Here is a 131,637-nt window from a genome sequence, read left to right on the forward strand (position 1 = left end):
GGGTATAGTGTCCCTTTAAGAGGAATACGCTACAAGTCTCAGTATAGGAGAATAGTAGCTGCAAAAAACACTACAACACAATTCTAATATATACCCTGATGCTTTTTCTTTTTATCTAAGCAGTCTGTATATCAAACAGAATGTTTGTGAAGCACATTCAGCATGACTAAAGTAGAATTGTAAAAGTACAGCTTAGCAACACAGTGCATAAACCAAAAGCTGATTTCATTGGACATTCACATTCTCTAGTCTGTCAAACTATTTTAAAAATAGAATAGTATTAAAAAAAACATTTAATATAAACAGTTTTAGCACAAGCATCAAATTACCTTAGTGTAAAAAAAAAAATCTGAAATTGCACTGCTTAGAAGACTTCCAGTTCCAGTATCAATTCATAGTTACTACTTCAATGTGACTGTCCTGTCCCGAGATTGACACGCCCACCTCATGTAACGATTGGCCCATCAGTATGATTGACATCCATGTCATCCAATTGAGAGCCTTATTTTACGTAATGTTATTTTTAAAATGTATTTTCTCTAAATGTTCTCTTATTTACTAGTTGTGTAGCATACAAGCATTTGTGTGCAGTTGCTGTTAACTTCCTGCTATCCCTTTTCAGGGAACAATATATGCTTATAGAATATTTGACCAGTGTTTTTTCACTGGTCTGTCAAGGTAATAGGTATATGCCGAGGTGCTCTGCAAACTGCAGTTTAGATGCAGGAGAATAGCATAGGAAATTATAGGGGACTGCAAAACAGCACATTTAAATGTAGTTTTTACTGACACCTACAATCCAGCACTAAAACAGTTGCTCTCTCTGCACAGCCACTGCCTTTTCCATCTGCTGATGCGAGCTGCAGACTCTGTAGATCTCATCAGCAGATGGATAAGGCCGTCGCTATTTAGCTCCTACAGGCTGCATGGCTATATCTTGCCCCACTCGTCTGTTCCCTCATGATACAAGCCAGGGAGGCTAATTGTAATAAGCAAAGCTGCAGTTACAGGCACTAACTTTCCAAGCAAGGCTAGCAGGAATAGCTCTCAGCTCTGCCACCATGAAAAACTTAACTTACAGTTTTCACAGCGTCAGGTGGCATCCTCCTGGCCAGGGCATTCAGTGACACTGTGACAGTCAGTGGCACTGGTGAGTGACTGGTCATGGTCGTCATGTGGTGGTCACTGGTCTCCACTCTCTGGCAGCTGGCACTTCTACTAGCCAGTCAGTAGCAATCACTGGGGCAGGGCACAGCAGGCTGAGGGTGAGCAGCTCCTCTTCTTCATCTGAGTAAGTTGCATTCTTCTCAGAGTCAGTCCTGGGCAGCTGCATACTGCAAAACCACAACTGGCACCTACCACGCTCTCTCCTGCAAGTTGTTACAACTGTCAATACTTGACCCCAGTCTCTCACTCACAGGTCACTATGACACATGTGAGTTGGCAGCAGCTCAGCTCCCTCCTTCACCTAGTTGAAATTCCCGCCAGGCAGTATCAGTCCGGCACGCCTCCCTGGCAGTGCTGATTGGCTGTGTGTTAGCTCCAGACATAGAGGCGTTTGGAGAGCCGCCTCAAATGGAGCTTAGTATGGGCCACAAATGATACCACTGGGTGGCGCTAGCTCATATATTGAGTTAGTAACCCAGGAGCATCCCTGTTGCGCAATCAATGGAGGGCAGCTGAACGGCTCACTGCCTCTCCTTAATTACGCAACAGGGATGTCATGATGGATTCATGGATCGATATGCGCCGGTGGAGGAAGGGGGTGGGGGTACCTGTGGGGGCGTGGTCAATCTGTCAAAAAAAGTGAATGCACAACCACACAACCTTTTTTTTTATATATTAATTATTAAAAACTTTTCTATTTTTATGAATTGACAGGGGGGCGCTTCCTCCGCTGCCTCCTATCACTGCACGTCACTGTTTTTCCATCAGTGTTATATCTCCTTGGCAATATAAGATATGTTAGTTGGTTTGCTCAATGGAAAGGTTTATCTTTAATAGATGCATGAGATTGTCAGTCGTTATAAGAGATTTCTGCCTCGCAGTTATTTTTAATGTTTTGTTAGAGTATTATGGGTTTTTGTTTTTTCCCCTCTCCCCCCTTCACACATAAATTATTACCAGGTCATTAGTTTGTCATGAATAAACTTACAATCTTGTCCTGGAATGTTGGAGGAATCTCCTCCCCGGCTAAACGTAAACTCATTATTAAACATTTGGCTAAAGATAAACCAGATATTGTATTACTTCAGGAGACACATCTGACTGATTTAGAATCTGCGAAACTTAAGATTAAATGGGTAGGGAGGGTTGTTGCGGCTCCTTCCATTAATAGAAAATATGGTTTTGCAATATTATTATATCTTATATTGCCAAGGAGATATAACACTGATGGAAAAACTATACCTACAGGATTCCTTAAGCTGGAAAAACGTGCTTGTGCATGATATCCCCATAGGAAACAATGGGGCAGTTTGGGCTGAAAAAAAACACCTGCAAAAAAGCAGCATTCAGCTCCTAGCGCAGCCCCATTGTTTCCTATGGGGAAACACTCTCTTAAGACTGCACCTAACACCCTAACATGAACCCCGAATCTAAACACCCCTAATCTTACACTTATTAACCCCTAATCTGCCGCCCCCGCTATCGCTGACACCTGCATTATACTATTAACCCCTAATCTGCCGCTCCGGACACCGCCGCAACCTACATTATCCCTATGAACCCCTAATCTGCTGCCCCTAACATCGCTGACCCCCAATGTCGCCGCTACCTTACCTATACTTATTAACCCCTAATCTGCCGACCGGACCTCGCCGCCACTATAATAAATGTATTAACCACTAAACAGCCGCACTCCTGCCTCGCAAACACTATAATACATTTTATTAACCCCTATTCTGCCCTCCCTAACATCGCCGCCACCTACCTACAATTATTAACCCCTAATCTCCCACCCGCACCGTCGCCGCTACTATAATAAAATGATTAACCCCTAAACCTAACTCAAACCCTAACCCTAACACCCCCCTAAGTTAAATATAATTTAAATTAAACGAAATAATATTCCTAAAATTAAATAAATTATTCCTATTTAAAACTAAATACTTACCTATAAAATAAACCCTAATATAGCTACAATATAAATAATAATTACATTGTATCTATTTTAGAATTTATATTTATTTTACAGGCAACTTTGTATTTATTTTAACTAGGTACAATAGCTATTAAATAGTTAATAACTATTTAATAGCTACCTAGTTAAAATAAGTACAAAATTACCTGTAAAATAAATCCTAACCTAAGTTACAATTAAACCTAACACTACACTATCATTAAATTAATTAAATAAATTACCTACAATTAGCTAAACTAAAATACAAATAAACTATTCTATAATACAAAAAACAAACAAACACTAAATTACAAAAAAAATAAAAAAATATTACAAGAAGTTTAATCTAATTACACCTAATCTAAGCCCCCTAATAAAATAAAAAGCCCCCCAAAATAAAAAATTTCCCTACCCTATTCTAAATTACAAAGGTAATCAGTTCTATTACCAGCCCTTAAAAGGGCTTTTTGCGGGGCATTGCCCCAAAGTAATCAGCTCTTTTACCTGTAAAAAAAAATACAAGACCCCCCCCCCACATTTACAACCCACCACCCACACACCCCTATTCTAACCCACCCAAACCCCCTTAAAAAACCTATCACTAACCCCCTGAAGATCTCCCTACCTTGAGTCGTCTTCACTCAGCCGAGCCGAAGTCTTCATCCAATCTGGGCGATGTGGTCCTCCATCCGGTAGAAGTCTTGATCCAAGCGGCAAAGAAGAGGTCCTCCATCCGGGCGAAGTATGGATCCAAGCGGCAAAGAAGAGGTCTTCCATCCGGGCGATGTCTTCTTCCAAGCGGCATCTTCTATCTTCTTTCTTCCGGATCCATCTTCATCCTGCCGTTAGTTCCCTGACGGACTAACGATGAATGAAGGTTCCTTTAAGGGACGTCATCCAAGATGGCGTCCCTCGAATTCCGATTGGCTGATAGGATTCTATCAGCCAATCGGAATTAAGGTAGGAAATATCTGATTGGCTGATTCAATCAGCCAATCAGATTGAAGTTCAATCTGATTGGCTGATCCAATCAGCCAATCAGATTGAGCTTGCATTCTATTAGCTGTTCTGATCAGCCAATAGAATGCAAGCTCAAACTGATTGGCTGATTGAATCAGCCAATCAGATTTTTCATACCTTAATTCCGATTGACTGATAGAATCCTATCAGCCAATCGGAATTCGAGGGACGCCATCTTGGATGACGTCCCTTAAAGGAACCTTCATTCGTCGTTAGTCCGTCGGGGAAGGAGGATGTTCCGCGTCGGCGGGATGAAGATGGATCCGGAAGACAGAAGATAGAAGATGCCGTTAAAAGCCCTTTTAAGGGCTGGTAATAGAGCTGATTACTTTTGTAATTTAGAATAGGGTAGGGAATTTTTTTATTTTGGGGGGCTTTTTTATTTTATTAGGGGGCTTAGATTAGGTGTAATTAGATTAAACTTCTTGTAATATTTTTTATTTTTTGTAATTTAGTGTTTGTTTTTTTTGTATTATAGAATAGTTTATTTAATTGTATTTTAGTTTAGCTAATTGTAGGTAATTTATTTAATTAATTAATTTAATGATAGTGTAGTGTTAGGTTTAATTGTAACTTAGGTTAGGATTTATTTTACAGGTAATTTTGTAATTATTTTAACTAGGTAGCTATTAAATAGTTATTAACTATTTAATAGCTATTGTACCTAGTTGAAATAAATACAAAGTTGCCTGTAAAATAAATATAAATCCTAAAATATCTACAATGTAACTATTAGTTATATTGTAGCTATATTAGGCTTTATTTTATAGGTAAGTATTTAGTTTTAAATAGGATTCATTTATTTAAATTTAGGAATATTATTTCGTTTAATTTAAATTATATTTATGTTAGGGGGTGTTAGGGTTAGGGTTAGAGTTAGGTTTAGTTAGGGGTTAATAATTGTAGGTAGGTGGCGGCGATGTTAGGGAGGGCAGATTAGGGGTTAATACTATTTATTCTAATGTTTGTGAGTTGGGAGTGCGGCGGTTTAGGGGTTAATACATTTATTATAGTGGCGGCGAGGTCCGGTCGGCAGATTAGGGGTTAATAAGTGTAGTTAGGAAGCGGCGACGTTTGGGGGGCAGATTAGGGGTTAATAAATATAATATAGGGGTCGGCGATGTTAGGGACAGCAGATTAGGGGTTCATAGCTATAATGTAGGAGGCGGCGGTGTCCGGTCGGCAGATTAGGGGTTAAAAAATGTTATTATAGTGGCGGCGATGTGGGGGGGCCTTGGTTTAGGGGTACATAGGTAGTTTATGGGTGTTAGTGTACTTTATAGCACAGTAGTTAAGACCTTTATATTCCGGCGTTAGCCCATAAAGCTCTTAACTACTGACTTTTTTTGGTGGTAGGAGTCTTGTCGGTAGAGGCTCTACCGCTCACTTCTTCCAAGACTCCAAATACCAGCGTTAGGCAGATCCCATAGAAAAGATAGGATACGCAATTGGCGTAAGGGTATCTGCGGTAGCCTGGAGTCGCGATGAGGAAGTGAGCGTTAGACCCTTTCCTGGTTGACTCTAAATACCAGAGGGCGGTAAAAAGCAGCGTTTGGACCCCTTAACGCTGCTTTTGACGGCTAACGCCAAACTCTAAATCTAGGTGTGTGTTATTTATTGTCTGAAAGTATATGAATCTAAAACTGTTTCTTTAAGATCTTCTAATTCTAAACAACTGTTAATTTCATACACTGCAGACGGGTCTTCTGACTCTATTTTTCATCAATTTTATTTGAAACCTATTTATTCAATTACACACCATCCAGTTTTTTTATTTCACTTGCTTTAAACTAGCAAAATATGAGTCTCTATCATTGTAATAAAATTCTGATTATTCTAATAAAATGAGAGAATAGTCTAGATTTTATTAAAATGGTATATAGTTATTTGAAGAGTTTTTAATTGATTATTGTATTTTTTATATATATATACAGCCCAAGCTCCATCCAATCCAGGAATATGAGGAGGGAAGTGCATCACAATTCTTCTGTTCTTTCCCAAAGAGTCTGAATACTTCAGTTTCAGAATATTTCAAGAATTCAAGATGTCCCAGATTGTTCAAGTTTCCTGCAATTTCTTATTTTGTTCTCCTAATTTTCAGTATTTTTTGTCTTCTTTCAGACTTTTGTTTCTTTTTATTTCCAAGGCTAATTTTTCTCCTATCAGAAAATAGAAGAGGAAGATTAACTGTTTATTTCATACTTTATGGACTTTTATGTGAGCTGATTGGACACTAGACATGTGCGATTCGTTTAGGATCGATTTGGAAATTCGGAAAATTCGGAGATTCGGATCGATTCAAATTTCCGAATTAAAATACTGCCGAATCTACCGAATAAATCCGAATCGAATTGAATACATCCGAATCGATTCAAATACATCCGAATCGATTCGGATGTATTCGGTAGATTCGGATGGCCGTGTATTACACTAGTATTGTACAGTATATTAGGGTTTATCACTCTGCTATGGGTTAAACCTAATATACAGTACATAATACTAGTGTAATACACAGCACATCCCACCTAACACTTACCGAAATTCCGAATTTCCGAATCGTTTTGAACCGAATCGAATCAAACCAAACCGAATCGAACCAAACCGAATTTTTTCCGAATCCGAAAGAATCCGAATGAATCCGAAACGAATTAATTCTAATTTTTCCAAATTCAAATAGATCCGAACCGAAATTCGAATCGATCTGAATCGATCCGCACCGAAACAAATTTTTCGAAGCTGCACAAGTCTATTGGACACTGACTCTCTGACCACCTTATTATTCATTTTCATTGGCTATGTTTATTTTTCTTCTGTTTTAACTGTTTTTCTGTTTAAACTGTTATAATCTATAAAAGTGCTATTTATAAGCAGTAAAATGGAAAGAATAGCAAAATAATTGTCTCTGTCTCTTTAATAAAATCTAGATTATTTTGTCATTTTATTAGGATAATCAGAATTTTTGATGCACATTAGCAATGTAATTTTTCCAGTCTAATTTTGTGTAAATGGTTAAATTATTCATTTTGTATGATTTATAAATTATTAATTTAATTATGTAGTTTTGTAATGTATATATCTCCTTCCCACATAAAAATGCAGTATACGCCCCTTAGTGAGACAACCTGTTTTCAGGGTAAAAAGTGTCTTTAGATCATTCTACTAATAGAACTGGTGATCATTCTTAAATAATCTCGCCATCCCAGAGAACTTTAGATAATTGGCACCATAATGTCTATCCTCAGAGTGTTTTTTTACAATAACTTAGATTTTACAATGCAAATTTTAAAAGAGAAATTATCATCTGATAACTTTATTTCCCCTCTCACATGCTGGACATAGGCAGAGTTATCGGTTGTACAGAAGTGGTCCATATTTGTGTATTAGATCTTGGGAACTTCATATTATTTCTATAACCCAGTAGAGATTTGTATTTATATACAAAAATAGTAATACAAACATGCTTTGTATTTATCCTTCAATTGCAATACCAAACCTCTTTTACTATGGACTAAATAGATGAAGTACATAAGGAAAGTATTCATATCAACTTGACATTATATACCTTACAGTAAGACATAACTCCTGGATCAAAAAGAAGCAACTTGCTGCTATGTGCAGTTTTGTAATAAATAAAGCTATTGGCAAAGAAGAACCCTATGGATTACAGCTACTTTATTAGAAAGAAGGCAGCATTATCAGGACCATTCTTACGCATTTTGCTCATCAAGCGCTTTGTCAGATATAAATAAGAAAAAAAGAAAAAAAAGAGAGAAGCACTCAACCTGAGAAAGAACAATAGCATAAAAGCTTGTTCTATGGCTAGTTACCACCCAAAAGCAGCCTCTTTTTGATCAACATGTGCCTTTCACAGAGAAGAACTTTCCTGAAGCATAGCAGTCTGATCCTGACAATACAGTACAATATAGCCCCAAAATACCAGGCAATCCCTCTCTGAACGAGAGAAACAGCAAAGCCCCAGACGTACGTTTCAGCCTATTGTGGGCCTCATCAGTGAAGTGCAGCCATATCCCTCTAGGCACACTAAGCAACGGGTCCACGTCTGGATTCCCGCATCACACTTAGGGAGACTTCCCCAAATGTCGTAATTTGCATAAATTAAAAGAGAGAAGCGCTCAACCTGAGAACGAACAATAGCATAATAGCTTGTTCTATGGCTAGTTACCACCCAAGAAGCAGAGTTTTTTTGCACAACATGTGCCTTTCACAGAGAAGAACTTTCCTGAGGCATATCAGTCTGATCCTGACATTACAGTACAGTCCAGCCCCGAAATACCAGGCAATCCCTCTCTGAACAAGAGAAACAGCAAAACCCCAGAAGTACGTTTCGGCCTATTGTGGGCCTCGTCAGTGAGGTGTAGACATGTGCGGTTCGTTTCGGATTAATTCGGAAATTCAGTAAATTCGGTAAATTCGGAGATTCGGATCGATTCGAATTTCCGAATTAAAATACTTCCGAATCTACCGAATGAATCCGAAATAGCTGCCGTATCTCCGAATAAATCCGAATTAGCTCGTTAAGATTCGGCATTTCCCCATAGGAAACAATGGGAGTTTCGGCTGAAAAAAAACTAACACCGCAGCCCCATTGTTTCCTATGGGGAAACACTAAGTCTGCACCTAACACCCTAACATGTACCCCGAGTCTCTAAACACCCCTAATCTAACACTTATTAACCCCTAATCTGCTGCCTCCGCTATCCAGACCGGCAGAAGTCTTCATCCAAGCGGGGCAAGAAGAGGTCTTCCATCCATCAGAAGTCTTGATCCAGGCGGCATCTTCTCTGTTCATCCATCCGGAGCGGAGCGGCAGCATCCTGAAGACATCCCACGCAGAGCATCCTCTTCTTTCTTGATCCGACGACTAGGTGACTGTACCTTTAAGTGACGTCATCCAAGATGGCGTCCCTTGAATTCCGATTGGCTGATAGGATTCTATCAGCCAATCGGAATTAAGGTAGGAAAAATCTGATTGGCTGATTTAATCAGCCAATCAGATTCAAGTTCAATCCGATTGGCTGATGGAATCAGCCAATCAGATTGACCTCGCATTCTATTGGCTGTTCCGATCAGCCAATAGAATGCGAGCTCAATCTGATTGGCTGATTGGATCAGCCAATCGGATTGAACTTGAATCTGATTGGCTGATTGAATCAGCCAATCAGATTTTTCCTACCTTAATTCCGATTGGCTGATAGAATCCTATCAGCCAATCGGAATTCAAGGGACGCCATCTTGGATGACGTCACTTAAAGGTACAGTCACCTAGTCGTCGGATCAAGAAAGAAGAGGATGCTCTGCGTGGGATGTCTTCAGGATGCTGCCGCTCCGCTCCGGATGGATGAACAGAGAAGATGCCGCCTGGATCAAGACTTCTAATGGATGGAAGACCTCTTCTTGCCCCGCTTGGATGAAGACTTCTGCCGGTCTGGATGTCCTCTTCTGCCCCATCGGATGAAGACTTCGGCCCGCTGGGTGAAGACACGGTAGAGAGATCTTCAGGGGGGTAGTGTTAGGTTTATTTAAGGGGGGTTTGGGTTAGAGTAGGGGTATGTGGGTGGTGGGTTGTAATGTGGGGGGGGGGGGATTGTGTTTTTTTTACAGGCAAAAGAGCTGTTTTCTTTGGGGCATGCCCCCGCAAAAGGCCCTTTTAAGGGCTGGTAAGGTAATAGAGCTGATTACTTTTGTAATTTAGTATAGGGTAGGGCATTTTTTTATTTTGGGTGGCTTTGTTATTTTATTAGGGGGCTTAGATTGGGTGTAATTAGTTTAAAATTCTTGTAATTTTTTTTATTTTTTGTAATTTAGTGTTTGTTTTTTTTGTACTTTAGTTTAGTTTATTTCATTGTATTTAATTGTAGGTACTTGTAGTTAATTTATTTAATGATAGTGTAGTGTTAGGTTTAATAGTAACTTAGGTTAGGATTTATTTTACAGGTAATTTTGTAATTATTTTAACTAGGTAGCTATTAATTAGTCAATAACTATTTAATAGCTATTGTACCTAGTTAAAATAAATACAAAGTTGCCTGTAAAATAAATATAAATGCTAAAATAGCTACAATGTAACTATTAGTTATATTGTAGCTATATTAGGGTTTATTTTACAGGTAAGTATTTAGTTTTATATAGGATTAATTTATTTAGTTAATTTAATGACAGTGTAGTGTTAGGTGTAATTGTAACTTAGGTTAGGGTTTATTTTACAGGTAAATTTGTATTTATTTTAGCTAGGTAGTTATTAACTATTTAATAGCTATTGTACCTAGTTAAAATAAATACAAAGTTGCCTGTAAAATAAATATAAATCCTAAAATAGCTACAATGTAACTATTAGTTATATTGTAGCTATATTAATAGCTAGTAGGGGGCTTAGATTAGGTGTAATTAGTTTAAAATTATTGCAATATTTTATTATTTTTGCTAATTTAGTGTTTGTTTGTTTTTTTGTACTTTTCTGATGGATGGAAGACCTCTTCTTGCCCCGCTTGGATGAAGACTTCTGCCAGTCTGGATGTCCTCTTCTGCCCCATCGGATGAAGACTTCGGCCCGGCTGGGTGAACACGACTCAAGGTAGGGAGATCTTCAGGGGGGTAGTGTTAGGTTTATTTAAGGGGGGTTTGGGTTAGAGTAGGGGTATGTGGGTGGTGGGTTGTAATGTGGGGGGGGGGGATTGTGTTTTTTTTTACAGGCAAAAGAGCTGTTTTCTTTGGGGCATGCCCCGCAAAAGGCCCTGTTCAGGGCTGGTAAGGTAATAGAGCTGTTAACTTTTGTAATTTAGTATAGGGTAGGGCATTTTTTTTATTTTGGGGGGCTTTGTTATTTTATTAGGGGGCTTAGATTAGGTGTAATTAGTTTAAAATTCTTGTAATATTTTTTTATTTTTTGTAATTTAGTGGGGGGGGGGTTGTACTTTAGTTTAGTTTTTTAATTGTATTTAATTGTAGGTACTTGTAGTTAATTTATTTAATGATAGTGTAGTGTTAGGTTTAATTGTAACTTAGGTTAGGATTTATTTTACAGGTAATTTTGTAATTATTTTAACTAGGTAGCTATTAAACAGTAAATATCTATTTAATAGCTATTGTACCTAGTTAAAATAAATACAAAGTTGCCTGTACAATAAATATAAATGCTAAAATAGCTACAATGTAACTATTAGTTATATTGCAGCTATATTAGGGTTTATTTTACAGGTAAGTCTTTAGTTTTATATAGGATTCATTTATTTAGTTAATTTAATGATAGTGTAGTGTTAGGTGTAATTGTAACTTAGGTTATGATTTATTTTACAGGTAAATTTGTATTTATTTTAGCTAGGTAGTTATTAAATAGTTATTAACTATTTAATAGCTATTGTACCTAGTTAAAATAAATACAAAGTTGCCTGTAAAATAAATATAAATCCTAAAATAGCTACAATGTAACTATTAGTTATATTGAAGCTATATTAATAGCTAGTAGGGGGCTTAGATTAGGTGTAATTAGTTTAAAATTATTGTAATATTTTATTATTTTTTGTAATTTAGTGTTTGTTTGTATTTTGGTACTTGTATGATGGATGGAAGACCTCTTCTTGCCCAGCTTGGATGAAGACTTCTGCCGGTCTGGATGTCCTCTTCTGCCCCATCGGATGAAGACTTCGGCCCGGCTGGGTGAACACGACTCAAGGTAGGGAGATCTTCAGGGGGGTAGTGTTAGGTTTATTTAAGGGGGGTTTGGGTTAGAGTAGGGGTATGTGGGTGGTGGGTTGTAATGTGGGGGGGGGGGGTTGTGTTTTTTTTTTTACAGGCAAAAGAGCTGTTTTCTTTGGGGCATGCCCCGCAAAGGGCCCTGTTCAGGGCTGGTAAGGTAATAGAGCTGTTAACTTTTGTAATTTAGTATAGGGTAGGGCATTTTTTTTATTTTGGGGGGCTTTGTTATTTTATTAGGGGGCTTAGATTAGGTGTAATTAGTTTAAAATTCTTGTAATATTTTTTTATTTTTTGTAATTTAGTGTTTGGTTTTTTTTGTAATTTAGTGGGGGGGTTTTGTACTTTAGTTTATTTAATTGTAGATAATTGTAGGTACTTGTAGTTAATTTATTTAATGACAGTGTAGTGTTAGGTTTAATTGTAACTTAGGTTAGGATTTATTTTACAGGTAATTTTGTAATTATTTTAACTAGGTAGCTATTAATTAGTCAATAACTATTTAATAGCTTTTGTACCTAGTTAAAATAAATACAAAGTTGCCTGTAAAATAAATATAAATGCTAAAATAGCTACAATGTAACTATTAGTTATATTGCAGCTATATTAGGGTTTATTTTACAGGTAAGTATTTTGTTTTAAATATGATTCATTTATTTAGTTAATTTAATGATAGTGTAGTGTTAGGTGTTAGTGTAACTTAAGTTAGGATTTATTTTACAGGTAAATTTGTATTTATTTTAGCTAGGTAGTTATTAAATAGTTAATAACTATTTAATAACTATTGTACCTTGTTAAAATAAATACAAAGTTGCCTGTAAAATAAAAATAAATCCTAAAATAGCTACAATGTAACTATTAGTTATATTGCAGCTATCTTAGGGTTTATTTTACAGGTAAGTCTTTAGTTTTAAATAGGATTAATTTATTTAACTATAGTAAACTTATTTCGTTTTATTTAAATTATATTTAAGTTAGGGGGTGTTAGTGTTAGGGTTAGATTTAGGTTTAGTGGTTAATAACCTTATTATAGTAGCGGCGACGATGGGGGCGGGAGATTAGGGATTAATAATTGTAGGTAGGTGGCGGCGATGTTAGGGAGGGCAGATTAGGGGTTAATAAAATGTATTATAGTGTTTGCGAGGCGGGAGTGCGGCGGTTTAGGGGTTAATACATTTATTATAGTGGCGGCGATTTGCGGTCGGCAGATTAGGGGTTAATACTTGTAGTTAGATTGCGGCGACGTTGGGGGGAGGCATATTAGGGGTTAATAACTATAATGTAGGGGTCGGCGGTGTTAGGGACACCAGATTAGGGGTTAATAGCTATAATGTAGGCGGTGGCGATATTCGGTCGGCAGATTAGGGGTTAATACTTGTAGTTAGATTGCGGCAACGTTGGGGGAGGCAGATTAGGGGTTAATAACTATAATGTAGGGGTCGGCGGTGTTAGGGACAGCAGATTAGGGGTTAATAGCTATAATGTAGGCGGCGGCGATATCGGGTCGGCAGATTAGGGGTTAATACTTGTAGTTAGATTGCGGCGACGTTGGGGGAGGCAGATTAGGGGTTAATAACTATAATGTAGGGGTCGGCGGTGTTAGGGACAGCAGATTAGGGGTTAATAGCTATAATGTAGGCGGCGGCGATATCCGATCGGCAGATTAGGGGTTAAATAATGTTATTATAGGGTTTGCGATGTGGGGGGGCCTCGGTTTAGTGGTTCATAGGTAGTTTATGGGTGTTAGTGACTTAGTGTACTAAATGGGTGTTAGTGTACTAAAAACATACCGAATTTCGGAACGGAATAGAACCGAATTCAGCCGAATCCGAATAAATCCGAAACGAATTTATTCGGATCCGAATAAATCCGAAACGAATTTATTCAAATTTTGCCGAATCAGATTCGATCCGAAACGAAATTCTAAAAGTCCGAATCGATCCGAACCGAAAACGAACCGAATTTTTTAGCGGTGCACATGTCTAGTGAGGTGCAGCCATATCCCTCTAGGCACACTGAGCAACGGGTCCACATCTGGATTCCCGCATCACACTTAGGGAGACTTCCCTAAATGTCATAATTTGCATAAATAAAAAGAGAGAAGCGCTCAACCTGAGAACGAACAATAGCATAATAGCTTGTTCTATGGCTAGTTGCCACCCAAGAAGCAGCCTCTTTTTGTTCAACATGTGCCTTTCACTGAGAAGAACTTTCCTGAGGCATATCAGTCTGATCCTGACATTACAGTACAGTCCAGCCCCGAAATACCAGGCAATCCCTCTCTGAACAAGAGAAACAGCAAAACCCCAGAAGTACGTTTCGGCCTATTGTGGGCCTCGTCAGTGAGGTGCAGCCATATCCCTCTAGGCACACTGAGCAACGGGTCCACATCTGGATTCCCGCATCACACTTAGGGAGACTTCCCTAAATGTCATAATTTGCATAAATAAAAAGAGAGAAGCGCTCAACCTGAGAACGAACAATAGCATAATAGCTTGTTCTATGGCTAGTTGCCACCCAAGAAGCAGCCTCTTTTTGTTCAACATGTGCCTTACACTGAGAAGAACTTTCCTGAGGCATATCAGTCTGATCCTGACATTACAGTACAGTCCAGCCCCGAAATACCAGGCAATCCCTCTCTGAACGAGAGAAACAGCAAAACCCCAGACGTACGTTTCGGCCTATTGTGGGCCTCGTCAGTGAGGTGCAGCCATATCCCTCTAGGCACACTAAGTAATGGGTCCACGTATGGACTTCCCCAAGTGTCATAATTTGCATAAATAAAAAGAGAGAAGCGCTCTGTAGTCACTGTACGTTTGTGACACACAGATAATATCCCGGCACACAGCTGATATAACAATACTATTAGACATTAAAGGGACAGTTCACCCAAAAACTTTTTCCCCTTTAAATTATTCCCAATTATCCTTTTTACCTGCTAGAGTGTTTTAAATTGGTTGCAAGTAGCTCCTTTACTCATATTTCAGCATTTGAAATAGCTGATTTAGCTTGTGGTCTCCCAACCTATACTGAAAGTTTTGATACTGGCGTATACGCTATTGACAAGCCTAAATAAACACAGCCAGCAGAAGAGATTACACTCTCAGTGGGGGGCATGATAGTTAAGTAATAAAATGATAATTTTCCATTGTTCTCTCTATGTATTGAGCTTTGGTGTTCCAGACAAATATAAGATAAGGAAGCAAGTCTGTGTACATAAAAGTGATAACATAATGAGATCTGATATTACCTGAAGCTCAACCCATTGTAATAGGCTGTGGTTTCAAAGCACAAAACCAGCTACTTCAGATACACAAATAAACCCGAAAATGCAATTTCTCAAATATTTTGTACTCTGCAGTTGGTATAACAAGTCATTTATAATACATTAATGGAAAAACAATTTTACAGTGTACTGTCCCTTTAAATAGTGAGTCAGTGAGCCTATTTCTATGTGTTTATTGCATTATTAGTCACTGTACGTCTGTGACACACAGATAATATCCAGGCACACAGCTGATATAACAATACTATTAGACATTAAATAGTGAGTCAGTGAGCTTATCTCTATGTGTTTATTGCATTATTAGTCACTGTACGTCTGTGACACACAGATAATATCCCGGCACACAGGTGATATAACAATACTATTAGACATTAAATAGTGAGTGAGTGAAGTTATTTCTATGTGTTTATTGCATTATTAGTCACTGTACATTTGTGACACACAGATAATATCCCGGCACACAGCTGATATAACAATACTATTAGACATTAAATAGTGAGTCAGTGAACTTATTTCTATGTGTTTATTGCATTATTAGTCACTGTACGTCTGTGACACACAGATAATATCCCGGCACACAGCGGATATAACAATACTATTAGACATTAAATAGTGAGTCAGTGAGCTTATTTCTATGTGTTTATTGCATTATTAGTGACTGTACGTCTGTGACACACAGATAATATCCCAGCACACAGCTGATATAACAATACTATTAGACATTAAATAGTGAGTCAGTGAGCCTATTTCTATGTGTTTATTGCATTATTAGTCACTGTACGTTTGTGACACACAGATAATATCCCGGCACACAGCTGATATAACAATACTATAAGACATTAAATAGTGAGTCAGTGAACTTATTTCTATGTGTTTATTGCATTATTAGTCACTATACGTTTGTGACACACAGATAATATCCCGGCACACAGCTGATATAACAATACTATAAGACATTAAATAGTGAGTCAGTGAACTTATTTCTATGTGTTTATTGCATTATTAGTCACTGTACGTCTGTGACACACAGATAATATCCCAGCACACAGCTGATATAACAATACTATTAGACATTAAATAGTGAGTCAGTGAGCTTATTTCTATGTGTTTATTGCATTATTAGTGACTGTACGTCTGTGACACACAGATAATATCCCAGCACACAGCTGATATAACAATACTATTAGACATTAAATAGTGAGTCAGTGAGCCTATTTCTATGTGTTTATTGCATTATTAGTCACTGTACGTTTGTGACACACAGATAATATCCCGGCACACAGCTGATATAACAATACTATAAGACATTAAATAGTGAGTCAGTGAACTTATTTCTATGTGTTTATTGCATTATTAGTCACTGTACGTTTGTGACACACAGATAATATCCCGGCACACAGCTGATATAACAATACTATAAGACATTAAATAGTGAGTCAGTGAACTTATTTCTATGTATTTATTGCATTATTAGTCACTGTACGTTTGTGACACACAGATAATATCCCGGCACACAGCTGATATAACAATACTATAAGACATTAAATAGTGAGTCAGTGAACTTATTTCTATGTGTTTATGGCATTATTAGTCACTGTACGTTTGTGACACACAGATAATATCCCGGCACACAGCTGATATAACAATACTATTAGACAATGAAAGTATATGGTAAAGTTGTTTTCCTAGGAATAATTAGTCAGTTTATATTACAGTCTGAAGGTGTTTACTGTCTCTTTAATCAGATCTAGCTTTGTGCTATCTTGTTGTGAGTCCTTGTTTAATGAAGATAACATTGTGATAAATTTACAAAGATATTGATTACCCAGAATATAATTTTTGTTAAATTATCTCTGCTATTAATTAAAGGGATATAAATAATATATTATATCAGTTTATTATTGTACAACTGATTGCATAAAACTATGTGTTTAACTCCTGCAAAGAGATTAAACACATAGTTTAAATCAGCTATAGAGCAGCAAAGGATACCACAAGAACAAAGTAAATTTGATAATAAAAGTTTCTTAAATTTTCACATTCTATCTGAATCATGAAAGTGTAATTTCCTATCCCTTTAAGTTTGATTTAAGTAACAGAACATGTCTGTATATAAAGTCTTGCTGGTGATTAATAAGCTGGGTTGGTGAAGGTTGGGGGTTAATTTGATATTGTTTTATGTACTGTTAAAGGGACATTAAACACTTGACTGCTAAAAATAATTAAAACTAACTTCTACTGTGTAATAATAAAAAACGGAGTACAGCTCTTTATGCTGTAACTTCAGCTTACACAAAACATTTCAAGAAAATTGTTTCTTTTACTATACATATCTAGGGCTTGATGCAGCTATGTATGCCGCCATATTTTAACAGCACAGTAGTCACATGACACACACTTCATATCTATCACATACCTATCACACACTTCATATCACATACCTAGAGTACCTATAATGTGTGCATATAAAAAACACAGCAGCACTCAATGTTATGCAGACAGAGCTTGTCCTGCAGTTTATGTTATAAATCTGTTACAGGAATAAAATATTTTATTATTATATTTTTCTATGCAAACAAAGATTACTTTTTCAAACGTTACCACTGAATTCCTAATGTGTGTGACTGTACATAGCACTTGGCAGGGTTATAAATGTAAATCATTCTCTTCTCTGAGTCTGACAAGCTCCGGTCTGGAGAGGGAGGGGCCGAGGGGGAAGAGAGAGCAGAGAGACTCCGTGAAGAAAATAGACTAAATAACTCATGCTGGAAATACTTTTTACTGGAGATTTGTTCTATGCAATATTTTATTTTCATACATCTACATCACATATATACAGTAATATATGTAATGCAGATGTATGAAAATAAAATATTGCATAGAACAAATCTCCAGTAAAAAGTATTTCCAGCATGAGTTATTTAGTCTATTTTCTTCACGGAGTCTCTCTGCTCTCTCTTCCCCCTCGGCCCCTCCCTCTCCAGACCGGAGCTTGTCAGACTCAGAGAAGAGAATGATTTACATTTATAACCCTGCCGAGTGCTATGTACAGTCACACACATTAGGAATTCAATTCAGTGGTAACGTTTGAAAAAGTAAGCTTTGTTTGCATACAAAAACATAATAATAAAATCTTTTATTCCTGTAACAGATTTATAACATAAACTGCAGGACAAGCTCTGTCTGCATAACATTGAGTGCTGCTGCTGCTGTGTTTTTCATCTGCACAAGTCACATGACTGCTGTGACCCAGTGTAACGTGCGTTCTAACATGGCACCTTACATGGGAGAATAATGCACCTGATTAGCATTCATCTTCAAATCGATTTTTTTCAACACTTAGGGGTAAGGTGAACAAATAAACTAGACAGTAGTGATTACTTGATTTTAATTCATAATAAATCATACTTTTTAATGATTTTTATCAGGTGTTTAGTGTCCCTTTAAAGGGACAGTAACATCAAAATTAAATTTCAATGGATTGGACAGAACATGACATTTCGAACAATGTTCTAATTTACTTATATTATCAATTGTGCTTAGTTCTCTTAGTATCCTTTGTTAAAGAGTAATCCTAGGTGAGCTCAGGAACGTGTATGTGTCTTCAGATAGCAGAGTTTGCAACAACATTTACAGCAATGTTATACATAGTTACAAACACTGCTGCACAGAGTGCTAAATATACATGCACGCCCCTAGAACAAACCAAATTAGATAATAGAAGTAAACCAGAAAGTTGGGTAAAATTGCTGCTCTATCTGAATTATCAGCGTTTAACTTTCACTGTGAGATCTATATTTTGTTTTTGACGATGTTTTCCTAATTATTCTGTGATATTTTGTTTTTAATAATGAAAAAAAACACAAAATACTGGTCTGGATTACAATCACTTTTTATTTGCATGAAAAAACATTACATATCATTATATAGTAAACAGCAGCATCACATGATATATGCACACAATGGTATAAATATACCTAACACTTGTGCTCTTGATACAAAGGGATTTATCAGACATATAATGTTCCCTTTATATATACAGTATGTGCTATTATCAGTTCTTGTGGCTTCTAACTAACATGAAAACATCTAACAGACATAATATCCAGTTACAGAACATGACATACATATTACATACCCAGTATACAGGGAGTGCAGAATTATTAGGCAAATGAGTATTTTGACCACATCATCCTCTTTATGCATGTTGTCTTACTCCAAGCTGTATAGGCTTGAAAGCCTACTACCAATTAAGCATATTAGGTGATGTGCATCTCTGTAATGAGAAGGGGTGTGGTCTAATGACATCAACACCCTATATCAGGTGTGCATAATTATTAGGCAACTTCCTTTCCTTTGGCAAAATGGGTCAAAAGAAGGACTTGACAGGCTCCGAAAAGTCAAAAATAGTGAGATATCTTGCAGAGGGATGCAGCACTCTTAAAATTGCAAAGCTTCTGAAGCGTGATCATCGAACAATCAAGCGTTTCATTCAAAATAGTCAACAGGGTCGCAAGAAGCGTGTGGAAAAACCAAGGCGCAAAATAACTGCCCATGAACTGAGAAAAGTCAAGCGTGCAGCTGCCAAGATGCCACTTGCCACCAGTTTGGCCATATTTCAGAGCTGCAACATCACTGGAGTGCCCAAAAGCACAAGGTGTGCAATACTCAGAGACATGGCCAAGATAAGAAAGGCTGAAAGACGACCACCACTGAACAAGACACACAAGCTGAAACGTCAAGACTAAGCCAAGAAATATCTCAAGACTGATTTTTCTAAGGTTTTATGGACTGATGAAATGAGAGTGAGTCTTGATGGGCCAGATGGATGGGCCAGTGGCTGGATTGGTAAAGGGCAGAGAGCTCCAGTTCGACTCAGACGCCAGCAAGGTGGAGGTGGAGTACTGGTTTGGGCTGGTATCATCAAAGATGAGCTTGTGGGGCCTTTTCGGGTTGAGGATGGAGTCAAGCTCAACTCCCAGTCCTACTGACAGTTTCTGGAAGACACCTTCTTCAAGCAGTGGTACAGGAAGAAGTCTGCATCCTTCAAGAAAAACATGATTTTCATGCAGGACAATGCTCCATCACACGCGTCCAAGTACTCCACAGCGTGGCTGGCAAGAAAGGGTATAAAAGAAGAAAATCTAATGACATGGCCTCCTTGTTCACCTGATCTGAACCCCATTGAGAACCTGTGGTCCATCATCAAATGTGAGATTTACAAGGAGGGAAAACAGTACATCTCTCTGAACAGTGTCTGGGAGGCTGTGGTTGCTGCTGCACGCAATGTTGATGGTGAACAGATCAAAACACTGACAGAGTCCATGGATGGCAGGCTTTTGAGTGTCCTTGCAAAGAAAGGTGGCTATATTGGTCACTGATTTGTTTTTGTTTTGTTTTTGAATGTCAGAAATGTATATTTGTGAATGTTGAGATGTTATATTGGTTTCACTGGTAAAAATAAATAATTGAAATGGGTATATATTTGTTTTTTGTTAAGTTGCCTAATAATTATGCACAGTAATAGTCACCTGCACACACAGATATCCCCCTAAAATAGCTATAACTAAAAACAAACTAAAAACTACTTCCAAAACTATTCAGCTTTGATATTAATGAGTTTTTTGGGTTCATTGATGTTACAAACTGCTGTTTGTAACTGGCCCTTTAAATGGAAAATTGCCCTGCTTCCCTGGATTTTGGAGAAGCCTATTTGCCAGCCTCCTTCCTCATGACTATGGCCCCTGGAAGATTGTGCCCCTGAGAACATATTAACTTTTATTGGGTGTGTATGGCCCTTTAAGAACCATCTGGGGACATATTGTGACTTTGATGAACAATGCCCCTTTAAGACTATGTCCCCAGACCTGTGAAATGACTTGTCCCTGGCTTTCTCCCACTTGGTTCAGTTTCATTGTGTGCCATTAAGAGTTAAATTTTGTTCAGCTTCAAGAAACCTATTCTAAATACAAGTCTGCTGGGATTAGCTCTAATTAGGTTTAGTGATCAACTTTCCCATTGTCTAATCAGACTAGTATTGATAAGGTGGACTGCATTGTTTTATTGTGTGTAATGTTATCTGCTGAAGTAAATGTTGTGGCCTGTCAAAGGGAGTGTCTCTCTATCTAATATCAAATGTGTGATGGGGGATTTTATGCCTCCCCCTGAGAGTGTCCTGTTTGCATGTAACCTGAATAAAAGCAGGCTGTGTGCTCCAGCACATGAGACCTATGTTGACCCTCTAACTTGAAGCTTTGACTCATGTTTGTAGGGGACAGCTTCAGCTAATATCACTACAGGGATTGCTGACTATGGTGCTGATGATTCTTTGGTGAGCGCTAGGAGCATCCTTTTCTACGGTCCAACTTCCAGCCAGCCTGGAGGCAACCGTAACATTTGGCGGCAGCGGTGGGATTGGCGTCCTAGCGCAAGGAGCAGCACCACAACAGCACTGGTATCGTAGGAAAGTTATTGAGGGCAACGCTAGCCACTGCGCAGTGTCCCTACCTACAGCAGCATGGAGCTGACAAGATACTGGTCAGAACCCTGTGAAGAGCACCTCAACCTGATCCGTCGCTATGAGGGCGCTGATTTCGTTCCAGAGGTAAAGAGGCGGCTAGTCCGATATGGTCCAGACCCTGCACAGGAGGTAGTCAGTCGCCTCATCCGGGAATTGGCTACTGAGAACGAAGCGGCACGAGCCTTTGAGCGCCAACTGTGGAGTTTGAGGGTATGGACACCTGGTCTCTCTCCCCAGCCGCAGCATGTTCCACAGGGAGAGGAGAGCAGCGACCTCCCTCCCCAGCGGCAGTATACTGTGCAGAGGGAAGAGACAACCAGTCTCCTTCCCCAACCAGAGATACCAGAGGCAGCAGGCCTCATAGACTGGTCCTGGGAGGACCCCCAGCAGGCAGGTGGAGATGGGACCGCAGTCTCTCTACCGGCCCTACAGGGATGCTGGGCAGGCGGCCCAGATCCCCAGCGACAGACCCAGCTACAGGGAGGGGAGAGCATCGACCTCCCTCCCCAGCCGGAGTGTGCCTTCCAGGGAGAGGAGACAACCGGTCTCTCTCCCCAGCCGCAGCATGTTCCACAGGAAGCGGAGAGCATCGACCTCCCTTCCCAACGGCCACCGGAGTATCAGGAGGAGGAGGTAAGCCAATCTCCCCCTCCCCAGCTAACTCCTAACTTGGGCCCAGGGTTAACAGTGGAGATGTTAACCCCCACTGACCCCCACGTTCCCTTTGCCACCGGGCAGGACTATGCCCCAATTCCCCCAGCAGAAGAGCTGGCATCAGGACAGAGCGCTGCTGGCCTCTGCCCTACAGACCCCCTTGTTACAGGACTGGCCTGCAAACCCCTCACCCCAGCAGAAGCGCTGGCACCAGGGCAGAGTGCCGCTGGCCTCTGCCCCCCAAGTACCATCAGCTATTTGCCCAGCTGCGCCAGGAAGGCAGAGGATGCTACCCTTTCATCCTATAACCTGGAACCTACAGGCCAGTACTACTTATTGTGGGGGGGCTACTGTGCTGCTAATGTTTATTTGTGGGTGGGTTGCGAGACTAACTTAGGCACTGACCGACAGAAGGTCAGGTGCCTGGTTAGTCTCCCTCCAAAAGGGGAGATATGTTACAAACTGCTGTTTGTAACTGGCCCTTTAAATGGAAAATTGCCCTGCTTCCCTGGATTTTGGAGAAGCCTATTTGCCAGCCTCCTTCCTCATGACTATGGCCCCTGGAAGATTGTGCCCCTGAGAACATATTAACTTTTATTGGGTGTGTATGGCCCTTTAAGAACCATCTGGGGACATATTGTGACTTTGATGAACAATGCCCCTTTAAGACTATGTCCCCAGACCTGTGAAATGACTTGTCCCTGGCTTTCTCCCACTTGGTTCAGTTTCATTGTGTGCCATTAAGAGTTAAATTTTGTTCAGCTTCAAGAAACCTATTCTAAATACAAGTCTGCTGGGATTAGCTCTAATTAGGTTTAGTGATCAACTTTCCCATTGTCTAATCAGACTAGTATTGATAAGGTGGACTGCATTGTTTTATTGTGTGTAATGTTATCTGCTGAAGTAAATGTTGTGGCCTGTCAAAGGGAGTGTCTCTCTATCTAATATCAAATGTGTGATGGGGGATTTTATGCCTCCCCCTGAGAGTGTCCTGTTTGCATGTAACCTGAATAAAAGCAGGCTGTGTGCTCCAGCACATGAGACCTATGTTGACCCTCTAACTTGAAGCTTTGACTCATGTTTGTAGGGGACAGCTTCAGCTAATATCACTACAGGGATTGCTGACTATGGTGCTGATGATTCTTTGGTGAGCGCTAGGAGCATCCTTTTCTACGGTCCAACTTCCAGCCAGCCTGGAGGCAACCGTAACAATTGAGAACATGGTTGTTGTTCAATAATAAAATTTATCCTCAAAAATACAACTTGCCTAATAATTCTGCACTCCCTGTACATGTAGGTTATAGTAGCCTTTTAAATTAAACTGATTATGATCACATGACACACATAGTACATACCCAGTATACATGTAGGTTATAGTAGCCATTTAAATTAAACTGATTATGATCACATGACACACATATTACATACCCAGTATACATGTAGGTTATAGTAGCCATTTAAATTAAACTGATTATGAACACATATGTACTGGTTACTGATATTGTGTCTCATTAAATAAAATCAGTTCCCCCTCAGTAATTCCTCTGGTGTATAACATGTACAATGCTAAGCATCTGTTGCTTTAAGAAAAGGTTTATCCACATGATGTGCACATTAAATATATCTCCCAGATGTCAATCATTTGAGACTGATGTTCTTTTTCATATAATTTTCTAACACTCAAAATTCTCATCCTGACCTACAAAGCCCTTACCAATGCAGCCCCCCTACCTGTCCTCACTCATCAACAAATATACTCCAGCCCACCCCCTAAGATCCAACAATGATCTATCATCACCTCCTCCCATGCTAGGCTACAGGACTTCTCTCGTGCGGCACCAACCATCTGGAACGCATTTCCTAGAGCTGTCAGACTCTCCCCTAACCTTTCCTCCTTTAAATGCTCCCTAAAGACCTTTCTGTTCATGGAAGTCTATCTCCAAATCAGTAACAAATTAATTCCACTTGCCTAATTGCTGCCCTCATCTAACTCTACACTAACATCATCCTGACCTTTGCAGTCCCCACCTCCTGTTTTTCACCCTCCTACCCATCTAGATGGGAACAGGGCCCTCAATTCAACCTGTATTTGTTTGTTAAACTTTGTCTGGTGTCTTTTATATTGTATTGTACTGTACTTTTATCTCTGTACCCATGGACAGCACTGCAGAATCTGTTGGAGCTTTATAAATAAAGAATAATAATAAATAATAACACTCTATTCTTATAAAGACTCCTTTATTCTGTAAATATAATTATTTCCTCCCCTATGTAAATCAAACGTACAACTCATAACACTGGCATATTAATAAACAACACTGGAGGTGCTTTGGTGGTGACTGGTTGTGCAAACTGGGCAGTATGAGGACAGATTTGTATATTCCTGTGTGGCATTTGGATCTATCACATTTATATGAGCAAAATTAAGGTGCACATATATAGAGGCACAAAGGACAGCAGGAGATCACTTCCAATCTGGGGCTTTTATAACTGGGATTTATCTTCATCTGCTTATCCGGGGTCAGGAAGCGGGGGCAGCAGTTCTAGCACGGGACCTCAAACTTCCCTTTCCCTGGCCACATTAACCAGCTCCAACTGGGGAATCCTGAGGCGTTCCCAGGCCAGTGTGGAGATATAATCCCTTCACCTAGTCCTAGGTCTAAACTGGGATTTAGTAAGTGTTATTAACAATAACATCCTTTTTGATGCTTCTATTTAGAGAGTTTGTCCTCTTTAGGATAATTGTAATAAGGTTTGTACACTGTGAATATAAAATGTATTTGTGTGTAAATATTTGGTGTTTTGTGATACCTGTTTTTAATTAAAACATTTTTTCCACTTTCTAAACATGTGAAAGGGTTCTTCCCTTGTGAATCATTTTATGTTTTCTCAGAGTACTCTTTCCTGTAAAACTTTTTCCACACTCTGCACATATGAAAGGCTTTTCCCCTGTGTGACTCCTTTCATGAGTTTTCAGATTATCCATTCGTGTAAAACTTTTTCCACACTCTGTACATGTGAAAGACTTTTCTCCGATGTGAATCCTTTCATGAGTTTTCAGAATATTAATTTGTGTAAAACTTTTACCACACTCTGTACATGTGAAAGGCTTTTCTCCTGTGTGAATCCTTTCATGAGTTTTCAGAGTACTCATTTGTGTAAAACTTTTTCCACACTCTGCACATGTGAAAGGCTTTTCTCCTGTGTGACTCCTTTCATGAGTTTTCAGATTATCCATTCGTGTAAAACTTTTTCCACACTCTGTACATGTGAAAGGCTTTTCTCCGGTGTGAATCCTTTCATGAGTTTTCAGACTATTAATTTGTGTAAAACTTTTACCACACTCTGTACATGTGAAAGGCTTTTCTGCTGTGTGAATCTTTTTATGAATTTTCAGATAATTCATTTGTGTAAAACATTTGCCGCACTCTTTGCATGTGTGTGGCTTCTCACCTGTGTGAATTTTGTGGTGTTCTAGTAGATGAGACTTCCATCTAAAGCTTTTCTCACATTCTGTACATTGGAAAGGTTGCTCCTTTGTATGAATTATTTGGTTAGACTGTAGACTTTTCTCTTCTTTACTATGTTTTGAAAACTCAGTAAATGTGTGTGGTTTATCCTCTGGGATATTAACTTCACAAGATAAGGCATCAATGTTGTCCTCTTGTTTGATGACTAAATTACTCTCTGTACATAACAATTGCTGCCCAGTTCCTGCCAATTCACCATCGTTTTTTAATATCTTTTGTGATATCCCCAATATTTGTGAATAGTCATTGTTGTCTAAGATTTTTGGAGTTTGCTGTATCATTCTGATGCTTTCTGTAGTGAAGGATGGATATGAACTATTCAAGTGTTTGTCTTCATAAAATGAAATGGAATAAAGAAAAATAAGAATGTTTATGCTTTATAATATAATCTATCTTAATAAAAAAATCATATTCTTTTATACTCAACAAAATATCCTAAATGTTGTGTTTATTTTTAAATGTATTTACCTGTAAATCACAAATAAAAAAAGGATTACATAGAATGTAAACATTACTACATCATAGTAAACTAAATTACTGAGTTGTGGGTGTTTCACACATGGGAACAAGGTAGGCATAAGTGCAGTTATGGATGTTCCATGAGCGAGGTCAGGGTAGGGGAAGGTGGAGTTACTGGTGTTCTGAGTAATGAACCAGGTCAGGGGGTGAGGTTAGGCAGTTGATAGACATGGTCTGTGTAAAATGACAGAGGGGGAGTAGTATTTTTTACCCTCCCCCTCAGCCCAATGGATGTTGCTCCTTCTTTATAACGTCACTGACACAAATGTTCTTAAAGATGTAGATATAAATATAATAGTTTATATTTGTTTAATGAGCGATCAATTCTATTTTCCCAGTAATTAAAGTCAGCATAATATCTATTTTACTCACCTAACACAAATGAGTTAATGCTGATAACAGGCTCCAATGTCTGTGCTCAGAAAGAAGGTTACCTTATTCACTCCAGTTACATCAATACCTGATATCTCTCAGTGCTCTGGCCGTGTCTGTAAAAAGTATATTAAATGGTTTAGACGGATAATAATAAATAATGGTTCTGATTAACTGTACGTATGGTATAATTAAAGGCACACATAACAATTCATGTGATACAGATCAGCTGATTAGGTTATTACATATGTGATGTTGATAACCACAAGCATTTAGTACAGTTAGCTCTGTGGGTGTTATAATTGCCCCTTAAATATGAATCTTCCCAGATCTATACAACATAATGGTAGAAAATCTATTTAAGTGGGGCCATATCACTACTTTACAAATATATCATAATCTTTGTTTTGTATCATTTATATGAAACAATATTTTCTCCTGCAAGAAATGTTAAAAATCAGTAGTTTAAATATAAGTTAAATTGGATACTGCAGTATTGGTATTGTACTTCCTATTAATTCTCCCTGTCAGACATTTTGTCATGTGCTCCACCCCTAGTGTTTAACTTCTCTTAGTCAATACTGAGTTGTCTTAAATCACACTGCAAGGGGGTGTGGGAGAGATAGGCCCTAAAGTGTTAATTTTAATTGTTTTCTTGGATAGAGTTAAGAAAAGGAAAATTTGATATTTACATAGAGTGATAATATAATGAGATATGTTCTTTTGGCAAATTCAGTCCATTTAAAAGGACCATAAAACATAGAATTACAAAACCACAGATGCATAACAAAAATACAATGCAATAAATCTTACTATGAATTTAAAAAGAACAATAGAATGTTTTCTGATAAATGTAGTTCTGCACCTGTACCATGTGACAGCTATCAGCCAATAACAGACTCATATTTTTATATAATGTGAACTCCTGCATATGCTAAGTAGGAGCCGCTGCCTCAGGTCATTTAAAAGGCTGTGTACAATTTAATAATGAAAATAAATTACAGACAGCAAACAGTTATTTCACATAAAAACTAAAGCTAAAGGTGAAATTTCCCATACACTTTATACTATTTTATACACCGGTAAAACAAGTCATTAGAAACACATTAAAGGGACAGCAAAGTCACAATTATACTTTTATTATTCAAATTTAAACAACTTTCCAATTTCCTTCTATTATCAAATCTGCTTTATTCCCTTGGGGCAAATCATATAATGCACTATGGTGCGCTAGCTGCTGATTAGTGGCACATACAAGCCTCTTGCCATTGGCTCACGTTATGTGTTCAGCTAGCTCCCAGTAGTGCATTGCTGCTGCTTCAATAAAGGATATATAGAGAATGAAGCAAATATCATAATAGAAGTCAGTTGGAAAGTGTTGAAAATTATATGTTCTATTTAAATAATGAAAAACATTTAGGGTTTCTTGTTATTTCAAGGGAAAACCAAATTTACAGGACACTGTCCCTTTAAGTCTGTGATCATGTGACATAAACAGCAGCAGCTGAAGGTGCAGAATACACTTACTATGGTCCATACTAACAACAAGAATCAGCCACAGATCAGTGGGATAAACGTTCTGATGATAAACAGGTGCAGCTAATAGAAATAAGAAATGTATTATAAAATAACCTCATTAGAAATAAAATAATATGCAGATCACAAGATATTTATGATTAGATCAGTATATGTGATGAGACTGATAAAACAGGGCCATAAGCTATGGCCCTCTCTGCATTGGACAGCGGTGGGACCGATCGTTGGTGGGTGGGAGCGTAAGACGGGAGGCGGGTGGGCGGCCCATCTCTGGAGGAGGCAGGATGAGGGCGGTAGAGGGCGAACGCTCGGCCACTCTACTTTTGAAAAAAAAAAAGAATCCAGCTGCATGATTGAGGGGGAAGGAGGGGCCATGATGGGATCATTTGTGGGATAATTTGAGAAAAAAAGGAATCTGGGGGGTTTGGGTATGGGGGGGCAGCTACACTACAGAAATATGAGTATTATTTAAAAAAAAAAAAATCACCTATTTTGCTGCAAACTGGGTACTGGCAGACAGCTGCTAGTTTCTAAGATGACCGCTAATAGGTAGAGGGGGAGGGATAGAGAGCTGTTTGGGGAGATCAGGGAGGAAAGGGGGGATACTACCCTGCAGAAAATATAAAATAAAAAAATAAAAAAACTTTAATTTTTCTACTGGCAGACTTTCTGTCAGTACTTAAGATGGGGTGACGTTTGGGGGGGGGAGGAAAGAGAGCTGTTTGAGAGGGGTCAGGGAGGGATAAGGGGGTGGGGTGTGTCAGGTGGGAGGCTGATCTCTACACTAAAGCTAAAATTAACCCTACAAGCTACCTAATTAACCCCTTCACTGTTGGGCATAATACAAATGTGGTGCGCAGCAGCATTTAGCGGCCTTCTAATTACCTAAAAGCAATGCCAAAACCATATATGTCTGCTATTTCTAAACAAAGGGGATCTCAGAGACGCATTTACAACCATTTGTCCCATGATTGCACAAGCTGTTTGTAAATAATTTCAGTGAGAAACCTAAAATTGTGAAAAAAATAAAAAATTGTTTTATTTGATCGCATTTGGCGGTGTAATGGTAGCATGAAATATACCAGAATGGACCTAGATCAATACTTTGGGTTGTCTATTTAAAAAAAAATATATAGTTTTGATAAGTAAATATAAAAAGGGCTCTATTTCTGTTTAAATGTAGTGATGGCAAAACTGCTAAAAATGCTCTGCTCTTTTGGGAAAGTTTTTGTCTGAAATGCCCAGCCCTTAAGGGGTTAAATTAGCCTATTTAAATTGAAGAACTAAACAATAAATTCATTAACACAGCATAAAAAATATAAAAAACAATTAAATAAGAACAATTGATTTTTTTTAAATTCAACTCAGTTTCTTATGTGATGTAAAATAGTTTATCTTTATCACAACAAAATACAGAACAATATTTTCTTATTATTATATAAAACACAACAGTGTGAGGCTAAAGATTTATGTCAGGTTTTGCATATTACCGTTTAGCAGAAGCTCTGTAAGTATGAGGTCTCTCTGGTTCCTCCTGTGATATCACTGAGTGTTACACAGATATTTATACTAATGTGGGAGTGTCACCTTTTTCTGTGTGACTCACATGAGTACAACTTGTCAGCTGGGAGACAATGAGAGTGTCACACCTGGACTTTTGTTTCAATATAGATGTCTATTGTCCCCTCTGGTGTCACATGAATACAGAGTCCCTGCCTCCCCCTCAGGGTGTGATTATCATATGGATAAGTAAGGAGGAAACAAACTGTTTATTTAAATGTGAGAGATTTTTTCTGTTGTATTCTAAAATATCTCAGGATACAGCATTATATTATGTTTTTATTGATGGAAATTGTTATTTTAGCATTATTTAGTTGCAAACAGACATATAATATTAACATGTTATTATATACATATGTGATACAGAGTGGAGGACTTCCTGTGGGGGGTGGAGCATTGCATGTCAGTTGCTCCTCAACGGCTGTATGAGAGTGTGCAGCGTTTAAGATCCGGGTCCCCACGCCATTTGCCCCATGACCCAAGTTGTTTTCTGGGCTTGTTTTGGGCCCGGTGGTACAAGTTGTTCCGGTGTGAGAATCCCTCATCAGCTTGCGGCAGAATCCACAATGTGTAAATATTTCATTAAATTTTAGCAAGCTCAGCTTCTACTGGTTTCATCTAAATCTACCAACACAGAGGTGAAAAAGTTTCTGGAATGTTTTTTGCTCGCAGGAGGAAGCAGCATACTGAATACAAGGTCAAAGTGCTGTTCTGGTCCGGTTCCACCCAAGTCAAGTGTCGCTTGCAGGCAAGAGCATTGGGGTGGCGACAGAAGTCGTACCCTGAGCCCTAGCCTCGCAGTTGAAGATTCATGGTGGTTATTTATTCCGGAAAATACATTATCATAGACACTTTGCACCCAGAGATCTTTTTCTCATCCTCTTGGTTTGTTAACACTTTGAAATAGATAAAAGGGGATTCTGTATTGCTGAGCTTTTTGGGACTTTGTAAACCTGCTTTGTAGCAGATTGCTGAACATAACATAAATTATATTGCCTGACGTGTCTGGCTGTATTGGATCCAGGAAGATTATACTACTATGAACCAAGTGTGCTGTTATACCCAGTACCCATATAATACATAGTATAGCTCTGAGAGATGGTAATACCAGCATTCCAATGAAAGTCTCATTGAGACGGGTAATTGAATACAGAGAGCATTGACGAGGCGTGCCTATAATTCTACAGATGCAAGAACGCTTTGTTGAACCCGTTTATGAACTGGTCCATATTTGCCCTAGGCCTCATTCTCTAGCGTGTGGGATTTTGTGTTGTTGAATTATGCTCTGAAGACTAATACATGTTAGAATAACGATTTCCTGAGACCTACCTGTTTTTATATCATATGAAGGGCGCTCATGTAAATATAGGCAATCCTTAATATTATAAAAGGACTTATTGAAACGCTTACGATTTATCAAATGCACCTTGGTTTTATCTTACATTACTAAATTGCCGAACGCTCTTTGGAGCTCTAGTTGATGTGTATTTTCTTATTACAGGTTGGACTTTCAAGATTTTATGTCTGTAGCAGCTTAATGTTTACATGATCTGTGATTATTCTCTGCTTTGTCGCCTCATTTAAGCTGAGGCATTATTCTTTAAAGTTTTTTTTATAAAAAAAAAAAAAGAAGGGAAGAAAGGGAAAAGTAAAAAAAAGCTACACATTTTGAGAGATTAGGGTTGTTATCTTGATGTCATTGCAATAAGACAAGTTAGATTTTATATGCTTTATTTAAATTGACAATGGCTATATTGGATGTATAGTGAGTCATAGGTTGATATTTTGTTTATGCCTGAGTCTCTCTGCAATTGTTAATTAGGCAAGGTTGTTATATTATCTAATCTGTATACTGGGAGACCGTCATCTCCACTTACAAGGTTTTCTTGGTGTAGATTAATAACTGCCATTTAGGAAGGCTTATTATAAGACACACAGCCAATACACATGTTTTATTAAAATACTTAATGTTTAGGCTGTGAGTCAAAGTCCAACATAAGCTATATGTTTGAACCACCTGTTTAATATAGAAGATATAAAACTGTCATACTAGTAGGGTGTGTTGAGTCTCTATTAATAGTTTTATACTATGTTGTAAACTATTGTACGGGGGGTTTCCCTGTTATTTTTCATCTTTTTAATCGATTCCTTTCTAAACTTATAAGCATAGTTATACAGATTAAAAGGAGAATTTCCTAGATCTATAGTCAAAATATTATAAGCTACTGTTACCAAAGAAAATCTCTTTCTGATTATAGTTTTTTTTCTTAAGAGCCTTAAAAGCTAGTTATGATGAGTTAGTTAGCCTGTTTAAATTAATTTTGTATGCTGTTTTGCAGCCCTTTTTCACGTTTAGGGGTTTTTCTCTTTTTTTTTTGTCACAGTTTTTACTTATATTTATATATATATATACACATTTAGTTGTATATAATAATCACATTCACGTTCATTCCCTTAGAGATTTCTCCTTTTCCGGGCTAAAGTGTGTTTTCACTTCACTATTGTTCACTAAAGTCTATGGATAAATTTCTCACACAAGCGAAACTAAATTCGCCCACAATGCCTGCTAAAGCAAAAGACAAAAAATCTAAAACTAATGATACAATTACTGATACTAGCTTAGATCATATATCCTCTAGAATGGATAGTCCAGTCCATATTTGTGCAAATATCTGATTTGTTTACACCTCAATTTGACTGTATCAAGAAAGGCTTATCTAGTATTTCCACTGATCTGGTTACTTTAACATCAGAAGTGAGGCAATTTGCCACTAAATAAAAAATAGAGTATCTGATCTGGAGGACATAGCTAACTCTCAAGAAACTATATTGCAGAAATAAGAGACACAAATTAACAATCTTCAGACTCGTTTAGATAACATGGAAGATCGTGCAAGACGTAATAATTTAAGAATAATAGGCCTCCCAGAAAATCCTGAATTTGAAGACCTAATTAAAATCACTTCTATATTACTCCCTCAAACATTAGAGTTTCCTCCACAACAACTCCCCTTAGAGGGTGAAAGAGCTCATAGAGTAGGCTCCAAAAGAACTTTCTCGGATGGAACAATCAGAAATAGGATGTGCCTTGTAAAGTTTTTGAGATTTTAGGATAAAGTTGAACTATTAAGATTATTTAAAAAAACTGAATCTTGTACTCTAGGAAAGCATAAGATACTACTTTTCCAAGTCTTTTCTAGTGAAACATCCTCTAAAAGGAAATGAATGGCCCCTTTTTGTACCCAGTTTATAAATAAGGGTTTGAAAGCATGACTAGTCTATCCAGCCAAAATTGTTCTAGAAGATAATGGTAATAAATACATATTTAACACTGTCAAGGAGATAAAAGATCATATTGAATCAAAAGGAATCCTGTAGGTATAGTTTTTCCATCAGTGTTATATCTCCTTGGCAATATAAGATATGTTAGTTGGTTTGCTCAATGGAAAGGTTTATCTTTAATAGATGCATGAGATTGTCAGTCGTTGTAAGAGATTTCTGCCTCGCAGTTATTTTTAATGTTTTGTTAGAGTATTATGGTTTTTTGTTTTTTTCCCCTCTCTCCCCCCTTCACACATAAATTATTACCAGGTCATTAGTTTGTCATGAATAAACTTACAATCTTGTCCTGGAATGTTGGAGGAATCTCCTCCCCGGCTAAACGTAAACTCATTATTAAACATTTGACTAAAGATAAACCAGATATCGTATTACTTCAGGAGACACATCTGACTTATTTAGAATCTGCGAAACTTAAGATTAAATGGGTAGGGAGGGTTGTTGCGGCTCCTTCCATTAATAGAAAATGTGGTGTTGCAATATTATTTGATAAAAATGTAAAATATTCTATTATTAGTATAGATGTTGATCCAGAAGCACGGTTATTTTTTTGCAGGTAGTAATTAATGAGACAAAATATTTTTTTTTGTAATATTTATGGCCCGAATGTGGTCTCGTCTGAATTTTGGAAAAAAAATTGGCGGTGATTTTAATTTAACACCATGCCCAATACTGGATAGGCTTTCGTGTAAAAATTTGAAAAATTATAATAAAAGTGCAAAACTTTTTTAAAAAATGTGTCATAAGCTTAAATTGAGTGATATTTGGAGGATCAGGAATCCAGAGTCACAGATATTCACCTGTGAATCTAAAGCTTTTAAAAAAAATTCTAGAATTGATCTGTTTTTAATTTCTGAATCTTTATCTATCCAAACATTATCTACGGCCATTAGTGACATCTCTATTTCAGATCATGCTGTTATTTCTCTTATATTTCTGACTGCTAATAAAGATGAGAATAAATTGGCTAGATTCTTTTCCCCACGATTTTTGTGCAACAATGTTAAATTTTCTCTCTGATTAAAACAGAGGTGGAAAGACTTTTGCAGCTTTAATATTGATTATTTTAATCAAATTGACATTTTTGGGGAAACCGCTAAAGCAGTAATTTGTGGCGAAATTAAAGCGTATATGAGTATTCTAAATAAAAAAAAACGTGCGGCAGAAACTCAACATACTAATCAAGTGAGGAATGCTTATAGAAAATATTTGAATGAGCAATCGAATATAAACTGGAATATATACATTGAAGCTAGAAAGGTACGAGATATATTCTTTAAGCAGAAATCATTAGAACAGGATTCAAAAACCAATATGTATTTCAGGGGATTTCACGGTTGTTCCGCGAAACACCTTGCGCGTCTTACAAAAAATAGAAAGTAAATAAATTATATTCCAGCTATTCAAATAGGTAATATTACATAAACTGAAACAGAGGAGATTAGCAAAGTTTTTTTTTATTTCTATCAACTACTTTACTCTGATGCAGCGAGCAATCTTGCATAGCCAGGAGAAGCATCCAGATACCTCAGATTTCTGAGGAAGATTGTTTAGCTCTGAAAGCTCCGATCTTAGTCAAAGAAATTGATACCTAGGTAGGCATCTAGACCAGAACATGGCAGGAAATAGTGCTGGCATATAGTGCTCCAGAAATGGGCCGGCTCCTAAGCATACATCCCTGTTTTTCAACAAATGATTCATAATAGAAGTAAATTAGAAAGTTGTTTAAAATCGCACACTGTATACGAATCAAGCAGACTTGCTGGGCCTATGGCTCTTATCTGCCGTCAATATCTATGTTATGAGTCATGAAAGAAACATTATGAGTTTCCTGTCCCTTTAAATGATATAAAGAGCTAACAGTAAATAATGGTTGTGATTAAGTGTCCGTATGTTATAATTAAAGCCACGCATAACAAGTCATGTGATACAGATCGGCTGAGTCCCTTTGCTTAGGGTATTACACATGCGCTGCTGATTCCCCACAAGCATTTAGTACAGTTAGCTCTGTGTGTGTTACAGTTTTCCCAGAGCTTTACACTATAAGCTCAGGAGCAGACAATCTAATTCATTTGAAGACATCAATACATAATAAGCCGCCACCGTGGTTTTGAAATAACATCAGCTGAACCAATCCAAACTGTTACACTTTTGTAAGCAAATATCTGATTTTATGCAATAATGAAGTAAAGTGATACTCACATTAAAATGCTATAGCAGTGGCTAAACGATATTAATTGCTATATGAAATGAAACTGTTAGACCATGACACATGAGTATGGTGCTATAGTAACAGTTATATAACTATGACTGATGTTTGTTATAATGATGAAGTTACAGTGATACTTCCAATACAATGTTATAATGACGGTTAGCTGATATTAACTGCTATACCAAGCAAAACTGCTAGATCAGGGCAAAACCTCCATTGCACTTAAAACAGCACCCATGTATTCATGAGTGGCAAACTCCTATTTCTATACTCATAACAGTGATTTCATAACATTATTCTGAGTAACATATTGTATGAATTACACTCTGGTAGATATCTACAATTAGATTTTGCTGCAAACACTTTGATACAAACCATGCCACAATCATTGCATGTTTTGTATCAGTATCGCTTAAGCATTTACTTAACATATTATAACTTTTGCTACCTCAGTATAACACCTACTAGATATTGCCCTTTAATGTTTGAATGCTATTTATAGAAGCTAGTAATACAATGGGTTATTGCTATGTAAGCACAGTACAATATAACTTCGTACCCAACTGCCTTCATATTTTATTAAGTTCTTTTTCCCATTTTTTTTGGTTCAATAAAAGTTACATTTTATTAGCCTGTTAATACTCTTGCAATAATATATATATAGTGAATATATATATATATATATATATATATATATATATATATATATATATATATATATATATATATATATTCATTTTAGTGGTTAATTTGGGATGGTGTGCAATTAAGTATACACTTTTCTAGTCTCTTCAATTTCTTGCCTGGAAAATTTCTGGGGATCTTGGTCCTCCAAAGGTCTTCCGACAGGGGCTAAACTTCTCCTTCAAGACTCTTGGGTACCAGGAACCAGAAAATGTTATTTATCCACATGAACTAAATGGACTTGCTGGTTCTGTACCAGGAATCTGGATCCCCTTTGAGTGAGGTGATCATTACCTCACTTCTCTTTTTGAGGCTGGTCTGGCTTACAGATCAATAATGTGATGCGTTGTGCTATTTCAGCTGGTCACAAATTATTGTATAATTCTCCTATAGGTTAACATTTCACCATTTGTAAATTGCTTAAGGCTATTTATGTTAAAAGACCTCCTGTTCCAAAATGGGATATTGATTTAATAATTTAATTTTCCAGAAATTGGCCAGATAATAATGAACTCTCTCTCAAACAACTTACTTCTAACCCTGCAACCTTATTATGCTTTTTATCTTGTAAAGGGGTTTCCGATATAAAGGCTATAGACTATGATGCTAAATTGTTTTCTCCTTAAAGTTTTATTTTTTCTCCTTCTAGACGTACTGAAACTATGGGGTACATTTATCAAGTAGCGGATGCTGCTTATTCGAGCCTTCCGGCTAACCGGAAACATGATTTAAGATACGTTCGGGATGATTGACACCCCCTGCAAGTGGCTGATTGGCCTCAAATGTGCAAGGGGTGGCATTACACAAGCATTTTACCAGAAATGCTTGTGCAATGATAAATGCCGATGGCATATGCTGTCGGCATTTAGCGATGTCAGGCGGACATGATTCGCTACAGCTACAGCAAATCATGTCCATCCAACATTTGATAAATTGGCCCCTAGGACTTTTGCTATCCTTATTTTTTAGAAAATCCTAAACTCTGTCGGCTAGATTTAGAGTTTTGTCGGTAAAGACCCGTGTAGCTAACGCTGCTTTTTTTCCCAGCGCACCCTTAAGACAACGCTGGTATTTAGAGTTGTCTGAGGGGCTGCGTTAGGCTGAGAAAAGGGTGCGTTGAGCCTAATTTCGCTCCACTTCAACCATCAATACCAGCGTTGCTTACAGTAGCGGTAAGCTGGAAAAACGTGCTCGTGCACGATATCCCCATAGGAAACAATGGGGCAGTTTGGGCTGAAAAAAAAACCTAACACCTGCAAAAAAGCAGCATTCAGCTCCTAGCGCAGCCCCATTGTTTCCTATGGGGAAACACTCTCTTAAGACTGCACCTAACACCATAACATGAACCCCGAATCTAAACACCCCTAATCTTACACTTATTAACCCCTAATCTGCCGCCCCCGCTATCGCTGACACCTGCATTATACTATTAACCCCTAATCTGCCGCTCCGGACACCGCCACAACCTACATTATCCCTATGAACCCCTAATCCGCTGCCCTCAGTCTTGAGAAAGGTCATTCTGGACCGAAACGCGTTGGCTGGTAAGTGTTATTTCATATTATCCATATATCTGTAGCAATCTACACTATTATATATTTTCTCGGCAGAGGGACCACGAGCTAGCAAGGAGAGGGGACAAAGGCTTGAAAGAGCTGAGGGACCAAACACTTGAGGGCAAAGGGAGCCAGGGCTGCCGAAAAATCCTGCACGCATAGGATTGTGAGGACACTTTTTGCAAGCAAAGGTTTTTGACTTTCACACAACATCACTTATTTTCACGGACTATTATTATTGACTATTTTTATTGTTCAGTATTTTTAACAGTTTTTTCACACAGTTTTGGAATTTGCACATAATTGAAGATTCATATGACCCTTTTTTTCACAAGTGTATTTATATTTTTTAATTGAGGATTACACTTTGTTCTCTTTTTCTCGTTTTTTGAAAGGATTATTCAGCAAGTATTTGGAAAATTTTCATATTGTTTTTAGGAAGTCATATTGTTTTTAGGAAGTCACCTTACATTTAATTGTCACACCACATTTACATCACTGAACACTGGTATTTTATTACGTCTATTTATTTTTACACCGCTGATGATTTGTATTTTCACACCACTGTTGATTTGTATTTTAACAACAACCGGACTAATAGGAGATATTTAAAGCTATTTTTTGCTGCTCCCTATAACGTGGAAAGCACCACTTGGGATATCAAAGCTATCCCAATTCAGTGCTTTGCTTAAGGAAGCTATTTTTTGGTTGCTCCCCACTTACAACGTGGAAACCACCACTTGGGATATCAAAGCTATCCCAACTCAGTGCTTTGCTTAAGGAAGCTTTCCAAACCGTCAGAAATTTAACTAGTTATTTTTAATATTATTCACTCCAATGAAAGGGTGGAAGAATTATTAGACTGTTAACATGGATCCATGAGGGACTTTTAATACTAGATCGTTTATTTTTAAAGATTTTAAGTAGAATTGTTTTTTAATAATAAACCATATAACAATTTCAGCTACTAATAGAAGATTGAAAAAAACATATATGCACACTGTTGGAATTTTATTGTTTTTATTGTAATAAATATACAAAAATCCATTTGTGAAGTGTTAGTGTATCCAAGACCCGGCCTTCTAAAGTGGGCGCTTTGATAAAGTTCTGAATCATTTTGTTTTCCTTTTTTGACCACTAGGGGTCAATTTATCTGAGCCAAGGGTCAGTTTCAGTAGGCGCTTGGTGAATCTATCTTAAAATTCGCTACAGCTACAGCAAATCATGTCCATCCAACATTTGATAAATTGGCCCCTAGGACTTTTGCTATCCTTATTTTTTAGAAAATCCTAAACTCTGTCGGCTAGATTTAGAGTTTTGTCGGTAAAGACCCGTGTAGCTAACGCTGCTTTTTTTCCCAGCGCACCCTTAAGACAACGCTGGTATTTAGAGTTGTCTGAGGGGCTGCGTTAGGCTGAGAAAAGGGTGCGTTGAGCCTAATTTCGCTCCACTTCAACCATCAATACCAGCGTTGCTTACAGTAGCGGTAAGCTGGAAAAACGTGCTCGTGCACGATATCCCCATTGGAAACAATGGGGCAGTTTGGGCTGAAAAAAAACCTAACACCTGCAAAAAAGCAGCATTCAGCTCCTAGCGCAGCCCCATTGTTTCCTATGGGGAAACACTCTCTTAAGACTGCACCTAACACCATAACATGAACCCCGAATCTAAACACCCCTAATCTTACACTTATTAACCCCTAATCTGCCGCCCCCGCTATCGCTGACACCTGCATTATACTATTAACCCCTAATCTGCCGCTCCGGACACCGCCACAACCTACATTATCCCTATGAACCCCTAATCCGCTGCCCCTAACATCGCTGACCCCCCAATGTCGCCGCTACCTTACCTATACTTATTAACCCCTAATCTGCCGACCGGACCTCGCCGCCACTATAATAAATGTATTAACCACTAAACAGCCGCACTCCTGCCTCGCAAACACTATAATAAATTTTATTAACCCCTAATCTGCCCTCCCTAACATCGCCGCCACTTACCTACAATTATTAACCCCTAATCTCCCGCCCGCACTGTCGCCGCTACTATAATAAAATTATTAACCCCTAAACCTAACTCTAACCCTAACACCCCCCTAAATTAAATATAATTTAAATTAAACTAAATAATATTCCTAAAATTAAATAAATTATTCCTATTTAAAACTAAATACTTACCTATAAAATAAACCCTAATATAGCTACAATATAAATAATAATTACATTGTATCTATTTTAGGATTTATATTTATTTTACAGGCAACTTTGTATTTATTTTAACTAGGTACAATAGCTATTAAATAGTTAATACAAAATTACCTGTAAAATAAATCCTAACCTAAGTTACAATTAAACCTAACACTACACTATCATTAAATTAATTAAATAAATTACCTACAATTAGCTAAACTAAAATATAAATAAACAAACTATTCTATAATACAAAAAAAAAACAAACACTAAATTACAAAAAATAAAAAAATATTACAAGAAGTTTAATCTAATTACACCTAATCTAAGCCCCCTAATAAAATAAAAAGCCCCCCGATCAGCCAATAGAATGCAAGCTCAAACTGATTGGCTGATTGAATCAGCCAATCAGATTTTTCATACCTTAATTCCGATTGGCTGATAGAATCCTATCAGCCAATCGGAATTCGAGGGACGCCATCTTGGCTGACGTCCCTTAAAGGAATCTTCATTCGTCGTTAGTCCGTTGGGGAAGGAGGATGTTCCGCGTCGGCGGGATGAAGATGGATCCGGAAGACAGAAGATAGAAGATGCCGTTTAGACCTGATTACTTTTGTAATTTAGAATAGGGTAGGGAATTTTTTTATTTTGGGGGGCTTTTTTATTTTATTAGGGGGCTTAGATTAGGTGTAATTAGATTAAACTTCTTGTAATATTTTTTATTTTTTGTAATTTAGTGTTTGTTTTTTTTGTATTATAGAATAGTTTATTTAATTGTATTTTAGTGTAGCTAATTGTAGGTAATTTATTTAATTAATTTAATGATAGTGTAGTGTTAGGTTTAATTGTAACTTAGGTTAGGATTTATTTTACAGGTAATTTTGTACTTATTTTAACTAGGTAGCTATTAAATAGTTATTAACTATTTAATAGCTATTGTACCTAGTTAAAATAAATACAAAGTTGCCTGTAAAATAAATATAAATCCTAAAATATCTACAATTTAACTATTAGTTATATTGTAGCTATATTAGGCTTTATTTTATAGGTAAGTATATACAGGGAGTGCAGAATTATTAGGCAAATGAGTATTTTGACCACATCATCCTCTTTATGCATGTTGTCTTACTCCAAGCTGTATAGGCTCGAAAGCCTACTACCAATTAAGCATATTAGGTGATGTGCATCTCTGTAATGAGAAGGGGTGTGGTCTAATGACATCAACACCCTATATCAGGTGTGCATAATTATTAGGCAACTTCCTTTCCTTTGGCAAAATGGGTCAAAAGAAGGACTTGACAGGCTCAGAAAAGTCAAAAATAGTGAGATATCTTGCAGAGGGATGCAGCACTCTTAAAATTGCAAAGCTTCTGAAGTGTGATCATCGAACAATCAAGCGTTTCATTCAAAATAGTCAACAGGGTCGCAAAAAGCGTGTGGAAAAACCAAGGCGCAAAATAACTGCCCATGAACTGAGAAAAGTCAAGCGTGCAGCTGCCAAGATGCCACTTGCCACCAGTTTGGCCATATTTCAGAGCTGCAACATCACTGGAGTGCCCAAAAGCACAAGGTGTGCAATACTCAGAGACATGGCCAAGGTAAGAAAGGCTGAAAGATGACCACCACTGAACAAGACACACAAGCTGAAACGTCAAGACTGGGCCAAGAAATATCTCAAGACTGATTTTTCTAAGGTTTTATGGACTGATGAAATGAGAGTGAGTCTTGATGGGCCAGATGGATGGGCCCGTGGCTGGATTGGTAAAGGGCAGAGAGCTCCAGTCCGACTCAGACACCAGCAAGGTGGAGGTGGAGTACTGGTTTGGGCTGGTATCATCAAAGATGAGCTTGTGGGGCCTTTTCGGGTTGAGGATGGAGTCAAGCTCAACTCCCAGTCCTACTGCCAGTTTCTGGAAGACACCTTCTTCAAGCAGTGGTACAGGAAGAAGTCTGCATCCTTCAAGAAAAACATGATTTTCATGCAGGACAATGCTCCATCACACGCGTCCAAGTACTCCACAGCGTGGCTGGCAAGAAAGGGTATAAAAGAAGAAAATCTAATGACATGGCCTCCTTGTTCACCTGATCTGAACCCCATTGAGAACCTGTGGTCCATCATCAAATGTAAGATTTACAAGGAGGGAAAACAGTACACCTCTCTGAACAGTGTCTGGGAGGCTGTGGTTGCTGCTGCACGCAATGTTGATGGCGAACAGATCAAAACACTGACAGAATCCATGGATGGCAGGCTTTTGAGTGTCCTTGCAAAGAAAGGTGGATATATTGGTCACTGATTTGTTTTTGTTTTGTTTTTGAATGTCAGAAATGTATATTTGTGAATGTTGAGATGTTATATTGGTTTCACTGGTAAAAATAAATAATTGAAATGGGTATATATTTGTTTTTTGTTAAGTTGCCTAATAATTATGCACAGTAATAGTCACCTGCACACACAGATATCCCCCTAAAATAGCTATAACTAAAAACAAACTAAAAACTACTTCCAAAACTATTCAGCTTTGATATTAATGAGTTTTTTGGGTTCATTGAGAACATGGTTGTTGTTCAATAATAAAATTAATCCTCAAAAATACAACTTGCCTAATAATTCTGCACTCCCTGTAGTTTTAAATAGGATTAATTTATTTAAATTTAGGAATATTATTTCGTTTAATTTAAATTATATTTATGTTAGGGGGTGTTAGGGTTAGAGTTAGGTTTAGTTAGGGGTTAATAATTGTAGGTAGGTGGCGGCGATGTTAGGGAGGGCAGATTAGGGGTTAATACTATTTATTCTAGTGTTTGCGAGGCGGGAGTGTGGCGGTTTAGGGGTTAATACATTTATTATAGTGACGGCGAGGTCCGGTCGGCAGATTAGGGGTTAATAAGTGTAGTTAGGTAGCTGCGACATTGGGGGGGCAGATTAGGGGTTAATAAATATAATATAGGGGTCGGCGATGTTAGGGACAGCAGATTAGGGGTTCATAGCTATAATGTAGGAGGCGGCGGTGTCCGGTCGGCAGATTAGGGGTTAAAAATTTTTATTATAGTGGCGGCGATGTGGGGGGGTCTCGGTTTAGGGGTACATAGGTAGTTTATGGGTGTTAGTGTACTTTATAGCACAGTAGTTAAGAGCTTTATATTCCGGCGTTAGCCCATAAAGCTCTTAACTACTGACTTTTTTTGGCGGTAGGAGTCTTGTCGGTAGAGGCTCTACCGCTCACTTCTTCCAAGACTCCAAATACCACCATTAGGCAGATCCCATAGAAAAGATAGGATACGCAATTGGCGTAAGGGGATCTGCGGTAGCCTGGAGTTGCGGTGAGGAAGTGAGCGTTAGACCTTTTCCTGGTTGACTCTAAATACCAGAGGGCGGTAAAAAGCAGCGTTAGGACCCCTTAACGCTGCTTTTGACGGCTAACGCCAAACTCTAAATCTAGGTGTGTGTTATTTATTGTCTGAAAGTATATGAATCTGAAACTGTTTCTTTAAGATCTTCTAATTCTAAACAACTGTTAATTTCATACACTGCAGACGGGTCTTCTGACTATTTTTCATCAATTTTATTTGAAACCTATTTATTCAATTACACACCATCCAGTTTTTTTATTTCACTTGCTTTAAACTAGCAAAATATGAGTCTCTATCATTGTAATAAAATTCTGATTATTCTAATAAAATGAGAGAATAGTCTAGATTTTATTAAAATGGTATATAGTTATTTGAAGAGTTTTTAATTGATTATTGTATTTTTTATATATATTTACAGCCCAAGCTCCATCCAATCCAGGAATATGAGGAGGGAAGTGCATCACAATTCTTCTGTTCTTGCCCAAAGAGTCTGAATACTTCAGTTTCAGAATATTTCAAGAATTCAAGATGTCCCAGATTGTTCAAGTTTCCTGCAATTTCTTATTTTGTTCTCCTAATTTTCAGTATTTTTTGTCTTCTTTCAGACTTTTGTTTCTTTTTATTTCCAAGGCTAATTTTTCTCCTATCAGAAAATAGAAGAGGAAGATTAACTGTTTATTTCATACTTTATGGACTTTTATGTGAGCTGATTGGACACTAGACATGTGCGATTCGTTTCGGATATTCGGAAAATTCGGAGATTCGGATCGATTCGAATTTCCGAATTAAAATACTGCCGAATCTACCGAATAAATCCGAATCGAATCGAATACATCCGAATCGATTCGAATACATCCGAATCGATTTGGATGTATTCGGTAGATTCGGATGGCCGTGTATTACACTAGTATTGTACAGTATATTAGGTTTTATCACTCTGCTATGGGTTAAACCTAATATACAGTACATAATACTAGTGTAATACACAGCACATCCCACCTAACACTTACCGAAATTCCGAATTTCCGAATCGATTAGAACCGAATCGAATCGAATCAAACCAAACCAATTTTTTTCCGAATCCGAAAGAATCTGAATGAATCCGAAACGAATTCATTCTAATTTTTCCGAATTCGAATAGATCTGAACCGAAATTCGAATCGATCCAAATCGATCCGAAACAAATTTTTCAAAGCTGCCCAAGTCTATTGGACACTGACTCTCTGACCACCTTATTATTCATTTTCATTGGCTATGTTTATTTTTCTTCTGTTTTAACTGTTTTTCTGTTTAAACTGTTATAATCTATAAAAGTGCTATTTATAAGCAGTAAAATGGAAAGAATAGCAAAATAATTGTCTCTGTCTCTTTAATAAAATCTAGATTATTTTGTCATTTTATTAGGATAATCAGAATTTTTGATGCACATTAGCAATGAAATTTTTCCAGTCTAATTTTGTGTAAATGGTTAAATTATTCATTTTGTATGATTTATAAATTATTAATTTAATTGTGTAGTTTTGTAATGTATGTATCTCCTTCCCACATTAAAATGCAGTATACGCCCCTTAGTGAGACAACCTGTTTTCAGGGTAAAAAGTGTCTTTAGATCATTCTACTAATAGAACTGGTGATCATTCTTAAATAATCTCGCCATCCCAGAGAACTTTAGATAATTGGCACCATAATGTCTATCCTCAGAGTGTTTTTTTACAATAACTTAGATTTTACAATGCAAATTTTAAAAGAGAAATTATCATCTGATAACTTTATTTCCCCTCTCACATGCTGGACATAGGCAGAGTTATCGGTTGTACAGAAGTGGTCCATATTTGTGTATTAGCTCTTGGGAACTTCATATTATTTCTATAACCCAGTAGAGATTTGTATTTATATACAAAAATAGTAATACAAACATGCTTTGTATTTATCCTTCAATTGCAATACCAAACCTCTTTTTCTATGGACTAAAAAGATGAAGTACATAAGGAAAGTATTCATATCAACTTGACATTATGGGGGGTAGTTATCAACGTGTCAACTTACCTGCCTTCGCCGGCCCAATACGCCCGCCTAAGCTCGCCTACCATCGCCGCCGTGGACCTGAAAAATTTTGCCTAAGTTCTCAATAAATCTGTCAAAAAGCTGCGCACCAAGTACGGGGCGATGAGCAGCGGATTGTGAGAGTTATCACTCATCCGATCTCGCTGCTCTTCGGCTTTTTTACAGCTTTATTGCTAGCCTGTCACTAAGCACCCACACTAACTACACTGTTCGTCGGGGTCCGGTCGGCAGATTAGGGGTTAATACTTGAAGTTAGGTGTCGGCGATGTTAGGGAGGGCAGATTAGGGGTTAATACTATATATTATAGGGTTATTGAGGCAGGAGTGAGGCGGATTAGGGGTTAATACATTTATTATAGTGGCGGTGAGGTCCGGTCGGCAGATTAGGGGTTAATAAGTGTAGGTAGGTGGAGGCGACGTTGGGGGCGGCAGATTAGGGGTTAATAAATATAATATAGGGGTCGGCAGTGTGCGGTCGGCAGATTAGGGGTTAAAAAATTTTAATAGAGTGGCAGCGATGTGGGGGGACCTCGGTTTAGGGGTACATAGGTAGTTTATGGGTGTTAGTGTACTTTAGAGCACAGTAGTTAAGAGCTTTATGAACCGGCGTTAGCCCAGAAAGCTCTTAACTCCTGACTTTTTTCTGCGGCTGGAGTTTTGTCGTTAGATTTCTAACGCTCACTTCAGCCAAGACTCTAAATACCGGCGTTAGAAAGATCCCATTGAAAAGATAGGATACGCAATTGGCGTAGGGGGATCTGCGGTATGGAAAAGTCGCGGCTGGAAAGTGAGCGTTAGACCCTTACCTACAAAACTCTAAATACCAGCGGTAGCCCAAAACCAGCGTTAGGAGCCTCTAACGCTGGTTTTGACGGCTAACGCCAAACTCTAAATCTAGGCGTTAGTTTTAAATAGGATTAACTTAGTTAATAAGGGAAATATTATTTAGATTCATTTAATTAATATTTAAGTTAGGGGGGTTTTAGGGTTAGTGTTAGACTTAGGTTTAGGGGTTAATAAATTTATTACAGTGGCGGCGGTGTAGTGGGGGGCAGTATAGGGGTTAAGAAATTTATTATAGGTGGCGACGGTGTAGGGGGGGCAGATTAGGGGTTAATAAGTTTAATATAGGTTGCGGCTGGGTCCGGGAGCGGCGGTTTAGGGGTTAAACTATTTGTTTAGTTGCGGCGAGGTGCGGGATCAGCAGGATAGGGGTTAATAACTTTATTATAGAGGGCGGCGGTATAGGGGGGGCAGGATAGGGGTTAATAGGTATCATGTAGGTGGCGGCGGGGTCAGGGAGTGGTGGTTTAGGGGTTAATATGTATAGAGTAGCTTGCGGTGGGCTCCGGGAGCGGCGGTTTAGGGGGTAATAACTTTATTTAGTTGCGGCGGTGTAGGGGGGGCAGATTAGCGGTGTTTAGACTTGGGGTACATGTTAGGGTGTTAGGTGTAGACAGCTCCCATAGAAATCAATGGGATGTCGGGCAGCAGCGAACTTTTACTTTCGCTATGGTCAGACTCCCATTGATTCCTATGGGATCCGCCACCTCCAGGGCGGCGGATTGAAAACCAGGTACGCTGGGCCGGAAAAGTGCCGAGCGTACCTGCTAGTTTTTTGATAACTAGCAAAAGTAGTCAGATTGTGCCACACTTGTGTGCGGAACATCTGGAGTGACGTAAGAATCGATCTGCGTCGGACTGAGTCCGGCGGATCGAAGCTTACGTCACAAAATTCTACTTTTGCCGGTCTCTAGCCTTTGATAACTAAGGCGAATCAGCCTCGCCACAAATACGCTGCGGAATTCCAGCGTATTTGAGGTTGACGGCTTTATAACTACCCCCCTATATACCTTACAGTAAGACATAACTCCTGGATCAAAAAGAAGCAACTTGCTGCTATGTGCAGTTTTGTAATAAATAAAGCTATTGACAAAGAAGAACCCTATGGATTACAGCTACTTTATTAGAAAGAAGGCAGCATTATCAGGACCATTCTTACACATTTTGCTCATCAAGCGCTTTGTCAGATATAAATAAGAAAAAAAAAAAAAGAGAGAAGCACTCAACCTGAGAAAGAACAATAGCATAAAAGCTTGTTCTATGGCTAGTTACCACCCAAAAGCAGCCTCTTTTTGATCAACATGTGCCTTTCACAGAGAAGAACTTTCCTGAATCATAGCAGTCTGATCCTGACATTACAGTACAATCCAGCCCCAAAATACCAGGCAATCCCTCTCTGAATGAGAGAAACAGCAAAACCCCAGACGTACGTTTCAGCCTATTGTGGGCCTCATCAGTGAGGTGCAGCCATATCCCTCTAGAACCACTAGAAACCTAAATAGCTGCACTATCAGGGTCTATATAGGAGGTGCGCCAATAGAAATCGAAAAAATGAGCGTATATAAAATCAATTCTCAAGCCTGTTAGTATTGGGGCATAGATAAAGACCATACGAGATAAACTGTTAGATAATAAATGATTAATAATAGTATAAAAACCTAGATAACAATTTTTTTTTTATATATTTAATAAGCCTATCAAAGTCCCAAATCAGAAGAGTGAATATAAATATATAAAAGTCCATATGAACCATAGACCAGATCCCACGACGTACAGCAGCTCTCTCCAAAAATGGCAGGAAGAAAATACAGTCCTAGAAGACAAAAAACGAGAGGCGCTCTTGGTGCAGCAAATTCCAAAAAGGTGCAAATATGATTACACAATATGTATCATATACTCACAAGTAAAATTGCACAAGCAGTGCAATATCGTGCAGGCCGAAACTTCTGAGCCGTTCGGCTGACTCACAGTGGCTGAAGCAGATGGTATCCAGAATGAGGCTCCAATCCTGATACTCGTCACCTCTCAGGAACGCCAACAGAAACTGATCAGTGCTATAGAAATCCAGCACTCGGCTGAGAGTCCAACCAGGTGTTTCACTCCAACAACACCGGAGATAATAAAGGGTCCAGAGCAAGACTTAAAATAACATATACACTTTATTAAAACATATAAAAGTGTTGCTTGATGAAACGGCATTCAGCCGAGAAACGCGTTGTTAAGCAACACTTTTATATGTTTTAATAAAGTGTGTATGTTATTTTAAGTCTTGTGCAATTTTACTTGTGAGTATGATACATATTGTGTAATCATATTTGCACCTTTTTGGAATTTGCTGCACCAAGAGCGCCTCTCGTTTTTTGTCTTCTAGGACTGTATTTTCATATCCCTCTAGGCACACTAAGCAACGGGTCCACGTCTGGATTCCCGCATCACACTTAGGGAGACTTCCCCAAATGTCGTAATTTGCATAAATTAAAAGAGAGAAGCGCTCAACCTGAGAACAAACAAAAGCATAATAGCTTGTTCTATGGCTAGTTACCACCCAAGAAGCAGAGTTTTTTTGCACAACATGTGCCTTTCACAGAGAAGAACTTTCCTGAGGCATATCAGTCTGATCCTGACATTACAGAACAGTCCAGCCCCGAAATACCAGGCAATCCCTCTCTGAACAAGAGAAACAGCAAAACCCCAGAAGTATGTTTCGTAATTCTTTTATTAGAAAAATAATCATATATGCATATATACAAAATAAAATCATAATAACAAATGCAAACAAAATATCTCTTGTTACAAAACTGAAATATTGACCCAAATTTTTGTCATTAGAAAAAAAAAATAAAAATGCAAACATTAAACTTAAATAATCACACAAAATAAAATGAAACATATTTCAAATACAGACAAAAACAAACTGGAGGGGAAAAAACAAAACAAAAAAAAAACTAAATAATCCAATCCTTCCACTTCTTTGTCTTCCAGATGCCTTCAGAATCTAATTCCCCATATCGCCTCCTATCAAAAGAAAAATACAAAAACAACTTCCCACGGATCATACCCACACAATTACCTACAGTAACTACCTCTTTCTTAAAAATCAAAATATTACGCACATCCCACAACACCTCCTTCACACAACATGCCAACAACCATATCAATCTTGCTTTCTACTTTTCCACACCACTTCCACACAAACCATACATCATCATATTAAAAGTAAAAAATTGCACTCCAGTCAAACCCTTAATCATCCTTTTCAAACTTCTCCAAACAACCCTAGCATATTCACAATTCCAAAACAAAAGAATAACACTCTCGCTTTGAAAACAACCATCTCTAGGACACACTTCTGAAGCCACTAAACGATGCATTCTCTGAAAATCCCTTGTTGGCAAACACTTATGCACACTCATCCAACTAATATCTTTCTGCCTATTCATCAAATACTTATTACACACATTTTTCCTTACCAACACACATTCATTTTCATTCAAACCCCCAATCAACTCAAGACCTTCCTTCTTCTCCAACATTTTCAACACTATTCTGTTTGCACACCACATCTCCCTACTAACATTCTCCAAACCATATTTTTTAATCCAACATTCCACCCTTACATAAAACCACGGAACAGCAAAACATACCGGTTTCTTTCTATCAATCTCAAATAAACCATATTGTCTTTAAACATTTCCACAAGCATACTTTACCATACAACCAGCCATGCTATCCTTACCACTCAGAACCACACACCTACTAACATATTTCACAGCCAAAAATCTCTCCACATTTGGAAAACCCTTACCACCAACATTCTTACTCTTAACAACAACATCTCTTTTCAAACGCTCCATACCAGAACTCCAGAAAAAAGAAAACAACACTCTCAAAATTCTCCGAAAAATCCTCTCAGGTGGTGGAAAAACTAACACCAAATATAACATAATAGGGATCAAAACCGATTTAATAACTAACATTTTTCCTTCCAAAGATAAAGTCCTTAAAGACCAAAACTGAAGTTTTCTACTCACTTTATCAAAAACATTCTCCCAACTTTCCAAGCCTTTCAAATCCACATCAAATTTCACACCCAACACCTCAATTGCACCTTCAGTCACAGGCCATCCACAGGAATCAATCTCCCTATCATTACCAAAAACTTTAACTTTACACTTATTCCAATTAACTCTGAAACCACTTGCCATACAAAAACATTCAACTAAAGTTTTCACCCTCCTCAAACCAGCCTGAGTCTCACATACCACACTCACATCATCCATATACCCAATCACTTTTAAACACCTTCCATTACTACCAGGAACACTCACACCTCTAACTAATTTATCCTTCCTCAAACTAGTTAATAATGGCTCAATGACACATACAAATAACACAGGAGACAAAGGACATCCTTGACGCACTCCAGATTTAACACAAAATTCCTCAGTCAAAAAACCATTAACCTGGACTTGACTCACAATATCACTATACAAACATTTAAACCATCCAATAATCTTATCAGAAAAACCTAAACGTTCTAAAACATGAAACATAAAATCATGCACTACCCTATCATACGCTTTTTCAAAATCCACAATAGCAACAGCAACAGACCTCATCCTCTCCCTCACATACCACAGTACATCACGTAGTAACAACAATCTTTCAGAAATCTGAAGCTCAGGAACAGCACACACTTGCTCTTCACCCACAACCTTACCAATCACTCCACGCATTCTATTTGCCAACACCTTTGCAATAACCTTATAGTCAACATTCAACAACGTAATCGGCCTCCAATTCCTCAAATCTCTCTTATCACCCTTTTTAAATAACAAAACAATCAAACCTTTCCTCATTGAAACAGGCAAAACAATCATTCTAAAAACAAACTTACAAACATCCAACATATCAACCCCAATCAAATTCCAAAAACAAGTATAAAATTCAACAGGCAAACCATCACAACCAGGTACCTTCCCATTCTTAAAACTCCTAACAACCTCTGCAATCTCATCCAAACTTAGATCCCTTTCTAACAAATCATTATCATATTTTTCCAACTTAACCTCAATGTTTTCCAAAAACTCATTTTCCAATAAAACATCTCTTGTTTTTTCTTTATACAACTCACTGTAAAACTCATGAACTTCACGCAAAACACCATCCGTACCATTAACTTCACACTCAACCTTATCAAAAAAACTAACAAAACCAGTCTTTCCTTCAAAAGCTTTCTTAAATAAATATTTACTACAAGACTCATCCTTTTCCATTTTCTCAAATCTTGCCATAAAAACAATTTTCTTTCCTTTTTTATGCATACACTTTTTAATTATCTTTCTTGCTTCAGCAATTTCCTCATGCACATCAATACCACAATTTCTCAATTCATACAAATACAACAACCTCAGATACCATTTATCATACAACTCCCTTTCCATTCTAGCTTTCTCACAGCCTTTCTTAATAAAAAACCTCTTTATTTCCACCTTCAACCATTCCCACCACATAAGCACATTACTAAAATCACATTTTCTTTCACGCCACCTTTCATACATCCAAACAAACTGACGCTTAAACTTCTCATCTTCTAACAAAACCACATTCAGTTTCCAAACACCCTTACCATACTTGATCTTCAAATCACAATTCACCTTACACATCAAAAGGGCATGATCCGTAAAGGGCATCCGCTTTAAAGAAAAATCATCAACACATAAAAATTTAGATAAAAAACAAAAATCAATTCAAGATTTTATCCCACCACTATCACTAAAGAAAGTAAAACCCTCCCCTGAAAAAGAAACAGACCCGAAGGCATCCTTCAAACCGAAAGATTTAAGCAAATAAAGTAAAAACTTCCCTGAGCTATCCACCCTACAATCACTTCCACCCTCTCTGTCCCCATTCTTAATAATACAATTAAAATCCCCAACCAAAAAAGTTGGCTCTCGACCTGGCAGAAAAAACTTTAAAGTTTCAAAATTAAGCAAACGTTCTACCCTATTTGGAGAAGCATATACATTAAACAAACGAAAAACAGTCCCACAAAAACTAAAACTAACCAAAAGTACCCGACCTGGGACAATATGAACTACATTAAGAATAGAAAAACTAAACCCCTTAAACAAAACTCCCACCCCCCATCCCTATCAGAAGAACAAGACCATACTTTAGGACCATATTCCCAGTCAGCACATTTAGGATGTTCAGAGAGACCACATTCCTGCAAACAAAAAATATTAGCAGAACATACAGATAATAATTTAAAAATTGCAGCTCTCCTTGCTATAGTTGTTATACACCTGACATTAAGGGAAGAAATGGTCAGAAACATCACAAAAATAAATTAAAGAAAAACAAAAAAAGAAATAACATCAGGACTTCTTCTTTCCTTTCTTTTTCTTAGGACTCAAAGGAGATTCTTTAAATCTGCCTCTGTGAGGTTCCGACCTCCTAAGCTCCCCCTTGCCAGCCTCATAACCAGTAACTTCAGCAAGTTGGTTCACATCTCTTTTATCTAGATAACCAACAGAAGAGGCATCAGAAAAGTCACCTATACACTGGCTTGAATCAGAAGGAACGTCTTTAGTAGAGACAGAAGGAAACTCTGAAATTAAAGAGTTAGCATCACTTGTAGTATCTGGATCTGCACCCTTAACTACTGGAAGATTCAAATCAGGACTTTCCCATCCATCAGAATCCACATCTATTTTTCGCTTGGAGGCAGATTTTTTCCCTTCAGTGTCCATATCCTCCTCAGAACTAGAGGACACAACAGCAGACCAATCAATGTTCTCCCCTTCACCAAGAACAGCATCAGGAGCAGCATCACAAGATGACTCAGTGAAGGAAAAATTCTCTGACCCAGGAACAGCAACAGTATCATCCACAGAATTGGGCAACAGGGCTTCAAGAACATGTGAAGCAGCTATCACATTAGATGTAGCAAGATCCACCTCCTGAAGATGAGATTGGGCTTCCTCTACCTTCTCAACCACAGGAACCACCACAGGAACATCAGACACCTCTCCGACAGGGACCCCAACTGCAGATTTCTTACACAAAAGAGGTAATATAGAGTTCAATGCCTCATCAGAGACCTCCTCCTCATTCACAGATGGCTCAACTGCAACTGAAGATGTTTTTTTTGCAACATCAGCATAGGAAGGCTTCACTCTATCAAGCCCCTGAAACATCTTCAAAGGACACATCCTGCACAGATGACTTGAAGAACCACACAGGTCACAGGTCCGGCGTTTACTACAGTGGGCAACAAGATGATCCTCCTCACTGCAATTTCGACATCTGGCACCTGGGCAATTTTCAGCAATGTGACCAAACAGGTTGCAACTACGGCAAAAAAGAGGCATGTCATCATAGTATAGGAAACCTCTATTTCCACCAATGGCGAAAGTCTGTGGAGGGTGTTTCTTTCCACCAATACCTAATTCATCTGGCACAAACCGCACCCAGAACCTGCGGTTTCCATTGAATGTCCCAAACTGATTCTTCAGCTTACTACCTCCTTGAACATCCTCAAAGTAGCGACAAAGAAACAGACGAATTTCCACATCAGTGACCCAAGGGTTGTACATATGTACTGTCACCGGGATTCTTCTCTCCCTCTGCACAAATTTCATGCCAACCAACTCTGGAGCAGCAGCCATATCAATAGTCCGTTGATAGCAGGTCTGTAAATAATGCTCATCGGTGAAAGCCACATCAAAAATCCCTCTTGAAGGGAATGACTGAACACAATGCAAACTTGCTCTTGGCATCTTCAAAACACCCTCCAAAACCACCTGCTGGACATGAGCCAAACCAATCTTCTCTCGAAAGTCCTCAGAAATCAACACCCGAAGTGTATGGGGAACATTTGGCACATTGGTAGCCATATTTGCCCTATTGCCTCTTTAGGCTGGATTTCAGAGCGCCCCCCCAAAAGCAGCATGTGGCTGAAGTCCAGGGACGATGCCACAAGGCCAAGGGGACGGCCCTACTACCCAGTTGCTCTACGCCTAAGGAGTAGCCACCCCCCCAATAGCAGCAGGAGCCCAAACCCCAAAGGGAAAGGACCCCAGGCCGAAGGAGCAGGTCTCCAGGCAGCAAACCAAGACCAAGACCAAGCACAGAAAACTGCACTTGATCCAAGCCAGAGGCCCGAGAAGCAACCTCAGCTGATCATTTCGGCCTATTGTGGGCCTCGTCAGTGAGGTGCAGCCATATCCCTCTAGGCAAACTGAGCAACGGGTCCACATCTGGATTCCCGCATCACACTTAGGGAGACTTCCCTAAATGTCATAATTTGCATAAATAAAAAGAGAGAAGCGCTCAACCTGAGAACGAACAATAGCATAATAGCTTGTTCTATGGCTAGTTGCCACCCAAGAAGCAGCCTCTTTTTGTTCAACATGTGCCTTTCACTGAGAAGAACTTTACTGAAGCATATCAGTCTGATCCTGACATTACAGTACAGTCCAGCCCCGAAATACCAGGCAATCCCTCTCTGAACGAGAGAAACAGCAAAATCCCAGACGTACGTTTCGGCCTATTGTGGGCCTCGTCAGTGAGGTGCAGCCATATCCCTCTAGGCACACTAAGCAATGGGTCCACGTATGGACTTCCCCAAGTGTCATAATTTGCATAAAAAAAAGAGAGAAGCGCTCTGTAGTCACTGTACGTTTGTGACACACAGATAATATCCCGGCACACAGCTGATATAACAATACTATTAGACATTAAATAGTGAGTCAGTGAGCTTATTTCTATGTGTTTATTGCATTATTAGTCACTGTACGTCTGTGACACACAGATAATATCCCGGCACACAGCTGATATAACAATACTATTAGACATTAAATAGTGAGTCACTGAACTTATTTCTATGTGTTTATTGCATTATTAGTCACTGTACGTCTGTGACACACAGATAATATCCCGGCACACAGCTGATATAACAATACTATTAGACATTAAATAGTGAGTCAGTGAACTTATTTCTATGTGTTTATTGCATTATTAGTCACTGTACGTCTGTGACACACAGATAATATCCCGGCACACAGCTGATATAACAATACTATTAGACATTAAATAGTGAGTCACTGAACTTATTTCTATGTGTTTATTGCATTATTAGTCACTGTACGTTTGTGACACACAGATAATATCTCGGCACACAGCTGATATAACAATACTATTAGACATTAAATAGTGAGTCAGTGAACTTATTTCTATGTGTTTATTGCATTATTAGTCACTGTACCTTTGTGACACACAGATAATATCCCAGCACACAGCTGATATAACAATACTATTAGACAATGAAAGTATATGGTAAAGTTGTTTTCCTAGGAATAATTAGTCAGTTTATATTACAGTCTGAAGGTGTTTACTGTCTCTTTAATCAGATCTAGCTTTGTGCTATCTTGTTGTGAGTCCTTGTTTAATGAAGATAACATTGTGATAAATTTACAAAGATATTGATTACCCAGAATATAATTTTTGTTAAATTATCTCTGCTATTAATTAAAGGGATATAAATAATATATTAGATTAGTTTATTATTGTACAACTGATTGCATAAAACTATGTGTTTAGCTCCTGCAAAGAGATTAAACAGATAGTTTAAATCAGCTATAGAGCAGCAAAGGATACCACAAGAACAAAGTAAATTTGATAATAAAAGTTTCTTAAATTTTCACATTCTATCTGAATCATGAAAGTGTCATTTCCTATCCCTTTAAGTTTGATTTAAGTAACAGAACATGTCTGTATATAAAGTCTTGGTGGTGATTAATAAGCTGGGTTGGTGAAGGTTGGGGGTTAATTTGATATTGTTTTATGTACTGTTAAAGGGACAGTAACATCAAAATTAAATTTCAATGGATTGGACAGAACATGACATTTCGAACAATGTTCTAATTTACTTATATTATCAATTGTGCTTAGTTCTCTTAGTATCCTTTGTTAAAGAGTAATCCTAGGTGAGCTCAGGAACGTGTATGTGTCTTCAGACAGCAGAGTTTGCAACAACATTTACAGCAATGTTATACATAGTTACAAACACTGCTGCACAGAGTGCTAAATATACATGTACGCCCCTAGAACAAACCAAATTAGATAATAGAAGTAAACCAGAAAGTTGGGTAAAATTGCTGCTCTATCTGAATTATCAGCGTTTAACTTTCACTGTGAGATCTGGCTTTTGTTTTTGACGATGTTTTCCTAATTATTCTGTGATATTTTGTTTTTAATAATGAAAAAAACACAAAATACTGGTCTGGATTACAATCACTTTTTATTTGCATGAAAAAACATTGTATCTCATTATATAGTAAACAGCAGCATCACATGATATATGTACACAATGGTATAAATATACCTAACACTTGTGCTCTTGATACAAAGGGATTTATCAGACATATAATGTTCCCTTTATATATACAGTATGTGCTATTATCAGTTCTTGTGGCTTCTAACTAACATGAAAACATCTAACAGACATAATATCAAGTTACAGAACATGACATACATATTACATACCCAGTATACATGTAGGTTATAGTAGCCATTTAAATTAAACTGATTATGATCACATGACACACATATTACATACCCAGTATACATGTAGGTTATAGTAGCCATTTAAATTAAACTGATTATGATCACATGACACACATATTGCATACCCAGTATACATGTAGGTTATAGTAGCCATTTAAATTAAACTGATTATGATCACGTATGTACCGGTTACTGATATTGTGTCTCATGAAATAAAATCAGTTCCCCTCAGTAATTCCTCTGGTATATAACATGTACAATGCTAAGCATCTATTGCTATAAGAAAAGGTTTATCCACAAGATGTGCACATTAAATATATCTCCCAGATGTCAATCATTTGAGACTGATGTTCTTGTTCATATAATTTTCTAACACTCAAAATTCTCATCCTGACCTACAAAGCCCTTATTAATGCAGCCTCCCTACCTGTCCTCACTCATCATCAAATATACTCCAGCCCGCCCTCTAAGGTCCAACAATGACCTGCTCCTTGCATCTTCTACCATCACCTCCTCCCATGCTAGGCTACAGGACTTCTCTCGTGCGGCACCAACCATCTGGAACGCATTTCCTAGAGCTGTCAGACTCTCCCCTAAACTTTCCTCCTTTAAATGCTCCCTAAAGACCTTTCTGTTCATGGAAGTCTATCTCCAAATCAGTAACAAATTAATTCCACTTGCCTAATTGCTGCCCTCATCTAACTCCACACTAACATCATCCTCACCTTTGCAGTTCCCACCTCCTGTTTTTCACCCACCTACCCATCTAGACTGTAAGTTCCCATGGGAACAGGGCCCTCAATTCCACCTGTATTTGTTTGTTAAACTTTGTCTGGTGTCTTTTATATTGTATTGTACTGTACTTTTATCTCTGTACCCATGGACATCGCTGCAGAATCTGTTGGCGCTTTATAAATAAAGAATAATAATAAATAATAACACTCTATTCTTATAAAGACTCCTTTATTCTGTAAATATAATTATTTCCTCCCCTATGTAAATCAAACGTACAACTCATAACACTGGCATATTAATAAACAACACTGGAGGTGCTTTGGTGGTGACTGGTTGTGCAAACTGGGCAGTATGAGGACAGATTTGTATATTCCTGTGTGGCATTTGGATCTATCACATTTATATGAGCAAAATTAAGGTGCACATATATAGAGGCACAAAGGACAGCAGGATATCACTTCCAATCTGGGGCTTTTATAACTGGGATTTATCTTCATCCGCTTATCCGGGGTCAGGACGCGGGGGCAGCAGTTCTAGCACGGGACCCCAAACTTCGCTTTCCCTGGCCACATTAACCAGCTCCAACTGGGGAATCCTGAGGTGTTCCCAGGCCAGTCTGGAGATATAATCCCTTCACCTAGTCCTAGGTCTAAACTGGGATTTAGTAAGTGTTATTAACAATAACATCCTTTTTGATGCTTCTATTTAGAGAGGTTGTCCTCTTTAGGATAATTGTAATAAGGTTTGTACACTGTGAATATAAAATGTATTTGTGTGTAAATATTTGGTGTTTTGTGATACCTGTTTTTAATTAAAACATGTTTTCCACTTTCTAAACATGTGAAAGGGTTCTTCCCTTGTGAATCCTTTTATGTTTTCTCAGAGTACTCTTTTCTGTAAAACTTTTTCCACACTCTGCACATGTGAAAGGCTTTTCCCCTGTGTGACTCCTTTCATGAGTTTTCAGATTATCCATTCGTGTAAAACTTTTTCCACACTCTGTACATGTGAAAGGCTTTTCTCCGATGTGAATCCTTTCATGAGTTTTAAGACTATTCATTTGTGTAAAACTTTTACCACACTTTGTACATGTGAAAGGTTTTTCTCCTGTGTGAATCCTTTCATGAGTTTTCAGAGTACTCATTTGTGTAAAACTTTTTCCACACTCTGCACATGTGAAAGGCATTTCCCCTGTGTGACTCCTTTCATGAGTTTTCAGACTATCCATTCGTGTAAATCCTTTTCCACACTCTGTACATGTGAAAGGCTTTTCTCCGGTGTGAAGCCTTTCATGAATTTTTAGACTATTAATTTGTGTAAAACTTTTACCACACTCTGTACATGTGAAAGGCTTTTCTCCTGTGTGAATCTTTTTATGAGTTTTCAGATAATTAATTCGTGTAAAACATTTGCCGCACTCTTTGCATGTGTGTGGCTTCTCACCTGTGTGAATTTTGTGGTGTTCTAGTAGATGAGACTTCCATCTAAAGCTTTTCTCACATTCTGTACATTGGAAAGGTTGCTCCTTTGTATGAATTATTTGGTTAGACTGTAGACTTTTCCCTTCTTTACTATGTTTTGAAAACTCAGTAAATGTGTGTGGTTTATCCTCTGGGATATTAACTTCACAAGATAAGGCATTAATGTTGTCCTCTTGTTTGATGACTAAATTACTCTCTGTACATAACAATTGCTGCCCAGTTCCTGCCAATTCACCATCGTTTTTTAATATCTTTTGTGATATCCCCAATGTTTGTGAATAGTAATTGTTGTCTAAGATTTTTGGAGTTTGCTGTATCATTCTGATGCTTTCTGTAGTGAAGGATGGATATGAACTATTCAAGTGTTTGTCTTCATAAAATGAAATGGAATAAAGAAAAATAAGAATGTTTATGCTTTATAATATAATCTATCTTAATAAAAAATCATATTATTTTATACTCAACAAAATATCCTAAATGTTGTGTTTATTTTTAAATTTATTTACCTGTAAATCACAAATAAAAAAAGGATTACATAGAATGTAAACATTACTACATCATAGTAAACTAAATTACTGAGTTGTGGGTGTTTCACACATGGGAACAAGGTAGGCATAAGTGCAGTTATGGATGTTCCATGAGCGAGGTCAGGGCAGGGGAAGGTGGAGTTACTGGTGTTCTGAGTAATGAACCAGGTCAGGGGGTGAGGTTAGGCAGTTGTTAGACATGGTCTGTGTAAAATGACAGAGGGGGAGTAGTATTTTTTACCCTCCCCCTCAGCCCAATGGATGTTGCTCCTTCTTTATAACGTCACTGACACAAATGTTCTTAAAGATGTAGATATAAATATAATAGTTTATATTTGTTTAATGAGCGATCAATTCTATTTTCCCAGTAATTAAAGTCAGCATAATATCTATTTTACTCACCTAACACAAATGAGTTAATGCTGATAACAGGCTCCAATGTCTGTGCTCAGAAAGAAGGTTACCTTATTCACTCCAGTGACATCAATACCTGATATCTCTTAGTGCTCTGGCCGTGTCTGTAAAAAGTATATTAAATGGTTTAGACGGATAATAATAAATAATGGTTCTGATTAATTGTACGTATGGTATAATTAAAGGCACACATAACAATTCATGTGATACAGATCAGCTGATTAGGTTATTACATATGCGATGTTGATAACCACAAGCATTTAGTACAGTTAGCTCTGTGAGTGTTATAATTGCCCCTTAAATATGAATCTTCCCAGATCTATACAACATAATGGTAGAAAATCTATTTAAGTGGGGCCATATCACTACATTACAAATATATTATAATCTTTGTTTTGTATCATTTATATGAAACAATATTTTCTCCTGCAAGAAAAGTTCAAAATCAGTAGTTTAAATATAAGTTAAATTGGATACTGCAGTATTGGTATTGTACTTCCTACTAATTCTCCCTGTCAGACATTTTGTCATGTGCTCCACCCCTAGTGTTTAACTTCTCTTAGTCAATACTGAGTTGTCTTAAATCAGACTGCAAGGGGGTGTGGGAGAGATAGGCCCTAAAGTGTTCATTTTAATTGTTTTCTTGGATAGAGTTAAGAAAAGGAAAATTTGATATTTACATAGAGTGATAATATAATGAGATATGTTCTTTTGGCAAATTCAGTCCATTTAAAGGGACCATAAAACATAGAATTACAAAACCACAGATGCATAACAAAAATACAATGCAATAAATCTTACTATGAATTTAAAAAGAGCAATAGAATGTTTTCTGATAAATGTAGTTCTGCACCTGTACCATGTGACAATAATCAGCCAATAACAGACTCATATTTTTATATAATTTGAACTCCTGCATATACTGAGTAGGAGCCGCTGCCTCAGGTCATTTAAAAGGCTGTGTACAATTTAATAATGAAAATAAATTACAAACAGCAAACAGTTATTTTACATAAAAACTAAAGCTAAAGGTGAAATTTCCCATACACTTTATACTATTTTATACACCGGTAAAACAAGTCATTAGAAACGCATTAAAGGGACAGCAAAGTCACAATTACACTTTTATGATTCAAATTTAAACAACTTTCCAATTTCCTTCTATTATCAAATCTGCTTTATTCCCTTGGGGCAAATCATATAATGCACTATGGTGCGCTAGCTGCTAATTAGTGGCACATACAAGCCTCTTGCCATTGGCTCACTTTATGTGCTCAGCTAGCTCCCAGTAGTGCATTGCTCCTGCTTCAATACAGGATATCTAGAGAATGAAGCAAATATAATAATATAAGTCAGTTGGAAAGTGTTGAAAATTATATGTTCTATTTAAATAATGAAAAACATTTAGGGTTTCTTGTTATTTCAAGGGAAAACCAAATTTACAGGACACTGTCCCTTTAAGTCTGTGATCATGTGACACAAACAGCAGCAAGCTGAAGGTGCAGAATACACTTTCTAAGGTCTTTACTAACAACAAGAATCAGTCACAGATCAGTGGGATAAACGTTCTGATGATAAACAGGTGCAGCTAATAGAAATATGAAATGTATTAGAAAATAACCTCACTAGAAATAAAATAATATGCAGATCACAAGATATTTATGATTAGATCAGTAAATGTGATGAGACTGATACAACAGGGCCATAAGCTGTGGCCCTCTCTGCATCGAACAGTGGTGGGACCGATCGTTGGTGGGTGGGAGCGTAAGACGGGAGGCGGGTGGGCGGCCCATCACTGGAGGAGGCAGGATGAGGGCGGTAAGAGGGTGAACGCTTGGCCACTCTACTTGAAAAAAAAAAAGAATCCAGCTGCATGATTGAGGGGGAAGGAGGGGCCATGATGGGATCATATGTGGGATAATTTGAGAAAAAAAGGAATCTGGGGGGGTTTGGGTATGGGGGGTGCAGCTACACTACAGAAATATGAGTATTATTAAAAAAAAAACCCCACCTATTTTGCTGCAAACTGGGTACTGGCAGACAGCAGCTAGTATCTAAGATGACCGCAAATAGGTAGAGGGGGAGGGATAGAGAGCTGTTTGGGGAGATCAGGGAGGAAAGGGGGGATACTACCCTGCAGAAAATATAAAATAAAAAAATAAAAAACCTTTAATTTTTCTACTGGCAGACTTTCTGTCAGTACTTAAGATGGGGTGACCTTTGGGGGTGGGGGAGGAAAGAGAGCTGTTTGAGAGCAGTCAGGGAGGGATCAGGGGGTGGGGTGTGTCAGGTGGGAGGCTGTTCTCTACACTAAAGCTAAAATTAACCCTACAAGCTACATAATTAACCCCTTCACTGCTGGGCATAATACAAGTGTGGTGCGCAGCAGCATTTAGCGGCCTTCCAATTACCTAAAAGCAATGCCAAAACCATATATGTCTGCTATTTCTAAACAAAGGGGATCTCAGAGACGCATTTACAACCATTTGTCCCATGATTGCACAAGCTGTTTGTAAATAATTTCAGTGAGAAACCTAAAATTGTGAAAAAATTAAAAAATTGTTTTATTTGATCGCATTTGGCGGTGTAATGGTAACATGAAATATACCAGAATGGACCTAGATCAATACTTTGGGTTGTCTATTTAAAAAAAAAATATATATATATAGTTTTGATAAGTAAATATAAAAAGGGCTCTATTTCTGTTTAAATGTAGTGATGGCAAAACTGCTAAAAATGCTCTGCTCTTTTGGGAAAGTTTTTGTCTGAAATGCCCAGCCCTTAAGGGGTTAAATTAGCCTATTTAAATTGAAGAACTAAACAATTAATTCATTAACACAGCATAAAAGATATAAAAAACAATTAAATAAGAACAATTGATTTTTTTTAAATTCAACTCAGTTTCTTATATGAAGTAAAATATTTTATCTTTATCACAACAAAATACAGAACAATATTTTCTTATTATTATATAAAACACAACAGTGTGAGGCTAAAGATTTATGTCAGGTTTTGCATATTACCGTTTAGCAGAAGCTCTGTAAGTATGAAGTCTCTCTGGTTCCTGCTGTAGTATCACTGAGTGTTACACATGAGTGTTACACAGATATTTATACTAATGTGGGAGTGTCACCTTTCTCTGTGTGAGTCACATGAGTACAACTTATCAGCTGGGAGACAATGAGAGTGTCACACCTGGACTTTTGTTTTCATATAGATGTCTATTGTCCCCTCTGGTGTCACATGAATACAGAGTCCCTGCCTCTCCCTCAGGGTGTGATTATCATATGGATAAGTAAGGAGGAAACAAACTGTTTATTTAAATGTGAGAGATTTTTCTGTTGTATTCTAAAATATCTCAGGATACAGCATTATATTATGTTTTTATTGATGGAAATTGTTATTTTAGCATTATTTAGTTGCAAACAGACATATAATATTAACATGTTATTATATACATATGTGATACAGAGTGGAGGACTTCCTGTTGGGGGTGGAGCATTGCATGTCAGTTGCTCCTCAACGGCTGTAACCCAAGTCAAGTGTCGCTTGCAGGCAAGAGCATTGGGGTGGCGACAGAAGTCGTACCCTGAGCCCTAGCCTCGCAGTTGAAGATTCATGGTGGTTATTTATTCCGCAAAATACATTATCATAGACACTTTGCACCTAGAGACCTTTTTCTTATCCTCTTGGTTTGTTAACACTTCGAAAAAGATCAAAGGGGATTCTGTACTGCTGAGCTTTTTGGGACTTTGTAACCCTGCTTTGTAGCAGATTGCTGAACATAACATAAATTATATTGCCTGACCTGTCTGGCTGTATTGGATCCAGGAAGATTATACTACTATGAACCAAGTGTGCTGTTATGCCCAGTACCCATATAATACATAGTATAGCTCTGAGAGATGGTAATACCAGCATTCCAATGAAAGTCTCATTGAGACGGGTAATTGAATACAGAGAGCATTGACGAGGCGTGCCTATAATTCTACAGATGCAAGAACGCTTTGTTGAACCCGTTTATGAACTGGTCCATATTTGCCCTAGGCCTCATTCTCTAGTGTGTGCGATTTTGTGTTGTTGAATTATGCTCTGAAGCAGTGGCGGCTGGTGACTTTTGAAGATGGGGGAGCACTAGCCCCGCCCCTCAGATGGCTCCGCCCACTTTAGTGTGTGTGTGTATATATACATACATAGACACACACATAGCCCACACACACACAGCCGCCCCCCCAAACACACACAGCCCCCCCACACACACACAGCCCCCCCCACACACACAGCCCCCCCCCACACACACACAGCCCCCCCCCCCCACACACACACACAGCCCCCCCCACACACACACACACACACAGCCCCCCCACACACACACAGCCCCCCCCACACACACACAGCCCCCCCAAAACACACACAGAGAGAGAAGGGACTGGAAAGCACATTGTATTTAGTATAAAGTTACTAGCAGACCATCACAAATGTGATTTTCCATACACCTTAAGTACATGAGATTGTAAATACAAGGCAGATCTAGAAATGCTTTAAAACAAACCAAAAAAAAACAGAACATTGCTGGCTATTATAGTGTGTTTTACATTTTACTAACAGAAAACAATTTTTTCACTTTCAGAGTTTTACGTGCATAAATACAATTGTTTGAATTTCAATACACAAACACCAGCATCTAATATTTATTTGAATATGATTAGTAAAATCTGGAGACTATAAATAAAAAAGGTCTTGTGATCAACTGACCCTTATTTAAATTGCTAGAGCATCAGAACACTGAAATCCTGCAGTTTCTGAAGGGTTAAAGGAAAGAAGATTGGATTTAGCAAGGAGTTATCCCGGCCAGCACTTGGCTGGCTTTCAGGTGTCTGACCTCTCATTCTGTGCATTCAATTTACGATCGAGCCGAGCCCGAGCACACACACATAATTAAAGTTATGCACTGTCTGGCAATTACAAGCAGGCAGAGACTGGATAAGAAGAGGAATGCGGGGAGGGGAATTTAAAAAAAAAACAACTGCACGCAGGTTCCTTCAGTGCCGATTACTTAACTTTACTGCATTCAGAACTAAACAACCCCAGGCAGGCTGGATTGCTAAAGTGCCTGCCACGGTAACGGTTATGTTAATTTACCTACTACCTTCATAGCTTCACAGCTGACTCACGGTCCCGGACAGAGCACTCTCTGCTCATACCTCCAGCCCTCCACAGAGTCCACACTACTGCACATTTGAGCACACCTGCCCCGCCCCCCAGAAAAGTTCCCGGGTCCAAAAAAAAACTTTTTTTTTAAAATATAAAATAATATGCCTTCGCCTTGCCTTGCGAAAATTTAAAAAAAAGCCTTACTGACTAGTTGGTCTTGACAGGTGACTCGTAGGTAGTTGGCTGCGTGTGTGCGGGTGATGCGCAGCGTAGGGAGGATAGGTCAAGGCAGGGGGTGAGGGACGACACACTGGAGACACAAGGAGAGACAATCTATCAGACTCAGTGGACCGGACTCTTTTGATGCTGGGGAGGAGCCGGTGATGCAGGGATACCTGCAGCCAATCAGAGCGCAGCTGAACTTGGCTCCTTGAAGTTGTCCCTCCCCACTCGCACACTTCAGCTTGTGCGAACAGGGATCTGAATGAAAGCAGTTTAAGCCTGGCCCACATGCCTGCAGTGAAATAGACTTCACTGACAGGCAGGATATAGGGCTCTATCGCACGTGCGATTGCCTTAAAGAGACACACCAGAAACCAAAATTTTTTTACTGTAATAAAAAAAAAGCATCAGATTTTTTTTTTTGGGGGTTAGAAATAAAATATAATTTTTCTAATAGGGGGCTATTGGAAAAATTATATTTTATTCAGCAAAATTTTTTTTTTTCCTCTGCATCTGACAGGGGGGCACGTGCTCATGTGCACAAATGGAGGAGCCTCCACTGCTCTGAAGACTAATACATGTTAGAATAACGATTTCCTGAGACCTACCTGTTTTTATATCATATGAAGGGCGCTCATGTAAATATAAGCAATCCTTAATATTCTAAAAGGACTTATTGAAACGCTTACGATTTATCAAATGCACCTTGGTTTTATCTTACATTACTAAATTGCCGAACGCTCTTTGGAGCTCTAGTTGATGTGTATTTTCTTATTACAGGTTGGACTTTCAAGATTTTATGACTGTAGCAGCTTAATGTTTACATGATCTGTGATTATTCTCTGCTTTGTCGCCTCATTTAAGCTGAGGCATTATTCTTTAAAGTTTTTTTTATAAAAAAAAAAAAAAGAAGGGAAGAAAGGGAAAAGTAAAAAAAAGCTACACATTTTGAGAGATTAGGGTTGTTATCTTGATGTCATTGCAATAAGACAAGTTAGATTTTATATGCTTTATTTAAATTGACAATGGCTATATTGGATGTATAGTGAGTCATAGGTTGATATTTTGTTTATGCCTGAGTCTCTCTGCAATTGTTAATTAGGCAAGGCTGTTATATTATCTAATCTGTATACTGGGAGACCGTCATCTCCACTTACAAGGTTTTCTTGGTGTAGATTAATAACTGCCATTTAGGAAGGCTTATTATAAGACACACAGCCAATACACATGTTTTATTAAAATACTTAATGTTTAGGCTGTGAGTCAAAGTCCAACATAATCTATATGTTTGAACCCCCTGTTTAATATAGAAGATATAAAACTGTCATACTAGTAGGGTGTGTTGAGTCTCTATTAATAGTTTTATACTATGTTGTAAACTATTGTACGGGGGGTTTCCCTGTTATTTTTCATCTTTTTAATAGATTCCTTTCTAAACTTATAAGCATAGTTATACAGATTAAAAGGAGAATTTCCTAGATCTATAGTCAAAATATTATAAGCTACTGTTACCAAAGAAAATCTCTTTCTGATTATAGTTTTTTTTCTTAAAGGGACACTGTAGTCAGAAATGATATGCAAATAAAATCGTAGTATAGTTTTAAAACTCCTATTTTCTAATGTACTTCATTTATTAAATATGTACCCTTTGGCCAATAATTTACTTTGAAATATTAATTGTTTCCCAACCTAGTTGTATGTCAGCCGTTACGGATTACCAATCCGTGCTGACAACTGCAGTTGTAAGATGGCGTTTTTTCTGAACTAATGCGCATGCGCGAGTTACCGCAGCGTCACAGGAAACGTCACCATCTGCAGTAGAATAAGGCAAGTAGAATCTATCAGCAGCAGTCGAGTGAGCTGCGCACATCACGTAAATACATAGCTTACGATCGCTTCCAGAATCGCCCTAGAGTAAACGAGCAAACTATACTTAAAATGAAAACTACCAGGTACACTCAGCACTTTTCCGGCCCAGCGTACCTGGTTTTCAACCCGCCGCCCTGGAGGCAGCGGATCCCATAGGAATCAATGGGAGTCTGACCATAGCGAAAGTTCAGGTTCCCTGCTGCCAGACATCCCATAGATTCCTATGGGAAATGTCTACACCTAACACCCTAACATGTACCCCGAGTCTAAACACCCCTAATCTGCTCCCCCTACACCGCCGCAACTAAATAAATGTATTACCCCCTAAACCGCCGCTCCCGGAGCCCACCGCCACTATAATAAATATGTTAACCCCTAAACCGCCGCTCCCGGTCCGCGCCGCAACTATAATATATGTATTAACCCCTAAACCGCCGCTCCAAGACCCCGCCGCCACCTACATTATACCTAGTAACCCCTATCCTCCCCCCCCCCTATACCGCCGCTCCCGGAGCCCACCGCAAGCTACATATACATATTAACCCCTAATCTGTCCCCCCCTACACCGTCGCCACCTATAATAAATTTATTTACCCCTATCCTGCCCCCCCTACACCGCCGCCACTGTAATAAAATGATTAACCCCTAAACCTAAGTCTAACACTAACAACCCCCTAACTTAAATATTAATTAAATACATCTAAATAAATGTAACTCTTATTAACTAAATGAATCCTATTTAAAACTAAATACTTAGATAGTAGTAGTAGATGGCGCTGGTCTATTGAGTGATTTTCTCTAGTAAGTGAAGAGAAAAAAGGCTTGATGCATATATTGAAGCCAATTAATATGGGTGCAGTATACTCACTCCATAAGATGAATCTTTACAGCTGAAAGGGAACGTAGCGTCAGATGGCAAGAGTCCACAGGTTCCTGGGGTCAAATACTGAATTTTCAGGTTTATCCAAAAGTGGACTATAAATGAATAGAGACCCAAATGACAAAAGTATCCAGTGTGTAATTGAAAAAAATGTAGTAACTTACTCCATAAATAAGGAGATTCCAGCTCAGCACAGCAAAACAAGATCTTGACAATCTTTCAACAAAGGATAAAAGGTTTTATTTGCTCAACGCGTTTCAACGTATTACACGTCTTTATCAAGAGCATACATTAAAACAAGTAAAACAGGTAAGTAAAACCAAGTATTGAATATATTGAATCTGGGCTAAAGTGTGTTTTCACTTCCCTTTTCTTCACTAAAGTCTATGGATAAATTTCTCACACAAGCGAAACTAAATTCGCCCACAATGCCTGCTAAAGCAAAAGACAAAAAATCGAAAACTAATGATACAATTACTGATACTATCTTAGATCATATATCCTCTAGAAGGGATAGTCCAGTCCATATTTGTGCAAATATCTGATTTGTTTAAACCTCAATTTGACTTTATCAAGAAAGGCTTATCTAGTATTTCCACTGATCTGGTTACTTTAACATCAGAAGTGAGGCAATTTGCCACTAAATAAAAAATAGAGTATCTGATCTGGAGGACATAGCTAACTCTCAAGAAACTATATTGCAGAAATAAGAGACACAAATTAACAATCTTCAGACTCGTTTAGATAACATGGAAGATCGTGCAAGACGTATTAATTTAAGAATAATAGGCCTCCCAGAAAATCCTGAATTTGAAGACCTAATTAAAATCACTTCTATATTACTCCCTCAAACATTAGAGTTTCCTCCACAACAACTCCCCTTAGAGGTTGAAAGAGCTCATAGAGTAGGCTCCAAAAGAACTTTCTCGGATGGAACAATCAGAAATAAGATGTGCCTTGTAAAGTTTTTGAGATTTCAGGATAAAGTTGAACTATTAAGATTATTTAAAAAAAACTGAATCTTGTACTCTAGGAAAGCATAAGATACTACTTTTCCAAGTCTTTTCTAGTGAAACATCCTCTAAAAGGAAATCAATGACCCCTTTTTGTACCCAGTTTATAAATAAGGGTTTGAAAGCATGACTGGTCTATCCAGCCAAAATTGTTCTAGAAGATAATGGTAATAAATTCATATTTAACACTGTCAAGGAGGTAAAAGATCATATTGAATCAAAAGGAATCCTGTAGGTATAGTTTATCCATCAGTGTTATATCTCCTTGGCAATATAAGATATGTTAGTTGGTTTGCTCAATGGAAAGGTTTATCTTTAATAGATGCATGAGATTGTCAGTCGTTGTAAGAGATTTCTGCCTCGCAGTTATTTTTAATGTTTTGTTAGAGTATTATGGTTTTTTGTTTTTTCCCCTCTCTACCCCGTTCACACATAAATTATTACCAGGTCATTAGTTTGTCATGAATAAACTTACAATCTTGTCCTGGAATGTTGGAGGAATCTCCTCCCCAGCTAAACGTAAACTCATTATTAAACATTTGACTAAAGATAAACCAGATATCGTCAGGAGACACATCTGACTGATTTAGAATCTGCAAAACTTAAGATTAAATGGGTAGGGAGGGTTGTTGCGGCTCCTTCCATTAATAGAAAATGTGGTGTTGCAATATTATTTGATAAAAATGTAAAATATTCTATTATTAGTATAGATGTTGATCCAGAAGCACGGTTAATTTTTTGCAGGTAGTAATTAATGAGACAAAATATTTTTTTATGTAATATTTATGGCCCGTCTGAATTTTGGAAAAAAAATTGGCTGTGATTTTAATTTAACACCATGCCCAATACTGGATAGACTTTCGTGTAAAAATTTGAACAATTATCATAAAAGTGCAAAACTTTTTAAAAAAAAATGTGTCATAAACTTAAATTGAGTGATATTTGGAGGATCAGGAATCCAGAGTCACAGATATTCACCTGTGAATCTAAAGCTTTTAAAACATTTTCTAGAATTGATCTGTTTTTAATTTCTGAATCTTTATCTATCCAAACGTTATCTACGGCCATTAGTGACATCTCTATTTTAGATCATGTTGTTATTTCTCTTATATTTCTGACTGCTAATAAAGATGAGAAAAAAATGACAAGATTCTTTCTTTCATGTAATTAGCAAGAGTCCATGAGCTAGTGACGTATGGGATATACATTCCTACCAGGAGGGGCAAAGTTTCCCAAACCTCAAAATGCCTATAAATACACCCCTCACCACACCCACAAATCAGTTTTACAAACTTTGCCTCCCATGGAGGTGGTGAAGTAAGTTTGTGCTAGATTCTACGTTGATATGCGCTTCGTAGCAGGCTGGAGCCTGGTTTTCCTCTCAGTGTGCAGTGAATGTCAGAGGGATGTGAAGAGAGTATTGCCTATTTGAATTCAATGATCTCCTTCTACGGGGTCTATTTCATAGGTTCTCTGTTATCGGTCGTAGAGATTAATCTCTTACCTCCCTTTTCAGATCGACGATATACTCTTATATATACCATTACCTCTACTGATTCTCGTTTCAGTACTGGTTTGGCTTTCTACTACATGTAGAAGAGTGTCCTGGGGAACGTAAGTCTTATTTTCTGTGACACTCTAAGCTATGGTTGGGCACTTTTATATAAAGTTCTAAATATATGTGTTTAAACATTTATTTGCCTTGATTCAGGATGTTCAACGTTCCTTATTTCAGACAGTCAGTTTCATATTTGGGATAATGCATATGAATAAATCAATTTTTTCTTACCTTAAAATTGGACTTTTTTCCTGTGGGCTGTTATGCTCGCGGGGGCTGAAAATGCTACATTTTATTGCGTCATTCTTGGCGCGGACTTTCTTGGCGCAAACATTTTCTTGTCATTTCCGGCGTCATTCGTGTCGTCGGAAGTTGCGTAATTTTTTTGACGTTTTTGCGCCAAAAAAGGTCGGCGTTACCGGATGTGGCGTCATTTTTGGCGCCATAAGCATTTAAGCGCCAAATAATGTGGGCGGCTTTTTTGGCGCTAAAAAATTCGAGCGTCATTGTTGTCTCCTCAATATTTAAGTCTCACTGTTTATTGCTTCTGGTTGCTAGAAGCTTGTTCATTGGCATTTTTTTCCGATTCCTGAAACTGTCATTTAAGGAATTTGATCAATTTTGCTTTATATGTTGTTTTTTCTATTACATATTGCAAGATGTCTCAGATTGACCCTGAATCAGAAGCCACTTCTGGAAAAACGCTTAACTGAGTTTCAGTTCTACCAAAGCTAAGTATGTTTATTTTAAATGTTATAAATGTTTATCTTTAGCTATGGTTTGTAATAAGTTATTATGATATACTTTTACATGCAGAATCCATTAGTATTTATGCTTTATATATTGCCATTCTTACATCTTATGTACAAGAAATATTTAGAAGATTTATAAGAAATATTTTTCTGATTCTATTTTAAAGGCTTTGTCTGACTTCGTGCCTTCTAATAAAATTTTTAGGTCTTTTTCACTTCTTTTTTAATTATTAAAGTTTCAAATGACCAACAACATACTGATGTATCCTTCTCTGATGATGTTTTTTCTCTTTCAGAATTTTCTTCATCAGATATTGACACTAACAAATCTACTTTTTTATTATTTTATTATTATTAAAGTATAGTTGTTCTTTGTTGAAAAGGTGTTGATTATTTTGGATATTAAGGTAACTAGTTCTTTAAGACTAGCTGACACTATTTCTGCCTATTTATTCTTCTGTGTTTTCAGAGGTTTTTCTTTCCAATTCCCCATACTAGGGAATGGAATAGGCTGAGAATTTTCTTTTATTCCTTCTTCTAAGGTTTTAAACTATATTCTTTGCCAGCAGTTAAATTCAATTTGGAGGGTTCTCCAATTTATTGGGGCTATCTCTACTCCTACTAATTATGCTATTGTTTCTATAGCAAGATAGTATTTATTTTCCTTTAGATAGTTGTATCTTATTTATGGAAAATTATTTAGTTTCAGGTACTTTCTTGGTCCTGTGATTTATTTGGATATTGCAATTGCTTCATTTTTGTTCTGTTTACTTTAAGATCAAGTATCAGATTATGATTTATTTTAGCATTGTTAAGGGACAACATTTACTAGACTAGGTGCTGTTGCATTTGTCTTGTTGTTTTGCATTTATTGATTATGCAAGTCCACTGTATTAACTGGTCCTTTAAACTGGACTATCATGCTAATAATTTCATTTGTGTCTTCATTTTATTGAATATTTTCGCAAGTGAGGGTTAATCTATGTCTTTAGCTATTTTAACTTGAAGAATTTTGTGATTTTTAAAAAATCCATATTTCTTTTGTTCTAAGATAATCAATTATTTGTTTTATAATTGGATTCAATTCTTAACTGTTACTCTGGGCTTCAAGATTGAGTTCTAAGACTAAAACTTTAAGCTTATACTAGTTTGGTTGTTCTTATTAAGGAACGAATTCCTGAGTTCTTTCCCAAGTAACATGTTTATAATTGGAAATTTTTCAGTTCGAAATCAGCTCCCTAATATTGTGATGTACGTGCCGTATTCCAGCTTGGCTGGTAAGGGGCAGGTTAAGACTTCTTTGAAATTTATTTGGTTCTATTTGGTCCAAATTTCTTTGATTTTATTCCAGTAAGGCTAACACTTTCTTTAAGTGTTTTCTGTCCTATATATTTTGGGTACCGTTGAAGCATGGCTGGTCAACCATGGGGTTCAAGCGCTGCTCAGACCTGGAATCTTCTGGAGTATTTCTTCTAGTTCCTTTTTTAGGAACTGGGTTTTAGAGTTTTATTCAAACTATTCTGCCTTTTTATGGTCAGTGATAGCATTATTTGTTTTCATTAGATACATTAAATGCATATTTTCATTTTTCTGTTTTCATTCAGATTTTTTTCTGAGGATGCGGAATCTCATATGATTCACTTTGCTCTTCAGGACATAGTTAGAGGATCTTTTTTTCAAAAGCTCTTGATTCCTCACACAAGGGTCACCTTTTTTAGGTTTCCAGATAGTTTGTGTCACTGTCTTTGTCTCTATCAGACAAGGGACAATTTTATTGGGTTCCGTCTGTCGGTACCTTTAGTCTCTATTATTTCCTTCAGTTGCTATATATGCATAGAAGTTTTAGGTCTTATGGCCACAGCATTGGATTCAATTCCCTTTGCTCATTTTCAATAAGAAAGAACCTTTCCAGTCTTTTATGAGTGTTGTTTCTTCAAGAACATGGTTGGAGGATCAATTTACCAAAAAGTTTGTTGATTCCTCAGACAAGGGTAACCTTTTTAGGTTTCCAGATAGATTCAGTGTCCATGACTCTGTCTCTGACGGACAAGAGACGTCTGAAATTGGTTTCAGCTTGTCGAAACTTCAGTCTCAATGCATGGAAATTCTAGGTTGCGACCTCTTCAGCTCTGTATGCTGAACCAGTGGTGCAGGGATTATACAAAGATATCTCATTTAATATCTTTAAAACCGATTGTTCGACACTCTCTGACGTGGTGGACAGACCACCATCGTTTAGTTCAGGGGGCTTCTTTTTGTTCTTCCAACCTGGACTGTGATCTCAACAGATGCAAGTCTGACAGGTTGGGGAGCTGTATGAGGGTTTCTGACAGCACAAGGGGTTTGGGAATCTCAGGAGGCGAGATTACCAATCAACATTTTGAAACTCCGTGCAATTTTCAGAGCTCTTCTGTCGTGGCCTCTTCTAAAGAGAGAGTCGTTCATTTGTTTCCAGACGAACAATGTCACAACCGTGGCATATGTCAATCATCAAGGAGGGACTCACAGTCCTCTGGCTATGAAAGAAGTATCTCGAATACTTGTATGGGCGGAATCCAGCTCCTGTCTAATTTCTGTGGTTCATATCCCAGGTATAGACAATTGGGAAGCGGATTATCTCAGTCGCCAAACGCTACATCTGGGCGAATGGTCTCTTCACCCAGAGGTATTTCTTCAGATTGTTCAAATATGGGGACTTCCAGAAATAGATCTGATGGCTTCTCATCTAAACAAGAAGCTTCCCAGGTATCTGTCCAGATCCAGGGATCCTCAGGCGGAAGCAGTGGATGCATTGTCACTTCCTTGGAAGTATCATCCTGCTTATATCTTTCCGCCTCTAGTTCTTCTTCCAAGAGTGATTTCCAAGATTCTAAAGGAGCGTTCGTTTATTCTGCTGGTGGCTCCAGCATGGTCTCACAGGTTTTGGTATGCGGATCTTGTCCGGATGGCTACTTGCCAACCGTGGACTCTTCCATTAAGACTAGACCTTCTATCGCAAGGTCCTTTTTTCCATCAGGATCTCAAATCCTTAAATTTGAAGGTATGGAAATTGAACGCTTGATTCTCAGTCATAGAGGTTTCTCTGACTCTGCAATTAATACTATGTTACAGGCTTGTAAATCTGTATCTAGGATGATATATTATCGAGTCTGGAAGACTTACATTTCTTGGTATTTTTCTCATAATTTTTCTTGGCATTCTTTTAGAATTCCTAGAATTTTACAGTTTCTTCAGGATGGTTTGGATAAAGGTTTGTCTGCAAGTTCCTTGAAAGGACAAATCTTTGCTCTTTCTGTTCTTTTTCACAGACAGATTGCTAGTCTTCCTGATATTCATTGTTTTGTACAAGCTTTGGTTCGTATAAAACCTGTTATTAAGTCAATTTCTCCTCCTTGGAGTTTGAATTTGGCTCTAGGGGCTCTTCAAGCTCCTCCGTTTGAACCTATGCATTCGCTGGATATTAAATTACTTTCTTGGAAAGTTTGATTTCTTTTGGCCATCTCTTCTGCTAGAAGAGTTTCTGAATTATCTGCTCTTTCTTGTGAGTCTCCTTTTCTGATTTTTCATCAGGATAAGGCGGTGTTGCGAACTTCATTTAAATTTTTACCTAAGGTTGTGAATTCTAACAACATTAGTAGAGAAATTGTGGTTCCTTCATTATGTCCTAATCCTAAGAACTCTAAGGAAAGATCGTTACATTCTTTGGATGTAGTTAGAGCTTTGAAATATTATGTTGAAGCTACTAAAGATTTCCGAAAGACTTCTAGTCTATTTGTTATCTTTTCTGGTTCTAGGAAAGGTCAGAAGGCTTCTGCCATTTCTTTGTCATCTTGGTTAAAGTCTTTGATTCATCATGCTTATGTTGAGTCGGGTAGAACTCCGCCTCAACGGATTACAGCTCATTCGACTAGGTCAGTCTCTACTTCTTGGGCATTTCGGAATGAAGCTTCGGTTGATCAGATTTGCAAAGCAGCAACTTGGTCTTCTTTGCATACTTTTACTAAATTCTACCATTTTGATGTGTTTTCTTCCTCTGAAGCAGTCTTTGGTAGAAAAGTACTTCAGGCAGCTGTTTCAGTTTGATTCTTCTGATTATAATTTCAGTTTTTTTCATTATAAGATTTAAACTATGTTTTGGGTGTGGATTATTTTTCAGCGGAATTGGCTGTCTTTATTTTATCCCTCCCTCTCTAGTGACTCTTGCGTGGAAGATCCACATCTTGGGTATTCATGATCCCATACTTCACTAGCTCATGGACTCTTGCTAATTACATGAAAGAAAACATAATTTATGTAAGAACTTACCTGATAAATTCATTTCTTTCATATTAGCAAGAGTCCATGGGGCCCACCCTTTTTGCGGTGGTTATGATTTTTTTGCATAAAGCACAATTATTCCAATTCCTTATTTTTTATGCTTTCGCACTTTTTTTCTTATCACCCCACTTCTTGGCTATTCGTTAAACTGATTTGTGGGTGTGGTGAGGGGTGTATTTATAGGCATTTTGAGGTTTGGGAAACTTTGCCCCTCCTGGTAGGAATGTATATCCCATACGTCACTAGCTCATGGACTCTTGCTAATATGAAAGAAATGAATTTATCAGGTAAGTTCTTACATAAATTATGTTTTTCCCCACGATTTTTGTGCAACAATGTTAAATTTTCTCTCTGGTTAACAGAGGTGGAAAGACTTTTGTAGCTTTAATATTGATTATTTTAATCAAATTGAATACAGCAAATCATGTCCGTCCAACATTTGATAAATTGGCCCCTAAGACTTTTGCTATCCTTATTTTTTAGAAAATCCTAAACTCTGTCGGCTAGATTTAGAGTTTTGTCGGTAAAGACCCGCGTAGCTAACGCTGCTTTTTTTCCCAGCGCACCCTTAAAACAATGCTGGTATTTAGAGTTGTCTGAGGGGCTGCGTTAGGCTCAGAAAAGGGTTCGTTGAGCCTAATTTAGCTCCACTTCAACCATCAATACCAGCGTTGCTTACGGTAGCGGTAATCTGGAAAAACGTGCTCGTGCACGATATCCCCATAGGAAACAATGGGGCAGTTTGGGCTGAAAAAAAACCTAACACCTGCAAAAAAGCAGCGTTCAGCTCCTAGCGTAGCCCCATTGTTTCCTATGGGGAAACACTCTCTAAGTCAACACCCTAACATGAACCCCGAATCTAAACACCCCTAATCTTACACTTATTAACCCCTAATCTGCCGCCCCCGCTATCGCTGACACCTGCATTATACTATTAACCCCTAATCTGCCGCTCCGGACACACCCGCAACCTACATTATCCCTATGAACCCCTAATCTGCTGCCCCTAACATCGCCGACCCCTATATTATATTTATTAACCCCTAATCTGCCGACCGGACCTCGCGGCCACTATAATAAATGTATTAACCCCTTAACCGCCGCACTCCCGCCTTGCAAACACTATAATAAATTTTATTAACCCCTAATCTGCCCTCCCTAACATCGCCTCCACCTACCTACAATTATTAACCCCTAATCTCCCGCCCGCACCGTCGCCGCTACTATAATAAAATTATTAACCCCTAAACCTAACTCTAACCCTAACACCCCCCTAAATTAAATATAATTTAAATTAAACGAAATAATATTCCTAAAATTAAATAAATTATTTATATTTAAAACTAAATACTTACCTATAAAATAAACCCTAATATAGCTACAATATAAATAATAATTAAATTGTATCTATTTTAGGATTTATATTTATTTTACAGGCAACTTTGTATTTATTTTAACTAGGTACAATAGCTATTAAATAGTTAATAACTATTTAATAGCTACCTAGTTAAAATAAGTACAAAATTACCTGTAAAATAAATCCTAACCTAAGTTACAATTAAACCTAACACTACACTATCATTAAATTAATTAAATAAATTACCTACAATTAGCTAAACTAAAATACAAATAAAAAACTATTCTATAATACAAAACCCCCCCATTAAATTACAAAAAATAAAAAAATATTACAAGAAGTTTAATCTAATTACACCTAATCTAAGCCCCCTAATAAAATAAAAAAGCCCCCCAAAATAAAAAAAATCCCTACCCTATTCTAAATTACAAAAGTAATCAGCTCTATTACCAGCCCTTAAAAGGGCTTTTTGCGGGGCATGGCCCCAAAGTAATCAGCTCTTTTACCTGTAAAAAAAAATACAAGACCCCCCCAACATTACAACCCTCCACCCACACACCCCTATTTTAACCCACCCAAACCCCCCTTAAAAAAACCTATCACTAACCCCCTGAAGATCTCCCTACCTTGAGTCGTCTTCACTCAGCCAAGCCAAAGTCTTCATCCAATCCGGGCGATGTGGTCCTCCATCCGGTAGAAGTCTTGATCCAAGCGGCAAAGAAGAGGTCCTCCATCCGGGCGAAGTCTTGATCCAAGCGGCAAAGAAGAGGTCTTCCATCCGGGCGATGTCTTCTTCCAAGCGGCATCTTCTATCTTCTTTCTTCCGGATCCATCTTCATCCCGCCGACGCGGGACATCCTCCTTCCCCGATGGACTAACGACGAATGAAGGTTCCTTTAAGGGATGTCATCCAAGATGGCGTCCCTCGAATTCCGATTGGCTGATAGGATTCTATCAGCCAATCGGAATTAAGGTAGGAAATATCTGATTGGCTGATTCAATCAGCCAATCAGATTGAAGTTCAATCCGATTGGCTGATCCAATCAGCCAATCAGATTGAGCTTGCATTCTATTGGCTGTTCCAATCAGCCAATAGAATGCAAGCTCAAACTGATTGGCTGATTGAATCAGCCAATCAGATTTTTCATACCTTAATTCCGATTGGCTGATAGAATCCTATCAGCCAATCGGAATTCGAGGGACGCCATCTTGGATGACGTCCCTTAAAGGAACCTTCATTCGTCGTTAGTCCGTCGGGGAAGGAGGATGTTCCGCGTTGGCGGGATGAAGATGGATCCGGAAGACAGAAGATAGAAGATGCCGTTAAAAGCCCTTTTAAGGGCTGGTAATAGAGCTGATTACTTTTGTAATTTAGAATAGGGTAGAGAATTTTTTTATTTTGGGGGGCTTTTTTATTTTATTAGGGGGCTTAGATTAGGTGTAATTAGATTAAACTTCTTGTAATATTTTTTTATTTTTTGTAATTTAGTGTTTTTTTTTTTGTATTATAGAATAGTTTGTTTAATTGTATTTTAGTTTAGCTAATTGTAGGTAATTTATTTAATTAATTTAATGATAGTGTAGTGTTAGGTTTAATTATAACTTAGGTTAGGATTTATTTTACAGGTAATTTTGTAATTATTTTAACTAGGTAGCTATTAAATAGTTATTAACTATTTAATAGCTATTGTACCTAGTTAAAATAAATACAAAGTTGCCTGTAAAATAAATATAAATCCTAAAATATCTACAATGTAACTATTAGTTATATTGTAGCTATATTAGGCTTTATTTTATAGGTAAGTATTTAGTTTTAAATAGGATTAATTTTTTTAAATTTAGGAATATTATTTCGTTTAATTTAAATTATATTTATGTCAGGGGGTGTTAGAGTTAGGTTTAGTTAGGGGTTAATAATTGTAGGTAGGTGGCGGCGATGTTAGGGAGGGCAGATTAGGGGTTAATACTATTTATTCTAGTGTTTGCGAGGCGGGAGTGCGGCGGTTTAGGGGTTAATACATTTATTATAGTGGTGGCGAGGTCCGGTCGGCAGATTAGGGGTCAATACCAGGCAATCCCTCTCTGAACGAGAGAAACAGCAAAACCCTAGACGTACATTTCGTAATTCTTTTATTAGAAAAATAATCATATATGCATATATACAAAATAAAATCATAATAACAAATGCAAACAAAATAACAAAATATTGACCCAAATTTTTGTCATCAGAAAAAAATCAAAATACAAACATTAAACTTAAATAATCACACAAAATAAAATTAAACATATTTCAAATACAGACAAAAACAAACTGGAGGGAAAAAAAAAAAACTAAATAATCCAATCCTTCCACTTCTTTGTCTTCCAGATGCCTTCAGAATCTAATTCCCCATATCGCCTCCTATCAAAAGAAAAATACAAAAACAACTTCCCACGGATCATACCCACACAATTACCTACAGTAACTACCTCTTTCTTAAAAATCAAAATATTACGCACATCCCACAACACCTCCTTCACACAACATGCCAACAACCATATCAATCTTGCTTTCTCTTTTTCTACACCACTTCCACACAAACCATACATCATCATATTAAAAGTAAAAAACTGCACTCCAGTCAAACCCTTAATCATCCTTTTCAAACTTCTCCAAACATCCCTAGCATACTCACAATTCCAAAACAAATGAATAACACTCTCGCTTTGAAAACAACCATCTCTAGGACACACTTCTGAAGCCACTAAACGACGCATTCTCTGAAAATCCCTTCTTGGCAAACACTTATGCACACTCATCCAACTAATATCTTTCTGCCTATTCATCAAATACTTATTACACACATTTTTCCATACCAACACACATTCATTTTCATTCAAACCCCCAATCAACTCAAGACCTTCCTTCTTCTCCAACATTTTCAACACCATTCTGTTTGCACACCACATCTCCCTACTAACATTCTCCAAACCATATTTTTTAATCCAACATTCCACCCTTACATAAAACCACGGAACAGCAAAACATACCGGTTTCTTTCTATCAATCTCAAATAAACCATATCGTCTTAAAACATTTCCACAAGCATACTTTACCATACAACCAGCCATGCTATCCTTACCACTCAGAACCACACACCTACTAACATATTTCACAGCCAAAAATCTCTCCACATTTGGAAAACCCTTACCATCAACATTCTTACTCTTAATAACAACATCTCTTTTCAAACGCTCCATACCAGAACTCCAGAAAAAAGAAAACAACACTCTCAAAATTCTCCGAAAAATCCTCTCAGGTGGCGGAAAAACTAACGCCAAATATAACATAATAGGGATCAAAACCGATTTAATAACTAACATTTTTCCTTCCAAAGATAAAGTCCTTAAAGACCAAAACTGAAGTTTTCAACTCACTTTATCAAAAACATTTTCCCAACTTTCCAAGCCTTTCAAATCCACATCAAATTTCACACCCAACACCTCAATTGCACCTTCATAACTTTACACTTATTCCAATTAACTCTGAAACCACTTGCCATACAAAAACATTAAACTAAAGTTTTCACCCTCCTCAAACCAGCCTGAGTCTCACATACCACACTCACATCATCCATATACCCAATCACTTTTAAACACCTTCCATTACTACCAGAAACACTCACACCTCTAACTAATTTATCCTTCCTCAAACTAGTTAATAATGGCTCAATGACACATACAAATAACACAGGAGACAAAGGACATCCTTGACGCACTCCAGATTTAACACAAAATTCCTCAGTCAAAAAACCATTAACCTGGACTTGACTCACAATATCACTATACAAACATTTAAACCATCCAATAATCTTACCAGAAAAACCTAAACGTTCTAAAACATGAAACATAAAATCATGCACTACCCTATCATACGCTTTTTCAAAATCCACAATAGCAACAGCAACAGACCTCATCCTCTCCCTCACATACCACAGTACATCACGTAGTAACAACAAACTTTCAGAAATCTGACGCCCAGGAACAGCACACACTTGCTCTTCACCCACAACCTTACCAATCACTCCACGCATTCTATTTGCCAACACCTTTGCAATAACCTTATAGTCAACATTCAACAACGTAATCGGCCTCCAATTCCTCAAATCTCTCTTATCACCCTTTTTAAATAACAAAACAATCAAACTTTTCCTCATTGAAACAGGCAAAACATTCATTCTAAAAACAAACTTACAAACATCCAACATATCCACCCCAATCAAATTCCAAAAACAAGTATAAAATTCAACAGGCAAACCATCACAACCAGGTACCTTCCCATTCTTAAAACTCCTAACAACCTCTGCAATCTCATCCAAACTTAGATCCCTTTCTAACAAATTATTATCATATTTTTCCAACTTAACCTCAATGTTTTCCAACAACTCATTTTCCAATAAAACATCTCTTGTTTTTTCTTTATACAGCTCACTGTAAAACTCATGAACTTCATGCAAAACACCATCCGTACCATTAACTTCACACTCAACCTTATCAAAAACACTAACAAAACTAGTCTTTCCTTCAAAAGCTTTCTTAAAAAAATATTTACTACAAGACTTATCCTTTTCCATTTTCTCCAATCTTGCCATAAAAACAATTTTCTTTCCTTTTTCATGCATACACTTTTTAATTATCTTTCTTACTTCAGCAATTTCCTCATGCACATCAATACCACAATTTCTCAATTCATACAAATACAACAACCTCAGATACCATTTATCATACAACTCCCTTTCCATTCTAGCTTTCTCACAGCCTTTCTTAAAAAAAAATCTCTTTATTTCCACCTTCAACCATTCCCACCACATAAGCACATTACTAAAATCACATTTTCTTTCACGCCACCTTTCATACATCCAAACAAACTGACGCTTAAACTTCTCATCTTCTAACAAAACCTCATTCAGTTTCCAAACACCCTTACCATACTTGATCTTCAAATCACAATTCACCTTACACATCAAAAGGGCATGATCCGTAAAGGGCATCCGCTTTAAAGAAAAATCATCAACACATAAAAATTTAGATAAAAAACAAAAATCAATTCGAGCTTTTATCCCACCACTATCACTAAAGAAAGTAAAACCCTCCCCTGAAAAAGAAACAGACCTGAAGGCATCCTTCAAACCGAAAGATTTAAGCAAATCAAGTAAAAACTTCCCTGAGCTATCCACCCTAAAATCACTCCCACCCTCTCTGTCCCCATTCTTAATAATACAATTAAAATCCCCAACCAAAAAAGTTGGCTCTCGACCTGGCAGAAAAAACTTTAAAGTTTCAAAATTAGGCAAACGTTCTACCCTATTTGGAGAAGCATATACATTAAACAAACGAAAAACAGTCCCACAAAAACTAAAACTAACCAAAAGTACCCGACCTGGGACAATATGAACTACATTAAGGATAGAAAAACTAAACCCCTTAAACAAAACTCCCACCCCCCCATTCCTATCAGAAGAACAAGACCATACTTTAGGACCATATTCCCAGTCAGCACATTTAGGATGTTCAGAGAGACCACATTCCTGCAAACAAAAAATATTAGCAGAACATACAGATAATAATTTAAAAATTGCAGCTCTCCTTGCTATAGTTGTCATACACCTGACATTAAGGGAAGAAATGGTCAGAAACATCACAAAAATAAATTAAAGAAAAACAAAAAAAGAAATAACATCAGGACTTCTTCTTTCCTTTCTTTTTCTTAGGACTCAAAGGAGATCCTTTAAATCTGCCTCTGTGACATTCCGACCTCCTAGGCTCCTCCTTGCCAGCCTCATAACCAGTAACTTCAGCAAGTTGGTTCACATCTCTTTTATCTAGATAACCAACAGAAGAGGCATCAGAAAAGTCACCTATACACTGGCTTGAGTCAGAAGGAACGTCTTTAGTAGAGACAGAAGGAAACTCTGAAATTAAAGAGTCAGCATCACTTGTAGTATCTGGATCTGCACCCTTAACTACTGGAAGATTCAAATCAGGACTCTCCCATCCATCAGAATCCGCATCTATTTTTCGCTTGGAGGCAGATTTTTACCCTTCAGTGTCCATATCCTCCTCAGAACTAGAGGACACAACAGCAGACCAATCAATGTTCTCCCCTTCACCAAGAACAGCATCAGGAGCAGCATCACAAGATGATTCAGTGAAGGAAAAATTCTCTGTCCCAGGAACAGCAACAGTATCATCCACAGAATTGGGCAACAGGGCTTCAAGAACATCTGAAGCAGCTATCACATTAGATGTAGCAAGATCCACTTCCTGAAGATGAGATTGGGCTTCCTCCACCTTCTCAGCCACAGGAACCACCACAAGAGCATCAGACACCTCTCCGACAGGGACCCCAAATGCAGATTTCTTGCACAAAAGAGGTAATATAGAGTTCAATGCCTCATCAGAGACCTCCTCCTCATTCACAGATGGCTAAACTGCAACTGAAGATGTTTTTTTTGCCACATCAGCATAGGAAGGCTTCACTCTATCAAGCCCCTGCAACATCATCAAAGGACACATCCTGCACAGATGACTTGAAGAACCACACAGGTCACAGGTCCGGCGTTTACTACAGTGGGCAACAAGATGATCCTCCTCACCGCAATTTCGACATCTGGCACCTGGGCAATTTTCAGCAATGTGACCAAACAGGTTGCAACTACGGCAAAAAATAGGCATGTCATCATAGTATAGGAAACCTCTATTTCCACCAATGGCGAAAGTCTGTGGAGGGTGTTTCTTTCCACCTAATTCATCAGGCACAAACCGCACCCAGAAGCTGCGCTTTCCATTGAAAGTCCCAAACTGATTCTTCTGCTTGCTAACTCCTTGAACATCATCAAAGTAGCGACAAAGAAACAGACAAATTTCCACATCAGAGACCCAAGGGTTGTACATATGTACTGTCACCGGGATTCTTCTCTCCCTCTGCACACAGGCAACAAATTTCATGCCAACCAACTCTGGAGCAGCAGCCATATCAATAGTCCGTTGATAGCAGGTCTGTAAATAATGCTCATCGGTGAAAGCCACATCAAAAATCCCTCTTGAAGGGAATGACTGAACACAATGCAAACTTGCTCTTGGCATCTTCAAAACACCCTCCAAAACCACCTGCTGGACATGAGCCAAACCAATCTTCTCTCGAAAGTCCTCAGAAATCAACACCCGAAGTGTATGGGGAACATTTGGCACATTGGTAGCCATATTTGCCCTATTGCCTCTTTAGGCTGGATTTCAGAGCGCCCCGCACAAAAGCAGCATGTGGCTGAAGTCCAGGGATGATGCCACAAGGCCAAGGGGACGGCCCTACTACCCAGTTGCTCTACGCCTAAGGAGAAGCCACCCCTCCAATAGCAGCAGGAGCCTAAACCCCAAAGGGAAAGGACCCCAGGCCGAAGGAGCAGGTCTCCAGGCAGCAAACCAAGACAAAGACCAAGCACAGAAAACTGCACTTGATCCAAGCCAAAGGCCCGAGAAGCAACCTCAGCTGATCATTTCGGCCTATTGTGGGCCTCGTCAGTGAGGTGCAGCCATATCCCTCTAGGCACACTAAGCAACGGGTCCACGTCTGGATTCCCGCATCACACTTAGGGAGACTTCCCCAAATGTCATGATTTGCATAAATTAAAAGAGAGAAGCGCTCAACCTGAGAACGAACAATAGCATAATAGCTTGTTCTATGGCTAGTTACCACCCAAGAAGCAGAGTTTTTTTGCTCAACATGTGCCTTTCACAGAGAAGAACTTTCCTGAAGCATATCAGTCTGATCCTGACATTACAGTACAGTCCAGCCCCGAAATACCAGGCAATCCCTCTCTGAACAAGAGAAACAGCAAAACCCCAGAAGTACGTTTCGGCCTATTGTGGGCCTCGTCAGCGAGGTGAAGCCATATCCCTCTAGGCACACTAAGCAACGGGTCCACGTCTGGCTTCCCGCATCACACTTAGGGAGACTTCCCCAAATGGCATAATTTACATAAATAAAAAGAGAGAAGCGCTCAACCTGAGAACGAACAATAGCATAATAGCTTGTTCTATGGCTAGTTACCACCCAAGAAGCAGCCTCTTTTTGCTCAACATGTGCCTTTCACAGAGAAGAACTTTCCTGAAGCATATCAGTCTGATCCTGACATTACAGTACAGTCCAGCCCCGAAATACCAGGCAATCCCTCTCTGAACGAGAGAACCAGCAAAACCCCAGACGTATGTTTCGGCCTATTGTGGGAAGCCATATCCCTCTAGGCACACTGAGCAACGGGTCCACGTCTGGCTTCCCGCATCACACTTAGGGAGACTTCCCCAGATGTCATAATTTGCAAAAATAAAAAGAGAGAAGCTGTCAGGATTCCTGCTCTGATGTCACTAAACACCTCCCAACTTCCCTTCTTAACACCTGTGCACATTTCACCTGGTGCTTAGGATTTTGTCTAGGAGAGTGTATACTACTAGATCCTAAGCTCCTTCTCTACAAATTTGAATCCCTGTTCCAGAGTTATTTATCCAGATAATAGCTGAGACCAAGTGAAAAGATTACTCTGTCCGGATTGGAATATTTCTACATCCTATGCCCCATTCAATCTATTAACAGCTTAGTTGTACTTAGAGATCACAACTAGGAAAAACTAACAGGCAGCTACTTCCGGTTTCGATGAAACCGCTGCGTCTCATACCTGCTACTCCAGCATTAACACTCACATCTCCTGAGGAACTTGAACAAAGGTAAACTAGCTACCAACATCCAGCTTGCTACTAAAGACCACTCACCTCGAATCCACAGTCCCCTAACTTTGAATGCGCTATACGCTACACGCCCCCAGTGACGTCATCCATCAATCAAAATGCTGTTACACTAATACAGCTCAACATCGGATACAGAGTTGCCGAATAATTTCACACTCATACCTCAGTTTGTTTCATATGTCGAGCACCTTATGCTAAATTATCAAGGAGCATTAACACCTGTACATAATACTTCAGCCAGATATACAGACTCATTTCTGTTGCTCAATTAAATTTCAGTTAATTGCAATAACTAAGCTACTTGTATTAATAACACAAGCATCAAATCATCTCATTCCAAGTAATACACTGTCACACTCCACAACTCTCTAAAATCCATAGGAGTTGTAAAACTGACAGTGTTACAAACAAATTATTTAAAGGTACAGTACACATTTTGTCTGTAGCTGAGATCCATTTGAAACCTAAGTTTCACTATCTTTCTAAGGTGACTGAACGAACGAACAATAGCATAATAGCTTGTTCTATGGCTAGAAACCACCCAAGAAGCAGCATCTTTTTGTTCAACATGTGCCTTTCACAGAGAAGAACTTTCCTGAAGCATATTAGTCTGATCCTGACATTACAGTACAGTCCAGCCCCGAAATACCAGGCAATCCCTCTCTGAACGAGAGAAACAGCAAAACCCCAGATGTATGTTTAGGCCTATTGTGGGCCTTGTCAGTGAGGTGCAGCCATATCCCTCTAGGCACACTGAGCAACAGGTTCACGTCTGGCTTCCCGCATCACACTTAGGTAGACTTCCCCAAATGTCATAATTTTCATAAATAAAAAGAGAGAAGCACTCAAACTGAGAACGAACAATAGCATAATAGCTTTTTCTATGGCTAGTTACCACCCAAGAAGCAGCCTCTTTTTGCTCAACATGTGTCTTTCACAGAGAAGAACTTTCCTGAAGCATATCAGTCTGATCCTGACATTACAGTCCAGCCCCGAAATACCAGGCAATCCCTCTCTGAATGAGAGAAACAGCAAAACCCCAGATGTACATTTTGGCCTATTGTGGGCCTCGTCAGTGAGGTGCAGCCATATCCATCTAGACACACTGAGCAATGGGTCCACGCCTGGCTTCCCGCATCACACTTAGGGATACTTCCCCAAATGTCATAATTTTGACACTTGGGGAAGTCTCCCTAAGTGTGGTGTTTAGGGGTTAATACATTTATTATAGTGGTGGCGAGGTCCGGTCGGCAGATTAGGGGTCAATACCAGGCAATCCCTCTCTGAACGAGAGAAACAGCAAAACCCTAGACGTACATTTCGTAATTCTTTTATTAGAAAAATAATCATATATGCATATATACAAAATAAAATCATAATAACAAATGCAAACAAAATAACAAAATATTGACCCAAATTTTTGTCATCAGAAAAAAATCAAAATACAAACATTAAACTTAAATAATCACACAAAATAAAATTAAACATATTTCAAATACAGACAAAAACAAACTGGAGGGAAAAAAAAAAACTAAATAATCCAATCCTTCCACTTCTTTGTCTTCCAGATGCCTTCAGAATCTAATTCCCCATATCGCCTCCTATCAAAAGAAAAATACAAAAACAACTTCCCACGGATCATACCCACACAATTACCTACAGTAACTACCTCTTTCTTAAAAATCAAAATATTACGCACATCCCACAACACCTCCTTCACACAACATGCCAACAACCATATCAATCTTGCTTTCTCTTTTTCTACACCACTTCCACACAAACCATACATCATCATATTAAAAGTAAAAAACTGCACTCCAGTCAAACCCTTAATCATCCTTTTCAAACTTCTCCAAACATCCCTAGCATACTCACAATTCCAAAACAAATGAATAACACTCTCGCTTTGAAAACAACCATCTCTAGGACACACTTCTGAAGCCACTAAACGACGCATTCTCTGAAAATCCCTTCTTGGCAAACACTTATGCACACTCATCCAACTAATATCTTTCTGCCTATTCATCAAATACTTATTACACACATTTTTCCATACCAACACACATTCATTTTCATTCAAACCCCCAATCAACTCAAGACCTTCCTTCTTCTCCAACATTTTCAACACCATTCTGTTTGCACACCACATCTCCCTACTAACATTCTCCAAACCATATTTTTTAATCCAACATTCCACCCTTACATAAAACCACGGAACAGCAAAACATACCGGTTTCTTTCTATCAATCTCAAATAAACCATATCGTCTTAAAACATTTCCACAAGCATACTTTACCATACAACCAGCCATGCTATCCTTACCACTCAGAACCACACACCTACTAACATATTTCACAGCCAAAAATCTCTCCACATTTGGAAAACCCTTACCATCAACATTCTTACTCTTAATAACAACATCTCTTTTCAAACGCTCCATACCAGAACTCCAGAAAAAAGAAAACAACACTCTCAAAATTCTCCGAAAAATCCTCTCAGGTGGCGGAAAAACTAACGCCAAATATAACATAATAGGGATCAAAACCGATTTAATAACTAACATTTTTCCTTCCAAAGATAAAGTCCTTAAAGACCAAAACTGAAGTTTTCAACTCACTTTATCAAAAACATTTTCCCAACTTTCCAAGCCTTTCAAATCCACATCAAATTTCACACCCAACACCTCAATTGCACCTTCATAACTTTACACTTATTCCAATTAACTCTGAAACCACTTGCCATACAAAAACATTAAACTAAAGTTTTCACCCTCCTCAAACCAGCCTGAGTCTCACATACCACACTCACATCATCCATATACCCAATCACTTTTAAACACCTTCCATTACTACCAGAAACACTCACACCTCTAACTAATTTATCCTTCCTCAAACTAGTTAATAATGGCTCAATGACACATACAAATAACACAGGAGACAAAGGACATCCTTGACGCACTCCAGATTTAACACAAAATTCCTCAGTCAAAAAACCATTAACCTGGACTTGACTCACAATATCACTATACAAACATTTAAACCATCCAATAATCTTACCAGAAAAACCTAAACGTTCTAAAACATGAAACATAAAATCATGCACTACCCTATCATACGCTTTTTCAAAATCCACAATAGCAACAGCAACAGACCTCATCCTCTCCCTCACATACCACAGTACATCACGTAGTAACAACAAACTTTCAGAAATCTGACGCCCAGGAACAGCACACACTTGCTCTTCACCCACAACCTTACCAATCACTCCACGCATTCTATTTGCCAACACCTTTGCAATAACCTTATAGTCAACATTCAACAACGTAATCGGCCTCCAATTCCTCAAATCTCTCTTATCACCCTTTTTAAATAACAAAACAATCAAACTTTTCCTCATTGAAACAGGCAAAACATTCATTCTAAAAACAAACTTACAAACATCCAACATATCCACCCCAATCAAATTCCAAAAACAAGTATAAAATTCAACAGGCAAACCATCACAACCAGGTACCTTCCCATTCTTAAAACTCCTAACAACCTCTGCAATCTCATCCAAACTTAGATCCCTTTCTAACAAATTATTATCATATTTTTCCAACTTAACCTCAATGTTTTCCAACAACTCATTTTCCAATAAAACATCTCTTGTTTTTTCTTTATACAGCTCACTGTAAAACTCATGAACTTCATGCAAAACACCATCCGTACCATTAACTTCACACTCAACCTTATCAAAAACACTAACAAAACTAGTCTTTCCTTCAAAAGCTTTCTTAAAAAAATATTTACTACAAGACTTATCCTTTTCCATTTTCTCCAATCTTGCCATAAAAACAATTTTCTTTCCTTTTTCATGCATACACTTTTTAATTATCTTTCTTACTTCAGCAATTTCCTCATGCACATCAATACCACAATTTCTCAATTCATACAAATACAACAACCTCAGATACCATTTATCATACAACTCCCTTTCCATTCTAGCTTTCTCACAGCCTTTCTTAAAAAAAAATCTCTTTATTTCCACCTTCAACCATTCCCACCACATAAGCACATTACTAAAATCACATTTTCTTTCACGCCACCTTTCATACATCCAAACAAACTGACGCTTAAACTTCTCATCTTCTAACAAAACCTCATTCAGTTTCCAAACACCCTTACCATACTTGATCTTCAAATCACAATTCACCTTACACATCAAAAGGGCATGATCCGTAAAGGGCATCCGCTTTAAAGAAAAATCATCAACACATAAAAATTTAGATAAAAAACAAAAATCAATTCGAGCTTTTATCCCACCACTATCACTAAAGAAAGTAAAACCCTCCCCTGAAAAAGAAACAGACCTGAAGGCATCCTTCAAACCGAAAGATTTAAGCAAATCAAGTAAAAACTTCCCTGAGCTATCCACCCTAAAATCACTCCCACCCTCTCTGTCCCCATTCTTAATAATACAATTAAAATCCCCAACCAAAAAAGTTGGCTCTCGACCTGGCAGAAAAAACTTTAAAGTTTCAAAATTAGGCAAACGTTCTACCCTATTTGGAGAAGCATATACATTAAACAAACGAAAAACAGTCCCACAAAAACTAAAACTAACCAAAAGTACCCGACCTGGGACAATATGAACTACATTAAGGATAGAAAAACTAAACCCCTTAAACAAAACTCCCACCCCCCCATTCCTATCAGAAGAACAAGACCATACTTTAGGACCATATTCCCAGTCAGCACATTTAGGATGTTCAGAGAGACCACATTCCTGCAAACAAAAAATATTAGCAGAACATACAGATAATAATTTAAAAATTGCAGCTCTCCTTGCTATAGTTGTCATACACCTGACATTAAGGGAAGAAATGGTCAGAAACATCACAAAAATAAATTAAAGAAAAACAAAAAAAGAAATAACATCAGGACTTCTTCTTTCCTTTCTTTTTCTTAGGACTCAAAGGAGATCCTTTAAATCTGCCTCTGTGACATTCCGACCTCCTAGGCTCCTCCTTGCCAGCCTCATAACCAGTAACTTCAGCAAGTTGGTTCACATCTCTTTTATCTAGATAACCAACAGAAGAGGCATCAGAAAAGTCACCTATACACTGGCTTGAGTCAGAAGGAACGTCTTTAGTAGAGACAGAAGGAAACTCTGAAATTAAAGAGTCAGCATCACTTGTAGTATCTGGATCTGCACCCTTAACTACTGGAAGATTCAAATCAGGACTCTCCCATCCATCAGAATCCGCATCTATTTTTCGCTTGGAGGCAGATTTTTACCCTTCAGTGTCCATATCCTCCTCAGAACTAGAGGACACAACAGCAGACCAATCAATGTTCTCCCCTTCACCAAGAACAGCATCAGGAGCAGCATCACAAGATGATTCAGTGAAGGAAAAATTCTCTGTCCCAGGAACAGCAACAGTATCATCCACAGAATTGGGCAACAGGGCTTCAAGAACATCTGAAGCAGCTATCACATTAGATGTAGCAAGATCCACTTCCTGAAGATGAGATTGGGCTTCCTCCACCTTCTCAGCCACAGGAACCACCACAAGAGCATCAGACACCTCTCCGACAGGGACCCCAAATGCAGATTTCTTGCACAAAAGAGGTAATATAGAGTTCAATGCCTCATCAGAGACCTCCTCCTCATTCACAGATGGCTAAACTGCAACTGAAGATGTTTTTTTTGCCACATCAGCATAGGAAGGCTTCACTCTATCAAGCCCCTGCAACATCATCAAAGGACACATCCTGCACAGATGACTTGAAGAACCACACAGGTCACAGGTCCGGCGTTTACTACAGTGGGCAACAAGATGATCCTCCTCACCGCAATTTCGACATCTGGCACCTGGGCAATTTTCAGCAATGTGACCAAACAGGTTGCAACTACGGCAAAAAATAGGCATGTCATCATAGTATAGGAAACCTCTATTTCCACCAATGGCGAAAGTCTGTGGAGGGTGTTTCTTTCCACCTAATTCATCAGGCACAAACCGCACCCAGAAGCTGCGCTTTCCATTGAAAGTCCCAAACTGATTCTTCTGCTTGCTAACTCCTTGAACATCATCAAAGTAGCGACAAAGAAACAGACAAATTTCCACATCAGAGACCCAAGGGTTGTACATATGTACTGTCACCGGGATTCTTCTCTCCCTCTGCACACAGGCAACAAATTTCATGCCAACCAACTCTGGAGCAGCAGCCATATCAATAGTCCGTTGATAGCAGGTCTGTAAATAATGCTCATCGGTGAAAGCCACATCAAAAATCCCTCTTGAAGGGAATGACTGAACACAATGCAAACTTGCTCTTGGCATCTTCAAAACACCCTCCAAAACCACCTGCTGGACATGAGCCAAACCAATCTTCTCTCGAAAGTCCTCAGAAATCAACACCCGAAGTGTATGGGGAACATTTGGCACATTGGTAGCCATATTTGCCCTATTGCCTCTTTAGGCTGGATTTCAGAGCGCCCCGCACAAAAGCAGCATGTGGCTGAAGTCCAGGGATGATGCCACAAGGCCAAGGGGACGGCCCTACTACCCAGTTGCTCTACGCCTAAGGAGAAGCCACCCCTCCAATAGCAGCAGGAGCCTAAACCCCAAAGGGAAAGGACCCCAGGCCGAAGGAGCAGGTCTCCAGGCAGCAAACCAAGACAAAGACCAAGCACAGAAAACTGCACTTGATCCAAGCCAAAGGCCCGAGAAGCAACCTCAGCTGATCATTTCGGCCTATTGTGGGCCTCGTCAGTGAGGTGCAGCCATATCCCTCTAGGCACACTAAGCAACGGGTCCACGTCTGGATTCCCGCATCACACTTAGGGAGACTTCCCCAAATGTCATGATTTGCATAAATTAAAAGAGAGAAGCGCTCAACCTGAGAACGAACAATAGCATAATAGCTTGTTCTATGGCTAGTTACCACCCAAGAAGCAGAGTTTTTTTGCTCAACATGTGCCTTTCACAGAGAAGAACTTTCCTGAAGCATATCAGTCTGATCCTGACATTACAGTACAGTCCAGCCCCGAAATACCAGGCAATCCCTCTCTGAACAAGAGAAACAGCAAAACCCCAGAAGTACGTTTCGGCCTATTGTGGGCCTCGTCAGCGAGGTGAAGCCATATCCCTCTAGGCACACTAAGCAACGGGTCCACGTCTGGCTTCCCGCATCACACTTAGGGAGACTTCCCCAAATGGCATAATTTACATAAATAAAAAGAGAGAAGCGCTCAACCTGAGAACGAACAATAGCATAATAGCTTGTTCTATGGCTAGTTACCACCCAAGAAGCAGCCTCTTTTTGCTCAACATGTGCCTTTCACAGAGAAGAACTTTCCTGAAGCATATCAGTCTGATCCTGACATTACAGTACAGTCCAGCCCCGAAATACCAGGCAATCCCTCTCTGAACGAGAGAACCAGCAAAACCCCAGACGTATGTTTCGGCCTATTGTGGGAAGCCATATCCCTCTAGGCACACTGAGCAACGGGTCCACGTCTGGCTTCCCGCATCACACTTAGGGAGACTTCCCCAGATGTCATAATTTGCAAAAATAAAAAGAGAGAAGCTGTCAGGATTCCTGCTCTGATGTCACTAAACACCTCCCAACTTCCCTTCTTAACACCTGTGCACCTTTCACCTGGTGCTTAGGATTTTGTCTAGGAGAGTGTATACTACTAGATCCTAAGCTCCTTCTCTACAAATTTGAATCCCTGTTCCAGAGTTATTTATCCAGATAATAGCTGAGACCAAGTGAAAAGATTACTCTGTCCGGATTGGAATATTTCTACATCCTATGCCCCATTCAATCTATTAACAGCTTAGTTGTACTTAGAGATCACAACTAGGAAAAACTAACAGGCAGCTACTTCCGGTTTCGATGAAACCGCTGCGTCTCATACCTGCTACTCCAGCATTAACACTCACATCTCCTGAGGAACTTGAACAAAGGTAAACTAGCTACCAACATCCAGCTTGCTACTAAAGACCACTCACCTCGAATCCACAGTCCCCTAACTTTGAATGCGCTATACGCTACACGCCCCCAGTGACGTCATCCATCAATCAAAATGCTGTTACACTAATACAGCTCAACATCGGATACAGAGTTGCCGAATAATTTCACACTCATACCTCAGTTTGTTTCATATGTCGAGCACCTTATGCTAAATTATCAAGGAGCATTAACACCTGTACATAATACTTCAGCCAGATATACAGACTCATTTCTGTTGCTCAATTAAATTTCAGTTAATTGCAATAACTAAGCTACTTGTATTAATAACACAAGCATCAAATCATCTCATTCCAAGTAATACACTGTCACACTCCACAACTCTCTAAAATCCATAGGAGTTGTAAAACTGACAGTGTTACAAACAAATTATTTAAAGGTACAGTACACATTTTGTCTGTAGCTGAGATCCATTTGAAACCTAAGTTTCACTATCTTTCTAAGGTGACTGAACGAACGAACAATAGCATAATAGCTTGTTCTATGGCTAGAAACCACCCAAGAAGCAGCATCTTTTTGTTCAACATGTGCCTTTCACAGAGAAGAACTTTCCTGAAGCATATTAGTCTGATCCTGACATTACAGTACAGTCCAGCCCCGAAATACCAGGCAATCCCTCTCTGAACGAGAGAAACAGCAAAACCCCAGATGTATGTTTAGGCCTATTGTGGGCCTTGTCAGTGAGGTGCAGCCATATCCCTCTAGGCACACTGAGCAACAGGTTCACGTCTGGCTTCCCGCATCACACTTAGGTAGACTTCCCCAAATGTCATAATTTTCATAAATAAAAAGAGAGAAGCACTCAAACTGAGAACGAACAATAGCATAATAGCTTTTTCTATGGCTAGTTACCACCCAAGAAGCAGCCTCTTTTTGCTCAACATGTGTCTTTCACAGAGAAGAACTTTCCTGAAGCATATCAGTCTGATCCTGACATTACAGTCCAGCCCCGAAATACCAGGCAATCCCTCTCTGAATGAGAGAAACAGCAAAACCCCAGATGTACATTTTGGCCTATTGTGGGCCTCGTCAGTGAGGTGCAGCCATATCCATCTAGACACACTGAGCAATGGGTCCACGCCTGGCTTCCCGCATCACACTTAGGGATACTTCCCCAAATGTCATAATTTTGACACTTGGGGAAGTCTCCCTAAGTGTGATGTGGGAATCCAGACGTGGACCCGTTGCTCAGTGTGTCTAGATGGATATGGCTGCCCCTCACTGACGAGGCCCACAATAGGCCTAAACGTACATCTGGGGTTTTGCTGTTTCTCTCGTTCAGAGAGGGATTGCTTGGTATTTCAGGGCTGGACTGTACTGTAATTTCAGGATCAGACTAATATGCTTCAGGAAAGTTCTTCTCTGTGAAAGGCACATGTTAAGCAAAAAGAGGCTGCTTCTTGGGTGGTAACTAGCTATTGAACAAGCTATTATGCTATTGTTCATTCTCTGGTTGAGCGCTTCTCTCTTTTTATTTATGCAAATTATGACACTTGGGGAAGTCCATACGTGGACCCGTTGCTTAGTGTGCCTAGAGGGATATGGCTGCACCTCACTGACGAGGCCCACAATAGGCCGAAACGTACATCTGGGGTTTTGCTGTTTCTCTCGTTCAGAGAGGGATTGCCTGGTATTTCGGGGCTGGACTGTTCTGTGAAGTCAGGATTAGACTAATATGCTTCAGGAAAGTTCTTCTCTGTGAAAGGCACATGTTGAGGAAAAAGAGGATGCTTCTTGGGTGGTAACTAGTCATAGAACAAGCTATTATGCTATTGTTCATTCTCATGTTAAGCGCTTCTCTCTTTTATTTATGGAAATTATGACACTTGGGGAAGTCTCCCTAAGTGTGATGTGGGAATCCAGACATGGTCCCGTTGCTTAGTGTGCTTAGAGGGATATGGCTGCACCTCACTGACGAGGTCCACAATAAGCCGAAACTTACGTCTGGGGTTTTGCTGTTTCTCTCGTTCAGAGAGGGATTGCCTGGTATTTTGGGGCTGGACTGTACTGTGAAGTCAGGATTCAGGAAATTCAGGATATGCTTCAGGAAAGTTCTTCTCTGTGAAAGGCACATGTTGAGCAAAAAGAGACTGCTTATTGGGTGGTAACTAGCCATAGAACAAGCTATTATGCTATTGTTCGTTCTCAGGTTGAGCGCTTCTCTCTTTTTATTTATGCTTTGTCAGTTATCTCTGATTAAGTCACAATAAGTGATCAAGATAATGCTGCATCTTTCTAATAAATCAGTCTTAAAGGGACACTGAACCCAATTTTTTTCTTTTTTGATTTAGATAGAGCATTACATTTTAAGAAACTTTCTAATTTACTCCTATTATCAAATTTTCTTTGTTCTCTTGCTATCTTTATTTTAAAAGCAGGAATGTAAATCTTAGCAGCCAGCCCATTTCAGGTTCAGCACCATGGATAGTGGTTGCTTATTGGAGGCTTACATTTGCCCACCAATAAGCAAGCATAACCCAGGTTCTGAACCAAAAATTGGCCGACTCCTATGCATCACATTCCTGCTTTTTAAATAAAGATAGCAAGAGAACAAAGAAAATTTGATAATAGGAGTAAATTAGAAAGTTGCTTAAAATTGCATTCTCTTTCTGAATCATAAAAGCAATAATTTGGGTTTAATGTCCCTTTAAAATGCCTTACCTTCCTTACCAGCCTTTCCTGTTTCTTCAATGGTACGTAACAGGCGTGCTTCTCTAATCACAGTGCATCAGGTCGTACGATTGAACTTACATGTAGCGCATTCCCATGCTGGGTAAATCTGACGGCTGCTTTACCCAGCGCAGGAGTGTGCAACATATAATTAAATGGGACGACTGATTTCACTGTGATGGCCGTGTGTCTGTGATGAGCTGTTGAATACAGCAGAAGAGGCTGGAGAGGAAGGTAATGTAAGTATGAGTTTGGGGAGGTTAACACTTTTAAATCATTTTTTCTTTTGCAGGTGTCGCTAGGTTGATGTTACATAATTCTTTAAATTGTACAGAATTATGTAACATTAATTTGAATGTTAACTGGCCCTTTTTTATCCATAGGACTGGTCCCTGTTGTTTGTTTATTACAGTTTATTACAGTTTATATGTAGTGAATAGAGGAATCACTATAACAGTGGGGATCCTTTGTACCACTGAAGTGTTAGCGTGCAGCTGCCAGAGGAAACCTAAAGCAGCACAGGAAACTCACCATGACCAGAAGTGACTGTAGCACAAGCGAGTGGGATGCTCTTTCTGCATACGGATCTATAATTCAACCAGAAGTGAAAGGGAGTGATCCCCCCAGACATACTGCAAGCAAGCAGATCACTTGCAGGGGGCGGAGAAACATTAAACGGCTTCAGCATTAAACAGTGAGTCACTGAACTTATTTCTATGTGTTTATTGCATTATTAGTCACTGTACATTTGTGACACACAGATAATATCCCGGCACACAGCTGATATAACAATACTATTAGACATTAAATAGTGAGTCAGTGACGTTATTTCTATGTGTTTATTGCATTATTAGTCACTGTACGTCTGTGACACACAGATAATATCCCGGCACACAGGTGATATAACAATACTATTAGACATTAAATAGTGAGTCAGTGAAGTTATTTCTATGTGTTTATTGTATTATTAGTCACTGTACGCCTGTGACACACAGATAATATCCCGGCACACAGCTGATATAACAATACTATTAGACATTAAATAGTGAGTCAGTGATGTTATTTCTATGTGTTTATTGCATTATTAGTCACTGTACGTGTGTGACACACAGATAATATCCCGGCACACAGTGATATAACAATACTATTAGACATTAAATAGTGAGTCAGTGACGTTATTTCTATGTGTTTATTGCATTATTAGTCACTGTACATTTGTGACACACAGATAATATCCCGGCACACAGCTGATATAACAATACTATTAGACATTAAATAGTGAGTCAGTGATGTTATTTCTATGTGTTTATTGCATTATTAGTCACTGTACATTTGTGACACACAGATAATATCCCGGCACACAGCTGATATAACAATACTATTAGACATTAAATAGTGAGTGAGTAAAGTTATTTCTATGTGTTTATTGCATTATTAGTTACTGTACGTCTGTGACACACAGATAATATCCTGGCACACAGCTGATATAACAATACTATTAGACATTAAATAGTGAGTCAGTGAACTTATTTCTATGTGTTTATTGCATTATTAGTCACTGTACTTTTGTGACACACAGATAATAACCCGGCACACAGCTGATATAACAATACTATTAGACATTAAATAGTGAGTCAGTGATGTTATTTCTATGTGTTTATTGCATTATAAGTCACTGTACATTTGTGACACACAGATAATATCCCGGCACACAGCTGATATAACAATACTATTAGACATTAAATAGTGAGTCAGTGATGTTATTTCTATGTGTTTATTGCATTATTAGTCACTGTATGTCTGTGACACACAGATAATATCCCAGCACACAGCTGATATAACAATACTATTAGACATTAAATAGTGAGTCAGTGACGTTATTTCTATGTGTTTATTGCATTATTAGTCACTGTACGTCTGTGACACACAGATAATATCCCGGCACACAGCTGATATAACAATACTATTAGACATTAAATAGTGAGTCAGTGAGCTTATTTCTATGTGTTTATTGCATTATTAGTCACTGTACGTCTGTGACACACAGATAATATCCCGGCACACAGCTGATATAACAATACTATTAGACATTAAACAGTGAGTCACTGAACTTATTTCTATGTGTTTATTGCATTATTAGTCACTGTACATTTGTGACACACAGATAATATCCCAGCACACAGCTGATATAACAATACTATTAGACATTAAATAGTGAGTCAGTAAAGTTATTTCTATGTGTTTATTGCATTATTAGTCACTGTACGTTTGTGACACACAGATAATATTGCGGCACACAGCTGATATAACAATACTATTAGACATTAAATAGTGAGTCACTGAACTTATTTCTATGTGTTTATTGCATTATTAGTCACTGTACATTTGTGACACACAGATAATATCCCGGCACACAGCTGATATAACAATACTATTAGACATTAAATAGTGAGTCACTGAACTTATTTCTATGTGTTTATTGCATTATAAGTCACTGTACGTCTGTGACACACAGATAATATCCCGGCACACAGCTGATATAACAATACTTTTAGACATTAAACAGTGAGTCACTGAACTTATTTCTATGTGTTTATTGCATTATTAGTCACTGTACGTCTGTGACACACAGATAATATCCCAGCACACAGCTAATATAACAATACTATTAGAAATTAAATAGTGAGTCAGTGATGTTATTTCTATGTGTTTATTGCATTATTAGTCACTGTACGTTTGTGACACACAGATAATATCCCAGCACACAGCTGATATAACAATACTATTAGACATTAAATAGTGAGTCAGTGAGCTTATTTCTATGTGTTTATTGCATTATTAGTCACTGTACGTTTGTGACACACAGATAATATCCCAGCACACAGCTAATATAACAATACTATTAGACATTAAATAGTGAGTCGGTGAACTTATTTCTATGTGTTTATTGCATTATTAGTCACTGTACGTCTGTGACACACAGATAATATCCCAGCACACAGCTGATATAACAATACTATTAGACATTAAATAGTGAGTCAGTGATGTTATTTCTATGTGTTTATTGCATTATTAGTCACTGTACATTTGTGACACACAGATAACATCCCGGCACACAGCTGATATAACAATACTATTAGACATTAAATAGTGAGTCAGTGATGTTATTTCTATGTGTTTATTGCATTATTAGTCACTGTACATTTGTGACACACAGATAACATCCCGGCACACAGCTGATATAACAATACTATTAGACATTAAATAGTGAGTCAGTGATGTTATTTCTATGTGTTTATTGCATTATTAGTCACTGTACATTTGTGACCCACAGATAATATCCCGGCACACAGCTGATATAGCAATACTATTAGACATTAAATAGTGAGTCAGTGACGTTATTTCTATGTGTTTATTGCATTATTAGTCACTGTACGTGTGTGACACACAGATAACATCCCGGCACACAGCTGATATAACAATACTATTAGACATTAAATAGTGAGTCAGTGAAGTTATTTCTATGTGTTTATTGCATTATTAGTCACTGTACGTCTGTGACACACAGATAATATCCCAGCACACAGCTAATATAACAATACTATTAGACATTAAATAGTGAGTCAGTGAAGTTATTTCTATGTGTTTATTGCATTATTAGTCACTGTATGTTTGTGACACACAGATAATATCCCGGCACACAGCTGATATAACAGTATTAGACATTAAATAGTGAGTCAGTGAGCCTATTTCTATGTGTTTATTGCATTATTAGTCACTGTACGTCTGTGACACACAGATAATATCCCGGCACACAGCTGATATAACAATACTATTAAACACTCAAAATTCTTATCCTGACCTACAAAGCCCTTACCAATGCAGCTCCCCTACCTGTCCTCACTCATCAACAAATATACTCCAACCCACCCCCTAAGATCCAACAATGATCTACCATCACCTCCTCCCATGCTAGGCTACAGGACTTCTCTTGTGCAGCACCAACCATCTGGAACGCATTTCCTAAAGCGGTCAGACTTTCCCCTAACATTTCCTCCTTTAAATGCTCCTTAAAGACCTTTCTGTTCATGGAAGCCTATCTCCAAATCAGTAACAAATGAATTCCACTTGCCTAATTGCTGCCCTCATTTAACTCCACACTAACATCATCCTCACCTTTGCAGTCCCCACCTCCTGTTTCTCACCCTCCTACCCATCTAGATTGTAAGTTCCCACGGGAACAGGGCACTTAATTCCCCCTGTATTTGTTTGTTAAACTTTGTCTGGTGTCTTTCATATTGTATTGTACTTTACTTTTATCTCTGTACCATGGGCAGCGCTGCAGAATCTGTTGGTGCTTTATAAATAAAGAATAATAATAAATAATAACACTCTATTCTTATAAAGACTCCTTTATTCTGTAAATGTAATTATTTCCTCCCTTATGTAAATCAAATGTACAACTTATAACAATGGCATATTAATAAAGAACACTGGAGGTGCTTTGGTGGTGACTGGTTGTATAAACTGGTCAGTATAAGGACAGACTTGTATATTCCTGTGTCACGTTTGGATTCTATCACATTTATATGAGCGAAATTAAGGTGCACATAAATAGAGGCACACAGGACAGCAGGAGATCACTTCCAATCTGAGGCTTTTATAACTGGGATTTATCTTCATCCGCTTATCCAGGGTTGGGAGGCGGGGCAGCAGTTCTAGCATGCAACCCCAAACTTCCCTTTCCCTGGCCACATTAACCAGCTCCAACTGGGGAATCCCGAGGTGTTCCCAGGCCAGTGTGGAGATATAATCCCTCCACCTAGTCCTAGTTCTAAACTGGGCTTTAGTAAGTGTTATTAACAATAACATCCTTTTTGATGCTTCTATTTAGAGAGTTTGTCCTCTTTAGGATAATTCTAATAAGGTTTGTACACTGTGTATATAAAATGTATTTGTGTGTAAATATTTGGTGTTTTGTGATACCTGTTATTAATGAAAACATTTTTTCCACTTTCTAAACATGTGAAAGGGTTCTTCCCTTGTGAATCCTTTCATGTTTTCTCAGAGTACCCTTTTCTGTAAAACTTTTCCCACACTCTGTACATGTGAAACGTTTTTCTCCTGTGTGAATCCTTTCATGAGTTTTCAGACTATCCATTCGTGTAAAACATTTTCCACACTCTGTACATGTGAAAGGCTTTTCTCCAGTGTGAATCCTTTCATGACTTTTCAGACTATTAATTTGTGTAAAACTTTTACCACACTCTGTACATGTGAAAGGCTTTTCTCCTGTGTGACTCCTTTCATGAGTTTTTAGATTACTCTTTTCTATAAAACTTTTTCCACACTCTGTACATGTGAAAGGCTTTTCTCCGGTGTGAATCCTTTCATGAATTTTCAGACTATGAATTTGTTTAAAACTTTTACCACACTCTGTACATATGAAAGGCTTTTCCCCTGTGTGAATCATTTCATGAGTTTTCAGATGATACATTCGCGTAAAACTTTTTCCACACTCTGTACATGTAAAAGCCTTTTCTCCTGTGTGAATCCTTCCATGAATTTTCAGATTACTCTTTTCTGTAAAACTTTTTCCACACTCTATACATGTGAAAGGCTTTTCTCTGGTGTGAATCCTTTCATGAGTTTTCAGACAATTCATTTGTGTAAAACTGTTTCCACACTCTGTACACGTGAAAGGCTTTTCTTCTGAGTGAATCCTTTCATGAGTTTTCAGATGATCCATTTGTGTAAAACATTTGCCGCACTCAGTACATGTGTGTGGTTTCTCACCTGTGTGAATTTTGTGGTGATCTAGTAGAAGAGACTTCCATCTAAAGCTTTTCTTGCATTCTGTAGATTTGAAAGGTGTCTTCTTTATATGAATCATTTGGCTAGATTGTAGACGTTTCCCTTCTTTACTATGTTTTGAAAACTCAGTAAATATGTGTGGTTTATCCTCTGGGATATTAACTTCACTAGATAAGTCATAAATGTTGTCCTCTTGTTTGATGACTAAATTACTCTCTGTACATAATGATTGCTGGCCAGTTCCTGCCAATACACTATTGTATTTTAATATCTTTTGTGATATCCCCAATGTTTGTGAATAGTCATTGTTGTCTAAGACTATTGGAGTTTGTGGTGTCATTCTGATGCTTCCTGTAGTGAAGGATGGATATGAACGATTCAAGTGTTTGTCTTCAAAAAATGAAATGGAATAAAGAAAAATAAAGAATGTTTATGCTTTATAATATAATCCATCTTAATAAAAAATCATATTCTTTTATACTCAACAAAATATCCTAAATGTTGTGTTTATTTTTAAATTTATTTATCTGTAAATCACAAATAAAAAAAGGATTACATAGAATGTAAACATTACTACATTATAGTAAACTAAATTTCTGAGTTGTGGGTGTTTCACACATGGGAACAAGGAAGGTATAAGTGTAGTTATGGATGTTCCATGAGCGAGGTCAGGGCAGGGGAAGATGGAGTTGCAGGTGTTCTGAGTAATGAACTAGGTCTGGGGTGAGGTTAGGCAGTTGTTGGACATGATCTGTCTAAAATGATAGAGGGGGAGTAGTATTTTTTACACTCCTCCTCAGCCCAATGGATGTTGCTCCATGTTTATAACTGTCACTGACACACATGTTCTTAAAGATGCAGATATAAATATAATAGTTTATATTTGTTTAATGAGTGATCTATTCTATTTTCCCAGTAATTAAAGTCAGCATAATATCTATTTTACTCACCTAACACATATGAGTTCATGCTGATAACAGGCTCCAATGTCTGTGATCAGGAAGAAGGTTCCCTTATTCACTCCAGTTACATTAACCAGATATCTCTCAGTGCTCTAGCCGTGTCTGTAAAATGTATATTAAATGGTTTAAAGGGATAATAATAAATAATGGTTCTGATTAACTGTACGTATGGTATAATTAAAGGCACACATAACAATTCATGTGATACAGATCAGCTGATTAGATTATTATATATGTGATGTTGATTCAGCACAAGCATTTAGTACAGTTAGCTCTGTGAGTGTTATAATTGCCCCTTAAATATGAATCTTTCCAGATCTATACAACATAATGGTAGAAAATCTATTTAACTTTACAAATATATTATAATCTTTGTTTTCTAGCATTTATATGAAACAATATTTTCTCCTGCAAGAAATGTTAAAAATCAGTTGTTTAAATATAAGTTAAATTGGATACTGCAGTATTGGTATTGTACTTCCTACTAATTCTCACTGTCAGACATTTTGTCATGTGCTCCACCCCTAGTGTTTAACTTCTCTTAGTCAATACTGAGTTGTCTTAAATCACACTGCAAGGGGTTGTGGGAAAGATAGGCCCTAACGTTTAATTTTAATTGTTTTCTTGGATAGAGTTAAGAAAAGTAAGAATTGATATTTACATAGAGTGATAATATAATGAGATATTTTTCTTTTGGCAAATTCATTCCATTTAAAAGGACCATAAAACATAGAATTACAAAGCTACAGATGCATAACAAAAATACAATGCAATAAAACTTACTATGAATTTTAAAAGAGCAATAGGTTGTTTTCTGATATATGTAGTTCTGCACCTGTACCATGTGACAGCTATCAGCCAATAACAGACTCATATTTTTATATAATGTGAACTCCTGCATATGCTAAGTAGGAGCCACTGCCTCAACTCATTTAAAAGGCTGTGTACAATTTAATAATGAAAATAAATTACAAACAGCAAACAGTTATTTTACATAAAAACTAAAGCTAAAGGTGAAATTTACCATACACTTTATACTATTTTATACACCGGTAAAACAAGTCATTAGAAACACATTAAAGGGACAGCAAAGTCACAATTAAACTTTTATGATTCAAATTTAAACAACTTTCCAATTTCCTTCTATTATCAAATCTGCTTTATTCCCTTTATTCCCTTTGTGGGGACCTTTTTGACAAAGCATATAATGCACTAGGGTGCGCTAGCTGCTGATTAGTGGCACATACAAGCCTCTTGCCATTGGCTCACTTTATGTTCTCAGCTAGCTCCCAGTAGTGCATTGCTGCTGCTTCAATAAAGGATATCTAGAGAATGAAGCAAATATCACAACAGAAGTCAGTTGGAAAGTGTTGAAAATTGCATGTTCTATTTAAATAATGAAAAACATTTAGGGTTTCTTGTTATTTCAAGGGAAAACCAAATGTACAGGACACTGTCCCTTTAAGTCTGTGATCATGTGACATAAACAGCAGCAGCTGAAGGTGCAGAATACACTTACTAAGGTCTTTACTAACAACAAGAATCAGTCACAGATCAGTGGGATAAACGTTCTGATGATAAACAGGTGCAGCTAATAGAAATAAGAAATGAATTATAAAATAACCCCATTAGAAATAAAATATTATGCAGATCACAAGATATTTATGATTAGATCAGTAAATGTGATGAGACTGATACAACAGGGCCATAAGCTGTGGCCCTCTCTGCATTGGACAGTGGTGGGACCGATCGTTGGTGGGTGGGAGCGTAAAACGGGAGGCGGGTGGGCGGCCCATCGCTGTAGGAGGCAGGATTAGGGTGGTAGAGGGCGAACGCTCGGCCACTCTACTTTTGAAAAAAAAAGAGAATCCAGCTGCATGATTGAGGGGGAAGGAGGGACCATGAGGGGATAATATGTGGGGTAATTTGAGAAAAAAAGGGATCTGGGGGGGGGGGTTGGGTATGGGGGGGCAGCTACACTACAGAAATATGAGTATTATTAAAAAAAAAAAAAATCACCTATTTTGCTGCAAACTGGGTACTGGCAGACAGCTGCTAGTATCTAAGATGGCTGCTAATAGGTAGAGGGGGAGGGATAGAGAGCTGTTTGGGGGGATCAGGGAGGAAAGGGGGGATACTACCCTGCAGAAAATATAAAATAAAAAAAACTTTAATTTTTCTACTGGCAGACTTTCTGTCAGTTCTTAAGATGGGGTGAACTTTGGGGGGTGGGGGAGGAAAGAGAGCTGTTTGAGAGGGGTCGGGGAAGGATCAGGGGTGGGGTGTGTCAGGTGGGAGGCTGATCTCTACACTAAAGCTAAAATTACTGCTGGGCATAATACAAGTATGGTGCGCAGCAGCATTTAGCGGCCTTCTAATTACCTAAAAGCAATGCCAAAACCATATATGTCTGCTATTTCTAAGCAAAGAGATCTCAGAGAAGCATTTACAACCATTTGTCCCATGATTGCACAAGCTGATTGTAAATAATTTCAGTGAGAAACCTAAAATTGTGAAAAAATTTAAAAATGGTTTTATTTGATCGCATTTGGCGGTGTAATGGTAGCATGAAATATACCAGAATGGACCTAGATCAATACTTTGGGTTGTCTATTTAAAAAAATATATACTTTTGATAAGTAAATATAAAAAGGGCTCTATTTCTGTTTAGCTGTAGTGATGGCAAAACTGCTAAAAATGCTCTGCTCTTTTGGGAAAGTTTTTGTCTGAAATGCCCAGCCCTTAAGGGGTTAAATTAGCCTATTTAAATTGAAGAACTAAACAATAAATTCATTAACACAGCATAAAAAATATAAAAAAAAAACAATTAAATAAGAACAATTGATTTTTTTAAATTCAACTCAGTTTCTTATATGAAGTAAAATATGTTATCTTTATCACAACAAAATACAGAACAATATTTTCTTATCATTATATAAAACACAACAGTGTGAGGCTGATAATAAAGATTTATGTTAGGGTTTGCATATTACCATTTAGCAGAAGCTCTGTAAGTATGAAGTCTCTCTGGTTCCTCCTGTGATATCACTGAGTGTTACACTGATATTTATACTAATGTGGGAGGGTCACCTTTCTCTGTGTGACTCACATGAGTACAACTTGTCAGCTGGGAGACAATGAGAGTGTCACACCTGGACTTTTGTTTTCATATAGATGTCTATTGTCCCCTCTGGTGTCACATGAATACAGAGTCCCTGCCTCCCCCTCAGGGTGTGATTATCATATGGATAAGTAAGGAGGAAACAAACTGTTTATTTAAATGTAAGAGATTTTTCTGTTGTATTCTAAAATATCTCAGGATACAGCATTATATAATGTTTTTATTGATGGAAATTGTTATTTTAGCATTATTTAGTTGCAAACAGACATATAATATTAACATGTTATTATATACATATGTGATACAGAGTGGAGGACTTCCTGTGGGGGGTGGAGCATTGCATGTCAGTTGCTCCTCAACGGCTGTATGAGAGTGTGCAGCGTGTAAGATCCGGGTCCCCACGCCATTTGCCCCATGACCCAAGTTGTTTTCTGGGCTTGTTTTGGGCCCGGTGGTACAAGTTGTTCCGGTGTGAGAATACCTCATCAGCTTGCGGCAGAATCCACAATGTGTAAATATTTCATTAACTTTTAGCAAGCTCAGCTTCTACTGGTTTCATCTAAATCTACCAACACAGAGGTGAAAAAGTTTCTGGAATGTTTTTTGCTCGCAGGAGGAAGCAGCATACTGAATACAAGGTCAAAGTGCTGTTCTGGTCCGGTTCCACCCAAGTCAAGTGTCGCTTGCAGGTAAGAGCATTGGGGTGGCGACAGAAGTCGTACCCTGAGCCCTAGCCTCGCAGTTGAAGATTCATGGTGGTTATTTATTCCGCAAAATACATTATCATAGACACTTTGCACCTAGAGACCTTTCTCTTATCCTCTTGGTTTGTTAACACTTCGAAATAGATAAAAGGGGATTCTGTACTGCTGAGCTTTTTGGGACTTTGTAACCCTGCTTTGTAGCGGATTGCTGAACATAACATAAATTATATTGCCTGACGTGTCTGGCTGTATTGGATCCAGGAAGATTATACTACTATGAACCAAGTGTGCTGTTATGCCCAGTACCCATATAATGCGTAGTATAGCTCTGAGAGACGGTAATGCCAACATTCCAATGAAAGTCTCATTGAGACAGGTAATTGAATACAGAGAGCATTGACGAGGCGTGCCTATAATTCTACAGATACAAGAACGCTTTGTTGAACACGTTTATGAACTGGTCCATATTTGCCCTAGGCCTCATTCTCTAGCGTGTGCGATTTTGTGTTGTTGAATTATGCTCTGAAGACTAATACATGTTAGAACAACGATTTCCTGAGACCTGTCTGTTTTAATATCATATGAAGGGCGCTCATGTAAATATAGGCAATCCTTAATATTATAAAAGGGCTTATTGAAACGCTTACAATTTATCAAATGCACCTTGGTTTTATCTTACATTACTAAATTGCAGAACGCTCTTTGGAGCTCTAGTTGATGTGTATTTTCTTATTACAGGTTGGACTTTCAAGATTTTATGACTGTAGCAGCTTAATGTTTACATGATCTGTGATTATTCTCTGCTTTGTCTCCTCATTTAAGCTGAGGCATTATTCTTTAAAGTTTTTTTTATTAAAAAAAAAAAAAAGAAGGGAAGAAAGGGAAAAGAAAAAAAAAAAGCTACACATTTTGAGAGATTAGGGTTGTTATCTTGATGTCATTGCAATAAGACAAGTTAGATTTTATATGCTTTATTTAAATTGACAATGGCTATATTGGATGTATAGTGAGTCATAGGTTGATATTTTGTTTATGCCTGAGTCTCTCTGCAATTGTTAAGTAGGCAAGGCTGTTATATTATCTAATCTGTATACTGGGAGACCGTCATCTCCACTTACAAGGTTTTCTTGGTGTAGATTAATAACTGCCATTTAGGAAGGCTTATTATAAGACACACAGCCAATACACATGTTTTATTAAAATACTTAGGCCTAGATTTGGAGTTTGGCTGTAAAAGGGCTGTTAACGCTCCGCAGGCTTTTTTCCGGCCGCACCATAAATTTAACTCTGGTATCGAGAGTTCAAACAAATGCTGCGTTAGGCTCCAAAAAAGAGCGTAGAGCATTTTTACCGCAAATGCAACTCTCGATACCAGAGTTGCTTACGGACGCGGCCGGCCTCAAAAACGTGCTCGTGCACGATTCTCCCATAGGAAACAATGGGGCTGTTTGAGCTGAAAAAAAACCTAACACCTGCAAAAAAGCAGCGTTCAGCTCCTAACGCAGCCCCATTGTTTCCTATGGGGAAACACTTCCTACGTCTGCACCTAACACTCTAACATGTACCCCGAGTCTAAACACCCCTAACCTTACACTTATTAACCCCTAATCTGCCGCCCCCCGCTATCGCTGACCCCTGCATATTTTTTTAACCCCTAATCTGCCGCTCCGTAAACCGCCGCAACCTACGTTATCCCTATGTACCCCTAATCTGCTGCCCTAACATCGCCGACCCCTATATTATATTTATTAACCCCTAATCTGCCCCCCTCAACATCGCCGACACCTGCCTACACTTATTAACCCCTAATCTGCCGAGCGGACCTGAGCGCTACTATAATAAAGTTATTAACCCCTAATCTGCCTCACTAACCCTATAATAAATAGTATTAACCCCCTAATCTGCCCTCCCTAACATCGCCGACACCTACCTTCAATTATTAACCCCTAATCTTCCGAGCGGAGCTCACCGTTATTCTAATAAATGGATTAACCCCTAACGCTAAGTCTAACCCTAACACTAACACCCCCCTAACTTAAATATAATTTACATCTAACGAAATAAATTAACTCTTATTAAATAAATGATTCCTATTTAAAGCTAAATACTTACCTGTAAAATAAATCCTAATATAGCTACAATATAAATTATAATTACATTGTAGCTATTTTAGGATTAATATTTATTTTACAGGCAACTTTGTAATTATTTTAACCAGGTACAATAGCTATTAAATAGTTAAGAACTATTTAATAGTTACCTAGTTAAAATAATAACAAATTTACCTGTAAAATAAATCCTAACCTAAGTTATAATTAAACCTAACACTACCCTATCAATAAAATAATTAAATAAACTACCTACAATTACCTACAATAAAACCTAACACTACACAATCAATAAATTAATTAAACACAATTGCTACAAATAAATACAATTAAATAAACTAGCTAAAGTACAAAAAATAAAAAAGAACTAAGTTACAAAAAATAAAAAAATATTTACAAACATAAGAAAAATATTACAACAATTTTAAACTAATTACACCTACTCTAAGCCCCCTAATAAAATAACAAAGCCCCCCAAAATAAAAAATTCCCTACCCTATTCTAAATTAAAAAAGTTACAAGCTCTTTTACCTTACCAGCCCTGAACAGGGCCCTTTGCGGGGCATGCCCCAAGAATTTCAGCTCTTTTGCCTGTAAAAGAATAAATACAATACCCCCCCCCCAACATTACAACCCACCACCCACATACCCCTAATCTAACCCAAACCCCCCTTAAATAAACCTAACACTAAGCCCCTGAAGATCTTCCTACCTTGTCTTCACCATCCAGGTATCACCGATCCGTCCTGGCTCCAACATCTTCATCCAACCCAAGCGGGGGTTGGCGATCCATAATCCGGTGCTGAAGAGGTCCAGAAGAGGCTCCAAAGTCTTCCTCCTATTCCGGCAAGAAGAGGACATCCGGACCGGCAAACATCTTCTCCAAGCGGCATCTTCAATCTTCTTCCATCCGGTGCGGAGCGGGTCCATCTTGAAGCAGGCGACGCGGATCCATCCTCTTCTTCCGTTGTCTCCCGACTAATGACGGTTCCTTTAAGGGACGTCATCCAAGATGGCGTCCCTCGAATTCCGATTGGCTGATAGGATTCTATCAGCCAATCGTAATTAAGGTAGGAATTTTCTGATTGGCTGATGGAATCAGCCAATCAGAATCAAGTTCAATCCGATTGGCTGATCCAATCAGCCTATCAGATTGAGCTCGCATTCTATTGGCTGTTCCGATCAGCCAATAGAATGCGAGCTCAATCTGATTGGCTGATTGGATCAGCCAATCGGATTGAACTTGATTCTGATTGGCTGATTCCATCAGCCAATCAGAAAATTCCTACCTTAATTCCGATTGGCTGATAGAATCCTATCAGCCAATCGGAATTCGAGGGACGCCATCTTGGATGACGTCCCTTAAAGGAACCGTCATTAGTCGGGAGACAACGGAAGAAGAGGATGGATCCGCATCGCCTGCTTCAAGATGGACCCGCTCCGCACCGGATGGAAGAAGATCGAAGATGCCGCTTGGAGAAGATGTTTGCCGGTCCGGATGTCCTCTTCTTGCCGGATAGGAGGAAGACTTTGGAGCCTCTTCTGGACCTCTTCAGCACCGGATTATGGATCGCCAACCCCCGCTTGGGTTGGATGAAGATGTTGGAGCCAGGACGGATCGGTGATACCTGGATGGTGAAGACAAGGTAGGAAGATCTTCAGGGGCTTAGTGTTAGGTTTATTTAAGGGGGGTTTTGGGTTAGATTAGGGGTATGTGGGTGGTGGGTTGTAATGTTGGGGGGGTATTGTATTTATTCTTTTACAGGGAAAAGAGCTGAAATTCTTGGGGCATGCCCCGCAAAGGGCCCTGTTCAGGGCTGGTAAGGTAAAAGAGCTTGTAACTTTTTTAATTTAGAATAGGGTAGGGAATTTTTTATTTTGGGGGGCTTTGTTATTTTATTAGGGGGCTTAGAGTAGGTGTAATTAGTTTAAAATTGTTGTAATATTTTTCTTATGTTTGTAAATATTTTTTTATTTTTTGTAACTTAGTTCTTTTTTATTTTTTGTACTTTAGCTAGTTTATTTAATTGTATTTATTTGTAGCAATTGTGTTTAATTAATTTATTGATAGTGTAGTGTTAGGTTAATTGTAGGTAATTGTATGTAGTTTATTTAATTATTTTATTGATAGGGTAGTGTTAGGTTTAATTATAACTTAGGTTAGGATTTATTTTACAGGTAAATTTGTTATTATTTTAACTAGGTAACTATTAAATAGTTCTTAACTATTTAATAGCTATTGTACCTGGTTAAAATAATTACAAAGTTGCCTGTAAAATAAATATTAATCCTAAAATAGCTACAATGTAATTATAATTTATATTGTAGCTATATTAGGATTTATTTTACAGGTAAGTATTTAACTTTAAATAGGAATAATTTATTTAATAAGAGTTAATTAATTTCGTTAGATTAAAATTATATTTAATTTAGGGGGGTGTTAGTGTTAGGGTTAGACTTAGCTTTAGGGGTTAATACATTTATTAGAATAGCGGTGAGCTCCGGTCGTCAGATTAGGGGTTAATAATTGAAGGTAGGTGTCGGCGATGTTAGGGAGGGCAGATTAGGGGTTAATACTATTTATTATAGGGTTAGTGAGGCGGGTTAGGGGTTAATAACTTTATTATAGTAGCGCTCAGGTCCGCTCGGCAGATTAGGGGTTAATAAGTGTAGGCAGGTGTCGGCGACGTTGAGGGGGGCAGATTAGGGGTTAATAAATATAATATAGGGGTCGGCGGTGTTAGGGGTAGCAGATTAGGGGTACATAAGGATAACGTAGGTGGCGGCGCTTTGCGGTCGGAAGATTAGGGGTTAATTATTTTAAGTAGCTGGCGGCGATGTTGTGGGGGGCAGGTTAGGGGTTAATAAATATAATATAGGGGTCGGCGGGGTTAGGGGCAGCAGATTAGGGGTACATAAGTATAACGTAGGTGGCGGTCGGCAGATTAGGGGTTAAAAATTTTAATCGAGTGGCGGCGATGTGGGGGGAGCTCGGTTTAGGGGTACATAGGTAGTTTATGGGTGTTAGTGTACTTTAGGGTACAGTAGTTAAGAGCTTTATGAACCGGCGTTAGCCAGAAAGCTCTTAACTCCTGCTATTTTCAGGCGGCTGGAGTTTTGTCGTTAGAGCTCTAACGCTCACTTCAGAAACGACTCTAAATACCGGCGTTAGAAAGATCCCATTGAAAAGATAGGATACGCAAATGGCGTAGGGGGATCTGCGGTATGGAAAAGTCGCGGCTGAAAAGTGAGCGTTAGACCCTTTAATCACTGACTCCAAATACCGGCGGTAGCCTAAAACCAGCGTTAGGAGCCTCTAACGCTGGTTTTGACGGCTACCGCCGAACTCCAAATCTAGGCCTTAATGTTTAGGCTGTGAGTCAAAGTCCAACATAATCTATATGTTTGAACCACCTGTTTAATATAGAAGATATAAAACTGTCATACTAGTAGGGTGTGTTGAGTCTCTATTAATAGTTTTATACTATGTTGTAAACTATTGTACTGGGGGTTTCCCTGTTATTTTTCATCTTTTTCATAGATTCCTTTCTAAACTTATAAGCATAGGTATACAACACAAACATGTTTATCTACTGTGTGTATGCATTGAATAAGATCGCTATATTGTTAACATGTAATCATATATAGTTATTGCCTCCATGGTAGTTTCATTTTTGTGGCTCCTTTGATATGATCCTACTATGTGTTTAACTTAAATTGCATTTTTGTATTCACTACTATCTAGACATCTTTTTAGCAGCCAAATTTTGAGAATATGTATATATACCCTCAGTCTGCTATGCATTACTCCTAGCCTGCCATTAATTTGCTCACTTTATATTCATATTTATATATTTATTGAATCCATTGCTCAGCTTTAATTAATAAGAATATAGCTGTTCATAGTTGTTTAATACATATTTTTTCATTCATGGTTTATCCAGATCTGTTTCAAAGTTTATACATACATAGTTTAGTCAGCCAAATAGTATTAAGGTTTAACCGTTTTTGCAACCGTACTCATTGGCTACACTATTATTCTGGCTATATGTATGCATATGTAAATTTTTTTACACCTGCTTCTGTTTCTGCTGTTTTTAACCACTCCCAAAGGGAGGTACTCCTGTGCATAAAAAGGTGCTCAGGTGAGACTAATTGTACATCTAGGATTACGGCTATCCACGCCGAAACCGGTCAGATGTGTTTTTGCAGGTTTTATGTATAAGTCTTACTAACTTGAATAAAAGCTACGTTTTATTATCCTTTTTTCACTGGAACTTTTATTCATCATTTGCATCCTACCTTTTATGTGCTGGGTTCTTTTTTTCTTGTTTCATTACATAAGGAAATCCGGGATTCCTTCCTTTCCTAGCACTACAGGATTGTTTGGGAGCTCAGGATGCCTGACACGTCACTACTTGCTTGGGAGGCATTGGACTGTTAGTGAGGAGCCGCGCAGAGTGAGTATATGAATAATTATTGTGACTCCAGCCAATTATGAACTGCTTACACCGGACTACACCCACACAAGAGAAGAGGCACTGAAATCATACGGTAACGTTTAACACAGCAATTTCTCATGCATTCTTTTGAATTATTGACAACATTGTGTTTAAGGCTGTGAATTACCTGCAGACTGTGCTTTTTGCTGACAGCTGACTTTGGATACATCATGCAGCAACTTTAGCTGATACAGCCTGGATATTTAAAGCGGTATACACGCAATCATATAAGTCACTGAAGTGTGGCTATTATCACTTTCATGCATGTTGTGTCTCCATTGTGACTTGCAATATCATCCTTACTTCAGAGTTTTACCGTATTAGGACCAGTGTGCCATTATTATTGTGTGGGACATAACAGTTTTATTTTATTTTGGCTTGGTAGTTGAAATCCTGAATGAACAGTGTTTATTTCTCATACACTCCCTGCCAGTTGTGCATGGTAACAGCTCTCCCTAGTCTTTCTGTTTCACTCTGTGAACTGTTTTTTCTTATTTTGTTACACATTTAGTTGTATATAATAATCACATTCACGTTCATTCCCTTAGAGATTTCTCATTTTCTGGGCTAAAGTGTGTTTTCACTTCACTATTGTTCACTAAAGTCTATGGATAAATTTCTCACGCAAGCGAAACTAAATTTGCCCACAATGCCTGCTAAAGCAAAAGACAAAAAATCTAAAACTAATGATACAATTACTGATACTATCTTAGTTCACATATCCTCTAGAATGGATATGCAGTCCATATTTGTGCAAATATCTGATTTGTTTACACCTCAATTTGACTGTATCAAGAAAGGCTTATCTAGTATTTCCACTGATCTGGTTACTTTAACATCAGAAGTGAGGCAATTTGCCACTAGAATTTCTGAAGTGAAAAATAGAGTATCCGATCTGGAGGACATAGCTAACTCTCAAGAAACTATATTGCAGAAATAAGAGACACAAATTAACAATCTTCAGACTCGTTTAGATAACATGGAAGATCGTGCAAGACGTAATAATTTATGAATAATAGGCCTCCCAGAAAATCCTGAATTTGAAGACCTAATTAAAATCACTTCTATATTACTCCCTCAAACATTAGAGTTTCCTCCACAACAACTCCCCTTAGAGGTTGAAAGAGCTCATAGAGTAGGCTCCAAAAGAACTTTCTCGGATGGAACAATCAGAAATAGGATGTGCCTTGTAAAGTTTTTGAGATTTCAGGATAAAGTTGAACTATTAAGATTATTTAAAAAAACTGAATCTTGTACTCTAGGAAAGCATAAGATACTACCTTTCCAAGACTTTTCTAGTGAAACATCCTCTAAAAGGAAATGAATGGCCCCTTTTTGTACCCAGTTCATAAATAAGGGTTTGAAAGCATGGCTAGTCTATCCAGCCAAAATTGTTCTAGAAGATAATGGTAAGAAATTCATATTTAACACTGTCAAGGAGGTAAAAGATCATATTGAATCAAAAGGAATCCTGTAGGTATAGTTTTTCCATCAGTGTTATATCTCCTTGGCAATATAAGATATGTTAGTTGGTTTGCTCAATGGAAAGGTTTATCTTTAATAGATGAATGAGATTGTCAGTCGTTATAAGAGATTTCTGCCTCGCAGTTATTTTTAATGTTTTGTTAGAGTATTATGGTTTTTTTGTTTTTTTCCCCTCTCCCCCCTTCACACATAAATTATTACCAGGTCATTATTTTGCCATGAATAAACTTACAATCTTGTCCTGGAATGTTGGAGGAATCTCCTCCCCGGCTAAACGTAAACTCATTATTAAACATTTGACTAAAGATAAACCAGATATCGTCAGGAGACACATCTGACTGATTTAGAATCTGCGAAACTTAAGATTAAATGGGTAGGGAGGGTTGTTGCGGCTCATTCCATTAATAGAAAATGTGGTGTTGCAATATTATTTGATAAAAATGTAAAATATTCTATTATTAGTATAGATGTTGATCCAGAAGCACGGTTAATTTTTTGCAGGTAGTAACTAATGAGACAAAATATTTTTTATGTAATATTTATTGCCCAAATGAGGTCTCGTCTGAATTTGGGGAAAAAATTGGCGGGGATTTTAATTTAACACCATGCCCAATACTGGATAGGCTTTCGTGTAAAAATTGTGTCATAAGCTTAAATTGAGTGATATTTGGAGGATCAGGAATCCAGAGTCACAGATATTCACCTGTGAATCTAAAGCTTTTAAAACATTTTCTAGAATTGATCTGTTTTTAATTTCTGAATCTTTATCTATCCAAACGTTATCTACGGCCATTAGTGACATCTCTATTTCAGATCATGCTGTTATTTCTCTTATATTTCTGACTGCTAATAAAGATGAGAATAAATTGGCTAGATTCTTTTCCCCACGATTTTTGTGCAACAATGTTAAATTTTCTCTCTGGTTAAAACAGAGGTGGAAAGACTTTTGCAGCTTTAATATTGATTATTTTAATCAAATTGAAATTTTTGGGGAACCGCTAAAGCAGTAATTTGTGGCGAAATTAAAGCGTATATGAGTATTCTAAATAAAAAAAAACGTGCGGCAGAAACTCAACATACTAATCAAGTGAGGAATGCTTATAGAAAATATTTGAATAAGCAATCAAATATAAACTGGAATATATACATTGAAGCTAGAAAGGTACGAGATATATTCTTTAAACAAAAATCATTAGAACAGGATTCAAAAACCAATATGTATTTTAGGGGATTTCACGGATGTTCAGCAAACACCTTGTGCGTCTTACAAAAAATAGAAAGTAAATAAATTATATTCCAGCTATTCAAATAGGTAATATTAGATCACTGAAACAGAGGAGATTAGCAAAGGTTTTTTTTTATTTCTATCAACTACTTTACTCTGATGCAGCGAGCAATCTTACATAGCCAGGAGAAGCATCCAGATACCTCAGATTTCTGAGGAAGATTGTTTAACTCTGAATTCTCCGATCTTAGTGGAAGAAATTGATACAGCAGTAGATCATCTCAAACTTAATAAAGCTGCAGGGCCAGATGGACTTCCTGCAGAATTCTATAAGATATTATCGGAGGAATTGAAGATGCCACTCTGTAAACTATTTAATTTTTATTTTCATTCTAAAGACCCTATGTCTACATATTTCTCAGCAGCAAATATTTAGTTAATTTTGAAGAAAGTATAAAAAAATGGAAGATCCGGCTATTTATAGACCTATCTCTGTTTTAAATACGGACTATAAGATTTGAACTTCTATAATTTCCAAAAGGCTTGCTGTACTGCTTGAGAAAATTATCCATTGGGACCAGGTGGGATTTATGTTATCTAGAAATTCTATCAGACATATCCGGAGTGTGATTACATTTATAGACTATTGCTGGAATATGGAAAAAACTGATTTGTACAAAAATAAATTTACCCAGGATATAGCACTTCTCACTTTAGATTCCCAAAATGCCTTTGATTCTATCTCTTGGGATTATCTTTTTAAGGCTTTAATTTAGTTCGGATTTAAAAACAAATTTTTACAGTTTGTCCAGAAACTTTATAACTTTCCAATCTTTTTTTTTTTCCCCTACCTTTCTGTGTCTACCCCTTCTCTCTTGCCCATACCACACTGCACTACAATTACCTACACCACTCAATATACACATACTCAGGGATGTACCTGAAACCTCAGATTCAATCTTTATTCGTGGAATGTAGGGGGAATTCATTCCCCCCTCAAGAGGAAAACAATTCTAACCCTTTCTGCAGGAAACACACCTCTCAGACTTAGAACATGATAAATTAAAATCTGACTGGGTGGGGAGGATAGAGTATGCCTCATACAAATCAGCAAGTCGAGGAGTAGCTATACGTTTTGGAAAACAACTAGATTGTGAGATCACGAAGGTACATAAGGACCCCGAAGGGAGGTATATCATAGTACAAATTCGCATTTTAGGAAAAACACACACCCTGTGCAACATTTATGCCCCGAATCACAAAGACAAGAAGTTTTGGGACACTATAGTGACCACACTTATGCCCTACCTAGGTACTCATCTAATATTGGGGAGTGACTTTAACCTTGCACCCAATCCCCATTGTGATAGGCTAAGAGACCCCAGTCGCTGTACAGGTGGGAAACTGTCCAAAATATCGGATAATTTTGAGAAAAAAATATTCGCAAGGTTGAGGGACTCTCTAGATTTGACAGACATTTGGCGACAAATAAACCCTGATAGAAAGGATTACACATGCATCTCACAGGCAACCCCCTCTATGTCGCGTATTAACCTTTTCATGATCTCAAACTCCCTAATTACCCAGGTGATAGATGCAACAATTGGTGAGGTAGTTGTCTCTGACCATGCTCCCATAGCACTCTTTGTAAATGTAACCCTGCAGACCTGTAACAGGCATACTTTAAGATTCCCGAGGTATCTGATATCCTCTCAAGAGTTTCAGAACTATCTAGTACACTGTTGGGATGATTAAAGGATGAATAACGTCCAACATCTCGGTACACCGGAGCTATTCTGGACAGCGGCTAAAGCTGTTCTCGCAGGTAACATCATTGCTTATATGGCACGCAGGAAAAAACAATGCAGTGAAAAACTTGAGGGCTTGAGGGCAACCTTGTCAGAAGCCTATCGGAAATACTGCACTACACCCTCTAACCAGAATTATCGCAAATACATGGATGTTAAAACTGAACATGATGCATTGCTCGCACACCATGCCTCACAAGCGCTACTACGGTCTAGGGGCAAATATTATAGGTATGGAGACAAGTCGGGGAAACTCCTGGCAACACTAGTAAATATAACCACATCCTCTAATCACATTGCTGCAGTAAAAATGCATGGGAGGGTCGTGAGGGATCCCAAGTCAATAGCGAAAGCATTTGCATCATACTACTCCTCTCTATATACCAGTGATTGCTCCTTCTGGTAGTGAGGTGAGGGATCGTTTCTGGGACAACTTACCGTTCCCACAGATTTCGGACGCGCAGTTAGAAAAGCTGAATGCCCCTATAAATGAGGCAGAAATTGAAAGAACTATTATGTCCATGTCGCTGGGTAAAGCCTCTGGCCCTGATGGGCTACCTATTGAATTTTACCGCTTGCTCAAAACACAAGTGACGCCAGCCCTTACAGGGCTTTATACTAGTTATTTTGTAGATAGCAGGAAGCCTTCCTCTGCATTCTTGGCGGCCTATCTCTCCCTGATCCCAAAACCCGGGAAAGATACCCTACTACCCGAGTCCTACAGACCGATTTCCCTATTGAATTCGGACTACAAGATCCTCACCAAATTATTTGCGGAAAGGTTAAAATTTATTTTCCCTACCATCATACATGAAGATCAGACAGGCTTCATGCATGCGCGGTCCTCGGCGGTTAATGTGCGAAGGGTATTACAAATAGTGCAGCACTACTGGGATGGATTGCGAGATGGAGGAACGGTTGACAGGTCGGAGGCCTTCCTGCTATCTCTCAATGTGGAGAAGGCCTTCGACCGAGTGGAATGGGAGCACCTGTTTAATACCATGGCGAGGGCTAACCTCTCCGGCCCCTTCCTCACTCTTATTAAGAACTTATATAGTTCCCCGATGGCCAATATTTTAGTTAATAATATTTTCTCTCCCAATTTTCAGCTACACAGAGGCACCAGACAAGGGTGCCCGCTGTCACCCTTGCTCTTCAACATCGCCCTGGAGCCACTAGCTATCAAATTACGGCAGGAATTCCCTGGTGTTGATATAGAGGGCGCTCCCCAGCCCCTCGCGTTATACGCAGATGATATGCTCTTGTTCATGCAAGATCCACAGGTGCATCTCCCGTCTATTATGAAAAACTTTAATGAATTTGGGCAGTTTTCAGGCTACAGAGTCAATATACAGAAATCGGAGATCCTGTGGCTTCACAGGAAATCTGGCTCTATGGAAAAGTACCCTTTTAACATAGCAAAACATGATATTACGCACCTAGGTATCAGGATATCAGATAATCCCAATAAATTATATGCTAACAAACTGACTACCATATGTGCAAAACTGCAAGCCCAGATGAATGGGTGGGGATCCCTGCCTCTCTCGCTATCAGGAAGGGTTGGCCTACTCAAAATGGTAATTCTCCCCCGGTTACTATACCCATTACTTATGCTCCCCCTACTGTTAAACAAGTCAGACATTAAATTGCTGAACGCGGCAACGTCAAATTTTATCTGGAGGGGGAAAAAACGAGAATGTCGAGGGATAAATTAAGTGTGGGCTTCCGAAATGGAGATCTGGCTCTGCCAGACTACAGGCTCTACAATTGGGTGGCATTGATCCGCCTAGTGGTAGACTGGCAGATGGGCACGCATCATTTTTGTAGATCCACTCTTGAACAGGCAGTATTAAGTAATATATCTCTAGCATTTCTACTGCATATCCCGGATTTGAAGACAGTTAATACTCTGGGACTTAATGTCCTATTCAAAGACCCTTTGAAAGCCTGGCAACAGGCACACAAGTTTCTGGGAAAGTCATGTCAAGCCTCACGCTACCTGCCAATAGTTAAGAACCCGGACTTCCCGGCAGGATCTGAGACGCGACCTTTCCTAGTATGGGAGCAAAAGGGGATAATGTCACTTAAACACCTAATAGACCCCCTCTTAAAGACGGTTAAGACCTTTAGTACTATACAGAGGGAGCACGATCTACCTAAAAGTCACTTCTACGCTTTTCTGCAGGTGCGTCACTATGTGGGGGCATTGGTCAGAGACAACCCAGAATTTTGGGAGGGGTCCCCCTTCCGCCTCACCCAATCCTTATACCAATTAGGTAAATTTTCCCTTTCAGAAATCTACCAGACACTTTTGCACCAACGTGTGTGGGGACTGCAGAACAACTTACAGACGAGTTGGACGGGGGAGGGATTGGGGGAGGTCACATGGGAGACTATCAGGACGGGTATGGAAAGGGCAAGGAGGGCAACACTATCTGCAATGTACAGAGAAACTCAAGTCTGTTTTTTGCACAGGTCGTACTTCACACCCAGAATAATGGCTAAATGGATCCCCAACTGGCCTAATAAATGTGCCAAATGTGCAATGGAGAAACCGAATCTTCTACATTGTATTTGGGAATGTCCCTCTATTAAACAATTCTGGGGTAAAATGCAGTACTGGGTTAACCAGAAGCTGCAGATCCAGTTTACCGTATGCCCCGAGGCTGTAATTTTCCTGCACTGGGACACACAATACAAAGAGAATGATGCGGTACTGAGTTTAGTAATCTTGGAAGCAAGAAAATGCATACTAAAACGCTGGATAGCAAACACGAGTCCTTCCTTTAAGAGCTTTAAAAACCTGTTGCAATCTCAAATATTCACAGAACAAATGGATGCCAGGATGGACGTCCAAGACAGACTAGGTTCATTTCTGCGCAAATGGCGCAGGCTTATACTAACCTTTGAACTAGAAATACAGAGACTGATGCCATGCCATTTAAAGACTCAGTGACTCTTGCGGAAGCCACCTTAAGGGGGGAATGGGGACATCTGTTTGAGAACCAACAATAGTTATCAAGACCATATGCGGAGCTGTAGAACCCTGTATGCAAGGGAGACGCTACCCCCGCTCTACTCTCAGATCGCCTCATATGTCCCCAGCCCTGCACATTTCTCTCTCATCCTCTTCTCTCCCACACCCTTCCCCTTTTTTTTTTTTCCCCAGCTGTTGGGTCCCACGACCGACCACGTGACGAGAATAATAATTCCCACGCTGTTAGGATAGATAGGATAATTAGGTTAGTAGTAAGAAGTTCAAGCTGGTCAAGTATTAGACCAGAATTTTTGTTGGAAAAGAAGTAAATGTATGGAGGGGTTGTTGTATGCACGGAGGAAACAATACTAGACAGCAACACTGTCGGCGCAGACAAACTTTGTGGGAACCTATGTCTTATACATAAACCTTGTCTCAATCCTAGCTGTTCAATTATGCTTGATTGTTTGTATGTCTACTGTGATCTTTGTAATGGCTTATGACGTGTATATTAACTATCCTCCATAATAAAAATTATATTTTAAAAAAAAAAAAAATCTTAAGGTGAAATTTCCCATACACTTTATACTATTTTATACACCGGTAAAACAAGTCATTAGAAATACATTAAAGGGACAGAAAAGTCACAATTACACTTTTATGATTCAAATTTAAACAACTTCCCAATTTCCTTCTATTATCAAATCTGCTTTTTGCCTTTGGGGACTTTTGTGACAAAGCATATAATGCAGTAGGGTGCGCTAGCTGCTGATTAGTGGCACATACAAGCCTCTTGCCATTGGCTCAATTTATGTGCACAGCTAGCTCCCCGTAGTGCATTGCTGCTGCTTCAAAAAAGGATATCTAGAGAATTAAGCAAATATCATAATAGAAGTCAGTTGGAAAGTGTTAAAAATTGTATGTTCTATTTAAATAAAGAAAAACATTTAGGGTTTCTTGTTATTTCAAGGGAAAACCAAATGTACAGGACACTGTCCCTTTAAGTCTGTGATCATGTGACATAAACAGCAGCAGCTGAAGGTGCAGAATACACTTACTAAGGTCTTTACTAACAACAAGAATCAGTCACAGATCAGTGGGATAAACGTTCTGATGATAAACAGGTGCAGCTAATAGAAATATGAAATGTATTATAAAATAACCTCATTAGAAATAAAATAATATGCAGATCACAAGATATTTATGATTAGATCAGTATATGTGATGAGACTGATAAAACAGGGCCATAAGCTATGGCCCTCTCTGCATCGGACAGCGGTGGGACCGATCGTTGGTGGGTGGGAGCGTAAGACGGGAGGCGGGTGGGCGGCCCATCGCTGGAGGAGGCAGGATGAGGGCGGTAGAGGGTGAACGCTCGGCCCCTCTACTTTTGAAAAAAAAAAAGGAATCCAGCTGCATGATTGAGGGGGAACGAGGGGCCATGATGGGATCATATGTGGGGTAATTTTTGAAAAAAAGGGATCGGGGGGGGTTTGGGTATGGGGGGCAGCTACACTACAGAAATATGAGTATTATTTAAAAAAACAAAAACACCTAGGCCTAGATTTAGAGTTCGGCGTTAGCCGCGAAAACCAGCGTTAGAGGCCCCTAACGCGGGTTTTCTTACGGACCTCCGGTATTTAGAGTTTATTTACCGACACTCAAAAATCACCTAACGCTCAAATTTCTACCGACACCCTCAGACCCAGTAGTAAACATATACCGACAAAATAAACATCCACGAATCACAAAACAAATATTACACAAACTACACTTACACTCATACAAACACTACACTATTTTTATTTTTATGATTTAATAATTTTTCATCCAAATACAAAGGATCAAAGTTGCGAGATCTCGGGTGTTAGAAAAAAATTATACACAAATCCATTTTCCCATTGACTTACATTGACACACCGGGAAAAGACCCTCATATACCTACATCTAACTAATAACATTATCACAAACATACACTCATCGATGCATACAAACAATATACACCACATGACATACAAAAAAAATTGATTTATTACATAAAGAACACGATTTAGTTACTTTTTCACAAAAGCTCATGACGTCACTCACTTTACGAGGAAAACCAGTCTTAGAAAAAATAAATAAATTTTTTTAGAGCCTCCATTGACTTCTATTGGGAAGACGTGCTCGTGCACGCGAAACCCACATTTCCCTAACGCACGCAAATAGCGTAGACAGAAAAACTCCAAATACCAGCGCTAGAAAATACATGATTTTATGCGTTAGACACAGCTAGGATAAATAGGATCAACAAAATGACTATTTCCCTATGGTGGATTTATTGATTTTACAGTTTGAATATTCACAACACTATTAAATTGTTTCACACTTTTAGATTACATCAACTACAAATCAACATCACTACAGGGAGTGCAGAATTATTAGGCAAGTTGTATTTTTGAGGATTAATTTTATTATTGAACAACAACCATGTTCTCAATGAACCCAAAAAAACTCATTAATATCAAAGCTGAATAGTTTTGGAAGTAGTTTTTAGTTTGTTTTTAGTTATAGCTATTTTAGGGGGATATCTGTGTGTGCAGGTGACTATTACTGTGCATAATTATTAGGCAACTTAACAAAAAACAAATATATACCCATTTCAATTATTTATTTTTACCAGTCAAACCAATATAACATCTCAACATTCACAAATATACATTTCTGACATTCAAAAACAAAACAAAAACAAATCAGTGACCAATATAGCCACCTTTCTTTGCAAGGACACTCAAAAGCCTGCCATCCATGGATTCTGTCAGTGTTGTGATCTGTTCACCATCAACATTGCGTGCAGCAGCAACCACAGCCTCCCAGACACTGTTCAGAAGAGGTGTACTGTTTTCCCTCCTTGTAAATCTCACATTTGATGATGGACCACAGGTTCTCAATGGGTTCAGATCAAGTGAACAAGGAGGCCATGTCATTAGATTTTTCTTCTTTTATACCCTTTCTTGCCAGCCACGCTGTGGAGTACTTGGACGCGTGTGATGGAGCATTGTCCTGCATGAAAATCATGTTTTTCTTGAAGGATGCAGACTTCTTCCTGTACCACTGCTTGAAGAAGGTGTCTTCCAGAAACTGGCAGTAGGACTGGGAGTTGAGCTTGACTCCATCCTCAACCCGAAAAGGCCCCACAAGCTCATCTTTGTGATACCAGCCCAAACCAGTACTCCACCTCCACCTTGCTGGCGTCTGAGTCGTACTGGAGCTCTCTGCCCTTTACCAATCCAGCCCACGGGCCCGTCCATCTGGCCCATCAAGACTCACTCTCATTTCATCAGTCCATAAAACCTTAGAAAAATCAGTCTTGAGATATTTCTTGGCCCAGTCTTGACGTTTCAGCTTGTGTGTCTTGTTCAGTGGTGGTCGTCTTTCAGCCTTTCTTACCTTGGCCATGTCTCTGAGTATTGCACACCTTGTGCTTTTGGGCACTCCAGTGATGTTGCAGCTTCTGAAATATGGCCAAACTGGTGGCAAGTGGCATCTTGGCAGCTGCACGCTTGACTTTTCTCAGTTCATGGGCAGTTATTTTGCGCCTTGGTTTTTTCCACACGCTTCTTGCGACCCTGTTGACTATTTTGAATGAAAAGCTTGATTGTTCGATGATCACGCTTCAGAAGCTTTGCAATTTAAGAGTGCTGCATCCCTCTGCAAGATATCTCACTATTTTGACTTTTCTGAGCCTGTCAAGTCCTTCTTTTGACCCATTTTGCCAAAGGAAAGGAAGTTGCCTAATAATTATGCACACCTGATATAGGGTGTTGATGTCATTAGACCACACCCCTTCTCATTACAGAGATGCACATCACCTAATATGCTTAATTGGTAGTAGGCTTTCGAGTCTATACAGCTTGGAGTAAGACAACATGCATAAAGAGGATGATGTGGTCAAAATACTCATTTGCCTAATAATTCTGCACTCCCTGTAGTAACACATTATTATTTAAATAAAATTACATTTAAACGTAAAAAAAAAATCATTAAACTTTTCTGGATTCACAAACAGTACACAATGGGAAACACCTCTCATTTACCTTTATTATTGCATTTCAGTTATTCAACTCATATGCTTGCAGCAACTGCATATCTACATAGGCTTAACACATGATCACTCATGGATGCACATATATTACTTTTAACATTCACTCATACATGTGCATTCAAATGATGGTGGAAAAACACATTACATTCTCTAGAGGAATCACAAAACAGAACATATGGATTTTACTGTACTTTGAACATCATGATTCCATCAACAGAAACCATTAGGAATTACGTACAACAAGAACATCATTACACAAGATTACAGATGTCACTTTATGGGAAGGAACAACAATGCCACACCGCTATATAGAAGTCAGCAATATGTGGGACACAATCACAATATATAACGTACATGTACATAACACGCATCACCCATCACGCAACCACAAAGCACACATTTAGATTTTATTCAGCACACAATAACAATTAGCACAATACAACAACACAATGAGGATTTCACAACTACATAGGCAGGTTAATAATATCATGACGTCATTAGAAGATTCAACCATACACATCACAGATTCACCACTGTACCGCCCCCTTTAGGAAACTTTAACACTCAATACTACAATACAACATATACGTAAACAACACTTTTGAACAGCATTATTAGGGAAATTTCAATGGGACAAATTAAGAAATATTGTCAGATCGCAAATCACTTTATATAAAATACTACAGATGGCATCCGGAAGTTATTCAGTATTAGTGCCATTTGAATGGGACGCATACAATATTGACAGCTCGGCAATCACTTATATATACAATACTACAGATGACATCCGGAAGCTCAGAATTATTATGCTGATTTTAAGGGACGCATACAATATTGACAGCTCGGCAATCACTTATATATACAATACTACAGATGACAGCCGGAAGTGCTTCAGTATTAGTGCCATTTTTAATGGGACGCATACAATATTGACATCTCGGCAATCACTTATATATACAATACTACAGATGAACAGCCGGAAGTTATTCAGTATTTAGTGCCATTTTAATGGGACGCATACAATATTGACAGCTCGGCAATCACTTATATATACAATACTACAGATGACAGCCGGAAGTGCTTCTGTATTAGTGCCATTGAATTGGGACGCATACATATTGACAGCTCGGCAATCACTTATATATATACCAATACTACAGATGGCAGACGGGAAGTTCTGAATTATTATTGCGATTTGAATGGGACACATACAATATTGACAGCTCGGAAATCACTTATATATACAATACTACAGATGGCAGACGGGAAGTTCGGAATTATTATTGCGATTTGAATGGGGACGCATACAATATTGACAGCTCGGAAATCACTTATATATAGCAATACTACATATGGCAGACGGGAAGTTGCTGAATTATTATTTTGATTTTAAAGGGACGCATACAATATTGACATCTCGGCAATCACTTATATATATAATACTACAGATGGCAGACGGGAAGTTCTGAATTATTATTGCGATTTTAAAGGGACGCATACAATATTGACAGCTCGGCAATCACTTATATATACAATACTACTAGATGGCAAGATGTTACTTTATCGTTTACAAACAATATTGCAGCAACATTGATCGATCACATTCGATGCACATTATACACAACTATGCACTTTCATTCATGTTAGCCGGACGTGTGCTTGTTACTATAAGATCGCGTTTAATAAATATTGATTACGCATATGAACATGCACTGTATGATGTGATATTTGACACTTTCACATTGAGATTCATTGGGGTGAAAACAACATTTCAGCAAAAAAACAAAAAAAAACGCCCACTGAGAAAGCATTCGCCTGCCGCTCACAGACAAACAAGTGAATACAATTAGCAATCATTACAAACTCACTACCATTGGACTAATTGTACTATAAATCCCACAACAACATGGCCAAAGCATCACTTGTGATCCACATCAGATCAAGTGCTTACCTTGTTACGCTGTTTTTGAAAGATGGATGACAATGACATGGTAGACGCTGCTGGTGCTGCTATTTGGGCGAACTTAGCTGTTGGTCGAATCAGGCAGCCTCGGCGGCTCAGACTGAGACGAAGGGGTCCGTCTGGTTCGAGGTCCTCGTGTCTACAGGGTGAGACCCACCTGAAAACATAGCGACTTTGAGGTTTATGATAAGTATCGGCTCGATCGCGAACAGCTCATTGGCCTTTAACGAGCTTCTTAAACCTCATTTGGAGCCACGTATACAAATAAGGACTGCTGTTCCCCCCATGAGTAAGATGCTAAGCTGTCTATACGTCCTGGGCCCTCCGGAGTTTTCAATCCGTGAAACTGTAACATGCATGGCCTGGCTCAAGTACATTCTCTGGGGTGTTTGATAACTTTCTGGACGCCATGGTACGTATCAGTAAGCAATACAAAGGATTCCCACAGAATGATGGTGATTGGAGGCGCCTGAAGGCGGGAATTCTTTGATATTGCTCAATTGCCCAATGTCTATGGGAGCCATTGATTGTACCCACATTGCGCAGTGTGCTCCAATTGATGACTTGCCCTTCAGAAATCGCAAACATTTTCATAGCCTCAACGTGCAGTATGTTTGTGACGCACGGATGAGGATTATTCAATGTGTATGCGAATTTTGGAGGTGCTTGTCATGATGCCCGCATCCTCTTTCAGTCGTCCCTGTGGAGGACAGTTTGAGGAAAGACAAATGCACCCTGGTTAACTCGTTGGTGAGTATTTGTGCACAACATGGTTAATTAGTTTGACAATTGCCACTGTAGTTTTAAAAATGTTAGCGTCATGTCAGCTATAGGATGCAATTTAACCATTTGTTATTTTCCGACGCTAATGTCTACATTTAGTTTCATTGCAGATATGTAGCATGTCATACCTTAAATGCTCAGAGAATGCAATGTAACCATGTATTAGGCATTTTACATAAGGTTTGTTTAAGGAGAAATACGCATATGTAGCATGTCTTAGCAGAAATGGGAAGATATTAGCTCATGCAAATTAAGCCATGTCATTGTCTCTTTCCGCTAATGTCTACTTTTAGTTCAATGCAGATATGTAGCATGTCTTACCTTAAATGCTCAGAGAATGCAATGTAACCATGTAGTTAGCATTTTACACAAGGTTTGGTTTAGGAGAAGATACGCATATGTAGCATGTCTTATCTGAAATGGGAAGATATTAGCTCATGCAATTTAACCATGTCATTGTCTCCGCTAATGTCTAGCTTTAAGTTCAATGCAGATATGAGCATGTCTTACCTTAAATGCTTAGATAGAGAATGCAATGTAACCATGTATTTACATTTTACACAAGGTTTGGTTTAGGAGAAATACGCATATGTAGCATGTCTTAGCTGAAATGGGAAGATATTAGCTCATGCAATTTAACCAGGTCATTGCTCATTCCGCTAATGTCTACTTTTTAGTTCAATGCAGATATGTAGCATGTCTTACCTTAAATGCTCAGAGAATGCAATATAACCATGTAGTTAGCATTTTTACACAAGGGTTTTGGGTTTAGGGAGAAATACGCATATGTAGCATGTCTTAGCTGAAATGGGAAGATATTAGCTCATGCAATTTAACCATGTCATTGTCCTCTTTCCGCTAATGTCTACTTTTAGTTCAATGCAGATATGTAGCATGTCTTACCTTATAATGCTCAGATAGAGAATGCAATGTAACCATGTATTTAGGCATTTTACACAAGGTTTGGTTTAGGGAGAAGATACGCATATGTAGCATGTCTTAGCTGAAATGGGGAAGATATTAGCTCATGCAATTTAACCATGTCATTGTCTCTTTCCGCTAATGTCTACTTTTAGTTCAATGCAGATATGTAGCATGTCTTACCTTAAATGCTCAGATAGAGAATGCAATGTAACCATGTATTTAGCATTTTACACAAGGTTTGGTTTAGGAGAAATACCGCATATGTAGCATTCTTAGCTGAAATGGGGAAGATATTAGCTCATGCAATTTAACCATGTCATTGTCTCTTTCCGCTAATGTCTACTTTTAGTTCAATGCAGATATGTAGCATGTCTTACCTTAAATGCTCAGATAGAGAATGCAATGTAACCATGTAGTTAGCATTTTACAACAAGGTTTGGTTTTAGGAGGAAATATGCATATGTACATGTCTTAGATGAAATGGGAAGATACAGAATAATATAGAACTGGATTTTTGGATTTTTATGAAAAAATTTTTTAATGGATTATCGTGTACCAACATTTTTTTTTTAATCAAAATACTATTTTAAGGATTCTGTTTGAAATTATGTTCTGTTCATAATTTATAGGTGATTCTAGGTACATGAGCCGGCCTTGGCCTCATTACCCCCTTGGTGTAGCCGCGACTGATGTGTCTGAGGAGAGCGCTACAATAGGGCCATAAGAGAAACCAGGGCGGTGGTTGAAAGGATGTTCGGGGGCTCCTGAAGATGAGATTCAGGTGCCTGGACCGTTCTGGAGGAGCACTCCAGTACAACCCAAAGAAGGTGGCTAAGATCGTTGTAGCCTGTAGCGTCCTGCATAATATTGCACAGCGGGCTGGGATGCTGCAGGCCGTCCCGGTGGACAGAGACCTCCTCAGAGATGAGGAGGATGATCCTGTTCTAGAGGGGGAATTCCAGGACGAGGGCCTCGATGTCAGAGCAGACGTCATCAACCGCCACTTTAGACGGTAAAGAATAGAAGTTAGACTGTAGTATTTTCAATAGATGTGAACTCTAGGGAAATGACAAGTAGAGAATTGTGCAAACATGTTAGGATTGTTCATCAAATGATAAAAATGTGTTTCATTTATTAATATAGGTGATGCTCTGGGCATTGGGTCCTGTAGCGAGTCTTTGCCACCTGGTTTTTAAAGAGGACATCAGATGGTAAGTATAAATGTATGGACTGTTGCTGGCATGAATTGTACACAAATACATCATATGGCATACATTTTCAAAAATAGTATTTAGTTTACACATTACTTAAAATGTAAATACTCAGAAAGGGATCCTCTAGAATGACTATGGTTCAATGTCACACATTAGAGGTTTGTTCTGCTCAATATGACTCATCTTCACACTTGATAGAAAATAACACAAGTTGCTACACACGCTTAGTAAGCTAGTGACAGAAATTTATTATGAAATGGGGGGTGGGAGAGGGGTACAGAACTGATTCACACACTTGTAGTAATTTTAATTAAAAATTTTCTTCCATTAGGGAGCTGACTTAATCTAAAGACTGAAAGGGAAGAATTAGAAGCCTGACAGTGAAGATTGCCCAGACTGACAGTGGGAAAAAGCCAAGATTGAAATTGAAGTATACCAATGGGATCATGTCTGGCATTATCTTTCCAATCTGCTGACCTTGAAAACCATACAAAGACATGTTCACATGGTAAGTGCCAACTATTTGATAGAATAAGGCTGTGGAGACATCCTATTGGAGACACTTAGATGATTTTCTAATTTTTAGATGGTATTTCCCAGTCCTCTATTTAATGAACTGATGAATAAGACACCTATTGAAGATCAACTGTTTACCCCTGAATTGACTTTTAAAGACCATGCATTATCCAGGTTGGTGTACCAAAGCATGCTAGTGAAGACTGTTGAATATTAGTAGCTTACATACATTAGTCATATTTAGTTCTTTATTAGATATTTAGGGATCACAATCAGACACTTAGATGATTTTACTTTTTTAGATGGTATTTCACAGTCCTCTATTTAATGAACTGATGAATAAGACACCTATTGAAGATCAACTGTTTAGTGAAGACTGTTGAATATTAGTAGCTTACATACATTAGTCATATTTAGTTCTTTATTAGATATTTAGGGATCACAATCAGACACTTAGATGATTTTACTTTTTTAGATGGTATTTCACAGTCCTCTATTTAATGAACTGATGAATAAGACACCTATTGAAGATCAACTGTTTACCCCTGAATTGACTTTCAAAGACCATGCATTATCCAGGTTGGTGCATGCTAGTTAAGAATCACAGGAAGAATGTTGATTATTGTTAGCTTACATACATTAGTCATACTTATTTCATCATTAGATATTTAGGGATCACAATCAGAAAAAGGAATACATATTATAGTTGATATAGAGGTATATGAATGGACATGAAATATTACATTTATGTTCAGCATACATATATTGTTGAAATGTGATATACATTATTATGTATAATTCGAAATTTGGATATTTAAATTGAATTTTGATTCAACAATATAATGGTGTATGTTTTTTTTTTTTTAAATCAATTTAATAAATATCTTTCAAAAATGTTGAACAAAGTTAGAGCATAGACACAAGATGATTGTAAATGTATTTTATGAATATTTGACAACGTGTGTATTAACTTTGTTCCATTTTTTTATTTGTCATTTCAGATTGGCATCTGATGACTTCCAGGAATATTTTTTTTTTTTCAATAAACTTTTTTT

The 131,637-nt window shown here is 38.2% G+C and overlaps 2 protein-coding genes across 2 annotated transcripts; both read right to left on the bottom strand.

Annotated features, from left to right (window-relative positions):
- Positions 1-25,177: 25,177 nt before the first annotated feature.
- LOC128661359 (oocyte zinc finger protein XlCOF6-like) lies at positions 25,178-58,547 on the bottom strand (the record flags this gene model as incomplete). The annotated part of the gene is made up of 2 exons (XM_053715623.1): positions 25,178-25,776; positions 58,265-58,547. Coding segments are annotated over 2 exons (882 nt in total), but the record flags the coding sequence as incomplete, so codon positions are not given.
- A 30-nt stretch (positions 58,548-58,577) lies between these two features.
- Positions 58,578-102,168, bottom strand: LOC128661360 (oocyte zinc finger protein XlCOF6-like; the record flags this gene model as incomplete). The annotated part of the gene is made up of 3 exons (XM_053715624.1): positions 58,578-58,840; positions 60,295-60,306; positions 101,463-102,168. Coding segments are annotated over 3 exons (981 nt in total), but the record flags the coding sequence as incomplete, so codon positions are not given.
- Between the last annotated feature and the right edge of the window lie 29,469 nt (positions 102,169-131,637).

The sequence above is a fragment of the Bombina bombina genome, chromosome 5 (assembly GCF_027579735.1).
Source record: "Bombina bombina isolate aBomBom1 chromosome 5, aBomBom1.pri, whole genome shotgun sequence".
Classification (NCBI taxonomy): domain Eukaryota; kingdom Metazoa; phylum Chordata; class Amphibia; order Anura; family Bombinatoridae; genus Bombina; species Bombina bombina.